We start from the raw sequence: 140,411 nt of genomic DNA, 5'->3' as shown, positions 1-140,411 counted from the left end.
AACCACTATCCTTCATAGGAGTTTTTGTTCAGTCTGTCTTTCACAGCATTAATGATCAGATGTTCAAATTAAAATGTCAGTGAGGAGAAGGGAAGCATATGCTTCTTATCAACACAATTCCTCCTCCTTTCTTTCCTTTTTCCTTCATTCTTCCATCTCTCTTTCTCTCTCTCTGCCGGTCTGCCCAAACTTAGAGAGAAGGGAAGAAAGAAAAGGGAAGTGAGAGAGAGAGAACCTTTTTTTCCCTCTCTGGAAGGAGAAGAAAAGAAGAAGATGGGAGAGGAAATGAAAGGAGAGATGATGAAAGAAAGAAAGAAAGGAGAGGAGATATGAAAGAAAGAAAAGAGGGAGGAAGCCCACCCCCATGCCCGAAAGAAGGAACACAAGCCCTCAATTCCTTCTTTATTCTCCTTTCCCTTCTCATCTCTCGCTCTCTTTATCTCACTCCCTCTCTCGTTCTCTCTCCTCTCCGAAAACAAAATTAAAGAAAAGAGAGAGAGAGAAGAGGGAAAGAAAGATTGAAGAAAAGAAAGAAGTTATCTCTCTCTCTCCGAAAGAAAGAAGGATCATCTCTCTCTCTTGAAGGAAAGAACATTTCTTTCTCTCCTTCTTTCTTTCTTCCCCTTTCTTCATTTCTCTCTCTCGGGATTTTTTACCACCCCTCCCTCTCGTTTACTCTCTTTCCAGACAAAAAAAGAGAGAGAATAGGAGAAAGGTAGAAGAAAGAAAGAAGGAAAGGAACAAATCGTCCCCCCACCCCCTTCCTCTCTTTTTCTTTTCTCTCTCTCCCTCGCCCCTCTCTCCCCCTTCCCCGTTCACCAGGAGGGAGAAGAAGAGAAAGAGAGACAGACGGATAGAGAGAGAGATAGATTTTACCCCCCTAACCACCATCACCGGAGGTGTGGGGGTAAAGGCGGTCAGGGGCGTCCCTCTCTCCCCCCTCTGAAAATGAAGAGGAGAAAGAAAGTAGAATCTTTCTTTCTTTCACATCTCCGCCCTTTCTTCCTTCCTTCTTTCTCTCTTTCCGGAGAAAAGAAGGAGCAGAGAGAGAGAGAGAGAGACATATTTCTCTTTCTCTCTCTCTTCCAAAGAAAGAAAGGCATAGAGAAAGAGGAAGAAAGAGAAAAGGAGAGAAGAGAAGGGGTTTGGGGCGAATCCTTTCCTTCTTCTTTCTTTCTCTCTATCACTTCCCCTCCGGTGGGAGGAGGAATATCCCGCCTTTACTTTTCCTCTTCCCCTTTCTTTCTTACCTTTTTCTTCTTTCAGAGAGAGAGAGAGAGTTGTCTCTCTTTCTCTCTCGTGGGGGGAATCTAACCATCTTCCCACCCTCACTCCTTCCTTCCTTCTTTCTTTCTTTCCTTTGCTTCTCCCTTGAGAGAGAGAGAAATACCTCTTTCTTTCTCTCCTTTCTTTTATTCTCTCTTCCTTTCTTCGTGCGGGGAGGGGGTCAAAGAAGAACTCGGGACCGTACCCGGGGCGGAGGGGCAAGGGGGCCGAGAGAGAGAGAGAGTGAGGAAAGCTGCTCTCTTTTTCTTCCTCTTCTTTCTTCTGCTCTCTCTCAGAGAGAGAAAGGAAGGAAAGAAGAAAGTTCCATCTTCTCTTTCTCTCCTTTCCGATAGAGAGGGAGGGAAGAGGATGAGAGAGAGGAAGAAAAATAGGAGAGAGAGAGAGAATGTGCTTTTTGCGCTCTCTCTGTTCCTCTTCTTTCTCTCTGTGTGAAAGAGAAAGAGGAGAAAGAAGGAAAGAAAAGAAGATAGAAAGAGAGAGAGTTTACTTTCTTCTCTTTCTCTTTCCCCTCCTTTCTTCCCTTCTTTCTTTCATATCGAAAGAAAGAAAGGAAGGAAAGAAAAGAGATAGCGAGAGAGAAATAGAAGGAAAGAAAGATAGAGAGGGAGAGAGAAGATCTCTCTCTCTCCTTCTTTCTTTCTCTCTTACCCTTCCTTCTCTTCTTTCTTCTCTCTTCCTTCTCTCTCTCTCTCTCTCTCTCTCTCTCATGACACCCCTGCCACCTAGGGTTGGGGGTGAAAGGGAAGAGGTGGAGGGCACTCTCTCTCTTTCCTTCTCTCCTTCCTCTCTCTCTTTTCCTTCCTTCTTTCTCTTTCTTTGTTTCCTTCTTTCGAAGAAAGAAGAGAAGAGGAGGATACCTCCACTTTCCTCTCTCTCATGGGAAGAGAAAGAGAGACGCTTCCTTTTTCCTCTTTCTTCCTCTCTATCTCTCTTCTGAAAAAGAAGGAAAGAAAGAGGGAAAAGAGAGAGAAGGGGAAAGAAAGAGGGAAGAGAAGGAGAGAGAGAGAGAGAGATAAAGTAAGAACGAAGGAAAGATAGAAAGAAAGAGTGAATTCTTACTTTCCTTCTTTCTTTATTCCTGAACGAAGGAAAGAAAGAAAGTAAGGAAAAGGGGAGAAAGCGAGGGAGAGAAAAAGGAAGGAAGGAAGAAAGATATGCCACCTCAATCCCCCCCCCCCCTAGTGGTGCCAGGGGTAGAAAGAAGGAGAGAAGGATAGGAAGATCTCTCTCTCTCTCTCTCTCCTCTGTCTTTTCCTCTCTACAGCTTTTCCTCTCGCCCTCCCTCTATCCCCCTCTCAGAGAGAGAGAGATAGAGAGAGCAACCTGGGACCCCTCTCTCTCTCTCTCTTTCTCTCCCTCTCTCTCTCTTTTTCACCCCCCGAAAGAGGATGAAAAAGAAAGAAGTAGGGACAGGGGGTGCTTTCTTTCTTTTTTCATAAGGGGAGGGAAAAAATGAAGAGAGACAGAAAGAGAGAAGAAAGGAAAGAACTCTTTTTTCTCTTTCACGTAAGAGAGAGAGAGAGAGAGAACTTCTTCTTTTGATCTTTCTCTCTTTCCTTCTTTTTACTCTTTCTCTCCTTCTTTTCTTCCTTCTTTCCTTCCTAGAGAGAGAGAAAGAGCGATGGTCCTCCCCGAGAGAAAGAGGGAGAGAGTGTGTAAGGAGAGGAGAAAGCGAAAGGAGAAGATTCTTCTCTCTTTCGTTTCCTCTCTCCCTTTTTTCTTTTCTCTCTTTTTTTGGAAAGAAAGGGAGAGAAAGAAAGAAAGAAGGGGAAGGGAGAGAGAGAGAGAGATCTTTCTATCTTCCTTCTTTCTTTCTTTCTTTCTCTCTTTCTGGAAGAAGAGAAAGCAGGGAAAAGGACGCGAGAGAGAGAAAGGAAACTTTCACTCTTTCCTCTCTCTCTCTTTCTCTCTCTCGCTTTTCTTTCCTTCTTTCTCTCTTACTTTCTTTTTTCTTCTTCTTCCCTTTCTCTCTTCCTCTCTGAGAGAAAAGGAGAGAGAGAGAGAAAGAGAACCCCCACTTTTTGCCCCCGTTTCCTTCTTTCTTTCCTCATCTTTCCTTCTTTCTCTTTCTTTCATTCTTTCTTTTTTCTCTCTCTCCTTCTTTCCTTCAGAAAGAAGGAGAGGAAGGAAGAAGTCCTTCTCCTCTCCTTCTTCTCTCCCAAGAAGATGAAAAAGAAGAGGGAAATGAAAGAAGAAAGGAAATAAATAAATAAATAAAGATACGAGGGAGGCCGATCCGAACCCCACCGGCCCTCGAGAGAAAGAGAGAGAGTGGAATATCTCTCTTTCTTCCTTTCTCTCTCCCTTTCTTTCCTTTTACACTTTTCTCTCTCTTTATAGAAATGTGGTAGGGGGTCCTTCCCCTTTCAAGAAAGAAAGTGAGAAAAAAGAGAGAAAGAGGAATGGGAAGAGGGGGTGAGAGAGAGAGAGGAGGTCCGATACAGACATTTTTAACTACCATATTTGTTCTAAAAATAATTGCAAGTATAAAATATTCAATATTTTACTGATGTTCATTTTCAAATTTTAAGGTTGCAACCGTTCTCTGGCAGTAAATGGACATAGCAGTCAAGAGGAGGGAAAGCACATGAACGATCACAGGAGGTTATAAAGAATGTCCTTGTCAATAAATAAAGAAACTTAAAATTAGAAGGTGCTCTCCCTATTTCCATGGCACAATGTTCTGGTTCGTAGGACTGTAACTATCCTCGCCTTTGATAATTCATTAAAAATGTTACGTCACTCATTGTTATGCCAAAATTTTAACGTGTTGTTGACTCGTCGATTAACTTCGCCCTAAGTTCTCTCTCTCTCTCTCTCTCTCTCCCTCCAATGTGGTATTTGTGGATCTTGCGCGCACTTTTACATTTCTGGAGCTGGCAACAGTGTGTGGTGTATAATCTGTGCAGCGTAATGGCGTCGGGTTTGGAGAGTTACATTAATCGTATCCTTCAAATATTTATTGGGATTTATTTTTTATTATATTTTGTAGTAAAGCGTTTATATATACATATTATTTGTAAAATGACTAGTTGATTTGACCGAGATATCACTTGATTTGCCATCTAACCAGATGGCGGACGATGACATAATTATGTTTCAACATATCTGATACAAAGATATTTTCTTAAAATATTGAATTATTTTTGATAATTGATACCTTACTAAACGTTGCGAGACTAACGTAGTTCAGTCAGTGGCCATTCAACTAAGTTTTCCTTAAATTTCGTCCTTAACAATAATATGCCTTGAGTGAAGGCCATAAGTATTTCCTTCTGCTCCATTCTTTGTAAATACTAGTGCTACTTTTTGTGCTGTCAGTGCACAATTTGATTTTTTTAAAAAAAAGCTTTTTCGGTGTTGCATGCGACTTCATCAAATTTTCAGATTTTTGAATATCACTGTTTGTGACAATATCAAAAGTTTTGTCAAATATATTTTTACGGTGTTTTGGGGTTACAAAATTTGGCTCAAGTTTCTTTTCTTTTATTGCGATTTCATCATGTTACTTGTGCATTTTTTACATGGTTAGATTTCGATTTATGTCTGCTAACATATACTGCAGAGTTTTAGCTATTATTTACTGCATGTTTCATTGACACCTGTTTTTCACTTACATATACTTCTATATAATTGTTGCCGCCAAAATGTTCGAAGATTTTGTTCAGTACATCCTTTTATAGTTAGTTTAAGAAGGTCAGATTTAATTCTCTTAGCATTAAAATAACATTCTTAAATGCTTTCGTAGTTAGGTTACGTGGCAGTCTATGTACAGCGTCAAGCTTGCGGAGAGTTTTGTGCAAGGTACCTCTAACATATTATTTTGGTACTAATCTGGGTACTATTATAGTATGGGGGAGACACCTATAAATCATATATTTCACACTTTTTTACATTGCTAACCTACTATTTTAAAATGCGGAACATTTCCTAAGGTGAAATAATGCATTTCTAACTAAGATAATGTCTATTTCTTACATTTACGAGTACTTACTGTTACTTATTATTTCGATTCTGTAACACATTATGGCGGGCGATAGCGTACTGGTTCAGGGCACGTTGTGCGAATATTTTGTCAATTTATGCAGTGTTGTAACCTTGTTCACCGGAAAATACCTACTTTCGTGCCCGGATTTGAAATTATGCTAATACCTCGCAAACCATTCACTTTAGCCTCACAAACCATTCACGTTAGCCCCACAAACCATTGATGTTAGTCCCACAAACCATTTACGTTAGCCCCAAAAACCTTTGAGATTAGCCCGAAAAACCATTTTCCTTAATGTTAGGTTAGGTTAAGTTTGGTTAGGCAAGCATAGTTAAAAAATATAAAAATACTCGACACGTCATGTTCTAGTGAAAACACGGTGAGTTTGAAACACTGACTATGGGGTTACATCATCTTAACAAACAGAACATTATGCTCTCAAGCAGAAAGCAGCAGAAACAGCATGTCGGACAGAGATTTTTGCAGAAAACAACATGTATTCGCATTAAAATGAATCAAAACTACATTCATGAACTTCCACAACGCTACAGAAAATGATTTCCGTAAGTACTTTCTCTTGTAAATTTGAAGAAATCCGTCTCCCCTATACTATAATGTTACCTTAATTTGATATTCCCCAGACAGATATCTTCATTTTTACAGAAGAATCTACTTACTATCAACTTACTTGTCACTTCTATCAACGGATAATGCCTTGTCCATGGGGACATGCCTGCGTAAGGTAATTTTTAAGTTTATTTGGTAAATATCCGATATCGCCCAAACGGATTTCTTCAAATTTACAGGAGAAACTACTTACTGAAGTCAGTTTCTGTAGCATTGTCGAAGTTCTTCGAGGTATTTTCTTTCGCGGAAACTGAAAACTTCACCATAGAATGCTGCAGAACAAGAAATAATCACTTGTTATGTACGGAACTTGCATTTTCTGTAACATTATGCCGTTGTTTCCATTATATACGTGCAGATGGCGCGAGTTTCGAAAGTCACGCGGTGTCGCCAGTGTTTCCAAATGTGCCTTTTTTTACGAGATTTTTTTTTTAACTATGCTTACCTAACCTAACCTTGCCGGAAATGGTCCGTGGGGCTGTCGTGAATGGTTTTTGGGGCTATCCGTCAATGGATCATTGGGCTATCTTGAATGGTTCGTGGGGTTTGTGATGACATAATGAACACGAAAGTAGGTATTTTTCAGTTAAGAAGGTTGAAACACTGCATACCCACTCCATATCGACAAAACACAAGCATGACGTGCAATGATCCATGACGAGTGCACGCCATATTGTGTTATCCAAGCAGAACAAGGAAGACAAATAAATAATGACTCGTAATATGAAAAGTTGACACTATTTTATGGAAAAAGGCATAGCTTCACCTTAATGAATATTTCGCAATGGAGAATAGGTAAGTATCATTGCTAAAATTAACGAAATAAATGAGTGAGAGGTATATGGGCCTTATCGGATAATCACAGTTTTTTTTCCCAACAAAAGTAACTTTTCGAAATCCAAACAGTGCTCATTGCTTCAAGGAAGGTTAAAATTTTGTCTGACAATGATTGCCAATATTCTACAAATTAGTCTTTCGGTAACAGTTCCGATTGTTTGATTTTTTTTCAAATTTTCCTAGCTGGAAGACTAATTATCGTAGAATTTTGGCAAATTATTGTCACAAAATTTGAACCATAATGTAATGAGCACTGTTTGGATTTTGAGAGAAAGTTATTTATATTGAGAAAAAACAACTTAAAAATTACCTTACGTAAGCATGCGCGCTTGCCATGGAGAATGTATTTTCCGTTTGAAAAGTGACTGAAAGTATTGTAGACTAGTGAGAATAAATGTAGATTTAAATCGGAACCTTAGTAGAATGCATTTAGGGTCTTTATTTTAATGCTAAGAGAACCAAACCTGGCCTGCCTAATGTAACTATGAAAGCAAATATTGATCAAAATCTTAAGTAATCACTATAACTCTGCAGTATGTGTTAACAGAAGTAAATCGAAATTGAACCATGTTAAAATTGCATTCATAGCATGATGAAATTTCAATAAAACAAAGTAACTTGGGCCAGTCTTTCTGTTAGGAGAATTTGGAAAAAAAAACATGAAACAAACGGGAACCATCACCCAATATTTTCCTAAACAGTACATTTGCCAAGAAGAGGACTAAAAATGTTCTTTTTATAGCAATTTTTATTGGATTTCACCAATGATTTTTAGAGAGAGAGACAGAACAAAGTTCTGTTATGCTTTTTTTTTGTGACACACATAATACCCGAGTAAGGCAAAATTTTTACAAATGTTGGTAATGTATTTTGTGTTATACGTGCCGCAAAATTAGTTTGGTATTGAGAGCTGAAGGAACACGGGACACGGTGTTGCCATATCGTGCGGTACGGTACGCAGTGCAGCCGTCTGGCGCTGTGTCGTGGAAAACGTGTTATGATAAGGAACAACAATAATGAAATGTGTTATTGTTATTGTCATTGTTTTTCGAGGAAACCGGGATTCATTTACGTGTTATGAAAAGGAACAACAATGATGAAATGTGTTATTGTTTTCTCTCTTCAATTCCATATCCCTTACAACATGAACGAACTAACGAAACGAGCATTTTTTACAGGTTATTTTTTAAATCCACTCTGAAAATATTGAATATATACATGCAATAACCATTTCTTTCCGAAGTCGCCGTTCAAGTCTGCCCATCTTTGAATTATACCGCAACTGAAGTGTACAAAGGTCCAGCTGTTGGGGCGTGTGACTTTCATGCGGGAGACCTGTGGTACTTTGTGGAACTTTTTCAAATATCCTACGGGGTCGACTCAGCCCAAGTGATTACCTGGGGCAAACCTGGGGTAAAGGCGGTCGGTGAACCACATCACCACATCCACAATATGGCCTAAGTCGAGGTCGAGAATGTGTGAAGCCCTAACTCTACCTCCCCATATGCCTACATACTTTATATACATTTGTTTAAAATATGGATAAAAAAGATAAGTCAGTTACATCAGATATATAACATAAGATTATCAAAGTAAATGAATAATAAATAATTTAAAAAGCACTGTACCTTGAAGATTATTCCAGAGGTAAAACACCACTCATCTGTAAATCACTAATGTTATCGCTATCCGTGCTGGAGCTGTTGTCATCTACATCTGAGGAATCACTGGAACTGCCGATATTTATGATGAGTTCTTCTACACTTTCCTCCAAAATACCCTCATATTCCCATGCATCTTCAATAACCTTTTTTGGTGTGGCGCACAACATTTCTCCAATTCTCGGGTGTTACCGAGGCTATAGCTTGTTCAGTCAGTTTCACTACAGATAACATGGTGAATTCTTTGTTGTTGCGACCAACATATCCTTTGATATGCGCCCATATCATTTCAATGGCATTAAAATGGCAATGGTAAGGAGGGAGTGTAACTACTTTGCGCCCATGTTCTGCAACAATGCTATCAATGACGTACGTAGGAAACTGCGGCTTGTAACGGTTAACGAGTTCGATTAATTCCACCTTCTTCAGGTCTCATTTACTGGTACATTTTTGCGTGTAAGCCACTGAACAATATCACTTTTTTAGTCGCCATAGTTGGAGCTTTGTCCAAAAGCACGGAGTGATAACTTGCATTGTCACATGTGATAGTGGACGGTGTGTGTAGATTGTCAAGAAGCGAGTCCTGAAACCATTTTAAAAATGTGGCATGGTTCATTTCTTCATGATAGTCCCCCGTTTTCTTAGAAGTAAAAAGCAGACAACCGTTTGGAATGAACCCTGAGGATGTACCGGCATGAAGTAATATTATCCTGCCCTCCTTACCTAAAGGCAATCCCATCGTACCCTCAGGTGTGTCATCAGATCATCCTTTATTCACACTGTGATTGGCGTTTACCCAAGTTTCGTCAAGCCAAACAATTTCGTTAAAATTGTGCTTCATAATTTCCCCGAGGAATCTACATCGCCATGCAGAAATGTAAGGTTTTTCCATCAGTATTTTGCGTCCATTAAATTTTTTGAATCAGAATCCTAGATATTTTATGACTGTCCTTAAAGATGTTTCCCCACCTTGAAAAAGACCCGAATCTTTCAACGAAATGTGCAGTTTCCCAACAGTGGGATGATCTTTTCTCCTATAATAAGAGTAAATATGGCGACGAATAGCGTCTTGCTGAAAGGTATCTAAATTTGTCACGCGTTTACTGATATTCCTCTTCTTTCCTGGGGTTTCCAATTTTGAAGCCTCGCATTGATTTATTTCCACCACATTATATTTTTCTTTCCTTGTGGTAACAATGGTGTTCTTAGACACGCTTGCAGCAGCATCAGTCCTGTCCACAACTTTATTTACAGATATGATTGGACCCCCATTGTTTTTCTCTTGCTCAAAATATTGCACACAGAACAAACCATCTCCCGCGTTTGGCCTTTGAGAGGAATTCCTTTACCGAAGGCTTTATTTCTTTTAGTGCATGGCCTCTTTGGTACATTGTCATCTCGATTATTGTCTTCTGTGTTTGACATTCTTCACACAAGCACACGACACACACTCAAGCAGAACACAGAAAATTATGTACAAAAAAATAACACTAAAACGACACGTTATATACAACAAAGAATACGCTAAATTCAGTAAACGCTAAACAAACGGACCGGTTAAAATATCACCGCACCGCAACAAACAAACAACACGTCCTCTCCCAACAACATGAAATCTGATCGCAAGAACTATCGCCCGATAAGCGGCAACACCGTGAAAAACATTTTCTGTTGCTAGGAAACCAGGGCTTTGGTGAAGCATTGGGAAGATTTTGATTGGCTCGCATGACAGTAACCCACCCTCCCGCAGTGACGTAGACCCCTTTCCTCCACGTGCTTCTCAAACGTCAATACCAAACTAATTTTGCGGCAGGTATAGTATGTGTAAGATCTATTAATGTAGTATTGTATTGATATGTCCTATATTACCATTTACTGTTATTGTACACACACAGTAGTCCTTGGACACAAATAAACAAAACTAATAACCTACTTGTGAGTAATTACCTCACCAAATAATTTAACAGAGAGTCACTAAATCTAATAGCCTAGCACATCTTATTGGGCCATTCCACAAAAAGTTGTCCTACACCATGTAAATAACAAAATGAATTAAACTGAAAATTATTAATATTTTTAATTGCATTAAGTTTTAAATGTTTGTGAATGTATATAATTTGCATTTTTCATGAAAAATAATGTAAGCATCTGTAGCTTATATGCTTCGCAGACAAATGAAGTTCAATTTTGCTACATTTTTAAAGCTTCACACATGTAACAGATGTTTGTTAATGCTTTTCATGCATTCAGGTTATGTTGTTATACTCAATTTTTTTTCCCATTTGTTAGCAGATACCACAAAATACATAATAATTGCATGTTCATTAATTACTTAATTATGAATATTTTATTTAGTCCAATCTCATGTCTAGAACCTTAAATTTTGTGTGTGAAATGTCACACACGTAATGATGGAATTCCATTATTACAAAAATCTCAAGATAGGTGGTAAAATGTATAGAGGAGTTCAGTATATTGTAATAAGTTCATTTTGTATATGTAAATAGTGAGAGTGCCTTCTGTAGATATCTGACGTACTTTCGGAGAAGGATAATGTAAAATATATTACAGTAGAAACAATAAATGCATGGCATAGTAACATGACTTTGCTGCATGTAAGATATCACTAGGTAAAGTTAGGAAGTACTACTATTCACTTTTGACTATTTTCCTATTTTTCAGGGTACTTTTGGGGGCCTTACCAATGATATTGTGGAAACGTAGTTTCCTTTTAATCAAGGGGTTTCAAGTTTGATGCACAGTACACAGTGGTTCAGATCCCACTTTTAACTGTATATCCAGACCCCCAGTAATTTATTGGCTGTCCAAAAAGTGGACTAAAGCAAAAGTTCAATTCATATTCAATGAACTTTTCTTGAATGGCCCATTCTTTCTCACTTTGACTTCAGAATTTTTAAAAAAATATTTCCCCTTCCTTTCTGTTGCTGCAACTACGATATTTATCCACTAAGAAACAAGTATCAAGTTACCATGTATTCCGTTCGTAATGCTTAAGTTATTGCCATAAGTGTTGACACAACATTTTTCACATTTTTTTATGATCTTTTGATTGAGTGATTGATTGATTTGCTTTATTTTATATCGCTTTTTGCGCCACTTCTGGCTAATTTGCAAAGATGGGGATGAGTAATGATATGATGAAATTGCTGAATGGACACTCAAAAATATCTATGCCCATGCCAGGATTCGAACCTGGAAACCCTGGCGTTGTAGCGTGATATGAAAATCACTCTGCCACGGGGACTGACTTTTTTTTATGAGCTATAGACATTTTTTTAAAAAAACTAAAGGACTTGGACAATACCAGCATACAAAAAAAATGCCAAATTTTATCAAGAACCAATCGTTACAATGCAAAGGTAAGCATGAAATACAGTACATTACCTGTTAAATTATCAAGATTAATGTGCAACCTAAGAACAAGAAACTCATGATATCTGCCATATTGGACAAGATAGTGTTAGCATTTTTCTTCCAAAATGAAAAAAATATATTCTTAACTTTAATATTATTTATTATTAATATTTTACCCATGTCATTGACATTTTCATTAAGGTCTGACAATGAATATATACTCAATATTGTGTAAAATATTTGCATACAACTGTCATTTTAGATTCAAAACAATATATCGAGCAGCAAAAAGGACATGACAGTGGGAAGGAAACTTGCGAATGACGTATAACGTAGTCATCATTTACAAAGTACAGAATTTTTCATGTTGAAAATAAACCATATTGTTACAGCAGGCATTCCTTGTGCAGTAAGAAGTGCTTGGTCAAATGGGAAATACTTAAGTCAAAATTATTTTAATTCTATTCTGTGCTCACATGGGCTAATGGGGACTGAATCTACAGTTTAAAGGAGGATCTGAACATGGATATTTTCCTTAATACATGTAAGATACTGTGTCAATTATCACAGCAGATGGACGAAACTTCGTTGTAAGTATTAAATTTTATTATTATTCATGCACACACGATGAATAGTTTGCAGGAAAGGTAATGGTAGACCCATTTTTCATCACCATGTTCTTTCACTGTGTTTAACATGATTGAATGAAAGAGGCAGAAATGGAATGTAAATAAAAAATCTGCATATACAAACCAGAGGATACCTCTGCTCCAGAGATTCCAGTTCTAGTCCTAAAAAACAAGGAATTTTTTCAAAAAATTAAATGAAAACAACAAAGGACAATTTGCATTTAGTGCTTTTTCTGACATGATTCTTTTTCATCTGACTTGCATTTAAGATTTTATATCATGCGCGTGCATTCCGGTACAGCAAGACCAGCAGGGGTGGCACACAGCATAACTGTTAGAAATTTAATTATTTAACTTTTTTTTATTATTATTATTATTTCTTCCGGGTTGCCTCAATCTGCAAGCCTCCAACATTCGTCGATTTTGGATATGGGGCCATCAACACCCTCTCTCGGCATGTTGATAAAACATGTGCATAACATCACCCTGGCCAGCCTGTAGGCAGCCAACACCATCAAGGTCCCTAGGAACCAACAAGCGACCTTGAAGGATCCAATGAGACTAAGCTATGTAGGGGGAAATTTGGTTTCCCAATGGGCAAGTGCTGAACGAATGCCAGAGTGCCATAGTTTCACTCGGTTGATGGCCTCAGTGTTGCGAACTTCACGATAAGTGTCCAAGTGTGCTGTATACTGTCAGCAATGTAACATATCCACCTAGCTAGTTAAAATTTATATTCATAAATAAACTATGAAGTTTCAAAACACAGGGGAAACACAAAAATATGATTGCTGACATACGGATGACATATTCAATGTAAAGATAAACGTTTCCGAGTGTTCGGTCTATATGGACCCATCCGCCAAATAGAGTTGGTAAAACTCGCTGGCCTCAGTCACGCTTTTTCAGGGTGTCTACCAGTCTGGATAACCTGGAAAAGTCAGCAAATTCTATTTTTCTGGAAAAGTCAGGGAAATTTACAATTTTTCTGGAAAAATTTGCATTTTTGTTTCTGGGCTATACCAAAGCTAGTGACTTTCTACTGGTATTTGAAGAAGGTGTAAAAGGTATCAATTTGAAAAACATAGTGCAAATATCCATGGATGGACCAGCAATTAACTGAAAATTTCTCACCTTTTTCAAGGAAAACATGGCTACTAATGAGCCAGAAAGTACAACACTGCTGGAAATAGGAAGCTGCGGACTTCCTGTTCTTCATGGTGCTTTCAAAGCATCTTTTCAGAGTTCTGTTTGGAACATAGTGGTATTCTTAAGAGCAGTGTACAATTTATTTAAACATGTTCCAGCTCGGAGAGCAGATTTCACAAGAATTACAGGATGAAAAGTTTTTCCAAAATAAAATGTTTCCTTTGGCACACAGTTATATTTTTGACAAAAGGCCCTACAACACTCGCAAATTACCACTAATATGTTAGCATGTTGTAATGTTTGGGGAAAGTCGTACAGTACCAGACACCATAAGTTTATTGGCAATAATTAGAAAGTGAGTAGGTGGAAAATAAGTTGAAAACAAGAGTATAGTATTTCAGGACATTCTTTATTAAGATCATGGAATGAATGCTGAAAAGTGGAAACAAAAGTACAAATAAGATGCAATCAAAGAAAAGTAACATTTGAAGAAAAACAAAAATTGTTGTCCAGTAGAGGAAATGCAATGTGTTAGCTTATGGATGAGTCGGACACACAAAGTAAATACCACCGACAACCTAAATGCATTGGCAAGTGGCCTACAGTGTAGCATGTTCTTGCAATGTTCACAAGTAAAGTACCTGCATATTAGACGTGTGCCAAAGCATTTACGAGAGACATTGCACCCATTCTTCATTGAAAGCCTCGCTACAAATAATGAATTCTGTTCTTTCTTTCTGATCAGAACTGAAGTTCAGGTGTTTTTCTTCTTCATAGGTGGCATGTAATCGTCATCTTCCTTTGCTTCCCTTGGCGAAGTTAGAGACATGTTTTCTTGTTTCATCTTTTCAGCACCCTGCGTATCTCGTCAGTTCAACTCTTCTGTTTTAATTTTCTTCTCCTCAGTTTTTTCTTTCTCCCTCTAGTTGCTGTTTGTAAGGACTGGATGTCAGGACATCACTTTCCTATTTTCGACGTCTTCTCCTTCGAACTTTAGCTTCTACTAGAGATCTTAATAAGGGAGTTATTGAAGCGAGCATGTGTAGTATCTGCCTGTTCCGACGATATAGCTGGAAATGGATGAGCAACCATTACATTCATTTTGGCATCTTCAACATAGATGTTTGGCATGAGGTTGAAGGTTCAGTCGAAAAAAACCTGGCTGGACATGTTGATTGGAGACAGATCAGTGAATGAGGGTCCTGGTTCAGAGACTGCTATCCCTTTATGTGCTTTTTGGAATTGTACATGCCTCCGATGCTTGTATTGTTATGTTGACTGCCTTGATCACATTTTTCATGACTTCCTAGGCCCACTTTCCTTTCTTTCTATTCTCATTTCCAGTCCATGTGCTGTGAACAGCAACAAAAAACAAATGATTTGGTCATATTTTTAAACTTCTGGAAAAGTCGTCGTTGTCCGGTACTGTATAGTCGCCACATGATAGCACCTCGTCTGATTTTACATATTTTGCAGATGCTATCGTGAATATTTTATCAGCTATTACGAACTAGATGCCTATATACACATTTACATATAAAACTATATCTACTGCTTATCCAGAACTTGAGGAATATCACCATGAAAATAACTTTTGACAGTCAATATTTCTATGAACTGCTTCAAAGGCTCTCCTTTCCCATTACACTTCTCGTAGACTTGCATGCCCAAACTATGTTGAACAATGATACAAAAAAGTTGCACTGGTACCTGGCAACTGCTGCTCTTTAGCATCGGAAGCTAGAACTAGCATTGTCCGGTACTGTAAGACATTAAGTACATCATGCGAATCACATAGCAAGTCCATTAGCAGCTATTATGAATAAAGAGTGTGTAAGGTGGTTTGTCTGAACAGGGTACTAAATCTGATGTTTGTTACAGGGAACTCTGAAAGGATTTGATCAGACAATCAATATAATTTTGGATGAGAGCCATGAAAGAGTTTACAGCAGTGGTCAAGGGGTAGAACAAGTTGTCCTGGGACTCCATATTATACGAGGAGATAACATGTAAGGTTGAGTATGAGTTAGCTGTAAGTTTTCCTTTTTATGCATAAAAGTTTCAAAAACTTCAAATTACAGTTTTAACAAGAGGATGTCAAATAATAATTAAAATGAGAAAATTGCTTATGTATCATACTACATGTTGTTTTCAATTTCCATTTTCTGATGGAAAACTGAAGCACACTAAATATCCCTCAAAACAAGTCATGCAAGCCAGTTTTAGCATATTATGGTCTAAATTCCATCATTAGATGTTATATGACCATCCCCCTCCTCCCCCCTCTTCCACACACACAGAATATTTAGTATTAGATAATGATGTATACTTTTTTTAACTTAATTGATAACATGATACTTTTTCAATAGCTATTAAGAGCCATTATTTTGAAATTTGAGCAAAAAAGGGATATTTGGATAGTTGTATTTTTTTATTGGCTTGATTTTTTTATGTTGCAGTAGGTCATGAGAAATTAATATTGTGCAATTTTGAGACCTTCAAAAATGTTTTCCTCCCCTGTAGAAAATGTCAAAGTTCAAGGTCAGACCATCCATTTTTCATGAAAAGTGAAACATGGGTAAGTTCGGAGTGCTGTATCTTTGGAAATCAACAACATCCCAAACTTTTTTTATATACTGTTAAAATAAGACTCTTTGCTTATATACATTCAATTGTTTTGATGGGACATTGTTGCTTTCCATTGTTATGCGGCAACAAAGAGGGTCCAAAATGCAGTGTTTTTCCTGTTTTCGGCCCTTAATTTCTTGGTTAAGCAACAGTACCCCCAAAGATTTGTTAACTGGGCATTGAAGCTCACTATTAGGACAAGCTACCTCACATAGCACATTACTTGGATATTCATGCTGTTAGCAGATATAACACTTTGAGTACTCAAAAATTGCGAAATCAGCAACTTTAGAATTAGACTTATCTCAAAACAGCATCAAGCAAAAAATAAACTAAGTATGCCATCTTGTAGCTGAATGTATGTACTAACACATGGAAATGAGAAAACTTTGAGGCCTCGTCCCATTTTCGAGAAAAAGAAGTTTTAAGATGTTAATAATGTCAATGTAAATTATCACACTTCCTCCACTATCAAAAAGTGGAACAGCACTTTCTCCTACTTTTCTTTGCTCCAAATGTAACAGCCCATGTCTTGACAAGTTGTGGGACAGTTTTCATTTTTTTTTCTTTGATGGATAGCATAGTGGTAACGTTGCATCCTTGTAATTAAGGTGTCCTGGGTTTGATGGAAGGTTGAGGTACAAGTTGTTCAGATCCCACTTTAAACTGCAAGTTCCCAGTCCCTATTAGCCTTCCTGTGAATAAGATGGGCTTAAAAACAAAGCTCTACTAAACTGTATATACAGTGGCGTACCAAGAACTCTCATTGTCTCACAGCTGTCTGAGCGGACCCAAAGGATATGTTCTTCTCTTGGTTTAAGCGCTGCAATAATTTGTGAGGAGATCTTGTTATGGTGCCTCGGATACCCTCCACAACTTCTTCTGTTAGTACAGACCTCTGCTGTTTACGTTTCATCATTAACAAAGACCCTGTTGCATGGAATTTCTTTACCATATCCTGAATTGAGCTTTTCGCAGGAGAGGCCTTCCCAAATGTCGCTGCAAATTTGACACGAGCATCTGCAAATGAATTTGTTCTAAAGTAATGTTCCACAATGAAAGCACATTCTTTAGCACTAAATGGCATGGTAGTCACACTATCTAACCGACAACACAACACTCGGAATGCGTGGAGGAAACTGATGGTGACTCACCGAACAATACAGCCTTTCACTGTTACGCTACGCTCCACACAATATTAATTTCTCATGACCTACTACAACATATAGAAAAATCAATCCAATCCAAAATGGCTCTTAATGAATTCTTTGATAGAAAAGGTAAATGGCAGTGGCAAACTTAAAACTATGCTTGTAGCATCAGAATTACGCTTCTGAGCACTGTCAATATGTGTGTGTCTGGGTTGTACAAGGACACCTTTATATTTATATAGCATCAATCATATAAGAAGTGAATAAGTAGTAAGGGTTTAAGTTTGCAAACTCAAAAGTAAATAATGGTTGGGAGGTCCACAAATTTTGCTTGTTGATAATTTTTTCATGTGAATGAAGAGAATTTGTTTCTTCTCAGAGCCGTTGTTGGAGAAATGGATGAAGATTTGGATTCTCGCCTGGATTTGAGTAGCATTCGTGCAGAACCATTGAATCCAGTTTTGCATTAATTGGATGGGGCCTCCATTTGTTATGGGACTTGTGATCATGAACTTTTCTGAATCTACTGATCCGTGAGTGATAGATAGTCAGTGTAGTGCACTTCACACTCTACTCCAAGAACACTAGTTGGAAGGTCTCATTTGTTGAATGAAAATCAGTTTCTTATCTTATGGCAGTGGTCTTCTTTTCTTTCAGCATTTAAACCACAGTCTCAAGTCTTTCCCATGTAAGTTAGTGTATTAAGTGCTACATTTCAGGTTATTGTGTTCATTTGCTACCCATCTGTTCCCCTCTCCCCCTCCCTCAACTCTCTACTCCTCCTCCTATAACATTGCTTAAACCTTAAATTGCATCATGCCCTTTCATACCCTTCCCTAAACATGTAAACTTCTTTGTTTAATTATGTTACAATATCATGTTTTATGTTATTCCATTCACATATTTTTATTAGCACACTTTGCTATCCATATCTTCTGTAATAAGTTGTGCTAACCATGCATTTTACTGTTGGACAACATAAGATATCATCATGATAGCCACCGTGTGTTATTTTTCAAATATGGGTGAACACATTCACCGTATGAGAAGCATGATTATAAGAAGTTACTAGTGTTCAAAGATATCTCATCTCCATCATTGGAGTGGAAAGGAAAATAATTGTTATAGTCTTAACTTTGATGGTGAAGATTATGAATCATTGATGACATTTTGAAACTTTTTCCATCCTGTTTGTGTGTGAGAAACTTTTAATCTGAAAGACACTAAATATGTTGACCAAGGCAGTCTGTATTTACATAAAGGAACACTTTACACGTAAGATTTCATTCTTATATAAGGGTCTTCCTCAGACTAAGAACAAACTTAAAAGCAAATCTTACAAAAATTTACATTTATTAACACATTTTAGACAAAGTAACAGAATGTTTCAGAGTTAATACTAGTACTGGTGACCAGATTGTGGAAACTTCTAAATCATTCATTTGTATGGTGGAGCTGAACTTATTGAAACAGAACTGCACCATGTAAAATTTTTAACATTTATGAGAACATCCATTCCATTTTGATCCAGATCCTGTGTATTGTCGTGACACAATTCAGCATTGAAGTTTTTTACTTTTTTAATTTACAACCATCTTTTCTGGTATTTTCCTTATCTTTCGATAACCACTGGTTTTCATCATACTCTTTCTTTTGGCAGGCTGCCTTCTTTTATGTTTCCTTCTTAGAATTAGAACAACTTGCTCCAGAGGAGACTGCCAAAGAAACTTAGTATGCTACTCTTCTGTTAGCCGCAGTAGCTCAGTTGTTAGGGTGTCCGTTTACCATGCGAAAGATCCAGGTTCGATCCCGGCAGGGGAGAACGGGGATTTTTTTCCACCTGTTCAAGCGGCTCCGACATCCACCCAGCGTCGTATAAAGTGGGTACCTGGAGGAAACTCTGGGGGATAAAGGCAGTCAGGGGCGTGGTGTTGATCACATCACTCCCACCTTCGGCCGTGATCAAAAAAGTGTGGGGCCCTAACTCCACACCCCCCTATATGCCTTCATGGCGTGGTGCATAGCAAAGGTGAGCACCTTACTTTTTTTTACCTCTTCTGTTAGACCAGAAGATGTGAATGTTCCGAATCAATTTCTTTAGGAAGTGTTCCTTGAATGATTGCCCTTTTAGGTTTTTCTTAGTCTGAGGAAGACCCTTATATAGGATGGAAACATTGCGTTTAAAGTGTTCTTTACATAAATATGAGACTGCCTTGGTCAGCATATTTAGTATTTTTCTTATATGGAAACAAGGCTTAATTGTGTTACTTTTTATCTGATTCAGACCGAACTGTGCTCATATGTTATGGTCTTTAATACAAGAGCCATGGTTTCATACATAGAGAGAACATATAACCATGTAATCTCCACTGGTAAAACATTATGCACTTTAAAACGGACAGTTCAATATCTTTTGATGTTTTGCTGCCTTTCATTCAGTATTGTCAGTAAAAGTAAAATTGAGATCTGTGACAAAACTTTGCAAAGTTTGACAACAAACATGATGTTGAGCACACACTAGTCCTTTTGCTAGACCAGCTATGACGTTCAGTTGAAATGACACATTTATCAGACATTGGTACGAAATTGCTACTTACTGTTGCAGACACATCTTCCACACTGCTTTTGTGACTGACAGATGATCCCTGGTTGGGTGTTTTCATGCCTTTAAAAGCCTTTAAAAAGGAAAGTTTGCAAATTGGGTATGGACAATATCCAACATCTTTTGCAGACAATACTGGTGGCAGATTATTCCCATTTCATATCTGAAAGTTAAACATACCTTCACTTTAGATCATCCTGCTTTGAACCTTGCCTTGCCAATGCAAACTGGAAATTTACAAAATAACTGATGAATAGCCCTGTCAAGGAATTAAATTCTAGGGATTATAACATCGTACCATTCTTCTCTATGTTATTTGTACCTATAATGTGAATTTCATTCATTATTTATTGAGGTACAGAAGTGTGGTGTAGTAGTAAGGATAAGAGGCATACCTCTGTTGTCTTCCTTCCAAAACAGTAGACAACAGTATGGGGCTGTGTCAGCGAACACCAAGCATGTTGGTGAACAGGACACTGCTATTGCCCAACCTTGCTACCCCCTGTTGAAAGGCTTCTTACGCTTACTGGCTCCGAGTGGCTCAAAGTACAATATATGTGTGGGAGGTTTTTTGTAACTGCATTTGTAGTACTTCTAGGTTTTTGGTATTGAAAGAGTTTTACATTCAGATGCGAGGGGAATGGTGATGAATGTGAAAAAGCACCATGCAAAGTATTCGTACAATGTGAAATGTGCACCAGAACTTCCTTGCTTCTCCTGTAAAGCAAATGACGTGAGTTTATCGGCAACATTGTCTCCGTGACTTAGCATGGAACGGGGGGAAGTCAACTGCATTATGCCTGATGCCATATGACAGTGATGTATGAGACTTATTGCCATTAAGTAAGCACAGGAACATGAAATAATTGTGCATTTTATGTTTTCTACTGATGTTGGTTGATATTTCCATCCTCAGCTTTTGAAATACATTATATCTTATATTCATTTTTCTATATTTACATTTTGTACAAAGGATCACATTAACGTGGTTAAAATGAGTGAAATAAAGAGAACAGTGCTACAAAGTAGGAAAGTGATTTTCCTGATAAAAGTGCTGGAGTAAGGAGTTTTAACAATGTGTATGTGTGCTTCATTGTATTATTTTAATGTGTGAAATGAGTGCTTTTTTGTATGCCAAAAACTTTATGAAGTGACAACATTCTCATCAGAAAGTAATATTCTCATAATGTTGATTGTGTAATTGTATCATAGTGCCTATTGTATTGAGGATTTTGAAAATTAAAACATGCACATTTTTGTAAAAGCATTTGTCTTCTCCATGGCATTGAGATTAGTTAGGAGTCCTGAATTTGATTTTTTTTTCTCATTCTATATTTACGATTGAGTTTCTCTCTGTGGGTTGTAGTTCAAAATTATAAAATCTCATGTGAATATTGGCAATTAATAAAAACATTGTTTTTAAAATGAATTACTATGTACACTTTACAAGGAGATAAGTTGTTGACTCTTAGAGGAATTGCTTTGTGTGCTCATACTTAAGCAAAGTCGCAATCTGAAAAACTTAAGCAAAGTCATAATCTGAAAAAAAGGGGGGGACAATGTTTGTGAGAAGTGGTGGTTTGGCACAGATGATAGTACACTATTTAGTGAATCCATTACTTGAATCAGCACTTGACTGTTATATCGAAAAGCATAGGCCAACAGAGTATTTTGAAGAAATAATAGCAAAAAGAAGGAGAAGTCATAATTTTTTTATATCAAAATAACAGTAGGTGAAGATGTAAGGCTGGATGTTTAAGCTGTTAATTGAAGGGCTCGGGTGTAAAACATGGTAAGTGACATTTTGGTCATTTTTGAGTTAGAAAGTAAAATGTGCCATCCTTCAATTATTGAGTGAAATTGCCATGTCATACAATTTGGATTGAACTCACTGAAGCCTTCTGAAATTGGTAAACACAACACAAAAACAATTTATGTACAATATAGCACAGTGGCGACTCATGGAATTTTTGGGGTGTAGGAAGTTATGGTAAACAGACCGAGGGAAGTTTTCAAAAATGCGTTCAATTACACAGTGACATGTATCGCCTGTACCTTGGATTAGCCATTGGATTTGTAATGTTAGGTGCAGATCCTCCCTACCCATCATTTGTGGATTAAGAACAGCTTTGCCAATATCAACCTCCTGATAAGAAAAGGTGCTGTTTTAACTCCTAAATTAAGCTAAATGTGATACAATTATGTTAGGGTTTATTATTATTATTATATAAATAAATATATAAATAAAGATTTCCAATGACCAGAAAATGGAAACTTTGCAGAAACTGTTTTAAAAACTTAAAATAGTTAAGGTTTATTAGTTCACAGTCAAAATTAATGTCTTACACAATTATTATTAATTTATCATCATCATTTTCTGATGACTGTAGTAGTTTTAAGTTGAATTTTATTTTGCTATTTTGGAGTTGTGAACTACATTATTGATTATTTATTGTAGTTAAGTAACATTAGGAATTTCGACCATTCAATAAAATGGGTTTAGCATAGTGTTTGAAAAAAGTTGAAGAAAATTCCATGACTGGTAACTGTGTCAGTTTGTTTTATTTCTGACCTCCAACTCTTTCTACCGATTTCCTTTTATGAAATGTCCCTCCCTTGTTAAATCAAGGAGGATAGAGAAAAGATGAAAATAAGAGGATGGATCAGGGCCTGTAAAAGCTTGTCCCTTGCTCGGCATACTTCCTTTTGTTTGAAACAAGTCCGCTAGAGAAGTACAAACAAGATCTGAAGATTTTCTTAAAAATAAATATTTCATCAAAATATCTTCATTAGAATTAAATTTCTCTTTTTCCCAGGGATGCCCGTTTTTGAGATGATGCTGGATTTTCCATTATGCCAAACAGAGTGCTAGGTGCCAACGAAGTTCAAATTTTGCTAGGTTTAGAACAATTATGCTAGAGTTGAGGAACCCACGGGACCTTCCTCGCGGACCGTATAACTGGGCAACCCTCCATGTACTCCCACCCTCCCTTACACTGCCCCTCATCCATCTGCCTGTAGGATGATGAGAAAGGTTCCTCAGCGGCAGGCAAAGACTGTCGGTCGTCTTTGGACAACAGATCTGGAACGAGTGGGTGATAGCTAGCACATTGACTCTTGACAGTCTAGTAGCGAACCTTTATTGCACTCATTAAACTCTCAAAATAAGTATAAATGAAACTGTAGGAAGTTCCTCACTACCTACATGGAGGAATCACCACTGATATAGCATCTAATCATTTTTTTTTATAAAAAAAACTCTGAAATGACCAAAATGACACTTACCTTTGTTTACACCCGAGCCCTTCAATTAGTCTTTTAAAACTGTGTAAGGATCTTAAAGAACAAATATTAAAACTGGAAGAAGAAAACAAGATCTTAGAAATAGAGAACACTGAGCTGAAATGAAGACTTGATCTCCATAGCCTTACAAATTAAGTTCACTGATGGCGCTATTGTCAGAATTGCACGAAAGCTTTGTAACATAAATAGATTCATCATGCTTGGAGAGCCTAATCTGAGGTTAGAAAATATGATATTGGTAGAGAAAGAGACATTTTTGTTTATATGGTAAAGAAACATATAACTATATAAATAAAGATTTCCAATGATCAGAAAACTGGAAACTTTGCAGAAACTGTTTTAGAAACTTAAAATAGTCAAAATTAATGTCTTACACAAATATACTGTAATTACATGTAATAATTTTCTGTGAATGGTCGTGGTCTCGCCGAGTCAATGAAATTAAGAGAGAGGTAATTTCTTTTGCAAGTTACATGAAATTATTACATATTTGTGTATTTTTACACATGTAGTGAATATGAATACTCGCACATCCTACAGGGAGGTCACAAGGTGTATTTTCGACACTACGATGGTCATGGTTGAATGCTTGATATGAACACACCTGATGGTTAAGTGTTCGGAACATCAGTATGGAGACAGTCTATTTCGTATCACGGCCGAACTCTGTGCCATATTTTGGCACACTTTGTGATGCAAGTGTGAATAAGACCTTTTTCCGGGTGGTGACGTTCCCCTCAATAACATTCTGATGGCCTCCAAGAAGTCCCAGAGGTGGTTAATCAATGACAAAGGTGTGTGTTCATATCAAGTAATCCAAGTATTACCACCGTAGTGTCGAAAATAGAGGGGGGTATGCCCACTTTGTGACCACCCTCTACAAGAGATATTTTATATCTAAAAATAAATGTATTAAAATGGTCTGTCTCACTTGGAAGTGAGACCATTAATTTAGTATATTCTGTACCAAAATGTATGTAAATTGAGTTATTAGAGTTAAAACATTACAGAATTAACTGGATCTTTTTTTTTAAATACCTGAAAACTTAGAAAAGTCAGGAACATTGCTTTTGGAAAAATGAAAGAAAACCCAGAGTTACCATCAAAAGTTTTGAAAAAATGGAACACTTATGACTTCTAAATTCCATGTAGATAAATATGAGCAATATTACTTTAATAATCATAATTTGTATAACATGTCAAAATGTCTATGTTCGGCAATCAAAACAAAAATAATTTCCCTTGTATCAGAAGGCACTGGAATTTGCAGACAAACTGGGCATTGCAAAGCTCAAATTACAATGCCAGTATTGCAGTGGCGTGTGGTGCTAAATCAGACTGGGGAACAGGTGACCTGCACTTTCCCCCTCCCCTCCCATACCCATCTTAATATAATACAGTAGACCAAGTAAAATTCAACCCTTATTTAAATGAACTAAATACATTGGCCTTGAGGCGCATCCCCTCCAAATCATATAATTTGTGCCCTTAAACCATATCGTAATCCCCGCAACGTATTTAATTACGACATTGTGTCTAGTGAAAGTAACTTCTTTCTTAGCTTTACTGAACACTATACTTGATCTGCCCCTCCTTCCTAAACAGGGGGCCCATCACTCAAGACCACCCCTAAAATCGTTCATCATAATCGAGAATATATCTTGTCTTGTAATGCAGCTATAGTATATAAACTTCACATTCACCTCATTCAAGCTCCAAACACACATCGTAGTAACATATCATTGTGATCAAAGCGAGCAAGAAAATCTTTAAATCCATTCCTTTGCAGGCTTTCAAGAATATTAATTTAATGGGATGTCAATACTTTCTTAAGATACCGAGATATTTAGTCTTTTCCAGCTTCCCCTTTGGCACGTTCCGGTCGAAAACGTGTGGATATAATATAGCTAAATACAGTCTCCAAAATTTAATTTTCGAACTCTCTCTCCACTACAGAAATCTCTTGACAATCTGAGATTTCACCAAAGTTTCCATGCCAATTTTAGATTTCCTGTTGATATTGAAGAGTGGATTATGCCTCCTCCAAAAAATTAATTCTCAGTCTCCACACCAGAATTTCCGCAATAGTCGGGCTAAGACAATAGTAATACACAATAATTGTATAATTGCCCTCAATTTAAGGCTCAATCCACCTCTAACTAAAATACCCGCAATAATCTAAGATATAGAGTTAGATACTGTTCCCCCCAAAGTTTAATTCACAATCCCCCCCAGAACCCCCATGTCAATTAAGACCTAATATGTAAGAGTTGGATATTTCCCCCCCCCCCCTTTCGATAATAACACCTTAAACACTTTTTTTCTTCATCTAATAAATTAAATATGGTGTATTTAAGGTGTAAAATTTTTACATATATTTTGGAAAAAGATATAAATGTTGAATTTTATATTATTTGAAGGGAATCCCCCCCCAAAATCTGGATAGTGCAACCTGCACCATAATCCCCCCTGTTGGCACCCATCCTGACCAAATAAACATACGATACATATGTTACAAATTGTCAGAAGTAACATACATGAAGCACATTAAAATTTGGACAATAACATTGTTAAAGCAAATATGATACTATAATGTAAAAATAACATTAAAAACAAAAATTGTTGATGCGCAACAAAGAAAATAATAATAAAAGCAATTTATGAGTGATCGGAGAGAAAAAATGTTTTGGCGAAACCTGTTTCATCTCTCTCTTTGTAGATTAAGTTGACTTTTATGTAGAGTTGAGCATTCTTGTAATTCAAACATCCTCAATGCAATAATGGCATTCAGATGGCCGAGTTTTCTCATGACGTCCGCTAGATTTGTAGAAATTATGACAAAACCCGAACTGTTCCAACTCCCTTCTCGTGAACAAACAAGGACAACAATAATTTGCCACTGGACTGGAAGAGGATCCAGTTAATCATTTTACAGAGTTGTAACTTTTTATAAAATGCCTTGTGTAAGATTTTGTTTTTGTTTTTAATTCGGTTAGGGTAGGTGTTGGTTTGCTGTCTTTTCTGTAAAGTTCAATGAACTAAAAGCTTTCGTCTTCAGCCTGTCGATCATACAACATTCTCAACCCTACGCTCGCAACATTGCTTTCTTGTCCTGCCTCTGCATGCGCCTGGTCTTGGGTCTGTTGGAACAGGTGGATGCAAGCTGTTCCCTCGGAAGCTATTTCGCAGCATTTAGCCAAGGCATTTAGCAGACGATTAACTGTAGAAGATTTTTCCAGTTCGTTATGAATGTCAGACGCAATTTTGCAATGAGATTAGGTGAAGTAAACAAACGTCCAGTCACGGTGAAAGTTTTCTTCGGCATGTTGATTTCGGGAGAAAGAAGTGTTCTTATTATGTTAATATAGATAATTAAAATAGCTTCAATAGGCGAAAAGTAGGAGGGAACAGCCTGTTCCCTCTGTTCCATGGAGGGACCGCCACTGCAGTATTGACAACTACCAAATTATTCACACAATATCTATAGGGTCAATCCATATGAAGTCATACAACATGGTTGCTTGACCATTTTTTGTGTGGTGTGAGTGGGGATGAATGAGTAGACATCAGTACTGTGCGATCTTGGGCTATTCATGCTTGTATAGAAAACCCAAGCCGAAGAATTGAGTAGAAGGCCGCGAACTGCAACTGATGGAGGTCACCGGAATCGTGTTCATCTTGGGTTTTCTTTATGAGCATGAACAGCCCAAGATCGCACAGTACTGATGTCTACACATTCATCCCCATAAAATGTCTTCAGTCTCAGATGAATGTCAATTTGTAGGACATTTTCTGCAGTTAGAAAAACTTATCTTATCACTGCACACTACTTCAGGCACTTCACCAACATTGCATGGTTACATGCTGCCATTTTCCTCGCAATAGTTCAGCACCCCCTGGCGATAGAAGTTTGAAACCTTCAATGGAGAAGTGGGAAAGTCTTATAAGTGCAATGTATGGTTGCTCAAAATCCAAAATGCGTTTACAAGGTAACAAAGAAAATTAAAAAAATAGGAAGCTTTACTTTTCAGCACACTTTGTATATATACTTTATTGTAGATCCATTTCAGGATTTTAATGTTGTTCATTGACATTCCAAATTACAGTTTGCAAAAATTTTAACACAATATGATAATAAGAAATGCAATTAGGCATTCCATATTTAATGCAAAATATTGAATTTTTCACGAGTTATGTATCTCTTAAACCAATTGAATCTCGAACTCAAAATTTTTACTGAAGTTACTTATCATGGAGTACTGTATTGTGTACAAATTTCAGATTTTTAAACAACTGCCCACCAGAGATATTTAACCCTGAACTTGGACTTTTTTTAACAAAAAGTACATGTTTATGACCCTGTAGAAAAAAAGGATTAAAGTCTCAAGCTTCAAATAATTTTGGCACACACTATTGGTTCACAGGTACTTGCCCAAAAAAATTCAAGTGTCAAACAAACTGCCTTCCCCCTAAAAAAAATGTCCAAAAATGTCATTTCGAGCAACTAAAATACACAATTTTGACCTTAAAATTTATTATGAAAGAATAATATTTAGAAAGTTACACAGAAATATAATTGTAGCCTATAATATGCTTAACATCACAGATTTTGTCTCATTGTCGTAGGACTTACCAGAGCTGAGATAAAAAAGTTGCCGCTGATGCTTACGAATGGAGAGCCGCTGATGCTTACGAATGGAGAAAATGACGCGCACCATGATAAAAAAATGCCCGCCATCTTCAAATCGGTGATAGTAAAAATGAAATAACAGTGGTTCCGAACTGTCAACATATGAGGCTCACACCACACAAAAAATAAACTTTTTTTAAAAAAATGGTCAAGCATCCATGTTGTATGACTTCAAATGGATTGACCCTATAGTGAGTTGCTACACAAACAGACTACTTTTAGATAAAACTTGGAAATGAAGAAAGCAATACTCTTCCACTTCTGAGGTCTGCAAATAGTGCAAGTTTAGTTCTAAATGCTATAAAACTTTGAATTCTATTTTTTATTAATATGGCACATCATTATGCAAACACCAGGGCCACCGTTAGGAAATGCGATATATACCCATGAGGTCCTTATAGTTTGAAAAGTGAAAATATATACACTTTAAGTTTCTCCTAAAATTATTCACTAATACCAACATGGATATTAGTATTGCATAATTATTACCCATCCTTCTTTCAACACAAGTATTTCCTGTGAAGCACGAACAAAATTTGGCAGCATGTATAGGACAAGACAAATAACTTTTTGCTGCTTTAGGCTCTTTTTTGGCTTACCAGCCCTCAAGAAACATATTATTTTATCCTGCATGTATGTTGCAATCCACTACAGATTCACCGTTGCCGTATTAAAGATGTTCCATGCTTTAATGCTCCATGGAAGCAAGACCATGCTAGCAGAATGAAATACCTGGTTTCAACCCTTTGGGTTAATTCACATTTTGGTTTATACCTTTGCATTAGAGACTTGCCAGGTTTTATTCAGAGATATTTATATCTTGAAGGCAATTCTTTCCTGTCTGTCCATAGCGTACCAAAGATTTTGTCATTTTCCAGCAGAAAAAATGCTAGTGACAACCATGAATGTGATGTATGGTTGCAAGCATACAGGATAAAAATGAATTTTGATGCTTCGTAGTGTTGAAATGAGACCTCAATGGACAAAACGTTATCAAGAAGAGAGGTCTTCTACATACTGTGAAAAGTTGTCAGTGGTTCACAGTACATTGTGTAAGTGCATATCCATATATGAATATAAATGTGTGTTTGGTGTTACCAGAGGCGTGGTGTGCATGTAGCCGGTGTTACCGCAGGTAACAGCAAAATGTAAAGAATTAAGAAGTTGTTTAAATAAAATGACAACATTGTTAAATACGTTAATGAACACTGTTGCCGTCGAGTAGATATTGCCTAGGACATTTTTCCTGCAGCCGACAGAAGCGAAGAGGGAGGCCGTTCCACTACCCTGCAGAGGCAACAAGGGAGAAGAGGGCGCCAATGCAAGGAAAGAGCGGGGAAGAACTTTGGTGTATTATTCATATGCCTGTTAAGGAGCCCTGTTGCCGTTCAGACCCACCGGAGCAGCCAGTGTTGTCACATCGGATTGACAGAAAAGAGCTAAATCCCGCCTAAAATAGGAATACAATTTCTGTGAAGCAACCAGAGTAGACTGCAAAGCGAAGGCTGGATTGAACTACAACTGAGACCAGTTAGGTAATAGACGAAAATATAGTTCCTTGGTGTGATTCGTGATTTGGACAAACCTTGCTCCAAAATACTAAGTTGGCAACAGTAGTACGTACAGCTGGGTTTCCCTTCCACGAAGGAGCGGAGTTCTGTCGTCTGCTCAGTGCACACCACACAAACGTCAAACTGGCCCAAGAAAAGTGTGGTTCTTCTTCTTCCCCTTCGCAGCTCATTGCAAAGAAACGGACACATGAAGAATTGACAAGGGTCTATCACCATTCATTGGATTTTTGTGGTAACTGTCTCATGAGTGGTAGTTCTTTCTAGAAATGTTTGTTGCTAAATCACTGTGCTGATTGCAAAACAAGAACGAAATGAACAAATATCTAGCTCAAAGACATGTTTTCTTTACCGAAGGGGGGGGGGGGGTTGTAATAATGTCTAGCAGGCATAATTGTCGTACTGATAGCCGGTAACACTTTTTAAAAAGTCACGCCACGCCACTGGGTGTTACTTAATATCTTTCCCAGTGCTCTAAGTGGGGGAAAAGGTATTCTCCCAGCTAGGATATTTTATGCAAAGCATCCCCCACCTACCCCCAAAGTATCACCCCCCCACCTAACAATGTCCAGTATGAGCCCTGATCTTAGACATTGGTATTGTGGAAGTATGAATATTTCATTTGGTGTGCTATAGTTGAGGGGAATTCCTTTAGAGAACAGAATGTAGTTTACCTCTCGCACAAAATTTATATCTCCAAGTCAATGTACCTGCCACCATGACCCTGACCTGTATAGGGAAAAAACGACTCTGCATTTCGAGAATGAGGTTCGATAGATGACTAACCTCGTAACCTCACCTTCGCCAGTTAAAGTTCTCTTGGATCCGAGTTCTCAACCTTTTCCGCATTTTAGCTCGTACATCTTGGGGTGCTGATAGGACGGTACTGTTCCTCCTGTACCTTTCACTTATCAGGTCGAAGCTCGATTATGGAAGCATTGTGTATTCGTCTGCCTGCCCTTCTCAGCTTCATCCTACACTGGCCATCATGCTGGTGTTCACATATGTTCCGGTGCTTCCGTACCAGTCCCGACGCTAGTTTGTATGTCGAGGCATCTGAGCCATCGCTTGGCTTATACTGAATTACTTCCTCCACCTTCGCTCGATGCTCTCACATCCATCATATCATACTGTCTCTCAGTGGCGGAGCGTGACCTTTCCAACAGTGTAAGCCTAGCATGATGAAGGCTTGTGTTTATTTTGGGGCTGGGTCAGTGATTTATCCACAATCATCAACCCCTCCCCCATTTTTTCAGAACACCTCCCTGAAATTTTTCACAAAACCCTAATTTTGGCACTAAATTTAACCTTTCACCCTTTAAAAACAAAGTTACACTACATCAGATTAAATATTCTGGATAAATCCCTGAGCCTGGTGTTTCCTTTGCTAGGCTGTATATCTCCTACATTTCAACTGGTAATTATGTCGGTTTTATTCCTATCACAATGAGTAACTTATCCATAAAAAAATGCAAAGTTAGATAAAATGAAGAATAATGATAATAAAGAAACGAAAACAGAAAGAAACAGAAAAGTGCTGAATACCTTTTACAACCGCTGCATAACCAAGTATCAGCTCGTACCATGAATCACAAAATCGGGGCACTTTATTTTTCGTTTCTGTTACCGTGCCTGCTAGAGAAGTGGTGGGCCTACCTACATCCACAAACCAACAACAGTTGTTCGTGCAAGAAGCACTTCGAAGCAAATGGTCGCCTGTTTTTTGGGGAAAAATTGACATGGCTACAGTGCCACTAGAGAATCGTAGAACCGTAAATTCTGAATGGTACACAACCATAAACAGCCATTTCGTACGTTGTTCGAAGAGTGTTTAAACCACGGACTATGTAATTAATAATATTTTGTTCACATTTGACATGAGATTTGTAAAACTGGTTCAATATTCAGTTTTAATTAAACATTTTAATTTTTGAAAAAGTTATTGCATTTGTTAGCTCAATTACTACCAGCTGAGTTCAAATATAAACGAAAAACAGAAATCTGAATATTTCCAATGTTTGTGCTCTCCTACAAGCGAAAAACAGAAACAAGCGTTTGTATATCTAATTTTCCCGTTTCTCGCTCATTATTAGGTGTTTCTCCTTTTTTCCCTTCCTGTTAGTTTTTTGCTTCAGAATTCCCTGTTCCTGGAAAAAACCTCCTTGAAACACCACTGGCTCAAATTTCCTTTGCAGCCAACCATTCATTCATACCCGACAACGCTGGAGAACCCTCCTCTTGCAGGACCTGGGTCTCGCTGGCGCGTGTTCACGGTTAGCCAGTGAAGCCAACCCAAGCATAATGGTGCTAAATCTCGCACAAGTTTCAAAAGTCGTTTGGAAGTTGGGGATATAAATGAAACAAGAGGGCCGCTGTTCGTGGTAGTTGAATTTTCTCAAACTTTTCACGTATGACGTCGAACTCATCCCGTTGGTTGAACCATTCGAATTTATATTTATTTCTTGTTACAAATTAATATTAATAATATGTAGATCGCAGAACAATTTAGTAGTATGTAGCATAATTACAGAGTTTAAAGGAGACCATGGATGTCCAGAAGGGGCAAGGGGAGGAAGCCCTTCCTGGAAAATGAATGTCAACCATAAAATAATATATTTCGCACATATAATTTCATTTCAGTCACATCAAATTATGTTAATTATTGTAAGGGTGTTGCAGAAAAATGTTAACTTCAAATTGAATTTGTATCTTTTGAGGAGGCAACTTTATTATGGGGGAAATATACCTAGTTTACCCCCACCCCTGGAAAAATTACTATGCTTAATCAACCCCGGTGGAAAGAAATACTGCGGACATCCATGAACAACACTTTTTGTAAACATAAGGTTTGCAACGCTGTTGTAAGCCTCTGGCCTGAAGGTTTACACACGTGGGCTTTGGCCCGCTCTTCTCCACCCAGAGAACGGGCCTTGCACCCAGATAGGGTAGGCACTGCTCATTCGCGGTCAGAAATTTGTAAGGCAAGATTCAGAAGGCTTACAGCTTTCCACAAGCAGAAGGCGGGAGATCCCATGTGCTGCCTGGCGCTGAAGTGTTGCAATCTAACAAACATGATCTCGAACACTGGTGTCGACCCGATTTGAACTTTGAAGTTGTTTACGAATTTTTCACTCCAGTTTGTTACCATTAAAACCAAATACATTCTAAAGAGAATTTTGACATTGAGAAATGTAATGTGGAACGGGTCCTTACATACAATATTATACATAGACAGTTCCATTGGGATGTCTTCCTGATGTTTTAACGTTGCTACTGCTTACAAGTTGTGCAAACTGTATCAGCTCATTCTCTAACGATGGTTCCAGATCCTCCTCGTAGATGCTCGCAAGCTCGCGAGCTGCAGATGTAATTTGTGATGGAGTTGCCACTGCAAGTTCATTTAGATTACTGAACCTCTTTGCGACAGTTCCATAGGGAAAAATCCTGTCTGCGAGTGATGAGGTGATTTGATCAATCACTGGTAGAAAACTTTCCACTCTGAAATGTTCACTAGGCGAGAGGTGGATTTGAGGCTCATTTTCATAGTCAAGAGGATTCAGTCGGACGTTTCTCACCCACTGACGTGAGTGTTCCGTATTGTACTCTTCTGTGCCACTTTTTCTGGCTATCTCCTCATATTCAGAAAACGAGTTCCTTTTTTGATTCTACGAACTTCTTTAAAGATCTCAAAATGTAAATGGCAGACTGAAGAGCTAGCCTTGGATCCTGGAGTGTTTTGCTCGTAGCATGAAATCTCTCTCAAATGTCATTCCAGAAGATGGCTGACAATGTGATTTCCAGGGACGACATCTGCCGTGAGAGCCGATTCGCTTCACTTCTTACAATACCCTTCTCTACTTTGTCATTGCCTATTTCGTCAAGAGCTTCCTTAAATTTTTCATAACCTTGGACTATGGCTTTTGTGGCATCTGCTCTACATGCCCACCGAGTCTCACTTAAACTCTTGGGAACATAGTAATTCCCTTCTGCTTGTCTTAACTTATCCACCAATATTTGATAACGGTGAGGTGATGCTGTGAAGAACTCATAAAGCCGTTGTACAAAATCGAAAAAATGAACAGCTGCAGGACATGCATTAGCAGCTGCTTTCACTACCAGATTCAAAGAGTGGTCACAACATGGCACTAGCTCTGCTAGTTTATATTTTCCTTGACGAGAGCTTGCATGCCTTTATACTTTCCACACATATTTGCAGCATTATCATAGGATTAGTCACGACAGTCACGTATATCAATCTTATGATGGTCTAGAAACTCCAATAACGCATTATCAATAGCAGACCCAGTGTGACCACAATTTGGTAAAAAGGTCATAAACCTTTCTTTTGGAGATAACCCTTCCATATAAAATACAACTTCTTATGTAATTTTTCACAAGAATCTCCAATTCTACACGTCACTTTCACCTTTTTGCATTTCTGGAATGGTCATTTCCACTCAATTTTTTTTACAACAATTTTAAAAACATCACCCTGGAAAAAATGACCCCTGCAAGTTCTCGCGTTTCTCTGCGTCCAGTTTAAGGCAGAAACGAGACTTCCAAAGTTGCGAGGCTAGCGTTGCGCTGAAAACAAGCCGCCGCCATGTTAATACGTCACGACTTAGAGAGAGCTCGTTTGTCGTCTCCTTCGAGCGTCCAGTTTACTGCGGGTAGCCCACGGTGAGCGAACATGTGCAGCAGTTTTGCAAATCTGTACAGATTTAAATAATTGAAGAAGGAGCGATAGTTGAAAGGAAAGCTATGCTTTGTAATGATCATTATTCTATGAAATATCCGTGCTGCTCACGTGCAAGATAAATGAAAGGGTTCTGCTGCGTGTGTGTTCTCAGGCCATGCGAAAAATATTGCTTATAAAATTGGTTGCTGACCAGACACTCAGAAATATTTTTTAAACTTATATTTATCGATATTTACTGTAACCTATGTAGTGCAAAATAGGAATTTTCACATTCTTCACTTTATTTATAAAGCCTATTTATCTTTCTTTTCCATAAAGCAATTTCAGTTTGTGTTCCATTTCTGTTGCGCAAATTACGATCAAATATTTTTGTGCAGATAAGAGAAAATACACTGAGAGGATTACATTAGTTGCACAGTACATATCTATACGTAGTTTATGTATAATTATTACAAGGAAATAATGTGTATAACCATGGGCGTATTTAAGGGGGATTCAACGGGTCCAAACCCTCTCTTTTTTTGGTTCACTAAAATTACCAGTTTCCTTGTTCTATCCGCTTGTTCATAAGAAATTCCTTCGGACTTATTTCATTCTCTTAAATTAGAGACGTATAGGACGGGATACGGATGGGAAGGAAATTTCGTAATTCCACACACCAGATGGGACTGCAGACCAATATCTGCAATTTCCTGATAGTTTCGGAATTTCTGCGATAAGAAACTGCATTGAGACTGTCAAATCAGTTACTTTTTCCCTCTCGAATCATATTAAAGAAATTTAATTCTTAAAAACGTAGTGACACAAGATGAACAGAAAAGTATCAATACTAAGTAGCGCGACTTCGTGACTACAAACACACAACTTTGTCGGGTCCAACATCCCCTCCCCCGATGCTCCCCAACAAGCTTCCGGCCAGCAGTGTCCTGGATTTTCACTTACGAAATAAAGCAACCCTAATCATACCAAAAGTTGATCCACCCCCCCCCCTCGTGAACTATATATACGCCCATGTGTATAACAATATCCCATACTGAAATGGTACGATATAATTATTTTGAATTTTGTACTGCGAAAAAAGTCGCCTCATCTCGTTACCCCGAACGCATTAATTGGTTGGTTCACAACTTAACCACTAAGGATCCTATCGAGACGAGACATGGCAGCCTTGGTCTCGTTCTCGTTGAGAGTTGTAAATGTCTGTCTCGTGTTTATTTTTAAATGTCTCATTGACAGTCTCATCTCAATTTCTAAACATCCGTCTCGGTTTGGGAGGGCAATTCTCGTTCTCGTCTCAAGTCTCGAAAAATATAGAATTAACAACGTATGCAAAGGCTTATCATTATAAATACAAAAAAAACTTTCTTAATATATATATATTTTCTTATTTTTTAAATTTTTTTGACTCCTCGTTTCGACGGTACAGCCCTCGAAAACTAAATACTATCCTGCTTATATATGCAAACCAAACTGCAGATTCAGAATTACAAGGAATGAACTGGCGTTGTAATTATTATACACAAAATTCATGATTTATCTGAGGAAGTCGCATGTTCCAGGTTTGACTCTCGACCTGGGCATGACTGTTTCCTTGTGAGTGCCATTTCATTGAACTGGAAATTGTTACTTGGGAGGATGTTTGCTCGAGACTTTGGGGACAGCTAGGAGGATGCTTTTATTGTTAATGTTAGTGTTGCTCACGAGACGAGACATGTTTCATCTCGTCTCATAAAAGGAGGTGGGACAAGTGAATGATTTCGAAATGAGATGGGACAAGTGAATGATTTCGAAATGAGATGGGACAAGTGAATGATTTCGAAATGAGATGGGACAGAAGAAAAAGTTCGTCTCTTATCGTGGCAGGTTGTGTGATACTTAGATTATGTAGTTGGTGGTAGTGTGTGTGTGGCGGAGGGTGGGTGTACTCCTGCACCCCGACTTCGAATGCTGCTTGTAGTTATTCATCTTCATTAGCAAAAAGTTGGAAGAAATGTGATGTTAGAGATGATACATAATAAATTAACCATGCGTTATCATCGTTGCGGTTTAACAAAGTGAACGGAAAAGCGACGTAAAAGTAGGCTAAATACAAAAATTTGCAATATATATATTAACTGAAGAAAACTGCCATTTACTGCAGGAAATTTAAAAACTCACCGTACCTTTTTATACCGTATCACCTCTTATATTGCAGAAATTGGCGTGTAAACCAGTGTGTTCTAAAAGTATTATCTTAAAATTTGTGAAGAAAGTATTATGACGAAAATAATTATAATTCCAGAAAAGGCATTCCTATAACCAGTGGCGGTCCCTCCATGGAACAGAGGGAACAGGCTGTTCCCTCCTACTTATTGCCCATTGAAGCTATTTTAATTATCTATATTAACATAATAAGAACACTTCTTTCTCCCGAAATCAACACGCCGAAGAAAACTTTCACCGTGACTGGACGTTTGTTTACTTCACCCACCCTCGTCGTTCCACCCTCTACAAAAACAGTGCCTGACGCAGAGTATTTCCGACCAGGCGCGAAGGTTAACGATCCTCGTGGTCCCACCACGGAAGCTGAACTCTATAGCTGTTCCCTACGAGAGACAGCGAATTCGTTTTCCTTCGAGTTTTTGCTATGTGCTAAAAGTTTCATTGCGTCGTAGTGATAGTTTTGAGGGTAGTAAATCTATAGTTTCCTAATCTCATTGCAAAATTGCGTCTGACATTCATAACGAACTGGAAAAATCTTCTACAGTTAATCGTCTGCTAAATGCCTTGGCTAAATGTTGCGAAATAGCTTCCGAGGGAACAGCTCGCATCCACCTGTTCCAACAGCCCCAAGACCAGGCGCACGTAGAGGCAGGACAAGAAAGCGATTGTTGCGAGCGTAGGGTTGAGAATGTTGTATGACTGACCGGCTGAAGACGAAAGCTTTTAGATCATTGAACTTTACAGAAAAGACAGCAAACTAAGACCTACCCTAACCGAATTAAAAACAGAAACGAAATCGTACACAAGGCATTTTATACAAAGTTACTACAACTCTGTAAAATGATTAACTGGATACTCTTCCAGTGGCAAATTATTGTTGTCCTTGTTTGTTCACGAGAAGGGAGTTTGGAACAGTTCGGGTTTTGTCACAATTTCTACAAATCTAGCGGACGTCATGAAAAAACTCGGCCATCTGAATGCCATTATTGCATTGAGGACGTTTGAATTACAAGAATGCTCAACTCTACAAAAAAGTCAACTTAATCTACAAATAGAGAGATGAAACAGGTTTCGACAAAACATTTTTTTTTCTGATGACTCATAAATTGCTTTTATTATTATTTTCTTTGTTGCGCATCAACAATTTTGTTTTTAATGTTATTTTTACATTATAGTATCATATATGCTTTAACATTGTTATTGTCCAAATTTTAACGTGCTTCATGTATGTTACTTCTGACAATTTGTAACATATGTATCATATGTTTATTTGGTCAGGAGGAGTGCCAACTGGGGGATTATGGCGCAGGTTGCGCTATCTAGATTTTTTGGGGGGTTCCCTTCAAATAATATAAAATTCAACATTTATATCTTTTTCCAAAATATATGTAAAAATTTTACACCTTAAATGCACCATATTTAATCCATTAGATGAAGAAAAGAAAGTGTTTAAGGGTATTATCGAAGGGGGGTGGAGAAATATCCAACTGTTACATATTAAGCCTTAATTGACACGGGGTTCTGGGGGGATTGTGAATTAAACTTTGGGAAGAACAGTATCCAACTCTAGGTCTTAGATTATTGCGGGTATTTTAGTTAGAGGGGAATTGAGCCTTAAATTGAGGGCAATTATACAATTATTGTGTATTACTATTGTCTTAGAAAGACTATTCGAGATTAAAATTACCACCTGAGCGCTAGTGTCGCTTCCAATATGGCAGCTCTAAGTAGGATAAATCTTTGTTTACATCAGCAGTAGTACAAAATAGCAGCGTGTTGTCATGACTGGTATGGTAGAAAACGTTTAAATTACGCATTATTTTTAAATATTGGGAATGCGATGTGAATTCCAGGTACTCTAACAAACGTGAAGCTGTACTGAGAACGAAGCATTTAAGAGGGAGGTGGAGTTTGGCGAAGGTCGCCGTGAAAAGTGCTTAAATTTAACATGGGCTTTTTTGCATTTTGTTGAATATAACGTTTTAGGACAAAAATTTGCCGGAAAACACGCAGTAGATGTGAACTTACTTTATGAAACTTTGAGTACATGACACATTTATGCAATTTCAGTTCGATAAATGTGCACAAATTCCATTATTTTTTTTCAATTTCCCATAAGGAAATACGTAAATAAGCACAGAATGGTTATAGGATTTGTGGGTAGCACCAACGAAAATGGCCATTATGATGCATACTAACGTAATGCTCAATCCTTCTATGACTAAGCTAGGGAGGGCTTTTCTTTCAAAAGTCACTTGCACAGCCCAAAATGATTGTTTAAAAATGTCATGTATTATCGACGGCGAAAGATACGGCCGCTTCAGCCGAATTTCATTCATGATAGTTCGCCACTTGGCCACTAGATGTCTCTGTTCGAAAATTGCCCCAGGGTGACGGGAGGGCTAGTTCGCGCGGGTGTTTTAATTCTCTGCACAGCTGGGTTCCGTCCCCTTGTCAGAAGGTCCCGTAGCTGTCACAGCTTGATTTATTGCCTCTTTCCCAGGCAAGAAACCAAGAAAGCAGGAAGGCCATGAGTTTGTGTATGTTTGAGTGTAGAGAAGCAGAGCATATTTACCGTGAATTGCAACCAGTGACACAGTAACTTTATCTTGACCCCTACCGCGAAGGACATATTTAGGGGGTCCAGGTGTCCCAACCTCCCCCCGAAAGACTTACCAAGTACAAAAATTAAATAATGAGATTATAAAATAACTTCAATTAAGTAATGAAAATAAGGTTGTTGTTTAATCGCAAATTGTTTATTTCCGCAAGAATATTGGAAAGCAATACGATTTTGAATGACAGTACCAAAGAAGATTTATGCAAGAATTATTACTACTTATAATAATATGCAAACAAAATATTACCAGGAATTTTACTTTCGTCAACTGGATCTAACATCATTTTTTCATACTCAATAAATATTATATTCTTTATCTATTTGACATTAATTTCCTTGCCAGGGCAGTTTCTATTTATTTACAAATTTTGCCGACCTTAACTACACGTAAGCTAGATAATGAATACGTGATGGTGTTATACCGCCTTCTTACCTATTCATGTAATAAAAATATATTAATTAATTTAATATAATTATACTTATTTTAATTTAACATTATTAATATTATTATTTTGAGACATTACGTTAGGACGCCCCTCCGAAATATATATCTCGATACGTGCCTCGTGTTCGATTTGAATAAAATGTAGAAAAGGCGGGGAGGGTGGTAGCGCTTCCTCTTTTTACATTTAGATAGTTTTACCTCACATGTAGTACTTTGTGCAGATAGGAAATACGTGTACACACACACACACACACACACACACACACACACACACACACACACACACACACACACACACACACAATTGATGATTCGCAAAGGAACTTCGTTAAATTCCCATGCTTGTTCCGCTCACAAATCACATCCTCTCCAAATTACAATAGCCTACTATTGTTGTTGCTTACATATATGTGTGTGTGTGTGTGGTTCCTAGAACTTCACTACTTCCAATCATAAACTTGATGTGACTCTTACAAAATATTTGTTTTTGGAGTGGAAAGATCATGAAAAGGTCTACTGTTTCTTTGCAAATCTTCAATTAATGTAAAATTTAGTATAAAAACATAATTTTGGCTGACTTGCTAACTTGAGATTTAAAGAAATTATTAATTTGAATTCTTCATTAACAATAACAAAAGCGACATGAAATGTAGAAGGACAAGATTCTTGGCCTGGTTGAGAATTACATTAGAGATGTACAGGTTAGGATAGGGGAGGGAGAATTCCCTGTCTTCTTCCTCTTCAGCGCGAACCCTGCCTCCTACATTCTACATGTCCATTCAAAATGTCTTCTTAGTTTCGGATATATTTTGCCTCCCCTATAGCGTAATGGTAAAGATGAACCTCATAATGTCAAAAGGTCCCGAGTTTGGTACCTGGGGCTCCAGCTACGGGACGCGCGCAGGTTCGAGTCTCCTGGGAGAAGCGTAACAACTTTTCTCCTGATATTTCGGCCAGTCAAACTCGCGGCTCGCGGGCCGCATGTAGGCTCCACCTGTTGAGGAGATATATGTGTGTGTGTGTGTGTGTGTGTCATAGAACATCACTACTTCCAAACAAACTTGATGTGGCTCTTACAGAAACATCTCTTTTTGGAGTGGAACGATTACGAAAAGGTTTACACTGGCCTCCCCGATGGTGCAGTGGTAGTGCGCCGCCTTGTAATCAAGGGGTTCAAGGTTCGATACCCGGTGGAGGCACATAGTGGTTCGGATTCAACTTTAAACTGTAGGTCCAGTCCCTCTTAGCCTTACTGTGCATAAAGTGGACTTAAAACACTAAACCAATCAACCAACAAAAAGGTTTACTGTTTCTTTGCAAATCTTCAATTAATGTAAAATTTAGTATAAAAACATAATTTTTGCTGACTTTCTAACTTGACAAATTATTACTTCGAATTCTTCATAACACGTATAGTGCTGACCTTGAAGATCATACTATCATTAGTTGGACTGAAATTTCACTTGGGAAGCAATCAATTAACATTGGGAAAAATCACAATAGGAGAAAGCAACTAATGTGATGTAGGAACTGGTCATATGTTTCCGCAGGGGATTCCCATCACCACTGAGAGTTTGTCCCCACCCTAGGCCGATTAGCCGGCCCCGTGGCGGAGTATTTATCTCATTTCGCTACGACGCCAGTGGTTCCGGGTTCGAATCCGGTCTGGGCATATGTGTCTTTCGTGAGCGTCTCTTCATCGATTACATCATATCATCATTAGCCAAGAGTGGCAGAAAGGCGAAGTAAAATAAACAAAATCAATCAATATTGGCCGATTAAAGCTGCTGTGAACTCCAACGATGAGAACTGTGCAAAGGGACTTAATTCAGATCATAACAAAGAAAACTACTTCATCAAAGTGTATGTTCAATATTATACTATTGTTTCCTGACATCTTTGTTACTACTGTACATTTTGTTACATTGTTTTGTCCGTCTTTCTCCTTTTTAGTTTTTCCATATGTTATTACGCATGTCCACGTTTCCCCTTTTTAAATTCCAGGTAGTTTCGCTCCTGCCCATCTCTAATAGGGACTCGATTCGTTAATAGTTGAAATAATAATTGTTACTAATTCTTGCCTTATTATTATCATTATTATTATACATCGATTTTGTATAAAAGAACACCCCCTTAAAAAAAATACTTTCTTTCAACTGATATTCTCTACCTCCTTCTTTCCTTCTTTACTCTCAATTGATAATTCTAACCTCAACAAGAAAATTCAACATAATTATAGTAGCCACTGTAATCAACCAAATTTATTCAATCAAAACTTCAGACATGAAGGTTCTGTCTCGGGAGCCTGCCACTCTTCTCGTTCCATGCAAGAGTCAGCCAGCAAGCAGTGAAATGCGAATTGCTTTGCCAGTGGAGAAATTTTAGCCTCCGAAACCAGAATGAAAAGAAACAGATGGGTGTCCTTTTCCTGGAAACCTCACTGCGGGAGTCACGCGGAGGGGAGGGGGTGGTGAAGGGAGGAAGGTTCTCTTCCTAGTCCTCTGATATGTCGCTAGGTGTCTCTGTATCGCATCGGGCCAGGAAACTACTTTCATGCCAACCTCCAGGCCACTCTTAATAATGATAGGCGAAAATAACACGGAAAATGCAGACCAAACTATGTATACGCACTGGTTATCCAAAGCAGTGCTGTATCATCTGCACGTCATGTTGTAACTGGGGTTCTCGGAAATTATTTGAAAATAAATTAATTGAAATTGACCTGTACTTGAAAAGCTGGGACAGGAGAAAATTGCGAACATATCGTTGTAGTTCTTTCTCGAAAGAGAAAGGCTGGTTTAATAATAATATTCACGATTTCATGACCAGGCTATACTCACTGAAAAAGGACATCCTACTGAATGAAACAATAACATTAGCATGTCCATTTTTTTTCTGGTTACATTTGACATTAATTAATTCTCAAACTATTTTCATCTTCTCTCTTAATCGATTTGCACCTGTCCCAAATTTCACACATACGTAATACCGGTAATACATGGACGCATTGGGTAAGACGCTTCATGATTTTTCGGAAAAAAAGCTTTATTTATAAAGTACAATTTAAAACTTTACTCTCATGGTAATACATATTTATCTCTCGAAAAATAAAGTAAGCAGACTCGTGCATTCTTCGTAATTTCCTTGCCGGATTGCAGTGTTATATCCCCCATACTAATCTTCTGTCAATTACGTTTTCCCTGATTTATTAACAAATTTCATTTTGTTGATTGCACGAGGTGGAAACACATGAAAACTTTTAATTTGTTTTGACCCATAAAACGATTTAGAGCAAAAAAAAAACCTAAACAGTAGACCTTACTCCCTCGCATATTCCCCATGCTTTAATCGACTTCAACACAATGTATCCTACTTAGAATACTTCCTGAAAATCCCACCAGATGACATATCGGTTAATTTTAGTCGCGGAAATTCTGGTGTTGAGACTGAGAAATAATTTTTTGGAGGAGGCATAATCCAATCTTCAATATCAACAGTAAGTCTAAACTTGGCATGGAAACTTTGGTGAAATCTCAGATTGTCAAGAGATTTCTGTAGTGTTTGGTTTTGGTTTGAGTTGGTGTTTCAAGTTCACTTTATGCACAGTAAGGCTAATCGAGACTGGACCTACAGTTTAAAGCGGAATCCGAACCACTATGTGCCTCCACCGGGTATCGAACCCAGGACCCCTTAATTACAAGGCGACGACGGTACCATAGCGCCATCAGTGAGGCCCCAGATTTCTGTAGTGGAGAGAGAGTTCGAAAATTAAATTTTGGAGACTGTATTAAGCGATATGATATCCACACGTTTTCGACCCCGAACGTGCCAAAGGGGAAGCTTATAAAGACTAAATATATCGGGATCTTAAGAAAGTATTAACATCGCATTAAATTAATATTCTTGAAAGCCTGCAAAGGAATGGATTTAAAGATTTTCTTGCTCGCTTCGATCGCAATGATATGTTACTAGGATGCATGGCGCTTGAATGAGGTGAATGTGAAGTTTATGTACTATAGCTGCATTACAAGACAAGCTATATTCTCGATTATGATAAACGATTTTAGGGGTGGTCTTGAGTGATGGGTTCCCTGTTAAGGGAGGAGGGGCAGATCAAGTATGGTGTTCAGTAAAGTTAAGAAAGAAGTTACTTTCAGTAGACACGCTGTCGTAATTAAATACGTTGTGGGGATTACGTTATGGTTTAAGGGCACAAATTATATGATTTGGAGGGGATGCGCCATTGGCCTTGAGGGGGCACCCCTGTATTTAGTTCATTTCAATAAGGGTTGAATTTTACTTTGTCTACTGTATTATATTACGACGGGTATGGGAGGGGAGGGGGCAAGTGCAGGTCACCTGTTCCCCTGTCTGATTTAGCACCGCACGCCACTGCCTATAACATTAAGTTCTTGCCAGTCAGAACTAACCTATGTATTCGCAATGAACAAGGCTGTTCACGTGTTCAGCCATTGACTGTTACAAGGTTTGCTTTGTCACCCTAATGGGAAAACTCTCTACTGAGTGGCTGAGTTATAGTAAATACTACTATACTGCTAGGGCATAATTCATCTCCAAGAAATGGAGCACAGATTTTTGCACTGGAAGTTATAAGATACTTGTTTTACACGTAACAAGTGAATTTGCTGTCGCTTCCGCGGCTCATGCTAAGTTGACGGGACGACAGAAGCCCCGCCTGCACGCATTTCTAAGTGATGACTTCAGAGGACCTCCTGTCTGTGGAGAGGACGTTTTCAAATCCGTGACGTAGGAGGTAAATTTCAGCGGTGTTTGAAGGCGTGTTTCTCGAGAACCAAAACAAATATCGCCGAGATACTTTGCTCATCTCAAGTTTGTGTCATTATCTGTAAAATGAATGGATTTAAAACGTTTTTCATGTCAAAGTGGAAATGTCCATAAAAACTAACAATTCCGATAAGTTCCAGACACTTGCAATGCAGAAAACGTCTAGAATTAACGACTATTTAAAATTACCATTCGGTATTTCCCGACTGCTTGGGTATAGCGCCTTGAATAACGTAGTGTGGAAAACGACCCAAGAGACAGGTTCCCGAGACGATGACAAGTAGATGACAGTGCGATCTACCCAGGTGCTAATTTTTGTTATGAAAGTAATGCGGCTTAGTTAGTTTTTGGAATATATTGTGTAGATTTGTTTCTCTAGAAAGGCGGTAAGTGAATTGATGGAAACAGTTATATTTGTGGAGTGATTTGCAGTCACGAAATGGCATTAATTTGGAAAGAAAAGTAAAATAAAATTAATAAATAAATAGCATGCGTAACACAAGAAGAAACATCGCAATGTGATTCCGGACGTCAGGTCTTGGACTGTGTATTAGAGTTTATTTTTCTATGTTATTAGAATATAAATAGTATCCTGAGAGATATTTCATACCGAGGCGACAAACCACAAATGTCGCTTGAAAGCGAGCAGTCGGAAATCAATGCAGCCTTTCGAACCGTAGGGACAAAAGCTCTGACTGCACCGTTTCCTCAAGGAGATTTTACACCAAAGCGACACGTGACAAACGATACGAGGTTTTCACACCAAAGCGACACGGGTCATTCGGTGCAAGACAACTTTCATACCGAAGTGACACATGTTGCTTGGAAAGGAGCCAATCAAGAGCAACATTTCACATCGTAGCGGCATGATGGGAAGCACAGGCCAGCGTTCGGTTGGTGAAATCCTCAAGCGATAAGTGTCGCGTGCCGCTTGTCGCTTTGGTGCATAATCTCACTAAAGCAAGACACTCATTGCATCGCGTATGCGCGAACAACAAACCTCGCAACATGTTGCAAGCGATTGAGGAAATGGCCCAGTTTGAGCGACGCAGAAGCGACAAAGCGACACGTGTGGCTTATTGTGTCGCCTAGATCTGTTGTTGTAATGTGCGGTTTATCGTGTCGCCTATCTGTTGTTCGCAAGCAACGCTTTCCAATAGACTGAAGGCACCATGTCGCTTGTCACTTAGTTGGGAACTCCCCCTGTAGCGCGTCGCTTCGGTCTCAGCACCCTTCCTTTAAGTAGCTTTCCGACCGAAGTAACAAGTAGCACGCGAATATGCCATATGAACGTGTCGTTTGCTGTTTGGACCCTCATGTGCAATGCATGCTATTTTACAGTCTGGAAGTGTGTGTCACTAGTGTGACAGTGTGAGCATCCCGTGTCGCTTGTCCCATTGGTTTGAAAGTTTCCTTACACTCATGTCGATGGCACGAAGAAAGTTTTGTGGGGTTCCCCTTGTCGTTTCATGCAATCATCATTATCATCATCGCCGCGATTAGTTTAAATCGGAAGAAAAGAGACAGTAAATATCCAAAATACAAATGCTTCAGTGTGTATATCTTTAAAAGAAATGATGATAATAATAATGAACCTAATTCATGCACAAAAATTTAGTTGCCAAGAGCATTCCACGGGTATTTTTTCTCCCGCATTATTAACGAAAGTATGACGATAACAGGACGTGGTCGACTGTCTAGAATGTTCGTTAATATCTTTGCGACCACTGTACCAAATATCATAGCAATTATCACATTCATAGAAATGCTTCATGTAAAAGAATCAGACGTTGCAGCGAAAACTCCATTTACTTCCATTATAAGCAGTCGAACACCAAGCACCGGGGTCAACACCAGCGCCTCTAGGGGATCATTTTCGAGTGGAACCAGCCTGAGAGCGCAGAAGCATGCCGTTTTCCACACTACGTTATTCTAGGCGCTGTAGCTTGGGATCCCGAAAAGTCGGGAAGTCATTTCCCGAAGTCGGGATTGCTACGGAAATTTTCTTTTCCGATCCCAACTTTTCTGGATCCCGCTCACCTCTAGCTGTGACCGTTCGAGGCCGGAGTCCGAGATGGAGCTCGGAGGCCTAAGTGAAATGGTCGAAGCAGCTTATCGGAATATATAAATTTACTTTAAAATCAATAAAAATACTTGTTTATTCCCTACATATAAAAGTGACTGAATCATATGTTACTTTACATTTCGAATTCTAGCTTCGTAGTTTATTTTATTTTATATTGTGCGTGAGGACCAAAAATGGCTGCCAAGACTAACATATGGCGTGGCGTCTAGTTTTGTATCTGTAATGGAGGGATCTTTCGGAGGACAGCGCCGTCTATCTTCTATAGTGATATAATATCTGCTAGGATCGATACTTGAAGCTAGTAGCAGAAGTGTGTAATAAATGTACAATAAGTGAATTAGCAGAATTAGTTGCGTACAAATGATATGTTCATGAGTGGTATAATGCATTTTCATTTTAGACAGTGCATTGGTTATGAACAGCAGAAAATATATGAATCGGCACCTTGAGTTGTGTACCATAGCAGACGACGAACCTAGCAAGAACTTGACATGGGCACGTGGTTTCGAAAGTGATCGACATTATCGAAATTTATTCATAAACATCAAGTAAATTTTGTTGTTCAACCACAGGATTGCTGGTCAAGTACATATACGTACCAGTAAAAGACCAGTGGTGTCGACTTTTACATGAGAGATGGTCATCATGGCAGACATGGATGAACACGAGAGGAAAATAGTGAATGAATTTTGCCACTTATTAGAAAAATCAAAACAACTATTTAATGGCCTCAGGTATTTATACATATAAAAACTATTTTAAGTTAGTCTTACACTTTATAGTTACACATAATACTGATTAATTATTCTGTTTCGTTGAGTCGATTCAGAAGATTCCTCTGAGAATCTCTGCTGAAAACATATTCTTGTTGATTTCGACATAGATTGTAAAGATCGTAAAATGTATAGAGACTCTCCTAAATGTTCGTACAGATATGAGGTTTTCATTTTAAGGGTCGTTACACCCACTTTAAATGAGCAGGCATTGTAAACTTTCAATGAATGTTATGGATGTATAATGCAACAATAGTGAAACAATTTTGAAAGAATATAATTTCATATAAGAAAATTACATTAACAACGTTGGCTATTGGGACACCATGGGTAAAATACCAGAAATAGCTAACAAACTGCAAATAAATCTACACTACTAACCCTTTGGGTAAAACTATCAAAGCCGGGAATTGTCTGTAACTCGTTTATTCTGTAATTGTTAACATTCGTACTTATCCTGCATTGCGAGAGATTGTTTAACAAGGAATTTCACTTTTTTCTTTTAACGAAATTAGTATCTATTGTCGACATATCGAGTAATTATTGTTCGTTCTTTTCTCGCTTCCTGAACATGCAAAATGGCGGGCAAATCTTGACTAGCGTTGTGTTTCAAACGGCAAAGCAGTGTTTCAACCTTCTTAACAGAAAAATTCCCGCATAGCCCCAAAATACATTCGGGCAGTGGCGTGGCGTGACTTTTTCAATAGTGTTACCGGTCGCTGTCATCAGACGTTATCATCTCCACCCTCCCCCCCCAAAAAAACGCCTTTGATCTGGATTTTTGTTCATTTCGTTCTTTTTTTTTTTTGCAATCTGCTCAGTGATTTATTTATCCACAATCACTCCTAGAAAGAACTTCCACTCATGAGAGAGTTACCACGACAATCCAGTGAATGGTAGCCGAGCCTTATCAACCATCTCTGTTTCTTTGCGAGGAGGTGGAAAGGTGAAGAAGAACCACACATTTGGGTCAGTTTGATGTTTCTGCGGTGAGCAGGTGACAAAATTCCCCTCCTCCTGTGGTGGAAGGGAAGTCCAGATGTACGTTCTACTGTTGCCAACATAGTTTTTGGGAGCAAGGTTTGTCCAAATCACGAATCGCATCAAGTACTTATCTTTTCGTCTATTACGTAAACTGGTTCAGTTGTAGTTAAATCGAGCTTTGGCTTTGCAGTCTAGCTCTTGTTGCTTCAGAGAAATAGTATCCCCATTTTAGACGGGATTTAGCTCTTTTCTGGAAATCCAATGAGACAACACTTGCTGATCCTGTAGGCTGCAGCGACAACAGGGCCCCTAAACAGAAATATGAATAACTCCGTAGCACACTTGCCTTCTGAAGACTTTCCCCTCCGTTCCCTTGCATTGGCACCCTTTCCGCCTGTTGCCTCTTGAGGGTAGCGGAACGGCCTGTCTCTCCGCTTTTGTCGGCTGCAGAAAAAATGTCCTCTGCAATATACACTCAACTCGGTTAACTTATTTAACAATGTTGTTATTTTATTAAGAAAAAACTTTTTAATTTCTTTATATTTTTTTCTGTTACCTGCGGTAACAACTGTTACATGCATGCCACGCCTCTGCATTCGGGATAGTATGACGATCCACGAATAGCCCCAAAAACCATTGTGGATCATATAACCATCCACAAATAGCCCAAAAACCATTCACGATAGCCCCACGCAATATAGGTTGGGCAATATAGTGAAAAAACTGTGTTTGGAAACACTTACCGGGGATTACGTCATCAGATGCTCGCAACATCTAGTTCAAGTACATGGCTGGAAATGCAAGCAACAGCTTTCGTGCATCGTGCGGACATTATTATAGAAAAATACTTGAATTAGCAGCCAAATACATTGAAAAATGCGAGGAAACACTTCTACGACCTTCCGAAATTACACAGAAACTCAATTCCGTATGTACTTTATCCTGTAAATTTGAAGAAATCTGATTCCCGGCTTTGATAGTTTTACCACACTTTGTTTCATTCATTTGTTTGTTTGCTTCATGACTTCCTTCAACTATCTCTCCATAAACTTTACGATCTATGTCGTGAAATCCCACCAAATTCATTCTGCACTCGTCTTAAAAATTAGGGTTTGCCTTAATTGCAGTTTTTCTCACCTTTTACCTTGCCATCAGTAATATTGTATACCTAAGTTTTGGGGGAGGTGCTTTCCATAAATGTTTAACGAGGTTGAGATTAGGGGACAGTTTACCAATGTACCCCCTTGAGAATTACGTTGAAATTTGTATTAATAGATGGATTTTTGGCATTTTACGTAGTATAAAATTAGTTCCAGAGTGCGGAAATAACACAAATAACGGAGATATTCGATCACAAAGTATGACCCACATAAGCAAAAACCTACCATTTCAGAGTGCTATCGCCGCTTTTTATTAAAATCCTTTGTATGCATACTCAAATAGCAAGAGGACACGTCGATAATAACTGTTGGTACCAAACCTAACATTCCTAACTTAACTACTTATAATTATAGTTGCTGTTGTGGAATGTTGTTTTAGGTGCTAGAGTGCGCGAAGTCTTCGGGCTGTTCTACTTCACAATATAGTAACATACTAAGGTAACATACATATTTCACTTCACAATAACACATTTCCGCAAACTAAAATCATCTGAAAATGTTCATAAACAACAAAATCTTCATTAAAACCAATAAGTTGCTGACCAAGGCAGTTTATTAAGATAAAAACACTTAACACGTAACGTTTCGACCCTGTATCAGGGTCTTCTTCAGACGAAGTGTTTTTATCTTAATAAACTGCCTTGGTCAGCAACTTATTGGTTTTAATATGGAAACAAGGCTTAATTATATTACAAAATCTTCATAACTATTTCACTTTCGCTACGGGGTACAGAGGATCAAGGGTACCAAGATCAGGAGAATGTGATCCCATTTTCAGAACTTTAGGACATTTATATAGCAGTCTGTCCTTCACCGAAATTACTATTTGTGCTCTGGACCATCATATTGATATGAGGGTCATCCAGAAAGAAAAGGAACTTTTTGGTGTAAAACAAGCGACAAATGAAGGTAAAAGACAAATGACATGTGCAAAATTTTATGGCCCATGTTTCTTTCTTTTATTGTGATTTAATCATGCTACAAATGCAATTTTTACATGGTTTGATTTCGATTTACGTCTGTTAACACACACTGCGGAGTTTTAGAAATTACTTAAGATTTTGTTCAATGTATGCTTTCGTGGTTAGGTGGGTCAGGTTTGGTTCTCTTAGCATTAAAATAAATTCCCAAAATACACTCTACTAAGGTTTCGATTTACTTCTACATTCATTTTCACTAGTCTACGATAATTACTGTCGCTTGTCAACAGAGAATACCTTGTCGATGGGAAGCGCACATGCTTGCGTAAGGTAATTTTTAACTTTAAACTTTATTTTTTGAAGATAAATAACTTTTTCGAATCCAAACAGTGCTCATTACTTTAACACATTCGGGTCTGGCCTCATAATACAGCATTGTTACCTCTGGTCTGCGGTTTTTCGTTGTTTTTCAAAAAATCATAGAAAAAATATTTTTAATTTGTTTTTATTTATAACATTTTTCTTATATCTACAAAACTTCCTCTTTTCAATGAACAAAAATTTGTTAAATTTTATTTTCATTTTCAGACGTTCCTAATATTTTTTTCAGCAATGTTTTGTGAAGAAGAAAGAAGTGCAACATTGTAACAAATGTTAATATAGAGATATTTTAAGTTTGTAATCTGGAAATTTCAATAATTAACTACATAAACTATCAATACATCTTTTGAATCTTGCATAAGAATACTTCTTATAACTTGACAAGTTTAAAAACAAGATGCTGCAATCCATTGTTTGCGCACCTCACATCACATTTCCCCACTCCATTGTCTGCGACAACGTTCATTTGCAGTGTTGCAAACTGGAGGGAGCTGAATCCTCTGGGAATTTTCAACGAAATTTGAATGTGAAAGGCATGAATTAGTATCCCGTCACCTACGCTACCTATTGATTGCACTAAATGCTAAATACATTTTGATATTTTCCCTTTAAACCTTAAATGAATTAAGTTATATTAGGGATATTTCTTACCAGCATAAGAAATGTATGAAATAAAACAATAGAAAAATGAAAAATATATAAACGAGAGAACTGAGCTCACCTTCTAAATGGTTTCCAGTTCTCCTTCTTCAGTTTCACTCTCCCACTCATCCGAGTCTGTGTCTACAGATGAATCTGTGTCCGTGTCTGAATCGACTTCACCAAGTCTAATTATCAGTTCATCTACACGCTCGTTCATAAGTCCATCTCTTTCAAAGTAAGAATCTTGCAGCCAAGAGTAAAGAGCATGAACATTTCAATGCTTTAGAAAAGAACACAGACAAGCGTGTTATCAGATTGCCTTCTCGTGGTGCTTGTTGTACGATAAACAAACGAACCACCACCCCACTCGGTTTAAATTTTTTTTTAAAAAAAAAACAAAAAAAAACTGGACACTGCTCGATGTCGCATTCAGAAAATGAAGTCATTCGCCCTGTAGTTTCTCTTCGTTATAAACCTTAACGCACGTGCGTAATACTACAGTTTACGATCGGCGCACTGCACACATTTTCAAAGGCCGGATTAAATAAAATGAACCACTGATATTTTATAATAATAGCCTGCATGCACCGTCACGCTAAACAGTGAAAATTGTTTTTTCATATTTGTTTTAGCTTAATTTTGCTCAGTTGGCACCACTGGTACTCTCAACGCCAAACCAGTGAGTAGAAGAGTGGTGGGGAGGATGACGTAATATGAAGTGCTCCGCAGCGATATGCGCATATCGGGACTTAACTTGTCAGGCTATATGTGCACATAACAAAAAATAATTACAAATTACAAGTACAGTAGAGCGTCGATTATCCGAACGTCGGTCAACCGAACGACCGCTTAACCGAACTGTGTACTCGCTCACTTTCAGATATCTGTAATGAAAAAAGTACATGACTTAGCTGCTCGTAAGCGTGTAGGCTTGCTTAGACAGACCAAAATAAAGGATTTTTTAAACGTTAATTTTGTGTACTGTGTGTATTGTTCATGCAAAATGCGTATGTAATATGTACATATTTTTGTTTAATAAACTGTACCACATACTATATATTCCTACTAAAGTTGCCTTTGTGTACATTACTTTGTAATACATACTTAAAGAGATGCCTGTTTTTATGAATAAATTTACTGTACAGTACTTCTTTTTGGCAAATAAACATGTACAGTTTGATTATCCGAACAAACCAGTTTTCCGAACACCCATGTCCCCCAATTACTTCGGATAATCGATGCTCTACTGTAATTATCTTTTGTATGAAAAAGTGGCTGCAGGACAGGACCAGACGATGTATCAGTTGGTTCTGCGTCATCTGTAAAAATTAAACAAATAAATAAACTAAATAAATAAAATAAATTTTCATTTTACATACACTATACAAAATAATAAATGGAAAAACTAAAAATACATCAGTGCATGTAGGAGAATCAAGCAAGAGGCAAGATGAATAGACCAAAAAAATTACCTCTTCTCACTTCATTCATAAAATACTAGAGTTTGCAACACTGTTTATATTGTCTACAATTAATTATTACGAATATAACCTACCTTCCAAATCTTCAAATTCATCTGCATCATCAAAATCGTCGCTAACTTCAAACTCTGAGGCAGAATCCTCTATGCAGTCTGGATCTAACGACGCCATTCTAAACAATGCACAGTACATCAGCCCGACAACAAACAGTCACAGGTGCCAGATAAAAATAGCACATGAGTCACCTAGCGGTCGGAATTTCAACAAAGGGGCTTGAATGAACACGCTCATGAGACGTACGAGCATAGGCAGTCGTTCAATTGGCGAAGCGATTGCATACCGCAGGACGAGCTATGTCCGTCGTTCGTCCACATTGACTAAGTGCACTGCGGGCTATGCCCGTTGTGAGACCCCAATGTGTTAAGGAAGGTTCAAATTTCGTGTGACATGATTTCCAAAGTTCTAAGATAAATCATAAAACAATCTGAACTGTTACCAAAAGTTCACTGTGCAGAAACAACATACCTTACTCTATTTTTCCACATATTCACCATACCCCATAAAGCACTTAACATAGTGTGATACCAGTTTGTTGATGCTGTCGTTGTACTCGGTTACCGTCAGTATATTCAACCATGTAGTGACAGAATCTTTGAGTTCATCAGCCATGGCAAAGTACTGTCCGGAAAGAAAGTCTTTAAACTATTTTGTGGAGAAGAGTTCGTGAAATTGCAGGAAAAGATTAATGCAGAATGTCTTAACATGAAACATTGGTCAGCCTGAATTGCTTCGCCAATCTTTGTCTTTAAGGTCTCTGTCACAAGTGTGGGTCTACTGGAACGTTTGCCGTCTATGCACATTTGTTCTTCCTGCATTAGACTTGGCACACCACTTTCTCACAGATGATATGTTCATCACGTAATTACCACACACTTGCTTATGAATTTCACTGGCACAAACTTTTCTTGCATTCAGAAACCTTATCACACTCTGCATCTGACTCTTGACAGGATTCTCAATTTTGTGACACGTGTTCAGGGCTCAACTCGATACTGTACAAATCTGCACCATCCTGTAGCTTGGCTCAAACTGAGGGGCTGTAGGTTGAATGTGCTGTGTGCTACAGTCGAATGTTCCTTCTTTCCTGAAAGCACTTTGCCACAGCTGCTGAACTCTTTAAGATTATCACTACATGATTAAATACATAGGCGGCAACCAAGTACAATGACAGTATCAATAAACTGGTATCACACTATGATTAGTACTTGAAAGCCTAGGGTGAATAGGTGGAAAAGTAGAGTAAGGTATGTACTTCCTGTACCATAAACTTTTTGCACACATTATTTGTTGTCTGTGTTTTACACCAAGATGTTCCTTATTTTCCGGTTACCCTTGTGGAATATCCCTGATCCCAATTTTTTAAATAGCACTCCTCTGCAATTTTATCTTCAAAGTTTTGCCATATTATGTCCCTTGTTCATTGTGTTTACTATAATACTGTAGCTGATGCTATTCATACCCAAATAACCATAATTATTTGACTTGTGCCATATCATCCTCTTAAAATTTGATCCGGAAACATTGAACTTACTCTCATCCACACAAATAGCACTCTCCCATTATTTTTTCGTCACCTTCCAAATGATCTTGCATAAACTGCAGCCTTCCTTTTCACAACAAATATGTGTGATTATTTTGGGACTGTTCCCCCATGTAACTGGCTTTGCTTTGCACTGCTGCTTTTGGAGTACTTAGTTTGGGTTTTACTTTTCTTGGCCCAAGTTCCTTTTGTTTTATTGCAATTCCATCATGCTACGATTGCAATTTTTACATGGTTTGATTTCGATATATGTCTGTTACTGTGAGTTTTAGTGATTACTTAAGATTTTGTTCTATATATGCTTTCGTGGTTAGGTTAGGCAGGTCAGGCTTGGTTCTCTTAGCATTAAAATAAAGTCCCTAAATGCATTCCACTAAGGTTCCGATTTACTTTTACACTCATTCCCACTAGTCTACGATACTGCCACTTGATAATGGAGAATACCTTGTGCATGGCAAGCCCGCATGCTTGCGTAGGGTAATTTTTTTTTTAAACATAAATAGGCTAACTTCTTTTTTCCAGTCCAAACAGTGCTCATTCATTACTTTTAAGGAATGTTCAAATTTCGTATGACAAAATTCTACGATAATTAGTCAACGCGATCAAGTAAATGGAATAAAAAACTCTGCAATGCCCCCCCCCCCCCTGCCACCTCCTTGAGGTTGCGCCACTGGCCAAGATGTTTATCCTCGTTTGATAACGTGGAAAACAACATGTGTTTAAGTAATAACGTACTAATCCAATTCATCTTCACTCACTAACCTATCTTTATACACTACAGGACACTTCCCTAAAAATATAACAATTACAAGAGGAAAGGAAAAACAATCCTATCACCTTCTCCTCCTCCATGCACACGTATTATAACTGGTTGTCGAAAATATCTTTGTTATGAAAAGAAATTGCCAAAGGAAACTCGCATCATCATAGGATTTTTTACTTTTATATTTTTATAAAAGTCTGGATGGCCCTCTTGGTGCATCTATCTATTATCAAAAATGTTCATTTAACTTTGGAAAAATATTAGGTTCATTTCTCCAAAAGTAGGCAGAAATTACTTCCCCAACGGGTCTTACAAACCAGTCGTGTTTAGCGACTTTTTTCTGAAGGTGGGAACTGTGTCGTGTCAACACTGGGGAAGATCCCTCGCCAGGCCAGGCGAAGACTGGCACGGTTTCTTATGGGCTAGCCCCGCCCCCTGCCACTTTGTTCTCGGCTCATGGTGGAAATGTTCCTCGCTGAGACTTCTTCAACCCTCTACACGTGTGTCAACTTGGTTAGGCCAAGTCTTCGGTGGCACGGACTGTTGCCTCGCAAGGGTACGAACAAAACAGCTGGCGATGCAGTGAGGAGGTTGAGGCGGTCGTCACGTCAGCTTGACCGATTGCAAGATTCAAATCTCCTTGTCTGTAAACTATCAATGTATTTATTTAACTTTACTTGACGACGTATGCGTTTCTTCTGAGGGTAGTGCCATGGCACGGCGGCTCTGCCCCTTGAGCCGCCGCTGATTTTAGGAGCTCCCACCGGCAATGGAACCTGAGACTACTCACACGAAAGTTGAGTGCTAACCATTTGACTATGCAGGAGCCCCAATTTTCAGTATAATGACATAATTGAGACACCAAACTCTAAAACCCCATACTGTCTGATATAACATTGTTCTTCCACACAGCATTTTTTATTTGTGTAGATACTGCATGGAATTGTATCTCCAACTGTTATTAGTATGTAAATTCCAAATTGTTTGACTTACATGTAGCTAAGTATGGTCTATAACATGGAAAGTGCCGTGTTAAGGCCAATGCTGCCATATGCACTTTTGGGCCTGCTTCGTGTGAAATTTGAATGGTGTACAGGAGCACAAAAAAAGCATTTGTAAGATAAAATTAAATACTAATTTCGAAGGTATTTTCTCCCCCCCAAAAAATAGGTTTTTGGAAGTTATCATGATTGTAAATTGCAACAGTTGGAAGCCTGATTGTGGTTCCGATTATGTAATAATTTTCACAAGTTGTACAGGATGATGATGAATGTGTTTAGAGTAGTGAAAGTACATTTGAAGAAGCTAATTTGTCCCTCTTAATGCTACCAAAAATATTAATTTATGGAGAAATTATGCCATAAAAAGTAGATTGCACAACTGACTGCATACATAAGCCACTGCTGTCTGATCCATTCTTTAATATAAAACATTGCATACACTTGTAATGGAAGAAAGCAGATGTGTAAATACTAAGACAATCACATCTAACAGTTCTTACCTACTCAAAACGTAACACCATAAGCCTAAACTAATGTAATTGTAATGCTAAGAGCACCAAATCTGCTCATATAAGCATAAAAAAATGTTCTGTACATAAGATTCAGTAAGTAAACATGAAATTTGTTCAGTATGTGCTTATAGGTATGTATAGTAGTTTATTAATGTAGAAAATTCATGTGTATTATGATAATATCAGAATTACACATTTGGAACTCTGGCTGGAAGCCTTTATTTGTGTTAAGGACAAACACCAGTCAGTAGTTGGGTGCATTTAGGTAAGCAGGCAATGTCATGTGCTTTCTTGATTATTTCTCCATCTCATTAGCCTTAACATAGGCATTTTTAAATACAACACTCCTAAAGCACCTCCTAATTTTGTCATCTTTCTGTTTCAGAGATTTACCTCAGTATGGCCACAAGCAGTGGCAGGCATATTTTGGCCGGACATTTGATATTTACACTAAGTTATGGAAATTTCAGCAGCAACACAGGTGAGCAATCATTTTCGAAAACTATAAACATGGGCAATTTTTCATTATAGTAATTTTTAGGAATGTGCTGGCATGAGAATTTTTTTCTGCTATCTATAGTGTACCAATCTGACACAAAGTGGTAAACATTTCGTTCAGATGTTGAATAATGTACAAACTTCCTAAAGAATATAACCACATTATTTAACAATTGTTTAAGTTCCATGATCAGTCTAGTGACCTTGTGTTAATACATTTTACTAGGGCTGACCCGATCCCACTTTACTTTTACTGATTCTCACCTATACCAATGCTTGAAAAAGGTTTGAATTTTGAATAACTACCAGGATAATCCTCTCTTGGGGGAGAATTTTCTCTTGAGATTTTGGCCTGTGTATGGGACCAGTGACCACCCACGATTGTGAGGGAATTGGGAAGCTACGAATGAGTAACGTAACCCAGACGTGGAAACCTACAACAACTGGGGGTTCGTCGTGCCATAACTGGTTGTTTGATCTCCCATGTGAGGCTGGCAGTTGGTTGGTAGGACCTGACCCTCAAGGGCTCTTGTGCCATGGGTTTATGTATTACCAGGATAATCAGTCTCCACGAAAGACCAAAATCCAGGAAAAGTATCAGCCCGTATTGGTAATAAAAATCCAACTGTTACTTTCTGATAACAGCCAAAACTGATACGTTGGCATTGGTATCGAAAAAGCCATGATTTTACATTAAAATAAGAAAATTTATGTGTATTGAAAATACGGTGTGTGTCAGTCTGTACTTGGAAGATTGTGGAATTTGCTGAGGTGCTCCTAAATTTGTGAATGCAATGCATGGAATGGAAATTGTCTGCTAGTTGCAGGTAGCGAGAATTACAACTGTACTAGTTCAGAAAATACAATAAATTGGAACAGAGAGGGATATATAGCAACATGCACAAGATTAGTGCATCTGTAACTGTCCTTAAAATGTGATTAAAATGAGCAATAGAGCTTATTCCTGTCAACAGAACAAGCCTGCCACTGGATGCCATGTCCAAACTTTCCTTAAATAAAACCCAACTTTTACCTAGTTCATCCCTAAAGTTGTAATATAACAGGTTTCATCAAATTCACAAAGGCAATTATTTTTTTGCAAATTGTGCATGGATTTCACGATGACTTAAGGAGCATGCATTTAGAGTATGTATATAAATTTTAAAAAATTGGTGCCACTTGAATAGCAAAATTAATCCAATAAAATCATAGGCAGATTTATTAAAATGCCATTGGAAATGTATATTTGCATTGAAATGTTTGAATTTTTATTGGAAGATCAAGTGCTTTTTGCACTTTCCTACATTCAAAGCATGGCTGCAAACATTCTTCTTTAAAAAAAAAAATAGTTGGCATTTAAGTGAAAGTGCACATAGTGTAATCAGGCCATTTTATATTTGTAAGTTAAGTGCATTAGTTTATATCCTAATTGCTAATTTTTATTTATTGTAATCGTGAGTTTGTTTTAATTTTTTTTAAATTTATTTTTCAGGCAAGTGTTGGACCTGAAATATGGTTTAAAACGCTGGCAGATTGGAGAGATAGCATCCAAGATAGGGCAGTTATATTATCATTATTAGTAAGTAATACCAAAATCTTTTAAATTTTGGTTTACTTATTTATAAAAATTATATAAGTTACTTTTTCTGTAATTTAAATTTATTCATGGCAGTAACAACAATGTGCATGATGTTAGTAAATAAGTTACACACACAAGTATAAAAGAATTGTGTATTTTTTGGTCACAGACTATCATTTCAACTATGTGCAATATTGATAATTATATTAAACAATGTTTTTCATAATATCAGCAATATCAACAGATAGTCATCAGAGACTTTGACAGCTAATGTCACACTTCTTCAAGGCATAACTTCTCTCCCTTAAGATGAGAGTGTGATGGCTTATAAGATTATCCAGAACTGACCTGGTTGATACCATAATGGATTATTTTTATTACTGATGAAACCATTATCACCTTGGTCGCTGAGCATGTTGTTGTCAACACACAATCTTGCCACCAAAAGTTCCAAGCTAGCCGACCTCTGTGTTGGAGTGGTTAGCTGAGTGTCCCTTCATCATATCACTCGTTCATTCTTATCTTTGTGATTAACCAGTAGTGGTAGAAAGGCAAAGTAAAACAATCCAAAGTTTCAAGCTAAAACTCTGCATTGTGCATGACTTCTTTTATACAACTCTCCATCAATTTTATCTAATTGTCCCAAATAATTAAAAATGGCAGAAATGGAATGCAAAATAATAAAATTATGTTTCATATTGATAAATGTGAGATACATATTTTGCAAATTTGTAAATACTAGGTTGAGTTAAAAGTTTGTTCGTTTTTTCACTTGGGAAACGGTGAAGCCAACGAAAAAACCTGGAAAGCTGCACGCCATCTGGTACATACATTCACACAGGCACAACACATTTGGAGAAGGCACAGTGCAATTACGGCGGTCCGTCATGGAGGACGACAAAGTGGCCATGTGTATCTTATTATGGCTTTATTGAAAAAAAAAGGGGTGAAAGCTGCAAGTATTGCGAGGGAAATTTGTGTGGTGGAAGGTGAGGGCACAGTGAACCTTAGGACAGCTCAGAAAGGGTTCAAGTTATTCTCGTCTGGGGACATGAGTGTGGGAGACTGGTGCCATGGATGCAGATGCCCTGATATAGCATGTGACAGCTGATGCAAGCGTCAATACACGGCAACTGGCACGAAAAGTTGAATCGATCAAAGCACCGTAGTTTTTTCTCTTCACCAAATGAGTTTGGTCTCTCGACGGCCTCGACTTGTTCCCCAGAAGTTGACATCACAAGAGGCTGAATGAGGAGTCTCCATCTGTGAACAATTGCTTCAAAATCCACGGATCGACAGTTTTTGGCATTGAATTGTCACAGGTCACAAATTGCTACCCAGAAACTGCAGGACTAGGAGGAAATTGGAATAGCCTCATCCCTCAAAGTCCTGATCCCTCACAATCTGATTATCATTTGTTTCTTTTTCTCTCGCATTTCCTGCAAGGATGACAGTTCGACATATTGGATGCTGTGGAAACAGGCCTCGAAACCAGCCGAATGGTATCGTCGTGGGTTAGTGGTTTTCATGAAACGTTGGCATACAACAGAATGGCCTATACTTTGCTGAATAAGTCTTGTGTCTATAGTCTCAATGTCCATGTGCAAAAACGAACAAACTTTTGACTCATCCTGGTAATATAAACAGCAAGTACCTTCTTACATCTTGATGAAATTGTTCATCTATACTGTGTACATGATGTGCATACTATCAGTTCTGTGATATCTCTAACATGTTTTTTTCTTTTACAGTTTACGCACAAGTGAAACTAATTATTTAAATGAAGCCTATTCATTTTATGCTGCAATTCGTGGTAGAGCATATTACTCAAGAGCATCCAAAGAGGACAGATACGAGACACAATGGTATTGATCACTTTTATTACACTCTTAGCTGTTGTGATTTTTAGCATGTTTGTTCTTAGGCAAACATATAAATGTGACTGGAACATTTGTATTTTTCATTATTCATCAATTTGGAATACAAGGAATTAAATTTTTCAGACATAAATAATGTTCCCTATTAAATAATTACACCCATTTCACAAAGGACTTGAACATATATTCACTTACTTGGTTGATTAATGTTGATGATCCAGCTTCATTGTGAATACAAATTGTACACCCATTTACACATTGATATTGGTTAGTAAAATTGCAAGTACAGTGAAACCTCAATTTTACATTCCCCGATTTTACATTTTTCCACATTATACATTGAATCTTGATGGTCCCAACATAGCAAAATGTTATACAATTTTTCTCAATTTCAGATTTTCCTGCATTTAAAGTTTTTTTTACCCTGGTCCCCTGAAAAACTTAAAATGAAGGTTCCACTGTATATTGCAGATCAAATATTTCTGTAGATATTCTGTAACTTGTGCACAAAGTCTTTCATTTTCTTATTTTTATAAGTAAAACATTATTTAAATATACAGGGTGTCTCAGAAATAGGTGGCATAACTTCAGGAGCATGTTCCTTACATGTAAACAACGAAAAAAATTATATGAACATAAAGGTAAAAGGTAAAGTGCTCCCCTGTGCTTAGCACCATGCCATGAAGGCATATAGGGGGTGTGGGGGTAACGCCCCACACTTTCTTGATCCGGTCGTGAGTGGGGGTGATGTGATCAGCATCAAGCCCCTGACTGCCTTTACCCCCCCCCAGGGTTTCCCCCAGGTACCCATGTTATTCGATGCTGGGTGGGCACCGGGGCCGCTTCCATCGTTAGAAAAGTTCCTGGATTGGAACCGGCCGGGGATTGAACCCGGGACCTTTAGCATGGTAGTCAGATGCGGCCACTATTATATGAACATAGGTCCGGAAATGTGTGGTTTCAGAGTTATAGGCCATTCGGTCTATGACACTTAGATCTTCACAGAGGAGATGTTCAAAATGGTCACCCCCGGCCTCAATACAAGCCACACATCGATGTCGCATGGCCACTCGAATATGCTCCCAAATGCTCCCTGCTAAAATGCTATTGCGGATAGTATTCACAACTGCCAGTGCAGACGAATACGCCAGTGTTTTCAAATGGCCCCACAATTAGAAATCCAAGGGGGTGAATTGGGTGAGCATGGAGGCCAAGCAATTGGTCCACCTCTACCGATTGAAGCAAGCCTTTCACACACACTTCAACGAAACATCCTAGTATTTATCTTTATCCAAATCTACTTACAGTTTGTTAAATTCAAAGAAAACTCGGATGTCACTATATATATTTTCAATATATTTTTCACTTATTGATCTACTGTGTTTTGTTTCTTTTTCGTTGCTATGGTCAAAAATAATATAGAAATGTATACATCGTAATTTTACATTATGAAGAATGTGATTATAATTAATTATACATCATATAATGCAACAACATTTTCCAAAATAGTAATTGATAACAACATAAATATCATAATGCATGTTAAACACAAAATTAAACAATAAATATAAATTAAATAAATGAACATCTTTGGGTCAGTCACAATACGCACCCCTTCCGGGTGAAAATTTTCGACTTATTTAAGTTCTGTAAATATCGAAAATTTTACATTTAGTTACAAACTTGTGAACATTGCATTTTTAAATTACAACATATTTTTTTTTCAAACAATATTAATTCAGTTCACTATGATCTCCGTGAATCAAACTTGACTGACATATTCTTCATTTGCATGCATTCAGTACATTAAACTAAAGACAATATTCTTGAATGGAAACAATCATGAACATAAATTATTACATCTGAAATTGTATTTATAGCTTCTCATTGTCCGATGTAACTCTCAAAATCTTCAAACCTTCTTACTTCACTTCTTCACTAAATCTTGGATAATTTCTTCAGCAATATGTTCAATAGATGTAACTAATACACGGCAATCAAGAAATGCAAAATATACACTTAGTTCATTCCTTCTTCTATATCTTTCAAATTACTATCTTAGTTGGAAACTCCGTAATTATTCATGATTACTTATTTACTTGAACGAATACCTCAAGTTGCCAATTGAGTTGCAAGTAATAATATAATGCTACGACTGTTTCTTCAAATATCATACTTATTTGCGCACACATAAACTTGTTAGACGAAGATAATTATCACATCGTCAGGGCATCCATGGCCTTTCATAAAAGTATTGTCTACATTCATTCATGTACTTAGTAGACACATCAATTCTCAAATAAAATAATAACCATATGTAATCTAGTGGATAATTACATTTCTCATTCCTACTAGATACAACACATTGGCATAAATCAATTATTTAAATGCAGAGTATATTATTCTCTGAACAAATTCTTAAACAATATTGCGCAGAAACAGAATGTACATTCACATTCTTACTTGCATGCAGCAACAATTCTCGTATTTTAGCACATCAGTAGCAATAGAAAGAAGTTCCAACATCATCAGTTACATTGAATATGCATAGATTAAAATATTCCACCTTTCTTTGAATTAAAGTGCAAATAATTAATAAATACATTTCTTGATGTCGTTTTAAGCAAAACTTTGCCCTTGTACAAAAAAAAAACTTGCTTGAAGTAAATCATCCCAACCTTTTAATTTAACATCTCACGGGAACTTGTGTTAAAGGTAAAGAACCTTGTACTTGATTTATTTGCGAAGTATTTCGTTCACGATTTGCCATTCTTGTAGAATCAAAATTAGTTTGTGATACTAAACCTGCTGCTTCAGGTTGATAATTTAATGAATTTGAATTTGCAGAAAAACACTGATATGGCACTGTATTATTATTAGCACTGCGATTTTCATTCCTGTAATAGAATCGCGATTGATTGAGCACATTTTCATCATTAAATTGTCCTGTAGGTGAACGAGAATTATTTTGTCTGTAATTATTTCGGAATTGTCCTCCGTTTCTAGATCTGAAGCTATTATAATTGTTTCGTGCAGTAAAATTTCCATGATGTCCATAATTATTAGAGGTTCGCCTAAAATTGTTGAAATATCGACCTCGAAGATTGTTTCCCTGCCGATTTTCGTAACCTTGATTGATAACAGCATTGGCTTCTAACTCACTACTAGTTGGAGTCTGAGTACAAACACTAGTGGTCTTCGAACGTCGAACATTAACTTGCCGCACATTTAACTTGCCTCTATTTTGTTCCGAATTCTTAAAAACCTTTGGAATATTTTCACGTTCGTTGTCTTCATTAGGAAGAAGAACAAGCCCCTTTCTACTAAATTTTATTACATCTATTCTTCTTAACATGCTAGTTAGTTGATCTACTGAACGAATTTCGTGACAAGTAATGTGATTGGCAATATTATCAGGTAATTGGTTAAGTATTAACTGTATAACATCTATATCTTGAGGATTTTCAACCAAATTACAATAACTAGAGTGAGTTTTTAAAGCAAAAGTCTCTAAACTGCCATGTACACTGGGATCGTATTTGCGATTCCTCAATACGGAGAGTTGTGATTGCATAACTTCCGAAGAAGCAAACTGATTAATGAATTCTTGTACAAACTGATCATAAGAATTAAAGTAATATTTATGAGTCCGAAACCAATAACCAGCTCTCCCAGTGAAGCATTGTTGGATACTTTGCAGTTTCATATCTGTTGGCACTCCTACAACATTTAATATGTTATCCAGCTGTTCAATATATTCTCTCGCTGATTGTTGCTCTATCTTTCCCGAGAACTTAGGCAATTGAGATAATTCACTTAATTTTAAACGTCCACTTCTTGCATTTCCTTCTCCATTGCATGTATTTCTAATTATAGGATGATCACTTCTTCCCCTCGAACTATACGGCTGATTATAACAAATATGATTTGCTCCGTTTAACCCTGTGTTACCATAATTATGCAATCTAGAACCATTTACAGACGACTGATGATCATCGTGATTGTTCGTAACTGAACATGGTACACTTGCATCACGATATATATTACTAACACAATCATTTTGTGGGTTAGGTTCTGATATTTGTGGGTTAAAATCACACCACATACAAGGAGAATTAACGCTTTGATCCAGATGACAATGTGGATTATTATGTACATTACTAACATTGTCACTATTCTTAGTAAACACAGAACTAGAAGTAGGATGTGTATTTGTACCAAAAAGTTGATAGCAAGCATCAGTGTAGTTATATTTCTCAGCACCTAACTCTCGTTTTGGGAATGGACCTTCTGCGTCGTTACTTCGGAATTTATTTACGGAAATTTCGTCAGAGCTAGATCTTACAGATTTATTATTCTTGTGCTTCCAACGGACATGTTTACGAGTACGAGTATTAGTAACATTCTTGTTACCGGAAACTTTCTTAGAAGAATCATCTGATACATCACTAGACGAAGTACTGAGTCCAATATCACACTGGGTTCTTCCATTCCGACATGTATTAGATTCTGTATTATCTACAACATTTGATTTTGTTCTACTATTACTATTTGTAACAACACAATTACGAGCAGAGGAATTAACTTTGGCTGTTAAATATTTCCCATCAGATTGCAGGTTTTTGCTACCTTGTTCCATACATTCAATTCGGGAATTAAACTGTTGGAACTTTTCTATACAATCAGAAATATGCTTATGTACACCATCATTAACATTGCTTTTACTTTCTAAAATAGTGACTCTAGACATAAGATCAACAATGCTAGAATTATAATTTGATTTGATATTATCTAAACTTTGATCATAATCATTAAACTTGTTATTAACATCCTTTAGACGTTCGTCACAATCAAGAACGTGTTCTTTCAATAATCGTGGTACATTTTCAAATTCAGATAGTTTGTCATCAACATTACTACATTTATTATCTAACGCAGATTCAAGACGTGTTGTTGATTGTAAACACGCTGTACTAACCGAATCTATTTTGTCCTTAAATTCAGACATTAAAATATTGAGCCGATTGTTAACATGACTAATATCATGATTAACAGCTTCAAATTTAACATCAAGCTGTGAAGATAACTGTGTATGTGCACTAGATAATTCAGCTTGTTTTAAAGATATAACGTTGAGTTTAACCTGAATATTTTCATGCGACAGGTTTAATTCTGATCTAAGTTCTTGGTTAGACTGTTCAAACTGAGTCCTAAGTTCTTGATTAGACTGCTTAAGTTCTTGGTTAGACTGTTCAAACTGAGTCCTAAGTTCTTGATTAGACTGCTTAAGTTCTTGGTTAGACTGCTCAAACTGAGTCCTAAGTTCTTGATTAGACTGCTCAAGCTGAGTCCTAAGTTCTTGATTAGACTGCTTAAGTTCTTGGTTAGAATTTACAACAGCTAATTGTATGCTTCTAATGCTGTTTAGTATATCATTTAAATTAGGATTTATGCTTTCCAAATAAGCTGGTAATTGATAAGGATCGTAACTGGGATCACATTTGTTGCAACAGTATCTTTCCTTCGTGGTGGAATAAATTGTCCAATGTGTGACGGAAAGCTTCAAACATGAAATATGATACCACGAACGGCAATCAAAACATTGCACATACCTCAGGTCATTATCGAGCTTATCACAACACGTCACTCCTTCAATCTTACCTGACTGTACATCACAAATATCACCATCGTGAGAATTACTACTATTTAAGTAGGTTCCTTCATATGCAACATTAGATTTTAGCCTACGTGAATGTCTAGGCTTCGTTTCCTTAGATTTATCTGCCATGATTGCACAGAATAATAATAAACATAAATAAAATATTTAGGGTCGCCAATTTTGCCTTCGCAACATGTTAAACAAATTGAAACTCGAAGACAAAATAAAATTTTAAAAGTCTATAACTACCATTGCGCAAACTTCTCACCACGCATCAGAAGATTGTCCTTTTTTTTTTCAATCCTGGCTGTAGGCGCCAAATTATTGAAGCAAGCCTTTCACACACACTTCAACGAAACATCCTAGTATTTATCTTTATCCAAATCTACTTACAGTTTGTTAAATTCAAAGAAAACTCGGACGTCACTATATATATTTTCAATATATTTTTCACTTATTGATCTACTGTGTTTTGTTTCTTTTTCGTTGCTATGGTCAAAAATAATATAGAAATGTATACATCGTAATTTTACATTATGAAGAATGTGATTATAATTAATTATACATCATATAATGCAACAACATTTTCCAAAATAGTAATTGATAACAACATAAATATCATAATGCATGTTAAACACAAAATTAAACAATAAATATAAATTAAATAAATGAACATCTTTGGGTCAGTCACACGATCCACCGACCAGGGTACCTTCGATTCAGGTACCTACGGGCAACAAAACTAATGTGTGCAGGAGCGCATCATGCTTGTAGTGCGTTTGTTGATGTATGTTCAGTGGAACATCTTCCAAGATAGCAGGCAGGTTGCTTGCCAGAAATCATCTGTACACCAGTCCCGTAAGTCTATGGTCAAGTACGTGGGGTCCAAATAACATGTCACCAAAAATGCAGGCCCAGATGTTTTGGGAGAACTGCACTTGGTGATGTTATGTAATACGTGCATCTGGATTTTCCTCAGCCCATACATTCTGATTGTGGAAGTTCACGATTCCATCTTGTGTGAACTCTGCTTCATCTGTGAAGATCACTAAGGCAGCACAGTTAGGAGTTGTAGCACATTGCTGTAAAAAAAACTTTGGCAGAACACGACACATGCAGGGTAATCTGCTGGTGATAGTGCCTGTACACGTTGCAGATGGTAGGGATGCAACTATTGTTCTCGCAATACTCTACAGATAGTGGAGCGAGGAATATTCACCTGGCATTGCTAACCTTCGTGTGCTGATTTCAGGAGTTGCAGTCACAATATCGAGAATCTCCTCTTCTTGCGCAGAAGTCGTAGATCGAGGTCATCCTTTTCAACAATACGAGGTGCAAAATTGCCAAATTCACACAAGCAGCGTAGAGAGAGAGAAAGAGAGAGAAGCGCCTCTCTCTCTCTTGCTCTCTCTATCTCATTCTCTCCCTCTCTCCCCCTCCTTCCTTCTTCTCTCCTCTTTCTCTCTGAAAAGAAAGAGAGGGGAGAAAGAAGGAAGAGAGAGAGAGAGAGAGAGAGAGAGAGAGAGAGAGAGAGAGAGAGAGAGAGAGAGAGAGAGAGAGAGAGAGAGAGAGAGAGAGAGAGAGAGAGAGAGAGAGCTAGCTAGCTCTCTTTCTCTTTCCTCGTTCTTTCTTTCTTTAGAGAGCTAGCTCTCTCTCTCTCTCTCTCTCTCTCTCTCTCTCTCTCTCTCTCTCTCTCTCTCTCTCTCTCTCTCTCTCCCCCTCCCCCCCCTCCAAGGAAAGAAAGAAAGAAGGAAAACAACTCGCAAATGTTTTTCTATCTGGGCATCTTCAGTGTGGGTGGTACCTTTTGTGGTACACTTCTGTTCACAAAAAGTGGCACACTCATTTGAGTTGAAGTCCAGATTTGTGGCCGGAAGTATAAGTAAGTGTTCGGAAAGTAGCAGTGTTGCTTACTATCAATCAATTTAACCATATGCAGGGAATTTTGGGTCTCTCAGACTCAAAGAAAAGGGCTAACGGAAAGATTGCAGTGTAAATATTAATTAACTGGAATTTCCAAGTCTGTAATCAAAGTAATGTAAATGTGAAATATTCCTGAAATTTATTTTAAAAAGAAACTCGTTTTTGACGTTCGTGACAAAGTAGTTATCACAATTCGTTAGAATGCGAGGGCCCCGGGTTCGAATTCGGCCTGAGCATGAGTGTTCTTCTTCAGTCTCTCTTCATCATCGCGAGTAGCCAAAAATGGAAGAAAAGCAACACTAAATAACGAAAAGGAAAAAACGCAATAAGAATAAGCGAAACAGAAATGGTGCTGTTGCAATTCCTGAAAATGATGCAAAAAAAAAATCTTTCGAAAATAGTGTTATCTTAGTCCAGGAGAAGGCTTGAAGAATAAATAAACTCCTTCCCCATACACTTTGGCAAACAGAATCGCAAAGTTGGCACTGAATATGTGATGGGAAAAATAATAGAAATCCTAAAGAAGGAGAGTTTGTGTCACAGCCAGGGGGCACATGAGAGGAGGTAACTCCCCCCACATCAGTCATCCAGGCTATTAAAAATAAGTCAATGGTTGTCCTCATAAAGCTCGACAATTTTTATTTTACAAAAATTCCATTTACTGTTAAAGTTAAATGAAAGTCAATGGTTGTCCTCTCATTTAACTTTAACAGTAAATGGAATTTTTGTAAAATAAAAATTGTCGGGCTTTATTTTCTTTACATGTGCAGGTTGGTTTCGTAATGGAGCACAAAAATAGAATTGTGGCTCTCGTAAAATTCTTACGAAATGAATGAATGCCTCCGTAGATTCCAGAATAATGAATCTTCATTTTGAATTAAATAGTTTAAAATAATATAATTTATGTGCTGTTGGTTAATGAGATTCGTCGGCACATAGCAGAATCTGCTATATTTACGGGAACGAGAGAACGGTTATCATTTAGGGTTGTATACACTAACCTTCCACAAAAGCACGACTTCCCAACGTCTTCATTAATTTTCATGCACAAGCTTCACTTGTATTTTGTCAGCAATGTGTACAGCATATGAACCCTATCTGATGAAGAGTATTGCTTTCAAATGAATGTAATTAGCGAGAAGTGACATCAAAAGTTTCAAGCTGGACAGGAAAAGGTGCAATCTTATGGATAAATTACTCGAATAGCTTGGTTTCTTCACCATGGCTTGTGGTGGCCATGTCGGTTAAATGCCAGCTTTGTAAGCTGAAATCTAAGGTTTGAATATCCGTGTCTACATATTGTATTTTATTCTCGTCACACCAATTTCAGCCTGAAAATTTGTTATTGTTTGCGTGCCAATAAGAAAATATGTATTGAAGCTATTACTCGTTCAGAGAACGTGACTGTTACTAGAGACTTCTTGAAATTGAGATGTTTTAGTTGCTGCTAAGCCTCGATATTTATAAGTGCTAAAATTGAAAATTGTTGTGTGATAAAACACACCGTTAATATTCTCTAGAAGAAAACCACTGAATTTAAATGAGTAAGTTGTGAGGAACATCAGCAAATGTATTTTAAGATGTTCTGTCATTCACGTGTCACTCCTAGTTTTATACATAGATAGATATTTACAAGTGACCCCCTTTATGAATGCTTGCTACTCGCGACGATGAAGAGAGACTGAAAAAGAACACCCATGCTCAGGCCAATTTCGAACCCCAGGGCCCTCGCATTCTTACGAATTGTAATAACTACTTCTCCACGAACGCCAAAAACTCATTCCTTTTTAAAATAAATTTCAGGAATATTTCACATTTACATTACTTTGATTGTAGATGTGGAAATTCCAGTTAATTAATATTTACACTGCAATCTTTCCGTTAGCCCTTTTCTTTGAGTCTAAGAGACCCAAAATTCCCTGCATATGGTTAAATTGATTGATAGTAAGCAACACTGCTGCTTTCCGAACACTTACTTCGGCTGTACTTCCGGCCACGAAGCTGGACTTCAACTCAAACGAATGTGCCAATTTTTGTGAACAGAAGTGTACAAACGACAGGCCTCTACAGCATTGCCATCTGCCAAACAATACATGAAGTGGATATCTGCTCGTTCCTGATTGGTGTACATGGTCTCAACAACGCCCACTCAGCATGTACCACTCCTCAAATACCTGGTTGTGTTACAGGAAACCACCTGTGGAAGATAGACAAATTCCAGTGAGCACGTGTTGTGACAGCCTATAACTTGGAAACCAAACATTTCCGGACCTATGTTCATATAAACTTTTTTTTGTTTACATGTAAGGAACATGCTCCTTAAGTTATGCCACCTATTTCAGGGACACCCTGTATATTCTAAATATGCAATGTCTTTATCTAAGATAAAACTGCTCAGGGCTATCTGATTACATACATTAATCAATGAAGTATGATTGATTTAGTTTATTTTACTTTGCGTTTTTGTGCCTCTTGGCTAATTTGCGAAGATGGGGATGAGTTATGAAATTGATGAATGGACATTCACATACAACCAAGCCTGAGCGGAATTCGAACCCGGGACCCTTGGCATCGCAGTGCGATGTGCTAACCACTCGGCCACAGGATCCGGCTCGATGAAGTATGAATATGCCATTCAATATTATACACAGTGTTTGATATTTCACATGGATTGGTAAACCTTTAGTTAGTGTTATCAACCTATTTTGCATCAGCACCTTATTGGTGAAAATTGTATGTTCTCTCTAGTTAGTGACATCTAAAAAAATTTTTATGAAGATAGCAAATATGCACATGATTGAGATAGCTGTCTGCCACATTGGGTTCTATATCAATTGGTGGTAGTGAATAGTTTTTGTCATGTTCTATGGAGTAAATGTTCTAGAGTTGTAATTTCAGCAGCATTATATATTTGTTTGTGAATGTAGCTAGTGATTCATGAAATTTTCTGAGGATAAAGCAGTAATATAATAATTGAAATTCACAAAATAATATTAATATTATTAATACTCTGTACTCTGATGTCAGGTTGAAAATCAGATGACATAAGAGAATGCAGAGTTTTATTATGTGTATGTTCCAGCTTCATTGATGTTTGAGAACATTTGTATTGTAGACAGTGCACCAGTGGCGTGGCATGACTTTTTCAAAAGTGTTTTCGGCCATCAGTATGATAATTACCAGGTGGGCCGGTTAATAATTCTTAATTGATCCGAAAGAAAACAAGTGTATCTGGGGAGAAAGGTAACAAATGCTTTATTCAAAGTATGCACCATCGCTAGCTATACATTGTGCCCATCTGTCTGTCAAATTGTGGATGCCTTTCCAGAAAAATCGTTCACATTTTGAGGTGATCCAGTCAGCAAGCCATTGTTCGACTTCTTCGTAATTGTTGAAGTGTTGCTGGGAAAGTAAGTGAGACATCGATGAAAACATCCTTGATATATATATCCTTTCTAAATGACTAAACTTTACGTAGGCATGTAATAGCCGATTTCATGACCTGAAGAAGGGGGCAGTTGCCACTGAAATGTCGTCTACGACAAATTTATACTCACTTTACTTAAGTAAATTATGCTTATAGAAAACAAGTGGTAGTCCGAAGGGGCTAAGTCTGGTGAGTATGGCGGGTGGGGCAAGAATTCCCAGCCAAGTGCAGAAATGGTGTGTCTGACGCCTTTCACTGTGTAGGATGAGGCGTTGTCGTGCTGCAAAATCACTTTTCCATAGCATTTTGTAGGTTAGTTGCGTGTTACTCACAAATCCAAAATATAAAAAAGGAAAGTTAAAAATTGTACTTACGTATGTGAGTATATGTTCCTACTGTAGAACGACGCACAGTTGGGTAGGAATGGCCAAACCTGCAAGTAGCATAGTGATTCATGCAGGTTTTTTAGATTTTTAACTTTTTTAACTTTTATACCTGTGAATAGGTTTATAGTACAAGTTTTTTTAGGGGACGTCATGCTTTTTACGTACTTCTAATAGCAAAAACATAATGTTTTTAAATGTATCTTAACCAACCCTTAACCACTATCCTCATATTACATTTTTGACGCAGTACTATGCCAAGTACCTATTTTTTTATATGAACCTGAGGAAGGAGATAGTCTATCTCTGAAATGTCGTTCTACAGTAGGAACATATACTCGCATACGTAAGTACAATTTTTAACTTTCCTCTTTTACACTTTTCCATGTCTTGTCGCCCAATCTGGGCACTTTTCGATCAATGCATGGTTCAAATTGATGAGTTGTTGACGGTAGCGAACGGCATTCACTGTTTCACCTGGTTTCAGAAGCTCATGGTACACCACACCCTTCTGATCCCACCAAATGCACAGCATTGTCTTCCTTCCGAAGCGATTCAGTTTTGCGGTCGATGTTGAAGGTTGTCCTGATTTTTTTGCATTTTGGGTTCTCGAAGTAGGTTCATTTTTCGTCCCCAGTCACTATCCGATGCAAGAAATACTTTCTTTCATGCCGAGAAAGCAAAACTTCACACACTGTTTTTTGCTTTTCCATTTGTCTGTTGTTCAGATGATGTGGGACACATTTTCCTGCCTTCTGGATCTTTCCCATGGCATGAAGACGATCAGATATGGTTTGGCAACCAACATTTAACTTCTCTGCCAGTTGTTGTTGCATTTGCGTATAGTCTTCGTCCAACAGTGCTTGCAATTCGGCGTCTTGAAATTTTTTCGGCTGGCCCGGGCGATCTTTGTCTTTTGAATCGTCGAAACCAACGCACACATGCGTCTTGCGTTAGGACATTGTCACCGTGCGTTTCCACAAGGATACGATATAGCTTGCACTCGCGTTTTTCTTTTGATTGAACAAGAAAAGCAGGATGTGCCGCACATGCTCCTTGTTTGGTTTGAAGGTCAACATGTTTTCCACACAAACCCAATATCACAATCACAATCACTCGCACTCGGTTGCACATCCACGTCGATTTGACAGGTACTGTCCTGGCAACACACTGACGTAACAGTTGAGACTGCACCAATCCTTGCTTCCAGCGACGAAATTAAGAATTATTAACCGGCACACCTGGTATGCCTGCTAAACATTGTCAGCCCTCCCCCTGGAAAAAAAAAAGTTTTCAATCTAGATTTTTGTTCATTTCGTTCATTTTTTGCAATCCGCACAGTGATTTAGCCACAAACACTCCTAGAAAGAACTACCACTCATGAGATGGTTACCTAAAAATCCAATGAATAGTGGATCCATGTCAATTCTTCATCTGTTCCTGTTTCTTTGCAATGAGGTGCAAAGGGGAAGAAGATGAACCACACTTTTCTCAGGTGAGTTTGACGTTTGTGTGGTGAGCAGACGACAGAACTCCGCTCCTCAAGTGACAATCAATGTGGAAGGGAAGCCCAGCTGTACGTACTACTGTTGCCAACTTAGTATTTTGGAGCAAGGTTTGTCCAAATCACGAATCGCACCAAGGAACTATCTTTTCGTCTATTAACTAACTGGTCTCAGTTGTAGTTAAATCCAATGTTGGCTTTGCAGTCAACCTGTAGTTGCTTCACGGAAATAGTATCCCCATTTTAGGTGAAATTTAGCTCTTTTCTGTCAATCCAATGTGACAACACTGGCCTGATCTGGCAGGCCTGACCGGTAACTGGGCCCCTTAACAGGCATATGAATAACCCTGTAGCACACTTTGCCCCAAAATCTTTCCTTGCATTGGCATTCCCTCCTCTTATTACCTCTTCAGGGTAGTGGAACGGCCTCCCTCTGTGCTTCTGTCGGTTGCAGAAAAATAATGTCCTATGCAATATCTACTCAATGGCAACGCTGTTGGTTAACATATTTAACAATGTTGTTAGTTTAGTGAAAGAACTTTTTTTATTCTTTACATGCCACGCCTCTGCAGTGCACCAAATATGGTAATGTAGTTCTCGTAGAATAGTCTGTGTAAATTAACACCAGTACTTAATGTGATGTTTTTTTTTAAAGAAAATCATTTATGATGTATCTTCATTTTATGAAATTTGCATTTTCTTGCTTTAATGCGTTGTGTATTCACACACGCACACAGGTGCAACTCAAAGTGTCAAGTTCAACGTGAAAAGATCAAATAACCTTGACTGAAAAATGTCACTAAATCTTTATAATGAACTGTATATTCCAACTATACACGTATTGTATTGTATTCCACTTTTTTTAATCACTACACCACATATGACATTCCCCCACGTTGAAAAATGTTTTGTTTTTTACCTTAAGTACTCAAGTCCATTCACAGGCAGTTTTCTATGCCTTCGATTTCACCACAATGTATTTTCCTCAGGATCTTCACATCTATCCATATCTCCTTTGCACTAGGTGATGGCTGTCTTCTCTCTTGTATTTCATAAGCACTTTAATTTTCATCTAAATATCTTCCTTCGTGATTCTCTGAAGATATAGCATTTTTCATAACACCTGTTGTATTAGAGTTATGATAATTTCCTTTCCCACTATTTTTCATGTTCCTCCACTTGATTAGGTTTCCATGCCCAAACTGAACATCTTTACTAACTTTAAGATACCAAGTGGGTGTCCCTGCTCTTCAGACTTTACCTTGATCAGAAGATGCACCACTTCTGTAACTGATCCATAGCAACTTTCTTCGGTCTGGCTTGAAATGTGTATATCAGTTCAATGAGTATGAGTGACTTCAGATTAATGGTATTCATGTTATTCAGACACTACTACATAACATCCCTAGCAATGTATGATTCAAATCAAAATGTGTCTCATTTCTTTTTGAATCATATTATTTACATCTGAAAGCATTTTTAATAAGTCATATGTCTCCCAGCATGCCCATCGCTAGTTGGATAATAAGCCATGGAATGTTTTTTCTCTGTGCATGTCCCATTAAATGATTTCTGTACTCTTCTGTCCGTTGTTCACACAAGTGAAATACATACTCTACCTAGTTAGCTGCATTGATTGGTCAACTCATGATTTTTCCACTAAACGTTTTTGCTTTGTCCTAGTTTGAGCATAAGTGTTCTTTTGGAGACGTCTCTTCATCCAGTTTTACCTAATTATCATTCATTCTTAATGTCAAGATAACCAAAGTAGCGGAAAAACAATGCAAAGCAAGTATATTACAAAGTACATATGTAGACACAGACAGCTTTCAAAGCCCAAAATTTTATCATTTTAGGAAAACTTTATCTATGCATGAATAATGTGCACCTTGGTTTTTGATGGGGAAAAGCAACAAACAATTATATCTTTTACATAAAGTGCAGTACAATTCAGGTTCAAGAAATTGCTTTCTTAGTTGTAGGTTGTAGACCTACCTATTCAATGAGTCACCTGTTGTTGTTGTGTGGACCGAGAGGAGAATATAGTCTTGCATATGCAACGAGTTACCAACCCATGCAACCTCCCCCCTCTCCCTCCACTGTGTTTAGGATCTCAAGGCTTCTACTTCTGTAACCGCCTTGTTTATTCTGTAGTAGAAGAAAGTGAGGTCAAAATTACCATATGGATTTGCAGCACTCTGGAAGTTATTTTTTAGTATTTCTCGCCAGACAAATACAGCTGATACACATCCCAGCCAGACAAATACAGCTGATACACATCCCATGTGACGAGAGATACATGCTCGAATTCCACTAGAACGGCACTGCTTTTCTCAGTATTGCAAAACTTTCCATTTTAAAGTGAAAAATTATGGGAAACGACCCTTAAACTTTAATGCTTTTTTTTATACATTGCTCAAGAAACCTGACCTGGTAATTGGTATTTGCACCTGTTGATATAGACATGATATATGTAGTTACCAGGAGTTGCTAGCATCTGTTGTTGACAGTTTCTAAAGTGAAAACTATTTTTGTGGAAGTTATTTTCCATTATTTCTCCCGCAGCAGACATATACTGCTCCCCTTGTGACGGGAGGTGCATGCCCAAATTTCTACAAGAATGGTGAAGAATCATGAGAAACAGCCATTTCACTTTTATAGTGTTTTTTAATAAAATATTAATACTAAAGAAATCCAACCTGGTAATTTGTATTTGATTGATTTGTTGTTTTAAGTCCACTTTATGCACAGTAAGGCTAATCGGGACTGGACCTACAGTTTAAAGTGGGATCCGAACCACTTGTGCCTCCACCGTGTATCGAACCCGGGACCCCTTGATTACAAGGCAACAATGCTACCACTGCACCATCGGGGAAGCCCCGGTAATTTTGTATTTGCACCGCTTGATATATACATGTTATATGCAGTGTCATAGTGAAAACATGCATGGTTTCATGTTGGCTGTCCGAATTTTTCTGTGCATAATATGCACCACAATTTTTGGGGGGCTAAAATTTTGGAAAAAGTGCACATTTTACCTTAAATACGGTATATTGTAGGTACAAATCCTAATTCAAACATGGTACAGTCATATACCTATGTATATGTGGATGATCCTGTCCAAGTAGCACTTTTACTTAATGCCTGATGGTTCGTACCCCAGCTGTTGATGATACCATTACAGATTTTCTGACTTCACTTGAGGATAATTTTAACTTCATTAAATTGTGTAAATTACATTACACATTATGACTGAACCATGGCTGCCATGTTCGATGGCAGTTGAATTTTTGTAAATAGGGTATAGTGTGACATATTAAAGAACATTAGAATTTCACCAGAAATCCAAAACTGCAATCAGTTTTACCCAAAGTTCAATGATTGGCAAATTATCAGATGAAAGAATATGCTTTCTTTTCCAGGAATAATTGCCAAAGTATGGGATTAACGGAGGAATGCATCAAAATCAACCTCATATCTAGATAATTAACCTATGAACATGGAGTCACTGCAGTTTTCAACACTCATCACCTGATGAGTAATGCCAAGTCATCGGACCATTTCTGTTAAAGTTGAATCTTACACAAGTGCCATTTGTTGTACTGCATTGTTGAACTTTAACCAATGTCACATTCAGCAGACAACCATCTGGTGCTTCCTTTAAGACTTTTTACGATCGATGCAGACACAGATATGGTGGTGCTGTAACCACCTTCGAATTCCTGTATGCATTCTGTCAGCAACAGTTCCAGTTTTATGGAACTAGGCTATTAACTTTGCTACTGCACCATGTGTAACTGATGTCTTAACAGGATTATGATGGTTGAAAACTCCAGCATGGCAACCTCGTTCTCCAGGCATGAAGATGATTTTTATGAGATTGTCTGTTCCTTATAACATTTTTGGTTACCTGCAAAATAAAGCATATTTGTAACATTTACAGCTGATAATGCACCATTGTGCTTCAGATAAAACTGCAGATTTGAATTTATGGTGAAATTCTAATGTTCTTTAATATTTCGTATTATGCACTTTGTAAAAAAAAAAACACATTAAAGGTGGCAGCTGTTGCAGTGTGTAAGGAAGGTTTCTTTCCCACCGACTATGGTGGCATGTCCAGATTACCCTTAACCATCTAATACTACATGACCCAGAGAATTTATAAGTTACGCTGTATTTATCATCAGGTATTTATTACAAAATATTTAATGCTTGGAGAATCAAAAGAAGCGATTGATGCAAGTAAGTTACTACCTTTTCTGTGAAACTTACTTATAGAGGTTCTATTAATTTTCATATACATTATGAAAATTTGTGTGTTTACTCACTAAATATATTCACAGTATAAAAAGTATAAAAAACTTACATAAATACCTGTAGAAGCGAAGCATAGCTTCGCGAAATGTCGTCTGCAAGGAGTTTTAGGACTATTATACTCACTCACATAAGTTTTTTATACTTTTTATACTGTGAATCTATTAATTTTGGTGGCCTCTGCTACAATCTGCTTGGGACAGCTGTGGTGCCAGGCTTAATCATCTAGGGGTGCTGAAAGAAATTTAGGGGGTACGATGCTGATAAAAAGGAAAACATGAAACAGGCATGCAACCTTTCAAAACTTGGGGAGCAAGCAGCCAAAACTTGGAGGGGGACAAGTTTACTTTCCCTTGGTAGATAAGGTTTAGCATAGTGCAGGGCCAAAATAGCAAATAGCAGGAGCAACAACACCCCTAATCGCAGACACTGATTAAGATAAATTTCTGACTGAAATTAAATTATATGTGAAATATATAGCTGTAGACTGACATTCATTTTCCAGGGAGCCTACCCCCCTCCCCCTTGCCTTCCCCCTAGACATCCATGATGATATGTATTAAGTCTTAAACTCCAAGAAAGTGGTCATACAGTGAAAACATTGAGATACACATTACACTCTTATTGAACTATGTACTGAAATACAAAAAAGAAATTATCCTTGCCTTTAAGAACACAATTTTTCAGCCTTTTCAGTGTAACCAATGGAGGTATAAAATACATAGTACATAATATGTACCTTCAGTCTGCCACTTCAGGACAAAACGTGAAGTGCACAGCATCTTCATCTTTGTTAAAATCCCTTCTGCCTCACTATCCTCAACAGTGAACTGAATTTATTCGTGAATATTGGGCCTCTTCCTGTTTTCAAGAAAGCCTGAAATGGTATGTTTAGTAGGCATGTTACGTGGAACAAATACATCGAACGTATTAAGAAAACTACCCTCCACGTTACAACTTGCATTAAATAATTTCCCGAGGATGACCTGCTGATACCTTGAAAGCAGCTGAAATGTTTGCTCCAGTACGAGGAAGAACAAGTAGGTGGGAAAAAAAACAGTTTATCAACAATGCAAAAAAGAAAAAAAAAACATATCTCACATTAAGCTATAGGCAATTATCAAAAACCACGAACAGACCACTTGAAGAAACAAAGAAGGTAAAATTCATAACAATTCTGATGAAAAAAAAAATGGCCGCTGATCTTTACAGCTGCCTCCAGTACAGAAAAGTATCGGCACCTCTTTCAGTGCTGGCCTGTTGCATACAATAATAATGGCCTAACTTCAGTACCTAACATTCAATGCTCAATGTGACGATTATGACGACATGGCATAATATGACACTCTAAGGGTTAGTGTTTTCAGTTTAATGTAGGGGGTGCGGAATAAAATTAAGGGGCATGCAAGCACCCCCTCGTGCCCCCCTGATGCTGCCTCTGGCTTGGGAACTTGTTGCTTCACTGCTGGGCTGGCTTCCAGTTCCTGCCATTTTCCTGCATGCCGCTAGGAGTGCTAGTGTAGCCAGTTTGTCTGCTGCGTGTGCTGGGCTTAAGTTGTTGCAGTAGTGGGATTCGAATGTGAGGCACCTGACTGATGCACCTGTCCATGTGCAGATCATGTGAAAAGTGCATAATTGCATGTATACACTCATTGATGGTTCCAAATCCCAGCCAACTACAGCACTAGCAAAGCACCTCAAGTTCAACAAACACAGTATGAAAGAAGTTTCATTTAGGCATACATTGCACATGCTGATTGACACCAAAATCAAAGAGGCACACATAACAGCTTAAATGTAGTGCTCCTAGTGGTAAGCAGGGAACGACAGGAACCAGAAGCTAGCCCAACAGTGAAGCAACGAGTTGCCAAGGAGATGGTGGCAGAGGCCAACAAAATTAATAGAACCTCTACAACTAAGTTTCATGGAAAACGTTAGTAACATGATTGCTTCCAATTACAAATTATTCGTATGACATGAATATATTTTGTATTTTTTAAAATATTGAAGTAATGTATTGCTCATTGGTTCATGTCTAAACTTAATGAGGGTAGGAGAATTAATGGGCTTAGGTTGGAGGGAGGGAGAAAAACTATATTTTGCTCCAGCTCATGCATGGGCTACATGCTCTCTTGCATGGAATAGGGAGACTTAAGTATTTGAAGAATATATAACTTGAGGATAGAATGTATTTCTGTGATTTACAACTGCTTAAATATTTTTATTTTTTTTCTGAACAACATGAACAGATACATGAAATAGGTATGTTCTTTCTTGATACTTCATCTGTAGCATGTGGACCTTTTTTGAAAGGGGGTGAGGGATACTTGTGTAAAGATGATATTAACATTCCCAGCAGCTAGAGCAAAGCACCCATGTTCAGTCCTATGTTCGGAGAACAAATTTCTGTTAGCAACACCAGATTATGTCTGTTGAAGTTCCACATTCTTGCGTATTTTTTTTAGTACAAGAATGACAACTAAGAATTGCCTGCCAGGGGTGAGGGGGTTGGTTATTCATTTTTGTTTTGTGCATACCTGCATACTTTCATATGAATATTTCAGTTGCCTGTGTTTACCAGGGAGGTCTATTGTACACTCCCATTCACATAAAGTGGCACATTTTATAAGGTTGGACAGTTAAGGAATGTGCCACTTTATCTGAACAGGACTGTACATAATGCTTAGTATGTAAATGTAAGACTCAAAAAAGTTTTGCACTGTTACTATTCTCCCCTGAATTTCTGTTTATCGCCAAGACATCAATAATTGTAATTAAAGAACAATTATAAAATTAATATATTCTTTGTTTTCCTGTATTTTTACTTTTAATCTTCAGCTATTCCTATATGCCCCACTTTCACTCTGTGATGTATGAGGTATTTTTAAATATTTATTTTTCACTTATTTTTGTGCTTGCATCTGCTCCCTTACTAGTTAATGAAACTTGAATGTGATTGGTTTGCTTTGCATGGATTTTCCTTCCATGTATATTCTCATGTTAGTTGTATTATGTACTGCTTATATGATTGAAATCCTCCCCTCCATGCAGTGCGTAGCTCATTTGTTGTACTAGCAAATTTTAAATTGCAACATACTAGATATTACAGGTATAATTCCAGTGTGTTAAGCAATTAGAATGGTAGCATTAGTGTTCAAATTAGAAATCATTTTTCTACCACACCATCTCTTGCTTTGCAGGTCTGATCTGATGGTAAAAAAGTTGCGTTACTATGCTAGGTTTATTGTAGTTTGCTTGCTGCTGAAGAAGATGAAACTTGTTAGGGATCTAGTCAGAGTAAGTAGCTATTTCAGAAAGTTTTGTTTTTATTTTGTAGATTATCTTAAAGTTTGTTCCCTGGTATAAATGGCTGTGGGAAGTATATTTGAGGAAGGTGGAGCATGAAAAATGCCACGAATTATTTTCCTTTACAGAAACATCACTTCGAAAATCCATATGCTCATATATTTTTCTTGCACTTTTGTTTATCCAAGATGACTAATTTATTTCAGCTAGAACAATAGGACATTCACAAATATTCCAGGCAATTACATGTTTACACAGTCACGATAACACTGAAAAACTTTTATTATTGTTAGAAAGTGGATACAATGATACACTGTTTTAGCTGAAATACTTCTTAATGCTAAACACATTTCTTATGCATAATATATTGTAAAATAAAGAGAATTTATTTGTTTACATAATTTTTATTATTTCTCCCAATTTTCACTACTTTTTATTTATATGTAATAAAGAATCACAACAATCAGAAATTGCAGCAGCAAAATATTAGAGATTTGATAAATTTCTGGAAAAGAAACGAATGCTGCCTTAGGGAGAGACTTTTACGGAGGCAGCTTATGTGTAATGGCCCTATTTAAACCTTTAATTGATATATTACATTAGAAGATCTTGAATCAAATATAACATTTTTCAAGTCTGGTAACTGTCCTCTTTCATAAACATTGAAATGAAGGAACAAATTATCATATCCTCTTTCTAAATGTTAAGTAATATAAAACTGATTTGTAGTAGAATGAAGGTCTTTTTTTAAAATACAAGGAAAAAAGAACGCAGTCTTAAGTAAAAAGGCTCTTTTGAAGTTCCAGTGACATTAATAATTCATAATTGGGAAAAGAGAGATGCGGTAGTATATAAATACGGAGAAACTAGTACTCACTTTTATCCACGAGGCTATTTTTCCTTTTTCGATTAATTTCAGTGGCCACTGCCACCATCCTCGTTGGAACTTGCTGTACTGTTCCAACGAGGATGGTGGCAGTGGCCACTGAAATTAATCGAAAAAGAAAAAAACAGCTTTGCTGATAAAAGTGAGTACTAGTTTCTCCGTATTTATTTTACATTATTAAGTAAATATAATGTATTAAGTACATGAGGCTAAGAAGAAGTAAGGATTGAAAACTTTTTATTGTTTATTATTGAGTATGACCGAATTTTTGAAAATGAAAATTTTGAGAAAAATAAATTTGGAAAGTAAAGAATGTAAACTGTAGGTAGAGTTTTGAAAAAGGAAACTGGGAAGATGCAAGGGATGTATCAGTATGTCATTCATATCATTATAAAATGTTTAGAGAGGAAAATATAAATGCAACAGGGAGCACACTTTCAAACTTCCTGAGTTACACTTCCTTATTTATATGTGTGTGCGTTACCAGGGTTTCTATTTACCTGAAAAAGCAAGGAAATTTGTAAGGTACTCGTGAAACCTAAATATGGCTTTTGTATTTCCAGGAACATAAATGTGAAGCTCAATTAACACTTACAACATAGAAAAGTAAGATGAAATACCTTAAAACAAGGGATGTTTTTTGTAATGGCCTTTATATATATCCACTAATAATGTCACGGGCAAGTTTCTTCTTCAGGGCGTGACCCAGGGGCGGCTGGCTGGTGGTCAGATTTTATGGGTATGCACTTTAGCCTCGCGTCCAGAAGAAGTGTTTTATCACCCCTCTCAAATACTCGCTTCCTTTTTTGCATACATAATGATGCTAAGTGTATTGGCAACACAAGTTATGACCACCTTTCACTGAAAATGAGGTCTATGGGAGAGTTTTATTTCATGAAGAATATAAAAAATATTAATTTACACAAATTTGAAATATATCTGTGAATTTTCCATCGATCACACCAGAAGAGCGATGTTATTGGGTATAGATAATTCAATATTCGATAACCTGGCAAAATCACTGAAAACATAGAAATATCGATCTACAATATTCAATAATATTGTAGATTTGCAAAATATTTAGTAAAACTTTCTCCCTCGCTCCGCTGATAATAGTGAACAACAAGAATAATAACATTTGCATGCATCAAACAAGCAGGGCCGGGCAACTACCACATGCAGAAAATCAGTTGTAATCTATCTATCAGTTGTCAGAGGCCTGCACAAGACCTGGAGCAGACCCGTTCGCGAGACATCGCTCCTAAAATACCATGCAACCTGCGCAACACCCTCGCTTGAGCAGCTTGTCTGGCCACCTGCCCAGATCGTTCCTGGCAGGCATTGTAGACCCGCCGGGTACCCGCAGTCTTACGATACCTAGTAGGTCTCAGTTAGTTCTTTCCATCAACTGCAGGCCCCTCCCTCTGCGTGACGTAGTTACTTCGAGTAGAAACTGCACCGGACCCACACCGTTCTGCAGTGTTGCCAACTGCAATAGATTTTCACTACTTAAAAAAGGGAACTCAAAGCTTCGTAAGCCACATCACCAATGAAATGAGATTTACGACGATTGTTGCTACCTCCCCCCCACACACACACATTGAAATAGGTTTTCCGTGGCACAGGATCCACAAGTATATGTCGTAAACAACCAATATACGTGTATATAGTGATATAGGGCAGGACTGAAACATGTCACGTTCGACGCTGAGGTCGCGAGTCGAACAACACACTGTTCTACTGCGAACACCAGGGCCGTAGCCAGCCAGGGGCATTGCCGTTACCCTCGTTTGGGGGGGGGGGGCGGGGGCAAGTACTTGGATAAACGTGCCAACAACAACAATCACAATAATAGTAATAAAGTAGCATGAAAGGCATTATTATCTTCATAAATCATGCAAAAAGGGGGTAGAAGTCGGTTCTCACGCATTTGTGTTGAAACAGAGGATTGTTAGTTAATAATGGAAAACAAGCACACAAACTGTTTTTGAAAGAAAGAAAGTGCATGATAAATGCATTCCGAATGTACATACATATGGCATGTAAAATTTCCATCTACAATATTTTCTTTTCACATGGAGCGACGTATTACATAATCAATTCATCCAACTCGTAACAAACCAACATTAATAGCAAATAATATCACGAGCCGCCATAGCATTCTGTTTTAAAACTTTTCTCACTTAGATCGTTCGGCGCTCAGGACCGTCTCCCGCTACCCCTTTGCTACGGCATTGAACTTGATGAGACTGTATAATATTTTATAATATATTTCTACTTTCATAAAATTTGAAATCAAGGGGTTGCAATTACCTCTCCATTCCCCCTCTGCAGGTGCCCTTGGCCGTCTGGAAGGAAAATGCAAGAAAAATATGAAATTTAATTCCATCTTGAGTACCCTTTAGCCCTGCTACTCTTTAATTCTGCTAGCCTGTTTTTTCTTGTGCTTTAATGTTTGACCCCCACCCTGACCCCTCCGCTAGACTTAATTTCCGTCCAAGGTTGTGAGCAATGCCCCCTGCCCCCCCTCTGGTTGCGCCACTGCGTGCCTGGTTAAGGCACCATGCAATAAAAAAACAATTAGTTTTCAGTGAAAAGATTTTTGTTTGCTCGATCATTCATTTAAATAAATGAAGCTGTAATATTGCGTGCATTTCCTGGCAATAAGATAAAAACTGCTTACAATGAACTGAAATCACTAAGTATATACTGTAAATTCTCCTTGGAGGAGAGAGCTCCTCCTAGGACTTCGTAGGATTTAGGAGCTACGTAAGTAGGCAACACTGGCTGCAGCCGTCCACGTGGTGATGAAACACCTGGAGCGACACGCTGCCGGAGGGCTGTTTCCTTCCAGCAGGTTTTGCAGGCGCCCGGGTCTTGTTAAATGCCCAGTTACCTTGTAAGCGCAGAGCGCCTTGAAGACCAAGAACCCGGGTAAAGACGCAAGTCGACTCGTTGCCGTGGGCAGGCGAGCAGGTATACCTGTCCTCGCGAGCAAGCGGGCGTGGGTAGGTAAAAGGCACACAATGCAGCCCTTTGTCAGTTGTTTATTTCTAATGACCGACTGACCAAACCAACAAATTGAAGCAAAATAAAGAGAATAATAAATACTTAAGAAAATAACATTAAAATAACATCCGTATTATTACTGCATTTGCTGCGTGCCGTGTAAGCTCACTTTCCTCCAAATATTCAACAATGTTAAGTATTACATCTCTGCTTTTGCTATATAAAAGTTTTGCCTTTCATTATGAAAGCAAGCACTTTGCACTGAAACAGGAACGAGCTTTTGACAGTGCAACAATTTTGCAACCCATGAACAGGCACACAATGGAAACAGCTGACTGATCCATGTTCCCCCTGGGCAGATTGATAATCCGACTACAGTGCCACAAGGACAGTTTATTTTGATCAAGCTGCACTAGTAAGCAAAGGCATTGTTGAAAGCATGTGTTTTGCTCTCTGTTGTGCTCCACCCTCCCTCCTTTTTTGCCCCTACCACGTTCGGAACAATGTGGAACAGTGTGTACCATAGAATTCCATTTTTAAAAAAATCCCTCTGTTTACGATGATGTGTGTTTGCCTCTACTCTATTACACGATCTCAAATGTAACAGGATTGCAACACTGCATGTGGAACACAATGCTAGCAGTGCGAGTTTAGCCCATAATGCTGCGAGCTAGAAGAGTGAATCCCTTCTTTTATCTTGCGTGCTGCAAACAGAGGCACATGAGCACACGGTGACTTGTGTGCGAATCTACGTATCCCAGCGGCAGTTGCTGGTAAGGTGAATCCGGTGGGAACATTTGATGTTTTGAAGGAGATAGTGTTCATTGAATAAGTATTATAAAAATTAATTGCATTACAGATTTATTTGGGTGTGTGCGTGCGAATAGGCAGAAGCCGCTACTGATGTGATCCAAAGAACATAACTTGAAACACAGAGTTTGGCATGATGAGAACCAGTTGGGGAACCTGAAATGTCTTTCTCTTTGTTTGCAAATGCAACTCAAAATGTAAAGGTAAAGATAAAGTCCCCTTTGCATATAGCAGCATTCCTTGAAGTCATTTAGGATTTGTGGGAATAGGGCCCACATATACTTGATTTCGGACATTTTGGAGGTGATGTGATCAGCACCATGCTCCAACTGCTTTTACCTGTAGGGATGCCCCACATATCCATTGACTTGAAGCTGGGTGAGCTCCGGAGCCACTTTTGTTAATTCCGAGCTTAGATCTCCCACACCGGAAATTTAACCTGGGTCTCCTGTGTGGCAGTTAGATGTTCTACCGACTAGACCACTGCAGCTTCAAAATAAACTTTGTAAATTGTAATTGAAAAATATGGTGCATTTGTATGCCAGCTCCTTTTTTGTATTTGCCAGTGTATTGGCTTAATATTAACCATATGTGTTTTGAGATTTTAACTACATTCTTCTTTTGCTTTGTTTCATCTGCTTCATTTCTTCTTGTTCTTATTTAACTGAATCAGCACATTTGTGATAAGTTCTGGAAAAAGTAACTTATACTTCTACGACTTGCAGATTAAATGAGTGTTGGATTGTTTCTGTTTTATTTAGCAATGCATGTTTCTCTTTTTTTTAAAGCCATAGCTTCATGAATAATTTGTTTGTAATAAAAATTCTAGTTATTCCTGCCAAATCAAATAGAAGTATATTAGTGTTGGACAGTAACCAATATGATTTCAAAATGATCATGTTTTTTTTTAATATTTTTTATTTGCTTTATTTTACTTCGCTTTTTGTGCCACTTTTGGCTAATTCGCGAAGATGGGGATGAGTGATGACATGATGAAATTGATGAATGGACACTCACAAACATCCATGCCCAGGCTGGGATTTGAGTCCAGGACCCCTGGCATCGTAGCACGATGTGCTAACCACTCTGCCACGGGGGCTGGCAATTGAATATGTCACTGCTGCATGTTTCATACTTCACTTTTCACCAGAGCTCATCTTCTTGTATTTTCAGGAGTTAGCCAAACAAATAGATGATTATACAAGTACCTATGAACCAGATGATCAGCTAGAATGGTCTTTAGTTTTAGGTGAAATAAAATCTTTCATAGAGGCAGATGGGGTTGTCAGTGTTCTTGATGCTGATTCCAATGCCATAGTATTATCTCATAGGTAAGTGTTCTTCTTTACATGTATATTTTAATATCAAAACATCTTGTATCTGTCTAGAATGGTAAGTAATTGTAGCAGAGATATATCCAATATCTATTACATGTACATGCTCTGGCCTAGGTTGCTTTTTGCCCGGTAGTCGGGGAAGCCAACGGTTGGGTTCCCTCAACAGCTTCCCTGTTTGAAAGGTAACAATAGTGCTTTGCCCCGCCAGTTTGGGGGCAGGTCATTTGTTGGAGGTATAAATACTGGTTCCGACTTGTTACAGTCCCTCTTATGCTCTCAGATTTTCAGGCTCACAGATCACAGAAAGTGGCCGTCCCTCATGGGTTGACAGTTTTTTGGATGCAGCAATACCCACAGAACGTAAGCACCGTAGCTCTGCATAGGGACCTCTGCATGATAAACTGCGGGGATGGGTTAGCGCTATGGTAAATAGTGCGCTCGTAGCTCTAATAAGTTGTACTGCACTTAATACGAGAACGGCGTAAAGACTGTGTGATAAACTGTGGGGGCAGGTTAGCGTAATGGTAAATAGTGCGCTCGTAAAGTGAAGGCCTGATAAGTGCAATTCTCTGTGTTATGGTGCAAATGTCAACCGGTCTCAGCGGATATTGGACTTGTTATGAAAAGATATATATACTGCTGGACAAAAAAACCGGACACTTGCATTTTTTGTGATAACGCAATGGGTCGATAAAAGCTCTGGTACAAGGGCTAACTAAATGTTGCAGAAACTGAATTAAGTACGAATGCATAAACAAAGTCCGAGCCTATGAATGGTGCATATGGTACTACATGATCTGCCGAACATTCTGTAATATACCTGCGAGCTGTTATTGCAATTCAGATGTCAAATATTAAAGTGTCCGGTTTTCATTGTCCAGCAGTATATATACGGCGAAGGGTAGAAGTGTAAATAAATGTTGTACATAAACAGAGAACTCTGTGAGACATTATTCTTGTCAACAGAATGGGTGCTCGTCAAAATATACTAGAAGTTCGTTGTCGTATACAGTATTGAATTTGTTGAATTCAAGGTTACACTCCATAGTTTCTCGACCACGGACTGCATGCACTCTATGACATTGTGGTCTCAAATTCAAATTCTTTATTTACGTGGGCGAGGTTCAGCCTGAGGCAGGCCCGTAGCTAGAGGGGGGCAGGGGGGCAACTGCCCCCCCTGAGAGCCTGCTTTGCTCCCCCTGTGAAAAATACAGAACACATTTCTACCTAGAATTCTCACTAATCTTTACAATTATATCCTGTATTAGTCTAGCAACATAACAAAGACATTTATTGATTTTGTGATTTATGAATGTGTGTGGGATTCCATATAATGTCGTATCAGGATTATGGGAAAAATTCCCTTCCAGATTCAGACTACGTGAAATGATTTTGCAATTTTCAAAGTTCAATTTTCTAGAACAGTTGTGACATTTTGAGTAGTCTTGTATTAAAGGTGCCTAATGTATTTGGATGTTTTTCTTGGATGTGTTGCTATGAAGTTTCAACAGCATAATTTTTTGTTTCCCAAGTCTACCTTTTGATAATAGCGATTCATGTGATAGAGAGAGGGAGTGCATATTTGATTTTTTTACTTAGCGTTGATTTTCTGCCACATCTAGCTAATCGTGACAATTAGTGTTGACTTGAAATTTATGATGAGGCACTCACAAACAGTGCTGCAAACACAGGGGGGCAGAGGCATTGTCCCCCCAATCTTGGAAGGAAGTCCAATCTAGGGGGGCAAACATTGAAGTAAAGAAACCTGACTAGCAGACTCGAAGAATAGAATTAGTTTTCAAGTGTTGCATTTTTCTTCCAGACGGCTAAGGGCACTTGCAGGGGACACAGAGGGGCAATTGCTCCCTTGATTTCAAATTTTATACAAATAAAAGTACATTTTGTAAAATTTTCTTGCTCGCTTCGCTCGCATACACAAATAAGATAAGCAACATAGGTGTGTGTTATGAATTCCATTTTATAAAGGAAAAGTTAAGTCTTAACCCTGACTGTTTCCATGATATCATTTCCATAGCATCTTATATATTGCTCTCAGAATTTTAAACGGCAGTAAAAATAAATGACATTTGCAACTGCAAAGCTATCAATGGGATTGCATACATTAAGGACAGAAGATGCCATATTTCGATTCCTTGTAACATCGAAAGAAGAATTAGACGAGCAAATAGTAATTGAAAAAACTTGCTTGCCTTGATGTCCTGTACAGACTGTGAAAATTGTCGGTGCTATCCGGCGGCACCCTATGAATATAGGTTCAAGAAAATGACAATTCATTGTGCCTGTAGTACCTCAGGCACAACCTAATTTTTGACAAATAATTATGTCATCTCTTCTTCTATGGAGTGGACTCTCCTAATTTTATTCATATATCTTAAGCCATTCTGTGACTGGCAGAAATCAGTATGAGCATAAAGAAAAACCCTGATATTTGGGGTTTGTACGCTTCTGCTCAAAAAGTGATGGCGATAAGCGGCCCAGAGACCTTGTGCCGCGGAAATGGGGTAAGGTGAAGGAGGCACCTTATATCTTTCGGTTTCGTACCATAGCCATTAAGGAAGATTTTTCATAATGTAAAGAGGATACAACATTTCCTTCTATAAAACTTGATATAAAATATTAATGATGACACTGTAATCCAAGAAGTCATTGATCAATCAAGGGATTCCCATTTGATTTTCAGGTGTCAAACACATGTATTTCAACAACACAATATTTTGCAAAATGGTTAACGTAACCAGTAGGCAAACATTGTCTGTAATGATGCAAGAGTCTTTCATTTGAAGCAAATAGAATCCATGGTGGAGTAAGACCCATGTTTTAATGTTTTAGCAAGTAGGCCTACAAAAAATGTATTACAAAGTTTTACACAATTCATCAAAGTGTAGATAATATGTAACCATTATTATTTAAGTAATTTGATTTTTCTTGCATAACACAACACAATGGTGTTGTTGGATTCTTGTTAGATTCTTTTGTGAATAAAAATCTTCATACTGAATACTAGAGGGAATCATTATGAAGCATGATTTCTAAAGGGCTCCCTTAATCAGTTCTGCAGAGAGGCCCAAAGCTGTTGGTACATATTAATTGTCTATTAACATTATCGACCTGTAAATATCAAGTAGATACAGTCCCTATTAGCCTATTTATGTTAAACTTTATATTCTTTGGTAATCTGGAAAGGCCATTATCGAAATATTGCTTTTTGATGTTGCTCGAAGTTTTTTTGTTCGTTGGAGTTTCAATATATCATTCCTTTTCTGTTCCTTATCTCTTTTGGGGGAGGGGCAAGTGTGTAACCTGCTATATCTGCCAATTCGACACAATATATTAAAATTTTGCCCCCTCTAGGATTGACTTTGCCCCCCCTACAAAGAATTCCTGGCTACGGGCCTGGCCTGAGGCTGTTCTGCCACCTGTACGGTCAAGAAGCAACATGGCTCAGGTGCCAGGAAATATAGACGCGACGTTGCTTCACACGGCCTTGGGGTGGCCAGAGGACAGGGAACTGGCCTCAGAAAATGTAAATGACCGATTGTGGGAATTGGCAGTAAGTACCGGAGATCGAGCGACAACACGGGCAGGCGAGAGTAGCCGGGCTCATCAGCTGGTCGAGGTTTGCAGGGAAGGACACATGGGAGAGCGTTGTTTCAGGGAATATAAGTTACCCCTCCCTAAGTTTGGCACAGTACCGTTACAGGAAAGGGCGTTAGAATTTTATGAGAAATTAAAGTTCTTTCAACAAACGTGCCGCATATCAGATCAAATAATGCTAGATCATTTCTTGTTCGTCGCGTTATCAGGGGATCCGTTGGAATGGTGCAAATATCGGTGAAATGTACGAAGGCATTTTTAAATGAATTTTTGAGTGAGTTTTTTCATTCCTCACATGAGGAAGTACTGCAGGAAAAAAAATGTAAGCCAAAGTAAGGCGATAACGAAGTTTTTACGGCTTTCATCAGAAAAATGCAGAACTTGTTTGAAATGGAAGCGGTTCTTCGAACGGAAGCTCAGAGGGTGCAAATGATCACAAGGAAAGTGCACCCTTTGTTTCGCCAGTATCTGTACAGACAGTTGCGGAATTGTACAACAAGGGATTTCGCATCCAGAGTTTCTAGATGGTTTCCTTCGAACATCTGGTGATACAAGATAGCCAGGAAGATCGCGTTATGTCTCCCCCTCCTTACAGGTGGAAACAGGCAAATGCGGTGGTTAAGAATCACAAGGGGGGGGGGGTCCGATATTTCTGAGGCACCAAGGTTGCTGGTGGAACTCAGCTTTCTTCACAAAAATAGCTCTCAACAAAAGGGACAAGGGCCTGAAAAGGTTAATGACCTCGAGAACAAGGAAATTCCTGGCAGAAACACACACTTGCCTCAGAGGGTCCACTTGGAAAAGGGTGCAGCTTCAGGTCAAGAAGGGAGTCGTAAGAGGGATGTGTATTGTTTCGTCTGTTCAGGGAAACACTATGAAGAATTGTCCGAAAATCAAAGAAAGGGAGCTTTTTGCCCGGTTGTCGGGGAAGCCAACGGTTGGGTTCCCTCAACGGCTTCCCTATTTGAAAGGTAACAATAGGGCCTTGCCCCAGCGGTTTGGGTGTGGGTCGTTTGTCGGAGGTATAAGTACAGGTTCCGACTTGTTACGTTCTCTCTTATGCTCTCAGATTTTCAGGAAAGTGGCCGTCCCTCAATGGATTGACAGTTTTTTGGATGCAGCGATACCCACAGAGCGTAAGCGTCGTAGCTCTGCGTAGGGACCTCTGCGTGATGAACTGCGGGGGTGGGTTAGCGCTATGGTAAATAGTGTGCTCGTAGAGTGAAGTCCTGATAAGTGCAATTCTGTGTTATGGTGCAAAAGGCAACCGGGATCAGCGGATATTGGACTTGTTATGAAAAGATGTATATACGGTGAAGGGTAGAAGTGTAAATAAATGTTGTACATAAACAGAGAACTCTGTGATACGTTATTCTTGTCAACAATACTTATAACTAGAAAAATACAGGGTACCCAAATGCTATGGCCAGATTTTCACTTGACGATTGTATTTTTTAATCCAGTTCTAATTTTTTTGTTTTAATATTTTGAGTTCAATTTCGGAAATATCCTGTAATTTTTTTAAAGTAATGAGTACAGTATCTGTTTTATAATGTTCCTGTGTCACATGTATCATTAAATCAGAATAATAAACATACAATAATAAATTTTTGCACTGTTGCTAGCAGAATTTTAAAATCTGCAGCAATATGTTAAGAGTCGGCCATATATTAGAATGTATTACATAATTATTCATGATGTTACCAGTAGAGCATTATTTAGGAAGGTCACTCCAGTGCAAGAATTAATTACTTTTAATCAAATTTCGTATTAATTAATATAGTAAATGTTTTAAGATCACATTTTGTAGCTTAGCTTATCTTAGTTAGATTCATGGCTTTCTTAGCCCACATTTACAATAAATAAATAAATAAATAATAATAATAAAAAAGATTAGCAATATGTAAAGTAAAGGTGTCTTTTTTGTTGTTATATTATTTATTATTACTATTGCAGGTTAAGTCCATTAACAACACCACCTGTAGAGAAATCCCCAGTGATGAATCTGACATTACAAGAAATACTTATCATAGGAAATTGTAATGATCAGGTAAGTTCTAAGAAGAGAGGGTGAGAAATGATACTCAATTACCCAATTAACCATATTCACTACCAACTTTAGCTCAAGAGCTTGAAATCACCTCAAGAAATAATGTGTCTAGCTCATCATATATTGCAAGGAATGCTTCATACCGGCTCTGCTTTATCTCATTCGTATATCATTAGTGTCAAGGTTTGATACCACAATTTTGTACATACAGCAGAACTTAGATTTTACATTTTTCAGAGGACCAACCTGAGAAAACTTAAAATGCGGAAAAATGTAAAAGCGAGGAAAATTTTATAACATTTTGTTATCTGGGACCAATAAGATTGAATTCACGATGCAGGAAAATGTAAAATCAGGAAACATAAAATTGGGGTTTCACTGTAGTTCACATGTTTAATGAGGGTGACTTTTACCCCCAACCTGGAAATCTGGGAAAAATTAGGGAATTTGTAAAAAAAAAAAAAAAAAAATTAAAAACTGGAAAATTCAAGGACCATTATCATCATTTGCTTCTCATGAGCAGAAAAAGAAGAAAAACACATTTCACTTGTCCCACCTACCATTGTCTTTTTATGACAATATATAGTAAAACTTGATTTATTTGATCAACATGCAAAGTTGAAGATACTTATTTAGTGGTATGTTAGACCATTGTAGAAAGTTATATAAAAGTACCGGGAAAAATCAGGGAATTTGGTTTTGCAAATTGAGGAGGAACCCTGTTAGCAAATTCAAAATCAAAACCATATATAACCCCATCACACATATATGTATAAAACTGTTTATAGGTTTTATATTTGTGTTAAGTCCACTTTAATCAGACTGGCTAATTGGGACTGGACATACAGTTTAATGTGGGCTCTGAAGCACTATGTGCCTCCATGATTTACCAAACATGGTAACCCTTGATTGCAAGGGGACAATGCCATTGGAGAGGCCTTTCTGAACCTATTTACAATATTAAATTTTTTACTTAAATACAAAAAGTTGTTGAGCAGCCATGTATCAAGAAATATATTTTGGGAAGGTTCCGAACCAAGTCTCAGGAGTAATAATAATCATATAAATGATTAAATTAAAATATTCAAATTAAATTAAATTAATGACATTAATTAAATATGTAAATTAATATTTTAACTATATTAATTACTTGAATAGGTAAAAAGATAGAGTAAGAATAGGGATATAACCGCAGTATTTAATATCTACCTCAGGTGTAGTGAATATTAAAAAAAAATTGTGTGGAAACAACTGGCCTGGCTAGGAAATTAATGTCAAATAGATAAAGAATCGAATATTTATTGAGTAACAAAAAATGATGTTAGATCCAGTAGACAAAAAATAAAGTTCCTTATTAATATTTTATGCATATTATTATAAGTAGCCATGTGCATAAATCTTCTTTGATACTGCCCTTCATAACCACATGTTCCCAATATAATTCTTGCCTTCCGATAAGTTTGACAGGACTAAATAACCTTCGATTGTACAACAAATACTAAGAAAGTATATTTGTATTATTTAATTTCAGTATTTGATAACTCTTTCCGGGGGGGGGGGGGTCCAGAACCTGCTGCAACTCCCTCCCCCTAAATATGTCCTTGATGAGGTGTTATTTGTTATGAACTCTAATTTAATTTAATTTATTTGTTATGAACTGTAATTTAATTTAATCTGGATCAAGCACTGGACGTAGTGTATGTATGGATAATCTAAAAATTTTAGGTGCTATTCATGCCAATTCACTTTATTCCAGGTGAAGTTTAGTGAGCTGACCATGGATATGTTTAGAATGCTGCAGACATTAGAGAGGGAGCCACAGGAGGATTTCAACCACATCTACGATGCTTCTCCAGCCCCGGGAAGAGTGCCTTTTGTGAGTTTTGTTCCTTTCCTGCTGCTAAGTATGCATTGTAAATTTAGATTGTCCTGACAGTGTTCTTTTTCGTTCTTGGTAATGCTCATTGTAACAGGTTCTAGCATTACTGAAGATGAACCACGTTGCTAAGGAATCGTATAGAAAGAAATAATTTGTGTAAACAAATACATCGACACTTTTGGAAGAATTCAGGAAATGATGACTTCTAGAGTTAAAAGTTAATCTGGAAATGAAATTGTGAGAGATTCAAAATTGTTACGCTTACCACACCAGGACTCTGTATTCTGTGTGTTGTGTCCATGTTACTATAAGTCAGTTTATAACTTATAAGCACAAGTAAAAGAAAATAGAAGAGAGATTGATATACGTAATAATGAGTAGTCAGTAGGCCATCTGACTTTCACATGGGAGACCCAAGTTTGATTCCTGGGGTGAGTTATCTAAGATCAAAATTTCTATGGCCTTGTCCTTGCATTAAGTGGCTTGGGTTCACCCAGCCTCAAGAGAATGGGTATCTGAGGGTAACCTTTTGGGGTAAAGGCAGCCAGAGCTTTGTATTGATCACATCACCTTGAAAAAAGAACATGATGAAGAATGTGTGGAACCATACATGCACATCCTTGCTATATATGCATTCATGGCATGTTGCAATGTGCACGGGGAACTTTACTTGATCTGTAATAATGAGAGTTTTGTCAAAAACTAATATTCTATTAAAAGAAAGATAGATGAACTAGTAGATGCATGTTACAACAATACTCCAGAAATTTGGGATGCACCGATATGAAATTTTAACCTGTACCGATAAAATGCCGATATAAAATTTACAGATGCCAATAGGCGATATTCTACTGATCCGATATAAAATTCCAAATGGTTCATTGACCTCTATAATAAATGTATGTTACCAGATGAACAAAGCTTTTGCAATGCAAAAGAATCTACATATTTAGACATTTACTTTAATTAAAGGTACAGAATGGAGATCGTATGTTTACATCCATAAAACAATAATAAAATGGCACTATATTGCACTAAATTATAAGACATTTATGGATGTATCAGATCAGTAAAATTATACACCAATATGCCTATATTGCCTGATCGATTAATCGGCCCCATCCATATCAGATATTATGAAATGTTCCCAAGAGGAAAAATTTTCTACCCTGGACTCTTGCGATACTGACTCATGATATAACAGTGTTAATAAATTGAATATCCATTGTAATTTTGTGTCCTCTCCTTCAAAATAAAATAAGCAAATTTAATTATTTTTGGCTGCTTATCTCCTTTATTTTCACATGTTTTCTCACAGGGGTGTTCTTTTTGTAAGCGGTATCTTTCATTCTCGATTATGTGCAGATTAATGCACTACTATTTTATATGTAGCCTTATTTGAGTAAAGTGACATGCAATTCATCTATAACATTGCTCACAATAAGTTGTGTGTGTTGAAGAGAAGAAAACAATGTAGATTTGTCATTGATATGAGTTAAATGTGCAGAGTTTTCTCGTATTATTTTGAACTTTTGACTTCATATGTGAAAATAAACTACCTAGCTAATTTTCTTGCAGTATAAATGCTAATAAGTCCCCTTCCGTGGCCATGCGGTCTAAGGTGCTGTGCTTTGGACTCCGACTGTGGGATGGCATGGGTTCGAGTCTGCCTGGGTTGTCTCTAGGTTCTCGGCCTGTGTATAGGACCGGTGGCAACCCATCAGTGTGAGGAAATTGGGGAGCTACGAGTGAGTAGCGTAACCCAGTCACGGATATCTTCTATAACGGCTGGGGGTTCGACGTGCTGACTATACGTCACCCCATTACTGGTTGAAGATCTCCACACCTCTAGGTAGGATTGTGGGAGGGAGACTGGCAGTCGGGAGATAGGCCAAGGCCCTTCGTGGACTGTCGCGCCATGGGTTATTATTATTATTTATTTATAAAGGGCCTCCCCGATGGCACAGTGGTAGCGTCGTCACCTTGTAATCAAGGGGGCCCGGGTTCAATACCCAGTGGAGGCACATAGTGGTTTGGATCCCACTTTAAACTGTAGGCCCAATCCCGATTAGCCTTACTGTGCATAAAGTGGACTTAAAACACCATATCAGTCAATCAAACCATATTTATTTATAAATGCTAATAAATTGATACTAGAATGAAAGAACTCCAGGGAAAAAAATCCTCTTATAAAGGAGAAGTCAGTAAATTGACATTCATTCATAATGTGTTGTTCTACTGAGCATAAAGTTTTATATTAAATCCATATAATACTTGCATAGAAAAATAGTTAATATACAAGTTTCTAAGTGATTTCATTTCTTCTTTATTGCTACTGTTTGGATCAAAAGAATGGTGAGAGACCTATGAAGAGGGAGAATCCCCACAAGTACCTGTTGTATAAGCCAACATTCAGTCAAGTTATGGTCTTTCTAGCATCAGGTTAGTAACTTTAGGATATGCATATTTTCCTTCATTGAAGTTTTTAACATCTACTGATCAGGCCCGTAGCTAGAACTGACCTCCAGTGGGTGCTCACGGGTTATCAGGGGGGCTTTGTGAACCAAGTCCATTTTTCAAAAGTTTAATAGTATGAAATGAAGGTAAATTGAGGACTAAAAGTGGTAAATGTTGTAAGTGCCAAAGCGAAAGTGTTGGGAAATCGCATCGTTCCCCACATCAGCCCGTAAGAACGTTCACACTAGTGACCTCTTTACATGCCCTTTGAACTACTTAGAGGGCTACCAGCCACTTTTCACGTTTACCACATTATAAGGCATGGCACATTTCACAGTTTAACGTGGAAAACTGTGTTTGAATTCTTGTGACACTTACAGTGTTTACCAATTTTAGTCTTCAATTATGAGTGTCGGAGGTCATTAAGTTAAATTAAAATTTTGAAATATACAAATACTATAGTTTTTTTCTACATCTTCTAAAACATCTCTTGAAGTGACACCATCCATACTATTTTTGATGGTACAGATATTTACATCATACATGTTAAAATGTACAGTTACGGACTCTTCTGGATTGTAATAACCTAATTTACTTTCAATGGAATCGCTACAACGCAGAAGTGTCAGAGACTGTACAATATTAACTTCAATCATAGTGCCTACCGTACATTCCACCCCTGGCCAAAGCAATAAAACTTGGGATCTGTTGACATTTGACGTAGATGTGGAAGGAATGTGAATGGACGTTAAAGTCAGAGATTTCTGTCAAACGAGAGGCTGCAACAGGGGCAGGGAATGTACAGATAAAGAAGGCCTCCTATGAAAGAACTTTCTAAAGTCTAGAGAATCTTCTACACACATGCCGCTGCTTAGACTTCTGCTCATAAACAAGATGAATGAACGAAGTTGTGAACAAATTAATATATTCTGTCTACATTTTCACTTTTCACCTCAAACTAGAATACAAAATAGTTTTACCTGGGGGGGGGGCTGGGGGGGCTGGGGGAAGTGCCAAGGGCGGCTGGTGACCCTGTTAGGGGGGACTCAGCCCCCCCAACCCCCTGGCCCCTGCCTGGCTACGGACCTGCTACTGATCTTATTTATATTGAAAACATTTAATCCAAAACCACATAATATTCATTTTTGCAATTGCCCATGTTTCTTCAGTAGTCGTGTGAATAGCAAAACCTATCAAATTATGTTCATTATACAAGAAATGCAAGTCAAATCTGTGTGTAGCCTTAAGGAAAATGCTTATTCTTGGCATCAAAACATTGAGAGAAAAATACCAATATTGTTCTGTCAATTAAAAGTAGTAGTAATTTGTTATTGCAAATATGAACTAAAGTGATGTGCAGAAGGCTTTTATTCATGAATTTTCTCATCTTTAGGCTTTAAGGAGTTACCTCCAAACGGAGCATTATTGCTGTACATTTCTGCTGATGGCTGTTTTTCAACATCAAAACACCCAGAGGATAGTGAGTAAACTCTTTCTCTTCCTTGTATATAACTGATGCAATATATCAACATTTTGCATGTGTGTTTTTATTCTCTTTTTTAGTAATGCTTCGTTAATTGCTAGGGCTTGAACCTGTCTCTCTGGCATACTAGTTCATTGCTTTATCGACAGTTACAAGCTGGCACAGGTTTTCACCTAATTTTTCACTCCTGCTGTTTTTCCTATGTGTGTTTGTCTTTGTCACTGTTGCCTTTGAAACACTGATGATGTTGACATTGTATACAGCTCGTATGCTAGGAGAAATGTATACAGCTCGTATGCTAGGAGAAACTAGGCACCATCTATACACAGATGCATAGAATTCTTATGTAAACATTTGTTTAGAGGAATTACATTTATGGAATATTCCTTGAGGCAAAGATTAACAGTATATCAGTATCGTCAGAATGGGCACTGCTACTAAAAAAAACCAAACAGTGTGAGAGAGTATGAATTTCTCCCTTGTTGCAAGTGGAAGCAGTTTTTTAAGTTGATTAAGCTAGATATGATCTGTAAAATATATGATGAATAATTATTTATAGACTCTCATGTATTCCTTGTGGACAAACAACTTCAACTAACTAATTCTCTAGCCTTCTTAAATCTGAAAGTTTGTGGCTGCAGCAACACAGGCCTTCCATCTATCTCTATGCTGGACAAGATCAATCCAATCTTTTCCATCCTTACCGATTTCCTTTAGATCCATCTCTACGTCATCTCTCCATCTTCGTCTTGGCCTTGACAATGACAATTGTCTTCCAACTGTGCAAGGAATAAGCTGTGATTATTTTTTAAGAAATCTGAACATAGAGAAGTGAAATATGTTTAACAATGAAAAGAAATATTTGATCAATAAAGTGCAGTGTAAAGTATTTTATTGTGATGATACCTTCTGATTATGGAACTCCAATAGCTAACACCAAAAATAATAAGGAATAAAAAGTAAGTGATTTCTTATTGTGTACTAATACTGTATTTAATTTAAATAATGTTTATTGTTGCAGTGGGCTATGATCTTGGAGGCGTTATCACAAACAGCAAACGTGAAATGGATCACTCAAACAAGAAAGCAGTTCAGCTCAAGGAGATGCATTGGTGAGCATTAAAACAAACTAATAGTAGTTTGTGTGTGTTTGTCTTCACGATACCTTATAATATGAATTTTCTAAGGGTTATGTCTAAAGGAATTTTGTTTATTAGTTTTGTATTGTTTCAGGAGAATTTTTCATACTTTTTTTTTTTTAACTCTTGCTCAAAAGCACAATAACAGTGAGTTGGGGATTTGTAATAATGTAAAATGAAATTACTAATGCAGGTGAAACCTGTAAGATCAAGTTAGTTTCATGGGGAAAATAACACCGATGTAACTCATGGGCCATATTTAGAAAAAAATAAAAATCATTAAAAAGTCATGTAATTTATAAGTGATATATTTGTGAACACTATAAGGTGAGGTATTCTTGCATTTTTCTTTTATTAAATGCTGAGACAACTCTAATAAAACATTTTAATTCGCAACCAGTTGTCAAAGCTGACAGTGTAAACAAAATCTATGGATGATTAAAATATTTATTTGTAATATGGAATTGTTTTGTTACATGCCTCTCTCTTTTCAGCTTGTATCCAGGAGATTTATATCCTTTCACTCGGAAACCCTTCTTCTTCATTATTGACTCGGATAACAGTTTTGTGTTCCAGCATGTGCCACGTTACTTCGGACAACCTCTTGTTGTTCTCATGTCTCCTCAGGATATACCCCCAGCCTTCCAAGGTAGGTGCCAAACTTTTTGACGAAGTGAAGGAAGGCATTTTGTTCTTCATATGACTTTGCCCATAGAGTAAAAATTTCAGTTTAGAAACTTTAGAAAATCATAATTTAAGTCAGCAGTAATGCTTCTTTCTCATATTACATATTGCAAGATGCAGATAATGTATGTAAGAACAAGTAACGTGTCCTGGAGTATGTTTCTTAACATACACTGAAAATGTGAAGAGATGCTGAAGTATTGTGAAATAACATATCTGTACTTGGTGTATAATTTGAGCCTCTTCGATTACAGGGTATTATTATAGGGTTAAAAAGGACATTTCTTAAAAATATACGTGAGCCTACATGAAACTAAGAATTTTTTTATTAAATTTTAATTTTGTAAAGAAATGTGTGACCCTGTTATCTTTGACAGAATAGGGCTCTAAAAACCAAGCAATGTTAAGAACTATTGACCTTGTTACATAAGATAAAGTTAGGACTGTAGTCAGGAAATATAATTCCACACGAATATATTCATTTTTTAGGTTAGTATCTCTGCAGTTTATTCCACTTCACATTTATGAAGTTTTAAAGTAAATGAAATTAATAATAATAGCATATAGTTCAAAGCTTAAGAAACCATGAGGTTTATATTGTGGTTTAGGAAAATAACAATAAAATTGTGTTTTGCTGCATGTCAGTAGACTAATTCTCTTTCTTGTTACTAGATCATCAACACAAGGGCAGTTTGTTCACCCTTTTTCTACATAGCCCGCTTACAGCATTTTGCTACATCTGCAACATACTTGACATCCCAATCCACCATTGGGAAAGGTGCCAATCCTTCATTGACAGATTTGTCACAGAAGCAAGCAGGCTCTTCACTCGTTGCAGAGTGGGTGAGTGGAATCATATATGAAATAAAAATTGTATATGTTTGTAACTTACATATATTGCTTTACTTCCAAAAATGAAAGACTTAAACTGAACTAGTTAAATATCTTATTGTTATGACAAAGTAAGGCTATATTATTATTATGTATTGAAAAGATACGAAAATTGCAATTCAACCAGAATCAAACCATGGGTAATGTTCATACATGCATAGTTCATTTTGACAAATATGAAATCTGAAATTACACAATGTGATGATCATTTTTGAAGTTTTCATTCTTCTATTTGGTCTAGGAATTAATTCGTGCGGTTGTTACGCACACATTGAAGCTGTAGTTCAAACACAAAATACATAAATACCTTAAGAAAAATATTCTCCATCGCGAGCCACCACTTTCGCCCATCTGTCAGGCAAGTTACAGATTCCGTGGCGAAAGAAGTCCTCATCCTTTGAAGCAATCCAGTCAGAGACCCATTTTTCGATATCTTCTGAAGAAGTGAACCACTGTCCAATCAAATCATTATTCATGCAATTGAACAAGTAGTAGTCCGAAGGAGCAACATCTGGTGAATACGGCGGGTGGGATAAAACTTCCCACCCGACATTTTCTAAATAGGTTTTGACCGGTTTTGCGACATGTGGGCGAGCGTTATCATGTCTGTTCTCCCATTCTGGTCGTTTCCTGGCCAGAGCTTGCTTCAAACGCATTAATTGTCATCGATAACGTTCTCCATTAATAGTTTCACCCGGTTGCAGCAGCTCATAGTACACCACACCTTTCATATCCCACCATATGCACAGCATAACCTTTGCACAGTGAATATCTCGTTTCGGTTGTGATGGACCTGGTTCACCTGGCTTCACCCAGGCCTTTTTTCATTTCGGGTTCTCGTAATGGATCCACTTCTCATCGCCAGTAACAATGCGATGCAAAAACCCCTTTCTTTTCTGTCTTTGAAGCAGCAATTCGCAAATGGTTTTTCGTCTTTCAACGTCTCTGTCTTTCAATTCATGTGGAACCCAATGTGACATCTTTTGAATCATTCCCATGGCTTTGAGGCGTTTGGAAACTGTTGTTTGATCAACGCCTTATGCTTCTGCAAGTTCTTCCTGCGTTTGACACGAATCCTAATCGAGCAATGCTCTCAATTCTTTGTCTTCAAATTTTTTTGGCTGTTCAGGTCGCTCTTGGTCTTCCAGGCCTAAATCACCACTTCTAAACCGTGCAAACCACTTCTGACACGTTCGCTCAGCTAGCGCATGGTCACCATACACTTCCACCAAAATACGATGACTTTCGGTAGCACTTTTCTGCATGTTAAAGTAATGAAGCAGAACACCCCGCAAAAACACTTTATCTGGCACAAACTGCGCCATGTTCAGTTGACTACAAAATGCTGTTGTTGACGCGTCAATCAACTGCCCTATACTACGAACGATGCACGCTGACAGGAGTTTTCAACGCATGTGTGGCTACACGTAAACTGTGGGACAATACGCTCGTTACGCCATCTCTTGTCCAGGCGCACGAATTAATACCTAGACCAAATATCATATTTTGTCATGAAGTGGTGGTAAATGCAAAATCAAGCTCCTAGACTTGAAACCTTCAGTTTATTTTTTTATTATTCTGGTGTCTGAATTAACCTTCATGTTATACATAATCCTTGAACTGTTTAATTCTGCTGCAAAATTTGAGGAAGAGAAATGAACTTTTTATAATTATTAATATCCAAATAACTAAATAAATCAATCTAAATATATTACACTCCTCACAAAAAGTTTGGAATATTGTTATATTAGGCACAACAAGTTTGGTATATTATTATATTAGGCAATAGACATGGTGGCATATGTCGGCGAAAAGATGAGAACGTCTAGCAGGCATATACCATGTGGTGGTGTTGCATTTCAAGGCCTGTTGTCTAATCAAAAATATTCCAAACATTTTGTGAGGAGTGTATATACAAAACACTTATATATTGACTACACGTGTTATATATCGTATCAATCCATAAGATTTTATGTTTATTTTATTAAGTGTCTCTGAACGCTTCATGTTGACCAGGGCATTCACTTGTTTTTCTCAGCTGTCTCAAGCCTCTTAGGCATGTTTACAATGCATTGTGTTGTGCCATGCAAACCTCCTGAGCATTCAGGAACAGGTAACACTTCTGGTTTTAGAGTCAGCGGTTTGCATGGTAGCAATTATGATAATCACACGATTCGGCATCGAGGAAGAGCTCGATGGCCAGGGAATAGAGAGGTGAGACAAGCTGGGAGGTGACTGACTTTGGGGATTGAGTGGAGAGAGAGAAGGTGGTCAGCAAGGCAGTAGGTGAGGAGTAGAACAACGCTCTGGTCGATAAATAGGAGAGAAGCTTACAGAGGACTTCGCTATTTTCATTCAGCTAAAGACTTCAGATAGACAGGTAATTATCCTACACCCAGCCATGATACAGGTTCAACGGTTCGCAAAACCCAACGAGTGAACATTGTCTTTTCAGTAGTTTAATTCCTTTGTGTAATTTGTACCTTTCGCATGCCAAGCGATAACTCGTCATGTCAATGACGAGTGGTCTCATCAAGAGGATGAATGATGAGTAGTTTACATCACCCCATCAATTAACTGGTTAACCTGCTAGATACTCTTAAGATCCCACGAACTTTAAGGTTCGTTACGATATAGAGCCACATATTTATGGTGAATAAAGGATCAAGATTTTGGTATAGAAACAGCACATTTCGGAATCAAAAGTGGTATATAAAATGTCATTTCGGTGTTAAAATGGTGAATATGACCATAATTTAATTTTAAAAACTACACTTATTACACAAAATAAATATTTTCCTTCTGATAGTACATTTATGGAGCTATCACAGTATTATGTTTAATCCTGTGTAAAGGAGTTCGTTTTTGCTTAAATAAAATATTTACTGCAAAATTAATCATTTGCCAGAATTTGCATAACTCTCAGGATAATTCAGACTTGAAAGTGTGTTGTGTCGGTAAATAAACTCTAAATTTTGTGTTTAAGCGTTTATTTCCCATTTTGCAGCTCATTTCGCATCATTTTGTCACAAAATATGGTAGGAAAATGCACCTCACACCTTCAAAAAAAAAAAAACACTTTTGTGTTACTTCACATTTCGTGTTTCTGTCAAAAACTAAGTATGCATGCCTCTAGTTAGATATAAATAATTAAGACATTGCTGTGAAATGTCCAAGTACGCTTATTGGCTGGAATCAATAAAATATATATGCATCGGTATCGACTTAGTTACAGAAATAAGTATTTTGATGTGCTTTCTTATTAAAAGTATGTGATCTTCCTTCTGCTACTGTATTTGAAGAGAATTACTGAGAATTTTAGTATAAGTATAGTTTTTATATCACATTTGGGATTTTATTCATCATTCTAACAACCAAGTGCAATTTTATATGCCACTTTTGATCCCAAATTGCAGTCAGTTTTTGTGCCAAAATTTTGATATTTCGTTCCCCATAAAAATATGTCCCTAGTTATAATGTAGAGTGATGTGAACTATTTCATGTAGCTTATTTATTTGAATTAGTTCCCTCAGTTGCAGGGATATGGTATTAGTGTCCAATGTTCAAGGGCAGGGTTACCAGACGTCTGATTTTTCCCGGACATGTCCTACATTTTAGTCTTGTCCGGTGTCCAGGAGGAATTTGAATATGCCATTCCTTGAAAACTGTATTTTTTGTTCATTAGTATACCTGTAAAGAAAGGTATGGCAAGGTAAAGTTGCCTGTGCATACAGCACCGTGCCATGAAGGCACATTTAGGGTATGTGGGGATAGGGCCCCACATCTCTCAATCTCAGCCATTTTGGAGGTGATGTGATCAGCACGACACTTCAGCCAACTTAACCCCCCCCCCCCCCAGTTGCCCTCAGGTACCCATTGATTTGAGGCTGGGTGAGCCCTGGAGTCACTTTATGCGGGGACAAGGCTGGAAAATACAAAACAATATATCCATTGTTACTATTGAAATTCCGGATTTTTTTCCGTAAGCTAGCATCATTGCTTCTGTTCCACTTACTCGCTGCTTTCAGTTTCTGCAAGAGGTCTTGTACACTTAAGAAATATGGTATTGTAATGTTGTGTGTTATGAAATAGTCTCACTTTTTACATGCAACATGATGAACTCCTCTCGTATACGGTACCGGGTGAGTCACCTAAAATTAGCACCGGAAATATTTCGTGAACAACAACAAATATTGAAGAACTGCTTTTGCAGATATAAAGGTATGATAGGGTCTCATGAAATTAGTGGACACAATATGTTCAACTACGTAAAGAAGTATGATTTTCAACACAATCTTAGTTTTTTTTTTTAAATGGAAATCCCATTATATTTTTATCTGATTTGAAATTACGGAAAAATTCATTAAGAATGGCGTTTGTTACATTGTAATACGTCAAGTATTTCTCAAGTAATTCTAACGTGAAGTTGAGCGTGAAGGCGCCCACTATGCCTGTTGGCGGAGCCGAGCGCAAATGCTGTCGTGCATACAGCCTGCACGCTTGTGCTTCATTTTTCCTACACTTGCCATAGATAAGTATCATCTCTGCCTTTTCAGAGTTTGAAAATACTATTTTCTCAGCAACAGTTCTGACGTACGTACACTGTCACAAATGTATGGTTAATCCATGTACTTTGTTACGCCCTTGCTTCATTTGATAAAATTGATAAATCAATTAGAAAGAAAGAAAAAAATGTTATAAGGTGCAAAGTTTAAAAGTTGAAAACCTAAAGATTTGTCATGACCAAACGAGAAGAGTTGATTGTACCGGTGGACTAAAAATTATCACGTAAATTAATGGATGCCCATTAAATATTAGAAATATGTTAATGTACTAATCTTTATGTATGTAACTGATGGTGGAATGTATAAAATTTATACTTTTATGTACAAATATTTATTAACTCAGAAAGATATATCTATTTATTTTTTATTTATTTGAGAAATCCTGAATACAGAGAAAATCCATTTTATATCAGGATATCAACAGCGAGAAAAATAGAACTTAACAAATGAGAAGCACGCACACATATGTCACAAGAATAATACAATAAAAATAAGAAAAATTAAACAATAATAATAAAACAATAACAAGGGTATAAAAAATATTAATTTCTCTTCAGCTGCTTGATGCACGCATTTCTGAAAGCCTGCTTAGATAGATGGAAGCCTGGAGGATCAACTAGTGTATTGTATCTTGTTTGTAGCCTATAGAGAAATGACCTTTGTTCTAGGGATAGCCTTGAGGCTTTTGTGTAAAAGAAGTTGTTGCATTTGCTGTTGGTACGTGGGATCCGGATGTGAAGATGTGGCAAGAGTTCGTTAGTGAAAAGTTGTCCATTCATGATTTTGAAAAGAAATGTTAGATCTGAAACTTGACGGCGAAGGGACGGATCGTGAATTTGAAGAGTGGATAGAATTTCATGTTTGGAAAAGTTTGCAAGGGCTGGGCATCTATGTTTGACAATTCTGATAAAGAAATTTACCACTTTGTTTGTTCTCTTTATATTGCTATCACAGGCCATTGACCAAATACAGGAACCATATTCAAGAATAGGTACGACGCACGATGTAAAGTAGGTTTTGAGGGCAGAAACATGTGTGATATCTGTAAATCTGTAAATTAGCCCAAGGGTTTTCATGGCTCTCGAAGTTACGTAATCTATGTGGTGGATGAAAGTGAGTTTGCTGTCGAAAATGACTCCAAGATCTTTGTGCTGTTGTACGAACGGGATGATTTTGTTGCATAATCTATAGGATGGTGCTGTAAAATTGGATTTGAGGGTAAACCTCATAAAAACGGATTTTTCGGGATTTATTTTCAGATTCCAGTCTTGGCACCAGTGTTCAATGTGTGTGAGATTGTCTTGCAAGGAACAAGTGTCTTCAACTGAAGCGATGTTTCTAAATAACTTACAGTCATCAGCATACAATAAAATTGAGCATTCTGGAGAAATATATTCATGAATATCGTCCATGAAAAGAGTGAAACACAGGGGCCCTAGAGAACTTCCTTGAGGCACACCGGAAACTACAGGGAGCCAGGACGAAGAGCAACCAGATATGATAACCCTTTGCTTTCTATTGTGCAAGTAAGATGAGAGTAATTTAAGAAGAGGTCCGTGAATGTTGAATCTGTTTGAAAGTTTATGGATGAGTTTTGTATGAGGGACAGAGTCAAACGCTTTAGAAAAATCTAAGTAAACGACATCCATGTCTTGCTTGGCACTCAGGCAGTTAACAGCGTTGGTGAGCAAACAAGCAAGGTTTGTGTCACATGAAGCATGAGGAAGAAAACCGTGTTGAGTGGGAGAGAGGAACGGAGTAGCATGCGCAAGGATACGATTGGAAATTATTTTTTCGGCTAGTAGTGCAAGTGCAGGAAGTAAGGAAATTGGACGATAAGAAGTAACTTGAGTTTTGTTTCCGTGTTTGAGTATAGGAACTATATTTGCTTGCTTCCATGCAAGAGGAAATACACCCTCGGAAAAACATTTGTTAAAGATTATGCTGATTGGTTTGGATAGAATATGGGCTAATCGTAGAAATATGCCAGGGATATCATTAGGAGCGTTAGCTTTAGAACATGAAAGAGATTTTAATAATTCGTGGACTTCATTGCAGTTAGTTGAGATTTGAGAGAGTGTGTATGGAGTGATGGGCTTGACTTCAGGCAGTGCAGTAGCGGTATTATTTGTAAAGTTGCTGTGAAAATACGAGTTAAAAAGTGATGTGCGCTCCTTCTTTGTAGCAGACTTACCGTTCCAGGAGACTTGAACGGGAATACGGTCGTGTTGTCGGCGTGAGTTAATTAGCTTCCAGAACATTTTGGGGTTTTTAGCAGCAATTTCAGTCACAGTTTGAATGTAATTATTATAGTCTCTTTGCATTAAGTTTTTGCTATGTTTTCTTAATTGAGTAAAAGTGTTCCGTGTATGAACATTTGGAACTTGTTTCCACAGGATCCACGCATTCTTTTTGTTCTTTAGCATAAGTTTCGTCTCTTCACTATACCACGATGGGAATCGGGATGTTTTTGTTTTCCTTAGGGGCACGTGATCTTTAATTATGGCTTGCACACAGTCCACGAGGAAATCCACTGCTTCTTCCGCTGGGAGGGGGTCCATCATTGTCCACGGTACAAGGCTGGTGACAAGAAAAAGCTGCTCCCAGTTGACTCTTTTCCAGTTGTAGACTGGTCTGGAGGAGGGGGAGGGCCTGGGGGCTTTTCCAGGGACTCGGATTTCGGCATGGATGGGGGTGTGGTCCGAGGCGATGAATTGCTCACCGGGAGTGGCCTTGACCTTTGTGTACGAAGACAGCAACAGGTCGAGAGTTTCTGTGCGTCTTGTGGGGAAGTCTACAAACTGATGAAGTCCAATCGCTTTGATATAATGATCCAAAAACCACCTGTCATCATTGTCTGTGCATAGGCCAGAGTTCGACGATGACCATTTTATGTGAAGGTTGAAATCGCCCATTAGAATCTAATAATGCTGACAAGGTTGCAGTTCCAGATTTTGGGGGTCTATAAAAACAGCCGATTAAAAGTTTTTGTGAGCCTATATTTACCTGAGTCCATATTAATTCGCATGACGATTCCAGATCCAGACGTCTGATGCAGGGCCACTTGTTGTTTAGCAGTAACATTACTCCGCCTCCACGTGAACCTCTATCGTTGCGGAATACCTGAAAGTCCTTCAGGGGTATTTCACTATCGCCGATCGTTTCATTAAACCACACTTCACTGAAACCAATCACGTCGTATTCGTGAAATTCACTGCAGAACATTTCCAGAGTCGATAACTTTTTGGTTAGACTTTGCACATTTTGGTAGTATATACGGAAACCACATTGTTCACGGGAAACCGCCTGGGGACCAGGGTTCACATGAATGTCGCCTGCCAGCAGGAGGGAGAACGCCGCAACCAAGAGGCAGTGCTGGGTCGAGCCACGTGGCTGGCGGGAACGGAAAGCGTTGTTCTTGCGGCTTCCAGAAGCTGTCCACACGAGACTTCGATCCGAGCTCATGGGCGAGAAAGAAAATCGCCTGTAACTAAGCGACCAGTCCTCAACACACTTGCAGTTGTCCAGCATTTCTTCTCTTGCAATACTTCGAGTCCACATCACAAGTAAAACAAGCACAACAGCACCCAAGCAACCGGAAAACAGTTGAAATTTCGGAGCACTAAATGCGCGTGCATCGTAAAACGTGGTAAGTGCCATTGTTCAAACATTTTCTTGTAACCCGCAGTTGTTGGAACTTAACAACTTTCCTAAGCACAATGCATAGTATGCAGAAGAGTAACATATTTGTTACGATACAGGAATGGCATCAAAAGGGGGATATGCATGTTACAGCACACAAATCAATTTGTGAGAATGTTTGTTTAAAGCGTCAACTTCACGTTCCAATTACTTGAGAACTACTTGACGTATTACAATGTAACAAACACCATTCTTAATGAATTTTTGCGTACTTTCAAATCATCCAAAAATATAATGGGGTTTCCATTTTTTAAAAAACTAAGTTTGTGTTGAAAACCGTACTTCCTTACGTAGTTGAACGTATTGTGTCCACTAATTTCATGAGCCCCGCTCACACCTTTATATCTGCGAAAGCAGTTTTTGAACATTTATTGTTGTTCACAAAATATTTCCGGTGGTAATTTTAGGTGACTCACCCGGTATAACTGCATTTGGGAATAAAGCTGTTGCGATTATTTTGTATCAAATCAAATGAAAATAGAAGATTTTGAGTTGGCAACTGTAAATTATATGATAACTTACTGAGAAGTTATGTGAAAATTGTAGCTCAACCAGTGATCGAACTTGGCATCGTCTGCCACTGAGCTACCAACGCAGCTCCTGACTTCCCCTAATGTACACATGGTTTCGTAAGCTATTTTGTAAAGCTACAGCTAGTTCAGGTAATTTATATTATCAGTAGCGGCATGTATAAATATATAGGTTTTTTAATAGTTTGCATTGCTGTTGTGCATAAAACAAATATCCACCTTGTGTACCATAAAATGTAGTATATGAAGCTAATATGTGCTGTTCATTTACTTGTAGAACCTGCCTTCCTTCAATTTTTTGGTGATGACTTTCTTCGTCTTCTTCTACTCCGATATGTGTTCTGTGATGTTGTTCTGCGTCTCCATAGAGCCTTTAAGGTAAGGATTTTATGTGAGGTACAAAGCAACATTGATTTTATTTTCCAGAATTTTACATTTGTCCTGCTCCAGAGATCTTAACATTATGTTCCTTTATAAAAAAATTCTCAGATTATACATTTTCTCACATTAGTCATAGCCCCCTGAAAACACATACCTCGATTTTAAGGTTTTCCAGGGCCATACAATAATCTTGCATGGTATTTAGTGTACTAAATTTGACTGCTCTTCCCCAGATAATATTATCACACTTCTCTGTCTTTCCCCACACATTTCTTTCTGGCACTGTCACTGTACACTTCTCTATCTCTCTTTCTTTTTCTCTTCTCTCTCTCTCCCTTCCCTCCTTCCCTTCCCCTCAGCGAGCGAGCACATACTTCAACTGTCCAACCTTATATGTCACTTCATGTAAACAGGAGTGTACAACATCCAATTTACGTGATCAACATATTATTTTTCTGTAGTTTACGGTTATTACAAGCATAAGAAAACAGTTTTTCGTTGTGACATTTCAGGAGAACACACGCTCCCTTCATCAGACATTTATTTTCATTTAGACTAAAGATACAGTTATAACAATGGTTAGCAATTTTTTAAAGAATCCATTATATAATGGATGTTGTCAATGTTACATTGTTGTAATGTAGCAACCTAACTGTGAAAAGAAGCAGTCAGTTTTATTTTTATTTCAGATATTTTTTTTTTTTTTTTTTAAATCGAAGTTCCACTAAACAAGTCTCGCTATCACCATCCTCAACCATTGTTTACGTCTTCTCTGTCAGTGATTTTATGTTCCCACATGAATTCCTTATATCACAATATTAGTTTTTGCTGGTAATTTTTTTCCATATATATATACAGGGTGATTGTTAATTCGACCTATTCCTGGAAAGGGGTAATACTAGAGCACATATGCAACAAATTTGACTATGCACCGGGGGTCGGAAATCAATGGGTTTCGAGTTATTGCAGTTTGTAGATTTTCGTGACATATTCCGACTTGCGACCAAAAAACTACTAATTGTGAAAAAACTACTACACCCTGGGCACTTAATCGACATGTTGCTCAACAGCTGACGAATGAGTGACTACTGGGAAAAAAAATCATGCCCAAAATTCCCATACCCACAGAAAAAAACAGTCATTGGAGCACACGTCATGAAGAAATTTGGAAATTATCGTTTAAATCGAAGAGGATTACTCAAAAAAAAAATGGTAACACACTTAGCATAAAAATTACGGAAAAAAATTCCTCGTTTCATAAGCTCTCCAAAACGATACAAATGTTGTCAACTGGCACACGGGTTGGGGAAAAAAGCTGAATAAAAAGCGGAGAAGGCGCGTTGTAGACCTCTTTGTAAAGGGAAAAGAAGTTGTCGGTTGTGAGAAATAAAGGACGAAAATGAGTGAAATAATGTTATTTACCATTCTCATGATTCCAGGTTGTCAGAAATAACTGTTACGAAAACTACATATCCTGTTCAAATTGCCTCCCCGTTTATGTATGCAATCACGCTACCTGCGGCGTACTTCAGACACAGTCACTCGAGTTGACACACAAGTCTCATGTATTGGGCGGCTGTCGCACTTCTTTCTCTCAACTCTTCTTGGGAATCCACTGGTGGACTAACTCTTTCATGTGACCCCAAATGTAAAAGTCGCATGGCATCAAATCCGGACTCCTCGCTGGCCAGGGGGTCGGGCTGCCTCGACCAATCGATCGCATGGGATAATTGTCCAGCCACTGTCGCACACCCCGGAAATAGTGAGCTGGGCAGCCATCATGTTGGATAAATCTTACCCCTTTTTGTGGCGAGCAGCACATCCTCCAGCAGCATCGTCAATTCTTCCCTTAGTTGTCGTAGGTAATGCCGTTTAGGTTTTGTGGCAGATAGAATGGCCCGATCACATGATTGTGGATGATTCCCATTTAGTGAGAATTTTCTCTGGTGAGCCTTTTCTTTAGATTTTCTGGTGTTATGACCAAAAATGCGCATTATGAAAATTCATAATACCATCGTGGTCGAATTTGGATTCGTTCGTCCACAGAATTCTTGTCAGATGATGGGAGTCTACAATGCGCCTTCTCCGCTTTTTATTCAGATTTTCCCCCAACCCGTGTGCCAGTTGACAACATTTGTATAGTTTTGGAGAGCTTATGAAACAAGGAAGTTTTTTTCCGTAATTTTTACACTAAGTGTGTTACCATTTTTTTTGAGTAATCCTCTTAGATTTAAACAATAATTTCCAAATTTCTTCATGACGTGTGCTCCAATGACTGGTTTTTTCTTTGGTAAGGGAATTTTGGGCATGAATTTTTTTCCCAGTAGTCACTCATTCGTCAGCTGTTAGCAACATGTCGATTAAGTGCCCAGGGTGTAGTAGTTTTTTCACAAATTAGTAGTTTTTTTGGTCGTAAGTCGGAATATGTCACGAAAATCTACAAAACTGCAATAACTCGAAACCCATTGATTTCCGACCCCCGGTGCATAGAGTCAAATTTGTTGCAAATGTGCTCTAGTATTACCCCTTTCCAGGAATAGGTCGATTTACCAATCACCCTGTATATATATATATATATATATATATATATATATATATATATATATATATATATATATATATATATATAATATATATGATGAGAGACAGTAAACACTTACCACACAAAGAAATAATTCTATATTTCGCGATCTGAGTCGCATTTTCAAGGTAGAAGGAAGAAAGATCGGCATCACATGCAGTAGAGGCACAGAATACTGACCGTAGTGTGTCTACGATCAGTGTTGCCAGAAACAGTTGATAGATAACAAAAAGTACTTTAAACAGTGTTTACTGTAAGGTGGATGGTAGTTCCGGGGAGGAGAGGAAAGGGTTACTGGTTGGCTAGGTTGAGTCTGGGGGGGAGGGTGAATAGTGGCGTGCATGCCTGCTATATAGGCCCTTTCCCATCGCCTGCGGAAAGATGTGCGAGAGTTGGGGGGGGGGGGGGGTAAAAGATGGATGATGGCAACACGGAAGCAGTTATTGAAGGTGGTGTTATGGCTGTTGGTGTGGATGGCAACTGTGAAATCGGAGTTTTGGGTGGAGGGAAGGTGATTATTGATCCTTAGGTTCAAGGGGGGTGGAGGTTTTCGCCTAAGTAGAAGTTGCCGCAGATTTGGCAGATGAGGGTGTAAATTAGGTTGGATTAGTGGCAGGTGCCCTTAGGGTGAAGGGTGAACTCACCTGCCACTGTGGGGATCAGGAGGGTGGGGGAGGTGATAAGTATGGGGCAGGTCTTGCATCTAGGTTTGTTGCACCTGTGAGCTGGGGGGAGTGGTGTGGAAGGGGTGGGAGTGTTTCGGACCAAGATGTTTTGGAGGTTGGGGGGCAACGGAAGACAACCCTTGGTTTATCCCCCGAAAGATGTCCCTGGTGTCAGGATCACTGTGTGGGATGGGGAGGAGGGAGGAGTGGAGAGTGTATCTGATTTTCGTAATGTGGGGGTGGTATTGGGTGATCAGAGTTGGAGGGTTGGATTTGGGTGGTTTGGTGCGGTTGTGGGAGGTGGCTCTAGTGATTTGTAGATGAGGGTGGAGGGGTAGCCACGGTTGGTTAGGGCTTGGTGAAGGCGTAGTTTGTAGTTTTGGTGGGATGAGGGGGATGAGTTGAGGTGCTGGCCTCTGAGAGCAAGGGAAATTGGATGGCTTTTTTGGTGTGGTAGGGGTGTGAGCTGGAGTAGTAGAGATACTGGAGGTTGTTGGTCGGTTGGATGTGTGTGGAAGTTTCCAAGTGGTCTCCCGCAATGTGGATGTCCACATCTAGGAAGGTCACTTGGTCTTTGGAGTGGAACCAAGTGAATTTGAGGGTAGTGAAGTCGTTCAGTTGGTGTAGGAATGTAGTGAGGGAGGGTTCGCCATGTGTCCAGAGGAGGAAAATGTCATCTATGAATCTTAGCCAGAGGAGTGGTTTCAGTTTCTGGTTAAAGTACTTTTTGTTGTCTATCAACTGTTTCTGGCAACACTGATCGTAGAGATGCTACGGTCAGTATTCTGTGCCTCTACTCCATGTGATGCCGATCTTTCTTCCTTCTACCTTGAAAATGCAACTCAGATCGCGAAATATAGAATTATTTCTCTTCATGTGGTAAGTGTTTACTGTCTCCCTCATCATTTGTATTTATCCACCCTTCTGGCACCTTTTCTGATCCTATTCCTGTGTGTGTGTGTGTGTGTATGTGTGTGTGTGTGTGTGTATATATATATATATATATATATATATATATATATACACACACACACACACACACATACAGGGTGGCGCAAAATTCCATTTACAACGTGGAGGAGGTGAATCGCCAAGTGAAATGAAGACGAAAATGTAAATGGAATTTTGTCGAATGATGCACCATGTCAGAGCTAGAGGATGCCGAAATCGTCTGAAAATGGACTTCACACCTCCATATGCCGACAAATAGTACTCATAAAGAAGATGCGGCACGATATCCCCAAAGAAAAAAACACCTAGGCTAGCAAATGATGCACAAATCGCGTGTCGAAAATGAATGTGGCAGGGATTCCCCACAAGAAGTGAGAGATTCCCGGGAATATGTCCGACATGGAACGCAGGTATCGAATTGGGGTACAAAGGGAAATGACGGAGGTCACAGCACATGAAGAACATTTTGCCAGGAAGTGTCCGAAAAGCAGGCTGCAGAAGGGGATTCCCCAGAGAAGAGGGGACACAGACAACATGTGCAAGAGGTGTATTATGACACACACGTACACAAGTAGTATTCTTTATTGACTGTGGAAATGACATACGATACATATCACAGACGTTGTTGAAAATGTCCACCAGCCACATCTACACACAGACGGCATCGGCGTAGCAGGGACGCTCTGGTATGCTCAAATACGTTGGGCATGTCAGTGATCATCCCAGCAGCGACTGTAACTCGAGCAACGAAGTTCTCCACACTTTCCACCGGGGTTTTCATAGACCAGCCTCTTCGTTTCGCCCCACAAGAAGAAATCTAGGATTGTGAGGTCTTGTGACCAAGGTGGCCACAGAACAGGTCCACGCCTACCAATCCATCTATCACCGTATGTATTGTTGAGAACAGCTCTGGCTGGGCGGTCAAAATGTGGAGGGACACCGTCACGTTGATACCATACATCTTGTTGCAAGGAGTACATTTTCCAACAGTTCAGGTAGAACTTCCCGTAGGAACACACAATAGTTCCCACCGAACAAAGTATTGGGCAACACGTACGGACCTATCAGGTTGTCCCCGACAATGCCACACCACACATTCACTGTGAACTGTTGCTGAAAATGACGCTCAATGATTGCATGCGGGTTTTACACATCCCACATGTGACTATTATGGGTATTGAAGATGCCTTCTCTGGTGAATAGTGCCTCGTCGGTCCACAACACTGCATTTGGAAAATTGGGGTTTGCAAGGGTTTGTTGCAAATACCACCGACAAAAATCAAGGCGTAGGGGAAAGTCTGTCGGCTGCAGGTGTTGCACCCTCTGCAGTTGCACTTTGTATGGGTGCATACCCTCATAGTGCAGCATGCGCAACACATTGGTATGGTGCGTGTGTCGCACATGGGCAATGGCACGGGTGCTGGTGCCTGTCATCTCCCGTATCCTGTCCAACACTTCCTCCTCAAATTGGACACTGCGCACACTGCGTGGGCCGCCACGGTCCCACACCCTAGGTCGTACAGATTCAGTTTCACGTAAACGAGCATCCACCTGTTGAAACAGGACATGTAATGGTAGGCGCCGATTTGAAAACGTTCACGATACACACGCCTTGCCTGATGGCTGTTTTGGTGTGTCTCACTGTAAACGAGATGCATATCGGCAAGCTCGTTGCTGGTGTATGTCGCCATTGTCAGCCTCACAAAGGAGCACATGAATACGTACGAAACTAACTTACTTGTGATGTACCGTTCACGACTACAGCACTGAACACTCCACACAGGTGTCCACCCCGTACAGACAACACAGATGGTACGCACTACGTACTTCCTAACCGTCACTTTAGCAATGTGCTCAATTTCACCACACGCCTCAGGATGAACACCTTGCGACAACATGCGTAACTGACAGGCAGATCGCTAGTCGCGTACACTGACGCGTTGTTTGTACGTGCGTATACCAGCGATAGCGGGCCGTGACAGGTAGCATCCTGCTGAGCACCTCTATCGGAGCTTTATGTACTACTACGTCTTCCGTTGTAGTATTTGGAGCCGATATCAGTACGTGTTGGTCGTTCTCTCACGTGTATGTACGTATTCCATTTCTACGTACAGCCTTGGATACTACTTGTGTACGTGTGTGTCATCATAGTACACCTCTTGCACATCTTGTCTGTCCCCCCTCTTCTCTGGGGAATCCCCATCTGCAGCCTGCTTTTCGGGCACTTCCTGGCAAAATGTTCTTCATGTGCTGTGACCTCCGTCATTTCCCTTTGTACCCCCATTCGATACCTGCGTTCCATGTCGGACATATTCCTGGGAATCCCTCACTTCTTGTGGAGAATCCCTGCCACATTCATTTTCGACACGCGATTTGTGCATCATTCGCTAGCCTAGGTGTGTTTTCTTTGGTGATATAGTTACGCATCTTCTTTATGAGTACTATTTGTCGGCATATGGAGGTGTGAAGTCCATTTTCACACGATTTCGGCATCCTCTAGCTCTGACACGGTGCGTCATTCGACAAAATTCCATTTACATTTTCGTCTTCATTTCACTTGGCAATTCACCTCCTCCACGTTGTAAATGGAATTTTGCAAATTTTGCACCACCCTATATACATATAATGTGTGTGTGTGTGTGTGTGTGTGTGTGTGCATAGGCTGTTTTTCTTTGCTGTTACTTGTTCTGCCTGTACTGAAAGCACCAGACACTTGGTTATCCCTTTGCATTGCGCTCGTAAGTTCATTTTCTGCCTTTTTATTTTTAACCAGGCTCGTCCATCATTCCGCCCCCGTTGCCAACCTCTTTTGCCGGAACTGGATCTCCTGGACCACCCAGCTCTAGCTCACTTGGTACTGGACCTTGCAACACATTTGGAAGTGCGAGGTCATTTCCTCGATCCAAACGAGATTGACTGATTGGTGGTGGGGAACAGTTGCGCTAAGACTGCCAGTGTGGGCAATTTTGTGTTGCTCATGTTCATGTGGTTATTCTTCGACTGCAGGCCAGTCACAGAGTCAGGAGGGAAGGCAAAGTGTCGGAGAAGTTCTACAAATTCCATATATGTTTTTCCCTTGATGCTCCTGAATGTGTATTTTCCTGCATCTGAAGAGCTTTGCAATCTCTGTTGGGTCTATAATAGTTAACAGTAAGATATGGGATGCAGTGTTTAAAATAAACTGATCTTTTACAAATTAAAAAAAGAACAAAGGTAAACTGAAGTCAAAGGAAATGAGAAATGTCACGTTAGATATTGCAGCCTGGTCTCAGAGTACGGCATGCAAAACTCTACTAAAGACGAGCACCATTCCATTCTATTTATAAAGTGGGGTGATGTTATGAACCAGTATGTAGTGACGTTAAAATCTAGTCTTTAAATCTAAAACAAGCCAAAGTGTCATTACATTTTTTCTCCCTGGTTGAAAATGAATGGATTTTTAATTTTAGAGAGAACAAAAAAAAAAAGTTAAAACACACTGCCAGATTTGAATAGTAAAGTTATAGCTTTTAATGGTTTGATCGAGAGGGAGTGATTATATCCCTGCGCTGCATTGCGCCACTGCTACCAGGGTGCCACCAATAGAGCTTACGAGGACAAGGCCGAAGCAGGGTTGGGTATGTGGCTGCATGCAAACAATGTGATATTCATCTTCCATGTTAGTGGGCACAGGGATGAAGGTTCATAAAACATAAAATCCCCTTGCAATCTTTGTATTATTTCTGACTGTGGCATCTCTGTTCCAATACTTCAGGGAAATAAACTTTTAAATGTATGTTAGTGGGTTTTTTTCTGTACATATATAACATGTAGTTACTGTATGTATGTGTGTATGTATGTGTTCATGAGAAGTAACAGGAAGGGAGCGATTGTTGGTAGTTGCAACACAGACGTATATGTATATGAAAGATATGTATGTTAGTTCATGTATACTAGTAATAAGCTGTTGCCTTGTAACATGTTTAGTGGGACTTTTCACAATCATATCAATTCGATTATATACCTATCTATGCATATATGTATATAAAGTGTATATAAACACCCACAGTGGTACCTTTTGTTCAAAGTGCTTTGGAATCTTTAGTCATATTTTGTTTGTTCTTTTTCTATGTAGTATGTATCTGGCCAGTAAAGGCACTCCACACAGCAAGTGTTGAAAATTTGAAGGGGAACAAAGTACAAAGGCTTGGTATTCACATATTATTGAACATTAATTAAATTGCTGCCATGATGAAAGATTTTAAAAAGTTGGAATATATGGAAGATTCTTGCTTTGTTGCTAATATTTGAAACATTACTGCTGATACAAGTCCAATGTAGAAATTATCGCTGAAACATTTGCCAAAGAAGGATAACAAGCTTTATCCAGAAACTCCTAACTTGCATTGGTGATTTACTGAGAGGCTGATCCTTAAATGGAACAAATTGAAACCTCTGATGTCAAAATGTGTCTCCAAATTTTTTTGCAAACAATGTGGTGCAAACTTTGCACAGAGTTTCATTTTTTTAAATTTTTTTTTTGTGTAAGGGTGTGTGAATGCACTGAGGAGATTATTGTTTCTGAACCGTGAAATGTTGAAAATCAAATGGACGATAAATAAGACGAAAATAGAAGCTACATATATTCAAATTATCCATTATTATTTGACACCTTAATCCATTAGTGAATATGTATTTACAAATTGAATGTAAGGTCAGACAAGGAAATGCTTTTGTATAAACTAGAAAGTTGGAATACAGACAGTAATGTTTTGTCAAAGATTTCCTTTCCATGAAGAATTGAACTACTTAACCACTTCTTTTGATTACTTGATAAAAATCCTTTTTTTGTTTTAACTTCTTGAGCTCGTAAATTAACCCAAGGTGGACAGTCCCACAGGAGTTTGCCCCAAAAAACTATCTATGTGGGACCATTTGATGTTTTAGTTTTTCCTGGTATCTCACATTACCATTGTTGCTTTTGAGGAAATATAGCTGTCATTAACTGATGCATTGTTTATGTATTTTATCTGGCTTACTAGAAAAGACTACTGTATTTTGTCTTTTCAAGTAACTCTCCAGTTGTCTTCAGAATGATAACATAGTCGATCTGAAACCAGGACCACATGCATCAAAGACAGTTAACCATAAAGCTATCTGAGAATTTCTTCATTTACTACAAACATATAAATTGAAGCAGAAGGCATGAATAATGAATACTATCTGCTTTCTGAGTCATCAGTGTAAATAAAAGCGGTGAAGCAAACACATGAAGATAATGTTTCAATTTATATTAATTTTCATTGAATGTTTTTATACTAAAACTCATTTCATGTAGTATTATGTGGGAGTTTCTGGATGTGTGTGTCACTAAGTCATTATGAAGAAATTGTCACAAACTTTGAACTGGATAGAAAAGCTATTCCTATTTTATTGGTAGGTATTTTTTCTATTCTTTACTCTCTTGTTGAGTTGCAGATGTGATATAGTGTAGGAGCCAAGAAAAGGGGGAGGGGGTCCCAGGGACTTTTCATGCATATGGGGTTTAATTTCAGATCCTGTTTCCTGTTTGTACAGGGATGATTTTTAGCTTGAGTACAATTCATAATATATCACTTATCATTTATGAAGTCAACACCATTCATGTTTCAAATCAACCACATATTTTTTTGCAAACATGTTATAATCATTTAGTTTTTAAAATATATATTAAGTAATATTTTTAATTTTTTATATGAAATAATGTACAAGAAGTTTTTGAGACAGGTAATTGGTGGCCATCATTTGCTGTATTGTGAGGAACCTCCCTACATGATAAAAGTGTGCCTATACTAAAAACACCCATTGATAAGTAGTAAACAGAATCTGTAGTCAAACCGTCTGTACATGAAAGTTCACCCCTCTCTGTGCCCCTTTGACTAATAGAAGCATTTTTGAATTGACATTGTATGTGCAAACATGCTGCTTTTTCTTTATTATACTTTGCTGTGCATAGTGTTTGCATAATTCTTGCATTAACTTTAATATTTGCTCATGAGCTTGCTCAAAATTCAGCAATGCTGAATATTTATTTTACCTGTGAACTGCAACTAAGTTATATTATGGTTCAAGTACAAAGACTTGTATGTAGATATTGCTATGTTTGGGTTAATCTTGTTGATCAAACAGTTGAATTTATTTGTGTAACTGTTTTCATTTGTTTAGAATGCAAGTTTAAATTTTGTTGCAGACTATTTGTTTTTACTGTTTATTTTATTGTTATTTTTTCAGATTCAAAGCATAATTTTTATATACAACTTTTAATTGCTTTAATTAGCTATTAGTATATTTTATATTTATATTAAGACTAGAGTAATGTGATGTTACCTGTGTACTCTAGTCATTTTAATGCATTAGTAGGACATGTTTTTCCTGTTAAAAAATGCAACAAGCCAGTAGCTAAACTAAAAGTGTTGTAGCACCTTCTATACACTTCAACATGTGGAAATAATTTTAATGAGGAAAACTACAGTAGTTCGTTTTCTTGTGTTCCAGATAGTTGCATATGTGTCCAGTTTTATTTTTGTGTATACCACTTTATTTTTGCAGATGTGAAATAATTGCCAAATGCATATAATAACTAAGCAAGAGAAATCTGATATTATGCATATTTGTTTTGTGATGTCTGTGTTTAACTTTTGTTCTTTGTGTCAAATCTTCTTGGCGTTTTGTTTATTTCTGCAAGCCAGAAACCACATATATGTGGGAATATGTGCATTTGTTTTCCCACTTAATGATTATTCCACAGAATGATAAACTCAGAGGTTTCCTTTTAAAGATTGTGACTATATCTTAATGTTTCGTGCATGGCATAAAACAATGGGTTTTACCAATTAAATAACCAAGAAATGTTCCAACAAGCTTTAAATTTCTTAAGTGAAGCATGTAAATTTTGAAAGTTTTAGGCTAGATTGTTATTACAAACCAAAAACAGAATAAAGTTACCAGATCAAGTGTATATTTTTCAACCAGGTCATCTTTGCTCTGTGATTTTTTATCTGGTAATTCGAGTGTTATGTCACAGTTTTGTAGATGCCTCCAAGTACATACATTCATGTAGCAATCTGATTTTTTATTATTTGTATTCTCACTGGAGATGAATTCAAAGAAAATTTGTCTGATAACCTGTAACTTGTCCAGAAGACCAGGGGAATATGTATAAGCAGCATAAGTGGGAAATATTGTAGGTCATAAGATGTATCATGGAATCCTATGAAACAAGATGAGTAGCATCTGTACATTTTTTCTCTTCATCAAATGAAATTTCCTGTGAGTGGAGTGCCAAAGGTGATATGTTACCGTAGCATATAAAGATATCTTGGCAATAGGACAAGAAGTGCAACCCGTTTGAGATTTATAGTTAATCAGAGTAAGAAAAATTATACATGAAAAGTACGAAGTAGACATTTTGTTGGATAGCTGTTTCACAAGGAATGCAAGCATGAGAGTTCGAATGAGCAAAAACTAATGCCTCAAGTTATATGAAAGTATTCCTGTTATTTTTATTGCGACAGCTGACACATAAGGTTATACGGGTAGCAGACATATGATGGGATTTTTTTCTATGATAAGTCCTCGCATCTTACAAATCTACATATGATAAACTTTCACTGTTGGGCTTGAACCTGCATGAAAAAAAGCTGTACGAAGTGATAAATCTTCAATCCACTGTGTTGTGTGACTACTTATTACTAAATGAATGTTCAAGTTCCACAGGTAGAGCTGTGTTACTGTAATTAGTCTCTTTCTTTGCTTGTAAAACCCCTTTTCTTGTGTTACAGTAATGTGTGTGTGTGGTGAAATTATGATGCACTGTTTGTGATGATATTCTTATCTGGGTGATGATTGTGATGGAAAGAATGAGAAATTAAAATGAATATCCAAGCAAACAAAATTGCTTTTATTCCATTCTATTTATTTAACTCATTCAGTTACAAATTTTTACCACTGAAAATTCCTTTTCAACTCCAAAGTAGCAAATTGTGTGTGGAATAGTATTATAATAAGAAAATGTTGAACTGACTAATAATAACTTCAAAACAAATAATTTTGGCTCTCTAGGCAAAGCATAAATATAAAAGAGAAAAAGTGAAAAGTGATGTATAAGAAGATTATCCTACCTTGTGACCATGCATAGGAACAGAAATGCAATATTGAATTCAACTCAAAATTTTTAAATTTGATGTGATATATCAAGAATTTCACGAGAAATGCAACGTATCTTTAACCAATAAAAAGTTATGATTGTAACAAATGTCTCATTTTTCAGGTGTGAGAACAGTGCCAGGATGTTCTTAATGTGTGAGGAATGCATAGAGATCGTACTGCTGTCTGGGGAGGGAAATTCACGTGCCATTCCAAATGATTTTAATCAACAACACCCTAAATGAGATCCAGTGTTGCATGTGACAGTTGCACAATTACTCACAAAAGTTCCGGGATACAGGATTAGTCAACGATGCGATCTGGAATCTGTCCAATATGAGAGGACCAGTAATGCAGATTCTGCTTATTTTCACCATGAACATAAAAATTGGCTTCATCACTGTGAAAGATTTTCATTCCAAAGGAAGAGTCATGGACGAGACACCATTCACAATATTTAACTCTACGATCTGGATCATCCTCACTTAGATTATGTTAAAGCTGAAGTTAAATGGTTGCCATTTGTGCGTTTGCAATATCCAAACATTTGATGATTCACTAACACCACATTCTTGTGATAAGCGGCATGTGCGCTATGGTTTGGAGCATTTGCAAATGAAGCCAGGAAGTTGGTGGAAGTTCTGGGATGTCCTGATCTCTCCCTTCGTCGTGATTAAACGTAAGAACACAAATAAGCGACATTAATTAATCAGCCAACCAACCCTATATGTGCAGACACATCTTCAAAACAATATCATAATGGTTTACAATATCTCAGATTTGAGCATATTTCATTGGTGATTCATCCATTCCTTCCCAACACCTTTGCTAAATTTTGCAAGAAAGTCTAGATTAGTGCTAAATTTTACTTTGTATTCCCATATAAAAATGTTCCTATTATGGACAAAATGCTGCTATTGGTTCAGGTTCCTCTTTATATCTGGTGTTCCATTTACAATGCAACCCAGAGTAGGGGATAGTACAACTTTTGAACCGGAAGTGGTTCAAAATATATATAATATTACTCATTATCATGGTTACGATATTTGCGCACATTTTGAAAAGCATATCAAGCAACTTAGACAAAGGAAAAGGAAAAAAAAATATCTGTAAATCATAACGCTAAGTATTACGCGCATGCTTTTAACATTACGGGCAACTGGGATGCACGTGCCTAACTTTGCGGGCGCTGCAAGATCTAGAATTGCCAGACATTCCTCTTTTATCTTTAACTTCGCTGCTTCTAATGAAGGTAATATCCAACATTAAACCATCTCTTTGTGAACTTAATAGTTAATTTACACATTTAAAATGACACCAGTTTTGTTAGCTACAGGGATGTAGCTAGGTTCATCAGTTTGCGGGGGCCCAAAACTTAAGATTTTTTTTCTATCAAACCATTAAAAACCAACAAACTATTAATATACCATATAAGCCTACATACAGGGTGGTGCAAAATTCTGTTTACAACGCTTGGGGGGTGAATCGCCAAGTAAAAACAAGGAAAAAATGCCATGTGAAAAAATGTCGAAATCGGCACCGTTTGTGAGTGACAGGCGTGCGAAAATCGCCTCACACCATGTGTAAAGTACAATAACTCAAGAAGGAAGAAAGATATGAATGGCGGATTAATTAATACAAAGAAAGTCGTGCCTGACGGATACAATGGTGCAGAAAATTGAGGCCCAGTGTAAATTGCGCAAGGGGACTCTCAAAGAAAGTGGGGAATCCCATGATGGAAAATATAGGAAATTTGCTACTATTTTCTACATAATGTTGAGATCGGAATGTAGGCAGTAAAAAATGACGACGTATGTCCACATGTCCCACTACTGCTGGGACACCCTCCCACAATCGGGAAATAGGAAAATAACTGCAAATCTCCTGTTGCACACGGTTCTTATTGCGGTACGAACAAGAAAAGAAACCAAGTTGTCGCATATCCCACTACTGCTGGGACACCATCCCAAATGGAAAAAAAATACCGGAAAATCATAAAAAACGTTTCAATCCCTTAATGTTGACACACTACTTTGCAGTACGAAAAACAAAAGTTAAACAATGGCCACATAACGTCAGGCTGTACATACTACAAGAGAGCTCCCCAAAGAAAGTGGGTAATCCTCGAAGGAATGAAGACTGAGAATGGCGAGAAAGCACACACAATGGCATGTAACATTTCCAGGCACAGCACATCTGGAAGGGATTCCACTGAGAAGCGCACAACCTCCGCACATGCAGATCGATGGTATGAAGTACAGCGATCTCCAGCATCTTCACTCGCACCTTTCACTAAAGGACACTATGCGGTGCTGATAGGGGCTCACAAACATCGGTATACTCAGAGACTTTGTTGAAAATATCCACCATTGACTTCAAGACAAAGATGGCATCGGCGAAGTACTGATTGTCTGATACGCGCAAATACCTCTGGCATGTCAACAATTGTCCCAGCAGCGGCACTAACACGAGCAACGAGGTCTTCAGCACTTTCCTCAAGGGTTTCATACACGAGCCTTTTCATTTCTCCCCATACACAGAAACCCTGTGGTGTGAGGTCAGGGGAACGAGGTGGCCACGGTAAAGGTTCACCCCTGCCAATCCAACGATCGCCGAAAATATCGTTGAGTAAGGCCCTGGCTCCCCGGTCGAAATGTGTGGGGACGCCGTCGTGTTGAAACCAGATACGTTGTCTACCTGCCAGTGGAACGTTTTCCAAAAATTCAGGTAATACGTCATGTTGAAACACCCGATAATTCCCACCACACAAAGTAGAGGGCAAAATGTACGGGCCTATCAAGTGGTCACCTACTACGCCACACCATACATTCACTGCGAACCTATGTTGATGATGGCGCACAATGATTGCATGCGGATTGTCCATATCCCAGACGTGGCTGTTGTGGCTATTGAACATGCCGTCCCTGGTGAACATTGCCTCAACGGTCCACAAAACTATTGTTGGGAAATCCGGAATGGCACGTACCATTGGCAGAAATCCATGCGTAGGGGAAAGTCCGTACTGATAGTGGGTTGTCGCGTACGAGCAATGACACGTATGCTGGTGTCAGGACGGTCTCGTATCGCGCCAACACGTCCTCTTCAAATTGCACAGTGCGGGATCCTCCACAATCCCACCTACGGGGTAGTAGAGATCCAGTTTCACGCAGTCGAGCATCAAGTCTTTGAAAGAGTGCATGCGCTGGTAACCGCCTATTGGGAAAACTTTCGTGATACGAACGCCGTGCTTCACGGCTGTTTCGGTTTGCCTCTCCATAAACGAGATGCATATCAGCAAACTCGTGGGCAGAGTACTCAACCATTGTCCTGTTCGAGAACTGCCCAGAAACAGGGGCACTTTCCCTCCGAGTGACGGATCACAACTACCGTGATTAGCACCCACGTAATGTCACACAGGTGTCCACGCAGTTTTTGCAAACCGAGAAAGAACACGGAATACGTACTCTACGTACAATATTCCTTGGCGCAATTCAACCACACACACACGCCAGACTAAACTCCACGCTGCGACACGCAGAACAGACAGGAAGAACAACGGTCGATTACACTCTCTACGTAGTATCCACCAACGCTAATACGTAACAGGTGACCTACACTCCCAGCGCCTCTAGTGGGGCTTCCTGTATAAATTAGCTGAAATCAATCTCAGCGTAATCTGACGGCATAGCGTCATTTCGGGTGAATTTCCTATTTCCCGATTGTGGGAGGGTGTCCCAGCAGTAGTGGGACATGTGGACATACGTCGTCATTTTTTACTGCCTACATTCCGATCTCAACATTATGTAGAAAATAGTAGCAAATTTCCTATATTTTCCATCATGGGATTCCCCACTTTCTTTGAGAGTTCCCTTGCGCAATTTACACTGGGCCTCAATTTCTGCACCATTGTATTCGTCAGGCACGACTTTCTTTGTATTAATTTAATCCGACATTGATATGTTTCTTCCTTCTTGAGTTATTGTGCTTTACACATGGTGTGGGGCGATTTTCGCACGCCTGTCACTCGCAAACGGTGCCGATTTCGACATTTTTTCACATGGCATTTTTTCCTTGTTTTTACTTGGCGATTCACCTCCCAAGAGTTGTAAACGAAATTTTGCACCACCCTGTATATGTACAGTATGTGTCTGTGTGTGTGTGCTTTATTTATATATATATAAAATATAATATATATATATTTATATATATATATTTATATATATATATATATATATATATATATATATATATATATATATATATATATATATTACATAAAAAATTTACGAATATAGACTCGCGAAATCCATGGCCATTATTCGGGAATCTAAATGCAGAATGAACTCATTAACTTAATGGAATCTAGACAGTCTTCAAAAATACATGTATTTTCTCTTATGTTAGATTTGAGACACCAAGAACAACACCATTAGTCCTTACTCCTTAGATATGTAAATTTGAAAATTGAGAAGTAGAGAACACCATGGCTTTTGTTTATAGCAGAATCGAATCTGGCGCCCTTTACTGCAAGGCAACAGCGTCAACCACTATTCTAGTTATGGGACATGCCCGAGTCTTTGTGGCGTTGTACTGTACACATTGGAGAATGATGACGATATATAAGAAATTTTATGCACACATCTAATTTCTTAAAAGTAATCTTCTCTGTACGTGCAAAACTGAATATACGATGGCAATAGAAATAACAAAATTCCCGCGTGCTAAAATTATTGCGCTCTCGTCTTTAGTACGACAGGTTCAAGGTTTGATCCCTGGAAGGAACTCCAAAATTTCTGTGATGGCCCAACATCGTGAGGACAATTGGGAAGCTACTTCAAATCAATCTGTATGGGAATTCCACTCTCAAAACTAGACGGGACTCGATGTGATGACAACGCGTCACCGAATGGAAAAACACTTCGCAGGCTTTACCCTTCAAAATTAATTTTACTGAATAATTGTAGTTTTCTTTAGAGGACCTAAACATGGCTTTTTAGCACAGTACAATGTTGTTTTCTTTCCCCCTACTTTTATAGTTATACATACATTCAAAGGATTCCACTCCCGAAGCATGAGCAAACGCTCTACGAAACCATAGGTCCCAGTTTCGGACCTTCGACAGCTGTGGTTGCATCATGTGTCTCGCATCGCTATTCCTTAGGATCATCATTCAATCTCATCGTCGCATTTAACCCAAGAGGTAGAAAAGCGGCGTAAAATAGCGAAATAGAAATGATTGATTGACTTGGTTCATTTTTACTTCACTTTTCTGACCCTTTTTGCTAATCGTGAAGATGAGAATGAGTTAAGATTAAATTGATGAAAGGACCATCACAAACATGACACATGCCCGGTCCGGGATTCGAACCCGGGACACACTGCTTCCTAGCGTAACCTGCTAACCATTCCACCACGGAGTTGTCGGGCCAAATAGAAATGAAAATTAGAAAATGCCGTCTTGAATTTTTAGGAACAGAGTTCATCACCGTGGGTAAAAGATTCTCGCTCCCACTGGGATAGGTAAATAACAGAATATGCTTGATAAGTAATTTGACTCTCCATATTTCATGATATTATTATGTAAGTATCTATTATTCGTTATATAACTTCAAATTACTTCTATTTGTATGTGCAGTCAACTTTCCCGCCTAAGCAGCAGCCACTGCATTTGCGGGTGGAGAACAGGGTTGTTAAAGGTCCAGGAATTTAAAATAAATTCAATTCCCATCCGGGAGAGAAAATCAGCAAGCGTATATGGGTTCTAGGCCTCAATTCGGTCCAGGAACTTTTTTACCTTATGAATTTAAATACGATGCAGGAACTCTTTTTCCGGTTAAATTTAAATACAGTCCAAGAATCTTGTTTGCGGCTGAATTTAAACACTGTCCAGGAACCTTTTTTTCACGGATCAATTAAATTTCGGTGCATGAATCTTTTTCCAGATCAATTTAAATACGATCCAGTAACCTTTTTTTAATGGAACAATACCCTACTTGGACCAAATTTATATTGTGTGAGAAAAACGCTTCCTGGTATGCATGAAGGGAAAGTGTGGTTACAAAAGGTCCCCCGACTTCCCAGAAAGGGACGGCCCATAAAATCACTGCGTTTCCTACCAATGCATCCGTTTGTGTTCAACCAAAGGGAATGTCACCGTAGGAACCGAGCAATTCGAGTTCTGTCGGTTGCGGGACTTCTTGAGTCTTTTGTCAAAAGACATGTTGTACGGAGGAAAGTTGCACCGGAAAAATTACCTTCTTAAATACGATGAAACCTGTAAAACATTCACAGATATTTATTCGGGGCTGGTCCCTCTGACAAAACATCAATATTCTCAAAATTCTTCGAACGTACTGTGTAAAACATTGCAATACTCCAAAAACTGAACCTGCTCTGCAAGACAAAGAAAATGCCCCATTAAGCAATCAATGTGCCTTTGTTAAGTTGGTATGTTCAGTATGATACTATATTTTAATTAATGCTGATGGAATAAATCAATAAAGTTTGTTAAATGACAACAACTCCTTACCACAAGAATATAATTATTCTTTACGGATATCCCTTGTAACGGTTGAGTAGTGTTGCCCACGAGACGAGACTTTGGCCTGTCTCGTCTCGTGGAGCCTCGTGGAAATGCTGTCTCGTCTCGAAAATATTCGTTTGTCTTATGACACATGGTTAATCTCGTCTCGTCTCGAATTTTTAGAAGCCTGTCCCGTCTCGTCCCGTGGGCAACACTGTTGAGGGTTCGACATGCTGACCCCACGTCACCCAATTACTGGTTAAAGATCTCCACACCTCTAGGTAGGATTGTGGGAGGGAGACTGGCAGTTAACAGATCGGCCTAGGCCCTTCCCAGGGCTGTCGAACCACGGGTTATTATTTAAACTACGCTTAAATATATGTGCAACCACACATGTCTTTCCAGTGACTTTTTGCAAGGGTTGCTTATTGTACTTGACTCAATAAAATAAACTTACTGTGTGAGGCAGATTCATACGAACAAAAAATAGCCAAAATAATAATAATAATAATAATAATTTATTTCAAAATGACAAAAATGTATTTACTTGGTGTTTTAAGTCCACTTTATGCGCAGTAAGGCTAATCAGGACTGGACCTACAGTTTAAAGTAAGATCCAGACCACTATGTGCCTCCACCTATGTATCGAACCAGGGACCCCTCGATTACAAAGCAACGACGATATCACTGCACCATCGGGGAAGCATCGTTTGTTAAGGAGGATTCTCAAAATCGGTCTTCACGAAATCGAAAAAAAATATGCGACTCAAGAAATCGTACAGTTTGTGAAGATAATTACTTCTAACATGTTGCGTGTTTTAGACATAGTTATTTGCTGCGAATAATACTACTTACCCGGAGATATGATAATTTACATAGGCATCCTGTCACCATTATACGTACTTATTTTAGCGTGTATTGCGCTCTGATTCGAGACCACATGTGGTTTACCGCTACCAAGCGGTCGTTCTTCAATCTGGTTACAAACTACTCAAGCTCGAAACATTATTTGGACGCAAAGGTAACACCCAACGCCCAACCCTGCCTGTTGTTGACCTGCGACTGCGAGGGGTGGAAAGACCGCTCCATCAAAATTCCAAGAAACATCGAAGTGCTAGGTTCCTAGTCCTACACTGATATCATCAACTATAGCTAGAACTAGGAAAACGAGAAAGAAATGTTTTGTTTGGGGATCGTGCCACTCACATTCAAGAACAGTGTTTCAAACTGAAAGCAAAATTTACTGAAACACTATTTTGCAATATTTGTCATGAAAGTAAACTTTTCAGCAAGTGTAGAACAGTTTGCCGGGGCCACGTGAACGTTTCCGGGGGCCAGTGCCCCCCGTGCCCCCCTAACGACGTCCCTGGTTAGCTACACCGCCCGTCAAGCATTGTTGAAACAACACGGGAGTCGAATTTCTTGGTTCTCTTCTGACCCTGCAAACAGACGCAGCGGGGACAGAAATGTCGCCAGATAGCACCCACTCGTAATGCGCATTACAGTGCGTGAGAATCGGGGCGCCCTGTCATTGTTTGATAAGATACTACGTAAGCAAACACACCCGCCATGGGCGAGTCCAAATCATTTCTTCCATTCACCCGAACGTAAGTCCTCTCAAGAGGCCTTACAGAGAAACAACTCGAATCAAAACAAGTCCTCAATTGTTTAGTTAAAAATTCTACACACACACACTACTTCAAACCAGTGTCACAATAATAATAATTATTATTATTATATTTAATTAAATTAAAAAAATAATTAAATATATAAATTAATTGATAATGAATTACTATTATTATTACATGAATAGGTCAAATATAGTAATATAATATAGATATAACAGCACGTATTCATTATCTAGCTTACGTGTAGTTAAGATTTCCAAGATTTGCATAAAAACAACTGCCCTGGCAAGGAATTTAATGTCAAATAGAAAAATAATTGAATATTTATTGAATAACAAAAAAGGAGTTGGATCCAATTAATGAAAAGTAAAGTTCCTGATTAATATTTTATGGATGATATTAGTAGTGTACATAAATCTTTGGAACCCTTCAAAGCCGTATCTGCCAAATTCCTTGCCTTCCAATAAGTTCAGCGGAAAAAGCCATCGATTATATAACAAATGCTAAACAATAATTTGATTATTTACTTTTACTACTTGGTAAGTCTTTCGGGGAGGTGGATCAGGAACCTCCCCCCCCCCTTAAATACGTCCTTGATATCTAGGTATAGTGTGAAGCCATGAGAAATATTATATTTTAGAACAGCACACACGAATGTCCTGTTATTTAATGCATATTTTGCATAAATATTTTTTCTTTGTTTTTCTTAGAATTAAAAAAAAGAAGATTTTAAAACCAGATAAAACTCTTGACCTCGTTCTGGGTTTATTTGAATTTAACGGAAAGGAAAATCAGGAGTTTGAAATGTGAACATTGCGAACAAAACAAAGATACATCTATTCATTTTAATGCAGGTTGAGATTAAAGGAGGTCAGGAGGATCTTGAACCACCCCAACCAGAAATAATCATCTCCCACCCAATGCATGTAGAAACGACATTATTAAATATACCGTACGTCCATTTCGATCTGCAGCCGAGAGATCGGGAGAAGCGTGGCGGGCGGCACTGACGGAGATGCCGACATTTGCGGCCTGAAATGCCCGCTTATTTTCATGGACATATGCAGACATTTATATAAATATTGCAAAACGAGCACTAACCTGTGTTATAAGAGTATGGTTTTAATTTTAGTAGCTTAGTGACTGTATGTGCCGATGATTTTGACACGCCCACCTCTTGTGAAACACGGCGTAGAGGTTTGTTTGGAGAACGTTCTAACGCTGCACCAATATCATCGAGTTTTGCTTCGGTTAGAATCCGTCGTTTTTGCTTAGGTGTTTTAAAATTTAACGATACAGTTTCTCGTAATTTAAGGACAAGATGTCTAACCGTATCTCTGTGTGGAGTTGAAACGCATGGGAATTTCTGTACAAATTACCTACACACGTCTCGACACGAGTTTGTTTTCACGTAGGTACGTGTCATACATAAAAAAAAATCTTTGTTCTAACGTGAATCTTGCGGCTGGCATTCCAATCGTCTCACTGACACGTCACACATACACACTACAATAACACAAACAAGTAACTGCAAGTAACCAAGAATAACACTCTTGCGCACAGTATGAAATTAACACGCTCTTGGTTTACATTGCTCGCCACTATATTTACAACTCTGTCTTCATCTAGTCGCGAAGGAACAAAAAATTCGAGCTCGGAGATTTCGGATTGCAAGGAAGCTCACGAACACTATTGACTTTTAACGGTTTCTTCTACAGCGTAATCTTGATACAGTGTTGCACATTCAAAACCTCCAAACGATCCCCATCGGCACAAAACTCTTTCAAGGATATAAACTTAAGCAGGATGTTACTGGTCAAAACTATGATTAAAATGTTTTATTATCTGTGGCTCTTAACATCGTTTCTAAAGCGTATTTATTTGTGTATATAAGAGCAGAACTTGGATGAATTACAGAAGAACTTTTGCGTGTTATAACACAGGTTAGTGATCGTTTTGCAATATTTATATAAATGTCTGCATATGTCTATAAAAATAAGCGGGCATTACAGGCCGCAAATGTCGGCATCTCCGTCAGCGCCGCCCGCCACGCTTCTCCCGATCTCTCGGCTGCAGATCGAAATGAACGCACGGTATAATACTTATGGAGTTCCACTTCAGCTCTTTTCATTCTAATTTTCAAGTCGCATAGCTACGCATAAAAATATCTTAAAACAATTTATGGCAGATATGTACCACATCCAATGCCTTTTAGAAGCCATGTATTTAGTATTTTCTCAAACATCTATAGGGCGTTGTATTAAACAAGAAAATAAAAACTCGAGTTGAGATGGTTCCCGATCAACTCGTAAGAAGTCTAACTTTGAAATATTTGTGAAACATTTGACAAAGCATTTATTTGTTATATAATTAGCTGTACCTAATGACACTCTTCAAGCACTTTATCATTACATATACAAAACCGAAATCCTTCAGATCTCAGAGGAAAGTCATACACTGAAGACTTTTTTTTTCAATCGTTGGTGGACAATATGAAGAGCCGGTCAAGGTTTCTTTTCGTATGTAATGGTATTAAATGCAGGTGCACACGTGTGTTTTTGGGTGACTTGTCAATTTCTCGTTTATGTGAAAAGGTAAACTTTAATGTAAGCAAAAGCATGTGCGCGTCACAGTTAAAGATTTTCGCATCTACAAAGAAAATCCAAAACACATTCCCACCTCGCCAGCCTCCGTGGCAGAGGGGCTAGCATAACGCGATGACGTCAGAGGTCCCAGGTTCGAATCCCGGCCTGGGCATGGGTGTTATTTGTGAGTGTACATCAATTTCATCATATCATCACTCATCCTCATCTTCGTGATTAGCCAAAAGTGGCAGAAATGCGAAGTAAAATAAACCAAATAAATCAATCAAACATCACTCAAAGACCTTGTGAATCCATCCAATCCAAAATATGCCAATGGAACCTGCAGCGAATCTCATTTATGTCGTTCATTCATCTGACTAATGTAATTTTCTTAAAGTTTGACTTTAGGGTTTAACCTAAAATGGCGTTGTGTTTGTGTTGCATTCGATATCACAATTAGATTATAAGCAATTAATGTCCAATTATAAGTATACCCTAATATCTAGGTAAAAATAATTCCCCACTGATTAAGTCGCAAATTGCATCCTGTTTAAATGTCTAGGAAAAATTTAATTTCACCTAGGAATGATATCGCGATGAGATGAGTCGAGAATTGTCAGCCTCATCTCGTCTCCTGTGTGGTGAGGTCATTTTCGTTCTTGTTTGTGCTTATTTTTGTTTCGGTTTCCACTCTGAAGTTATTAAAACATATTCTAGATTCACTTCATGCTCAAATAGGCTAATCGGGACTCATTTTCAAAAAATTATCTTAAAATATAGGTTTAAGTATAGTTTTCCGTACACCATCTTACAAAGTTATGAAAAATATGGGTGAGGTACAGGAGTACATTGTACCCCCCAAGTTGGCCTGTCGTGTCTCGTCTTGTTCGTGCAAATATTTCGTTTCGGAAAATGACATTTTAAACATTCAAATGAAAATAGAGTCAGTCATATACTTTTCTGATGAAGATTTGTATGTTATCTTCGAATCGATGCGACCACTTCTTTAGCAAAGTTTACCCCCCCCCCTTACGCAAAGGACGGAAAATCGTCTGCAGCGTGATTTTCTGAGAGCAAATATGGTTCCATCTTTCCACACACATTTTAAACAATTTTCATCTCCTTAAGGAGGTTACCAAGAACACAGGTGAATGAGTAGTAGCAAGCACAATGTAGTACAAGAAGTTTGCACTGGATTGAATTTCTGTGGTAAGAAAGATAATGCTCATAAGTTATAAACAATATACACTTTTTTTATTGGGTGAATTGAAAATAGGTTCTTTTAACAGTAGCACCTTCCGTCTGCTGTCAAATTACCAAAGGGGGTACAGGGGGTACAACTCGATTTACGGATTTACGGGGGTACAGTACCCTCCTTCAAAAATTTGGGGAGTACAATGTACCCATGTACCCCCCCCCCCGTTCCTGCGCCACTGTGTACCTCCCTTTGCAAAAGATTGGATACCTCCATTTTAAAAGCGTAATTTTAATATGTTTCACTTCAGCGCCGTCATCGGAAAATGGCTGAACTACAAATCATGTACTTCCCTTTGGAGGTTAGCATGGAGATTCCAATCTTTTCCAAAAGGAGGTAATCTGTGGTGACTTACCTGTAGTTCAGCAATTTCCCGATGATGGCACTGGAATCAAAAATATTAAAATTACGCTTTTAAAATGGAAGTTTCCCATCTTTTCCCATGGGACGTAAATAACATATAGTTCAGCCATTTCCCGATGATGGCGCTGGAATCAACTATATTAAAATCACGGTTTTAGCATGGAGCATATGCATGGAGTATCCAATCTTTCCAAAGGAAGGTAAATTATTTGTAGTTCAACAATTTCCCGATGATGGCACTGGAATAAAAAAATCGAACATTTCCGGTCCCGAATGTCGTTGAAAAAAGCAATATCAAAACAAAGTATTTTAACAAATAACATTATTAACCAATGTCGAGAACATCATTTAGCTATGTCTTGTAATACAACTATAGTATAATTCTTCACTATCACTTTATCAAAACACCAAGAACGTGTTTTTGTAGAGCATTATTGGGAGTGAAGCAAGAACATTTTTACATCCATTTCTTTGCAGGGTTGCAAGAATATTAATTGATTAAGGGTCTCGATGCTTTCATAGGATCTTGCGAAATTTACTTTTCAGCTTCTTTTTTCACACGTTCGCGTCGAAAGCTTGTGCATACAATATCGCTAAGCAGTGCCGGCGATTAGGAGGGCCATGGGAAACAGTTGCCCCCTACTCCCCCCCTCGCAATATGCTAAACCTTATCTACCAAGGGAAAGTAAAATGTCCTTGTCCCCCAAGGTTTGGCACCTTGCTCTCCTCCCCAATTTTTTGAAACCAATCGCCGCCACTGTCGCTAAATATAGTAACCAAAATATAATGTTCGAACCATCCCTAACTACAGAAATCCTTTGAGAATCTAAGATTTAACACTTTATCAGGAGCCTCACCCCCAACTCAAATTTAATACTCGTGGCGGAGTGGTTAGCACCTAGCGCTACGACGCCAGGGGTTCCGGTTTCCGATCCCGGCCAGGGCATGGATGTTTGTGAGTGTCCATTCAACTTCTTCATATCGAAAATTACCAAAAGTGGCGCAAAAGCGAAGCAAAATAAAGTAAATCAATCAATCAGTCAAATTTAATACTCAATCCTTCCACCAAAATATCCATGCCAATTTTAGACATACTCTTGATAGGCTATTGAAGAGTGGATAATAATACCCTCCCTATCAAATCAATTTGCAGTCTCCACACCAGAATTTCCGCAACAGTCTATGATACAATAGAAATTATCACTATTATTATTATTAGGCCTATATGCTAGGGGACACTTTTCAACTCGACCCACCACATGAATGATTATCCAGCACAATTTTCTGGGACATTTCCAATATCAGGAAATGACTGAACTACAGATTATTTACCTTCGTTGGGAAAAGATTGGATACCTCCATGTTAAAAGCGTAATTTTAATATATTTGATTCTAGCACCATCATCGGAAAATTGCTGAACTACAGATTATTTTCCTTCCTTGGGAAGAGATTGGATGCTTCATCTTAAAAGCAAGATTTTAGTATATTTTATTTCAGCGCCATCATCGTGAAATAGCTGAACTACAAATTATTTACCTTCGTTGGTAAAAAAAATGGATAACTCCATGTTAAAAGTGTAATTTTAATATATTTGATACTAGCCCCATCATCGGAAAATTGCTGAACTACAGATTATTTACTTTCCTTGGGAAGAGATTGAATGCTTCATCTTAAATGCAAGATTATAGTATATTTGATTTCAGCGCCATCATCGGGAAGTAGCAGAACTACAAATCATGAACTTTCCTTTGGAGGTTGACATGGAGATTCCATTTTTTTCCAAATTATCTGTAGTTCAGCAATTTCAGGATGATGGCGCTGGAATCAAATATATTAAAATTACGCTTTTAACATGGAGGTATCCAATCTTTTCCCATGGGACGTAAATAATATATAGGTCAGCCATTTCCTGATGATGGCGCTGGAATCAAATATATTAAAAAGCACGCTTTTAAAGTGGAGATATCCCAGCTTTCCCGAAGGGACGTGAGTAATGAGTAGTTCAGCAATTTCACGATGTTGACACTTGAATCAACTATATTAAAATCACGGTTTTAACATGGAGTATAAAATCTTTTCCAAGGGAGGTAAATTATCTGTAGTTCAACAATTTTCCGATTGTGTTGCTGAAATCAAATATATTAAAGTCACGGCTTTAACATGAAGTATCCAATGTTCTCCCCCCACAAAATAATGCTCAATTTATGCTAACTAAAATTCCCGTCTTCAATCGCCCACCAGCATTCACGTGCCAGTTTAAGGCCTAATACAAGGTAAGAGTTGGAGATTGCCCCCCCCCCCCCCGATAATACATATTAGCCGTTACAATTCCCTTGGCAGTCTACAAATTACTATGTATAAAACAGCAATGACTAATTTATAACGTCATTCAACTTGTGACCAATGCCGTACTGTTCACTCAGTCAAATTTCTATCACAAAAAATAAATCCCCCCTAAAGAAAGTCGGGTGGACTCAACGTGCGTCCAGTCCATAAACCGCTGGTGTGTCCCCCCTTCAACTAAATACTTCCTTTTCTTCATCTAACAGATTAAATATGATGCACCTAAGGTGTAAACCTTTTTACATATATTTTAGAAAAAATATGTAAATATGTTGAACTTTATATTGTTGTAAGCAACAAATCTCCCCCCAAAATTTCCATGCCGCAGTCTGCGCCATAATCCCCCCCCCCCTCTGTTGGCACCCCCTTGTACATCGGAACTGTAGATTTATTTCCGAAGCATTATCTTTAAGAGTGAAGTATGTTTCGCCCTTCGACAGATGCGCAGATGCATAAACATATTGCGCAACTTGTGTAGATAGAAAGCCAGCCATTCGTGATAACTACTTGCTTGTTTGCATCTCGTTCCGAAGGAAGGTATAACCACTTGCGAAAGTACGGTGTTTGCTCGCTAACAATGCACGACTCGGGTGAGATTTTGTGCAGCGTTCAATTTTCCACAACTTTATCAGTCGGCATAGGTTGTTAAAAGTGGCCATGAAATGCTTAGTCGCACCTGGAAATGTTTTCGGAAATCGCGGAAAAATCGTGAGCGGGCTTGGATTGCGTCCAGCGAGTTAACATCGTATCCGTCCACTTGTGCCTACCCGTTGCTGGAAGCCAAGATACTTTAGAAAGGGTGAAACCTCTTTGGTGATAACAAGCGAGGAATCTGTCGAAGGTGCACGCGAGCGGAGGGATCCTCGAAGCCATGGCTCCTGTTCGCACAGGTGAGAGACATTTACTTCTCGTTCATGTCTGTGCTTTTGCTTCGTTCTTTTTGGTGCTTTAATTTTAGCCGCTCGACCAGTTATTTTCAGAACGGTCCGGTTGGCCTGGCCATGTTTGCGTCGTTTAGTAACTCTCCGTTGGTTTGATTATTCTGTAGACAGAGAAGAAAAAGGAATAAAACAAAAAGGAGGGTGAGAACGAAAGGAGTTCGTTGGTCTGTTGGCTGCGTATAAGAATAACGTTTTCCTCCTGGAAGAACAGCATCTACAAATTCACCTTCACTGTGTCAGGAAGACAAATATAAAATTATGTAACGTTGAAGAAAATGAATTTAGCAACGCGGAAGTTGCAAGAGAACGCTTTCAGATTCACAATGTGTTACCCATGTACACTGTTGCCATGTAATCAGAGGGTGTCGAGTTCAATCCCCACTCGCAGGTTAGGAATTTTCATTGATTGATTCATTGACTTGGTGTTTTAAGTCCACTTTATGCACAGTAAGGCTAAACGGGACTGGTCGTAAAGTTTAAAGTGGAAACCGAACCACTGTGTGCCTCCACCAGGAATTTTCATAAGTCATGAATTAGCATGATGTTAATTCTTGATGTTTAGATTATTTCAATTTATCGCATCATTACGGTTGTATTTCCCGAAGAATTTAAATTTGTTTAATTTTAATTTATTTTCATTGCTGTTGACTTCTAATGGGCACAAATCTCAAATAAGCACATCAATAATTATTGATTATAATTAGAGATTTCCAAGCCCGCTGCGGGAATAGAAATCAACACATATCCCCGCCCTCCCTGCTTGATGCATGTCAGTGTTTTCTTGTTTATCCTTGTTTTTAATATTCCGGCGCAAACAGCAACTTGTCAACACCGTAATGTTTGGTTTGAGTTGCTGTTTTAAGTCCACTTTATGCACAGTAAGGCTAATCGGGACTGGACCTACAGTTTTAAAGTGGGATCCGAACCACTTGTGCCTCCACCGAGTATCGAACCCAGGACCCCTTGATTACAAGGCAATGACGCCACCACTGCGCCATGGGGGAGTCTCCTCGACACCGTAAGGAATCCGTATAAAAATTATATAAATTTTCTTGCAAATACACGCACTCGTTTACAACGCACTCCTTTACAACAAAACTCTTGTCTCTTCCCTGTGACAAAGTTAACTTATTAACACGTAAGTGTGTCCTGTTACAAGAAAAAACTAAGTGTGTATATGGTTCTAGGTATTATCTCTGTTGGAATTGGAAATTTGCTGTGCGTTACTATGTAGTATATTGAGTACAAGTGTTACGAGATAGACCTAGAGATAACCGCTAATATAATATTATTTTTACTGCAAGAACATTATAATAGTAATGCATGTATTTTAAATGTAACGTATCTTCACGACGAAGTATTACTATATAATTTCTACTATTTATTAATAATGAGAGTATTTTTGTCTCGTTAAGGCGCTATAAATTATTTCATCAAAATGTCGAACGCGTATTCCAGATTGCGAAAGTTTCCGATTTTCAAAATGGGTCTGGGTATGCTGTTTAAACTTAGTGTGAATCTGATTAAAATGTTTGTGTTCTGAAGCGAACGAACATGAACGCATTTATTAAATTATTTTTCTTGCAAATAGATGACAGTATTAATTTAATATGATATAGATCTTGCTCAATATAGGGGCAGATGGAAGGTCTGTATTGCTGCAGCCATGAACCTTCGGGTTTAAGAAGGATAGGGAGTTAGTTAGTTAATAATTTAATATGACGACAATACATTTACGGGGCGTCGCGTTGCTTACTCTTTTCCAACTCTTTTTCTTTGGGCTCGTTCGGTGCACCTTAGCTTTTGCGACCGGAACTGCCGATGCGCTGGCGCCACCTTTTTGTTACACCTATGTACAAAGATATTGATTCTTTTTGTTTATTCTCATAATTATCGTTTTCTTTTAACGTAAAAATTAACTTGTTGAAGTCATACGGGCACGGAAGAGAGAGAG

At 38.2% G+C, this 140,411-nt stretch overlaps 3 protein-coding genes across 3 annotated transcripts in view; all 3 read left to right on the top strand.

Annotated features, from left to right (window-relative positions):
• The first annotated feature begins 4,162 nt into the window (after window positions 1-4,162).
• LOC145998964 (U6 snRNA-associated Sm-like protein LSm8) lies at window positions 4,163-21,201 on the top strand. Its single transcript, XM_083135798.1, has 4 exons — window positions 4,163-4,231; window positions 12,325-12,365; window positions 15,435-15,562; window positions 17,712-21,201. The coding sequence occupies exons 1-4, from the start codon at window positions 4,201-4,203 to the stop codon at window positions 17,800-17,802; spliced, it is 291 nt and encodes a 96-aa protein (XP_082991924.1). The 5' UTR covers window positions 4,163-4,200; the 3' UTR covers window positions 17,803-21,201.
• Window positions 21,202-46,592: 25,391 nt separating this feature from the next.
• Window positions 46,593-119,157, top strand: LOC145998963 (protein SCAI). Its single transcript, XM_083135797.1, has 15 exons — window positions 46,593-47,087; window positions 56,956-57,051; window positions 58,561-58,647; window positions 60,399-60,512; window positions 80,935-81,031; window positions 86,919-87,076; window positions 92,654-92,747; window positions 94,504-94,623; window positions 96,978-97,068; window positions 98,477-98,563; window positions 99,588-99,678; window positions 100,200-100,354; window positions 101,062-101,232; window positions 110,355-110,455; window positions 117,429-119,157. The coding sequence occupies exons 1-15, from the start codon at window positions 46,990-46,992 to the stop codon at window positions 117,573-117,575; spliced, it is 1,707 nt and encodes a 568-aa protein (XP_082991923.1). The 5' UTR covers window positions 46,593-46,989; the 3' UTR covers window positions 117,576-119,157.
• A 19,065-nt stretch (window positions 119,158-138,222) lies between these two features.
• The window catches only part of LOC145998962 (uncharacterized), a 60,360-nt gene continuing 58,171 nt past the window's right edge, over window positions 138,223-140,411 (top strand). Inside the window, exon 1 of the mRNA XM_083135795.1 lies at window positions 138,223-138,407. Within this exon, the coding sequence (XP_082991921.1) occupies window positions 138,388-138,407 (20 nt within the window). The 5' untranslated portion in view covers window positions 138,223-138,387. The remainder of the gene's footprint in view (window positions 138,408-140,411) is intronic.

The sequence above is a fragment of the Lepisma saccharinum genome, chromosome 14, assembly GCF_977018435.1.
Source record: "Lepisma saccharinum chromosome 14, izLepSacc3.1, whole genome shotgun sequence".
NCBI classification, from domain to species: Eukaryota; Metazoa; Arthropoda; class Insecta; order Zygentoma; family Lepismatidae; genus Lepisma; species Lepisma saccharinum.
This window is presented reverse-complemented; position numbering and strand designations above follow the sequence as displayed.

Coding starts and splice junctions, on each gene's coding strand:
- LOC145998964 (XM_083135798.1), top strand. CDS start 4,201: ATGGCGTCGGGTTTGGAGAGTTACATTAATC. Junction 4,232..12,324: donor TTTGGAGAGTTACATTAATC/GTATCCTTCAAA, acceptor AATACATGTAAG/ATACTGTGTCAATTATCACA. Junction 12,366..15,434: donor CAGATGGACGAAACTTCGTT/GTAAGTATTAAA, acceptor TGTTTGTTACAG/GGAACTCTGAAAGGATTTGA.
- LOC145998963 (XM_083135797.1), top strand. CDS start 46,990: ATGGTCATCATGGCAGACATGGATGAACACGAGAGGAAAATAGTGAAT. Junction 58,648..60,398: donor CAGTTATATTATCATTATTA/GTAAGTAATACC, acceptor TTTCTTTTACAG/TTTACGCACAAGTGAAACTA. Junction 99,679..100,199: donor CAGCTCAAGGAGATGCATTG/GTGAGCATTAAA, acceptor CTCTCTTTTCAG/CTTGTATCCAGGAGATTTAT.